The sequence below is a fragment of the Anomaloglossus baeobatrachus genome, chromosome 3 (assembly GCF_048569485.1).
Source record: "Anomaloglossus baeobatrachus isolate aAnoBae1 chromosome 3, aAnoBae1.hap1, whole genome shotgun sequence".
In the NCBI taxonomy this organism is placed as follows: domain Eukaryota; kingdom Metazoa; phylum Chordata; class Amphibia; order Anura; family Aromobatidae; genus Anomaloglossus; species Anomaloglossus baeobatrachus.
Window position 1 is genome coordinate 387,036,834 of NC_134355.1, and position 134,013 is coordinate 387,170,846.

Consider the following 134,013-nt stretch of genomic DNA (forward strand, 5'->3'; position numbering starts at 1 on the left):
ACTCTCGCCTTCCTATCCCGCGCCTCCGTACACAGTGCCCTGAGCCAGGGGCTGCGGACCTTCAAAGGATTTTCTACCTGCATGGCTCCCTGATCCTCTGTAGCCCCCTTACTGTGAATCCGCTGGAAGGGGCTACAGAGGATCAGGGAGCCAAACATGCAGAAAACCCTTTGAATGTCCGCAGCCCCTGGCTCAGGGCACTGTGTGCGGAGTTGCGGGACAAGAGGGCAAGAGGGCAAGAGTCAGCGCAATAGAGATGACCAGGAAAGGCACATCTAAGGGGTGCACCGGTACTGACTTCTGACTTGCCCGGGATCAGCGGAGGCCCATCACCAGGAATCCCAGCATAACATGGGAGGACTAAGCTGACTGTCAACTTCGAACTGGTGCAGTGAGTAAAAGACTATTGTTGCAAAGCCCCTGTTGTCGTCTCCATTCCTCCCGCGTCTCCCCCTATCATCGTAGACTTTTGATAATTCAACGGTTGCCCCAGGGTCCTGCTCCACCTGTGGGGAGCAATATCACCTCAGCTGCATCATCAACATCTGCCCTGGGGAACACGCAGCGCAGCAGCGGCCCACATAGCCGCAAAACCACAGGTGGCGTCACAAACTTTATTTTATTGTAAATATAACTCCCATCATCATCCCCTTTATTGAAGAAAGACACCGCCAGGGTCACAGAGTCGGGCCCCGCCACCACTGACCTCCCCGGACTAGTCTGGCCAGGTTGCGAGTATCGCCTAAGGCACTGGGGCTGGGCGTGTCACATGTATTGTATGGTTTATGAAACCAGCGATCACATGACCCAGGGGGAGGATTGTATGGATGTAACTAGTGGCATGGAATAAATTACCCATTTAGATTACTGATTGTGAAGAAGTATTATATGTGCAAAACCACTTTAACCAAAATGTTAGATGTATGGTCAATGGCCATTTGGAAGACCCTTTAGCAACAAAGTGTTTTGATGGCTGATGTGCTTAAATTTTCCTTCTTCATAATGCCACAACCTGGGAAGGCAGCATACAGAGCCACCGCGGTACCAAAAACAGCCCTTGCAGATATTTTCCAGCGTGAATCACCACTCCAATATTGAGAACATTGCCGATTGTTATAGAAATATCAGCAGACTCCATTAACAGCATTTCTATTTACTATTTACTTGGTGGGACTCCATTCCTTTCTTTACTTCTCTGTCCATAATAAAATAGACTCTTTTGTGGAGCGACTGTGTTTGAGAAAGGCCACAAGTGGCCGTAACATCACACCACAAAATTATTTTTTTCTGTCGCCATGCAAAATAAAACTCACCTAATTTTGCAAAGCAAAACTTTTTTGTCTTACGCATTTTTCTAAAAAAAAGTGTGCAGTGTTTTTTCTAGTATATGGTTTCCGGTTATCTATACCTATTTACTAGTGATGAGCGAGCATGCTTGTAACTACTCGGTACTCGCACGAGTATCGCTGTACTCGGGCTGCTCGGCGGGGACCGAGTAATCTCGCGATACTCGTGCTGTACTCGTGGTCTTCATTTCTGCATGTTGGCGCTCTTTTGAGAGCCAGCCCTCATGCAGGGATTGGCTGGCAGACCACTGCAATGCCACAGCCCTGTTAGTTGTGGAATTGCAGTGATTGGCCGGCCTGCACAGCGTGACCGAGCCTTTCTACCGGCCGGCGCGCTGTGCTCTGCTCACAGCTATCCAGACAGTCAGTGCAGGGAGAGTGTCACTGATTCAGGGAAAGCTTTGCGGCCCTTTATAGCTTTTTCAGTTGCAGGGCTGCAAACAGTGTGACCAAAAGTCCTTCTCAGGACTATTCTAGTTGTATACAGGCAGGCAGGGTATAGCCAGGTCGGAGTACAGTAGCAGAGTCCTTCTCAGGACTATTGTTGCTATATACAGGCAGGGTATAGCCAGGTCTGAATACAGGCTAGTGACCAGAAGAGTCCTTGTCAGGACTATTGTACCAGTATACAGGCAGGCAGGCAGGCAGGGTATATATAGCCATTCCTAGTGGTGACCGTATACCAGCCTTCATCATATCTGGGGCTGGTGTACACAGTGTAAAACAGTCCAGATAGTGTCTGACTTGTCTGTAATTGTCGCTCCCCAAAAAAACCTGTTAGGTTCTTATTGCGTCCGTGCTTGGTTTTTAAAACCGCACGTGTGTGCCTGTTGGTGGCAGCGTACAGGTGCACTTGTGTGCAATTTCCACAAACTTTGATATAACGCACAAGTAGTGAATATACACGTCAGCAGTGCACAGCATTGCAAAATGCGCAAGGGCATTGGCAAGGAACAAGGAAGTGGACGTGATGGTGGTGCAGGCAGAGGCCGAGGTCGTGGGCAAGCTCTAATTTCGCCACAACAAAGGGCCACATCTAGTCGCTCGCACGTCCTGTCCCAAATTCTTGGGGACCGCAGCAGTACACCGCTCTTGAACCAAGACCAGTGTCAACAGGTTGTTAGTTGGATAGCAGATAATGCTTCCAGTCAGATTGGCACCACCACAAACACTCTGTCTTCCACACGGTCAAGTGTCAGTAGCCGTGATACTGCACCGCACATTTCTGAACCTGATCCTCCTTCCTACCACCAGGCTGAGTACACGTCCTCCTCGGACATTAATGATCCCACACTTGGACACTCGGAAGAGCTGTTCACGTTTCCATTCACACATTCTGGCCTCTCGCCAGCTCATATTGAAGTGGGTCATGAGGAGATCGTCTGTACAGATGGCCAAATATTTGAGCAGCCACGTTCTCACGAAGTTGGCAACGTGTCTCAACAAGTGGTGGACGATGATGAGACACAATTGTCAGGAAGTCAGGAGGAGGAGCAGGGTGCGGAAGAGGAAGACGACGTGGTGGATGATCCAGTAACTGACCCAACCTGGCAGGAGGATATGCAGAGCGAGGACAGCAGTGCACAGGGGGAGGGAGGCGTAGCATCACAACAGGCAGTAAGAAGCAGGGTGGTGGCCCCAGGCAGAAGTCAGGCAACCGTTCCCCGGAACAACACGACGACACAAGGTGCCTGTACAAATGTTAGGTCTTCCCGAGTCTGGCAGTTTTTTAAGTTGGATCCAGATGATTCAAAAAAGGCCATTTGCAACACCTGCCGTGCCAGCATCAGCAGGGGTACCAAAACTAGCAGCCTGACCACCACCAGCATGATCAGGCACATGTCAGCCAAGCACCCGACTTTGTGGGAAGTACAACAGAGTCGAGGAGCAGTGCTTGCTGATGTCACTGCTACGTCTTCGCTGGTTGTGCATGCGAGCCAATCCCCTGTCCATGCTGCCTGCGAACAAGCCTCCTCCACTCCTGCACCTGCAGTTGCCTACGCAGAAAGAACACCATCATCAAGCACGTCCTTGTCCCAGCGCAGCGTTCAGTTATCCATTCAGCAAACCTTTGAACGCAGGCGCAAATACACTGCCAACACCCCACATGCCACAGTTCTAAATGCTAACATTTCGCGACTGCTTGCGCTGGAAATGTTGCCTTTTAGGCTGGTGGAGACAGAAGCATTCCGTGACCTGATGGCGGCAGCTGTCCCACGTTACTCGGTCCCCAGCCGCCACTATTTCTCCCGGTGTGCCGTCCCCGCGTTGCATAACCACGTGTCACAAAACATCACACGTGCCCTGAACAACGCTGTTTCACCCAAGGTCCACCTAACCACAGACACGTGGACAAGTGCTTGTGGGCAAGGCCGCTACATCTCGTTGACGGCACACTGGGTTAATATTGTGGAAGCTGGGACCCAGTCTGAGCGAGGGACGGAACACGTCCTTCCCACACCAAGGTTTGCAGGCCCTACCTCAGTCAGGGTTTCACCCACACTCTACAGCTCCGGAATGTCATGCTCTTCAGCCTCCTCCTCCTCCTGCGCATCCTCATCCACTGTACCCTCCACACCAGTCACAAGCTGGAAGCACTGCAGCACTGCCTCGGCGAAGCGGCAACAGGCTGTGCTGAAGCTAATCTGCATAGGTGACAAACCCCACAATGCAGAAGAGCTGTGGACAGCTCTGAAACAGCAGGCAGATCACTGGCTCACACCTCTGAACCTAAAGCCAGGAAAGGTCGTGTGTGACAATGGCCGGAACCTGGTGGCGGCTTTGAGGCGAGGCCAGCTGACACATGTTCCATGCGTGGCCCATGTTCTCAACCTCGTGGTTCAGCGGTTTCTAAAGTCATACCCAGAGCTGTCTGATCTGCTGGTAAAAGTTCGCCGCCTGTCTGCACATTTTCGAAAGTCACCTACTGCTTCAGCCGGCCTTGCCGGCTTTCAGCGCAGTTTGCATCTTCCGGCTCACAGACTGGTGTGTGATGTCCCCACGCGTTGGAATTCAACTCTGCACATGTTGGTCAGGATATGTGAGCAGAAGAGGGCAGTTGTTGAGTACCTGCATCACCTAAGCCATCGGGAAATGGGTCAAACTCCACACATAACACCTGAGGAGTGGAGATGGATGTCAGACCTATGTACCATCCTCCAAAACTTTGAGGACTCCACCAAGATGGTGAGTGGTGATGACGCCATTATTAGCGTCACCATACCGCTACTCTGCCTTCTAAAACGGTCTCTGCTGAAAAACAAACATGATGCATTGCAGGCGGAGCGCAATGAGTTGCAGCAAGAAACAGTAGTCGGTGTGGGTGATGATAACACACAGCCCAGCCTCGTCTCATCACAACGTGCAGTGGAGGACTATGACGAGGAGGAGGATGAAGACATGGAGCAACTCTCCGGCCAAATTGAGGATATGACATGCACACCAGTCATATCCTCGGTTCAGCGTGGCTGGCCAGAGGACAGGGTAGATGAGGAGGAGGAGGAGGAGGAGGAGGACAGCATGTTCAGTCATCTTGTTGGTCAGGCTACTGAAGTCCTGGCTGTTAAGAGTCTGGCGCACATGGCTGACTTTATGGTAAGCTGCCTGTCTCGTGACCCTCGCGTTAAGAACATCTTGGCCGACAATCATTACTGGTTGGTAACACTGTTAGACCCACGCTACAAGGAGAACTTTTTGTCTCTTATTCCCGTGGAGGAGAGGTCAACCAAAATGCAGCAGTTCCGGAAGGCCATAGTCACGGAAGTAGGCAAAGCATTCCCCTCACAAAACGCTAGCGGCATAGGTCATGAATCAGTGGACAACCGAGGCGTACAGCCGAGAGAGGCACAAGTCCAATCCGCCAGAGGTAGGGGAACAGTCTTTAAGATGTGGGACAGTTTTCTCAGCCCCTCACGTACCACAGCCCCTGAGGTGCGGGGTAGTGCCACAAGAAATCCTAAGTTTGCCCAGATGCTGAAGGAGTACCTTGCAGATCGAACAACTGTACTCCGACATTCCTCTGTGCCTTACAATTATTGGGTATCCAAGCTGGACACGTGGCATGAATTGGCTCTCTACGCCTTGGAAGTCCTGGCCTGCCCTGCTGCTAGCGTTTTGTCAGAGCGTGTTTTTAGTGCCGCAGGTGGAATCATTACAGATAAACGCACCCGCCTGTCAACTGAAAATGCTGACAGGCTGACTCTGATCAAGATGAACAAGGGTTGGATTGGGCCAGACTTCACCACACCACCAGCAAATGAGAGCGGAATTTAAAGTTTGCCATGTACCTCCACTCACCCATGGGTACACACTTCTGGACTTTGGATAATCGCTGGACTGCTCCTCCTTCTCCTCATGCGCCACCATGATGATGACCGTTACAAATTGCAATACTTAGGCCTTTGTTTCAGGTATACCCCCAGTGGTAAATTTTTTCGCCCATTCTTTGCAGAATGGACATTACAACGACAGGAGACCCGCTCCTTTGCAATGGGAACAATGTTTTGAGGCCCTCATGCACGTCTCTACCCAGGGACAACGTGGAGCCTCCCAATTTTTGGCTGCCCTGCCTAAGGGCTATACTACAATAGACCCACTTCCTGACAATGGACACTTAATGTTTTGAGGCCCTCATGCACGTCTCTACCCAGGGACAACGTGGAGCCTCCCAATTTTTGGCTGCCCTGCCTAAGGGCTATACTATAATACACCCACTTCCTGACAATGGACACTTAATGTTTTGAGGCCCTCATGCACGTCTCTACCCAGGGACAACGTGGAGCCTCCCAATTTTTGGCTGCCCTGCCTAAGGGCTATACTACAATAGACCCACTTCCTTCCAATGGGCACTTCAGGTTTACAGGCCATCATGCACGTCTCTATCCAGGGACAACGTGGAGCCTCCCAATTTTTGGCTGCCCTGCCTAAGGGCTATACTATAATACACCCACTTCCTTCCAATGAGCACTTCAGGTTTACAGGCCCTCATGCACGTCTCTATCCAGGGACAACGTGGAGCCTCCCAATTTTTGGCTGCCCTGCCTAAGGGCTATACTACAATAGACCCACTTCCTTACAATGGGCACTTCAGGTTTACAGGCCATCATGCACGTCTCTATCCAGGGACAACGTGGAGCCTCCCAATTTTTGGCTGCCCTGCCTAAGGGCTATACTACAATAGACCCACTTCCTTACAATGGGCACTTCAGGTTTACAGGCCATCATGCACGTCTGTATGCAGGGGCATTGGTGAACCTCACAATTTTGGACTGCCCTGGCAAAGGAAAATACTACAAAGACTCACTTCCTCAAAATGGGCACATTAGACTCAAGAGGCCTTCATGTACGTCTCTTCTCAGGGACATCGGAGTGCCACACAATGTTTTCACGTAAAATCTTTCATGTATTAATCTCAAAAAGTAACATACACCAGCTCTATCTCACTATTGGGTATGTGCCCTTAACATTTCCGCCATGAAAAATCATTTTGGGGTCATTTTGGAAGGTTTTCTGGTGAGTCCGTAAAAATGGCGTAAAACGCGGACAAAATTGTTCACAGCTGTGACTTTTCAGTGATAAATGCTTCAAGGGGTCTTCCCCATGCTGTTGCCATGTCATTTGAGCACTCTTCTGAGACTTTTGTGACATTTTTAGGGTTTCTCCATGCTGCCGGGGGGTCATTTCACAAAAATACTCGAGTCTCCCATAGGATAACATTGGGCTCGTTGCTCGGGCCGAGTACACGAGTATCTTGGGAGGCTCGACCCGAGCTTCGAGCACCCGAGCTTTTTAGTACTCGCTCATCACTACTATTTACATCTATTATCATTGCTGTCTTCTGATCCTTGTCTACTATCACAATATCTGGTTGGTTAGCTACCACTTGCTTATCCGTCTGGATCTTGACGTCCCACAGGATTTTAGCCCTTTCATTCTCCACCACTTTTTCTGAGGTCCCCACCTGGATGTAGGGGGATCTGTTCCTGCTTGCATTTTGCATCCTGCCACTATATGTTGGATTGTTTCCATGGTTTCTTTACATAATTCTTCATCTTGGGTTTTGTCTTGTGTGGTAGATCCCTCCTTCTATGGATCTGGTACTTAGCGCCTGCTCTTGTGCTGTTATGATTAGTGCCTCTGTGCTGTCCAGGAGTCCAGCTTTCGTCAGCCATTGGTAGGATTTCTTCTTTAGCCACCTCAATTATCTGTCTATGGTACATCCCATGCAGTGGCTTTTCTTGCCATGGCACTTCATGTCCTTGTTCTTCCTTCCTGGACTGTTGTTGTTGCTGTCTAAGACTCTCCCTCAGCATCTCATCTTCTCGTGCCATTTTTCTGATGTATTCCTGTATACTTCTTGTTTCATCCATGATGGTGGCTTAGACACCTATCAAGCCTCGACCACCCTCCTTTCTGTTGGTATACAATCTTTGGGTGTTTCACTTGGGGTAGAGACCACCATGCATTGTAAGGAGCTTCCGGGTCTTCACATCTGCAGCTTCCATTTCTTCCTTAGGCCAGCACACTATGCCAGCAGGGTGTTACGGGGGAACCGGCAGATTAGGACCAGGGGGTATATATCCTAATTGCCAGTCGGGGCCCACCGTGCTCCAGATGACAAAGGAGCTGCTGGCACCTGAGGGTTAGGCGGAGACTATAGAGCTGGATGGCTCTGAGATAACCCAGGAACTCTGGGAACCGGTCACATGTGTTGGGACACGTCAGACCGGACTACAACCCGATTAGCGTTTTGGTGCACCTAGCGCTACACCAACCACGTGTGCAGGAAACACGTCAGGCCGGGTGGTAACCAGGTAGCGTTGACCAGAAGACCGCCACGAAAGCGCCCTGTCGGCCACGTGTGTAGGACACGTCAGGCCGAGCGGTCCTCCGATTAGCGTTTCTGGCCACCTCTCACCTGGCCACGTGTGTGTAGGACACGTCAGGCCAGATGGGTACACCAGTAGCATTGACCGGGAAGCCGAGGAGGATAAGGAACACCCTGTTAACTCCACAGGGGTCCTGGGGTACGCTGTCCGTGCGCGTAGGGGGCACAACCGGACAGGTGGCGCAGCAGGTGCGTTGTCCGTGTGCGTAGGGGACACAATCGGACAGGTGGCGCAGCAGGTGCGTTGTCCGTGTGCGTAGGGGGCACAATCGGACAGGAAGCACAGCAGCCGCAGCCCAGTTAACGCCACTGGGCTGCTATAGCAAGACTGGAACGGCAGGAGGGAAGCACGGCGCCTGACCCTGATGTGCCGAGCCACAAATCTTGGCGTGACAGGCACCGTTCGCCTAACCCTACCTACCGCTTCCCAACATAGGCTTATGCCGCAATGAGGCTCTAACATGGAGGTGTGCTCTGACTGAGCAAAAGTGAAGACTGCGCACCTCCATGTTGTCTCCAGCCCCTTTTATAACCTGGGTTGGCCCCAAACCCAGGGTGGAACCACCAAGGTCCAATAGCAGAGTGCCATGTCATCAGTGACGTCACATGCGACCTATCCGGAACCGCCACGTCATTGATGACCTCATGGCAGCCACGCCCCAAACACTTCACCAGTCATCGTCTGACGACCAATACTGAGGTGCCAGATCATAGGGGCGGGCCTCTGCGAGCCAGTCCGGAGTTGCCACGTCATCAGGACACCTGACACCCTCTGCCCTATCAGGGCCTGCCACCTCACGGACATGCTCAGTGAGGTCCTTACCGGACCTAGCCTCTGATGCACTAAGTGCCTGAGCATGCTCAGCAGCCTGAGCCACAGGCTTAGAAAGCAAACTATCAGTTTGAGCATGCTCAGTAGGCACATCCCAGAACTTAGACACAGCACGAAGTCCAAGTACCTGTGCAAAGAGGCTGTTAGGGTTAATTGTGGGAGCATGCTCAGTAGCCTGAACTGAGGACTTAGTCTCAGACATAACACAATCAGGCTGAGCATGCTCACTAGGCAAAACACCGGGCTTCAACTCTGGCTGTGGTAAATCGGCGCACGCATGTGCACTAGCCGCCTCTCCACACTTAAGCTATGTGCACACAGTGCGTTTTTCGCGGCGTTTTTGCGCGTTTTTCGGGTGCGTTTTTGGCCTCAAAACTGCATGACTTTGTTCCCCAGCAAAGTCTATGAGTTTTCATTTTTGCTGTCCACACACATCTGTTTTTTTCAGCTGCGTTTTTGTGGTGCCACAAAAACGCAGCATGTCAATTATTCCCGCGTTTTTCACTGCGCTTTTCATCCATTGAGTTCAATGGGATGTTGAAAGACGCAATGAGAAACGCAAATAGCTGCGTTTTGGTGCGTTTTGGTGCGTTTCTAAGACCAAAAACGCAGCTATAAACGCAGGAGGTGGGTAGTAAAGTGACATGTACAGGAAGAGGATTCCTTCTGTCAGTAAATACAGAAGCGTGAATCCTCCCGGTACCGTCACCGCCGCTTCCACCTCCGGTCCTGTGCATGTATGCTGCCGTGAGGCGCCATGTACAGGCAGGAGGTGTAAGCGGCTGCGAAAACAAAAGTTAACAGTAGAAAAAAAAAAAAAAGTTATACTCACCTGTCTGCAGACTCCCGGTGCCATGCCCGCTCCCATCTCCTCTCACGGTATCGCCACCCCCGCTCCGGCTGTGTGCAGACGGCCGGGAACCCTCCGATGGATGCAGGACCTGGCGATGGATCACCTGATGCAGTCACCTGACGCATCAGGTGATCGTAAGTATCGCGGTGACGCGGGCGCCCGGCCGGTATCAGCGGATGCGTCAGGAGACTTCATCCCTGATTACCGGCAGCTGCTGCAGCGATCGGACGGGATCAGACTCCCGCCCCATCGCTGCAGGAGCTGCCGGTAATCAGCACATAAGTGAGTATTATTTTTTTTATTTTTTTTTGCACCGATGCATCAGCTGATTGTATAATCGGCTTTTATACAATCAGCTGCTGTGTCATGTGATTCAGGCACTTGATCCTGACACATCATCTGATCGCTTTGCCTTCCAGCAAACCGATCAGATGATATTGGATCCTGATTGGACGGCGCGGGACCCTGACCCAGGATTACTGCGGAGGGGGGGTTCTTTATTTCAATAAAGATGGAGTCACTAATTGTGTTGTGTTTTATTTCTAATAAAAATATTTTTCTGTGTTGTGTTTTTTTTTTATCTTTACTAGAAATTCATGGTGGCCATGTCTAATATTGGCGTGACACCATGAATTTCGGGCTTAGGGCTAGCTGATAATATACAGCTAGCCCTAACTCCATTATTACCTAGCTTGCCACCCGGCTTCAGGGCAGCTGGAAGAGTTGGATACAGCGCCAGAAGATGGCGCTTCTATGAAAGCGCCATTTTCTGGGGTGGCTGCGGGACTGCAATTCACAGCGGGGGTGCCCAGAAAGCATGGGCACCCTGCACTGTGGATTCCAATCCCCAGCTGCCTAGTTGTACCCGGCTGGACTCAAAAATTGGGCGAAGCTCACGTCATTTTTTTTTTAAATTATTTCATGAAATTCATGAAATAATTTAAAAAAAAGGGCTTCCCTATATTTTTGGTTCCCAGCCGGGTACAAATAGGCAGCTGGGGGTTGGGGGCAGCCCGTACCTGCCTGCTGTACCCGGCTAGTATACAAAAATATGGCGAAGCCCACGTCATTTTTTTTGTTTGGGGGGGGCAAAGAAATCCTGCATACAGTCCTGGAAGGAGGATGCTGAGCCTTGTAGGTCTGCTCCCCCTGACTCTCCCTCAAGCATATAGTCCTGAATGGAGCATGCTGAGCCTTGTAGTTCTGCAGCTGCTGTCTGCTCTCCTGCATACACTATTGGATGGAATATGTTGAGCCTTGTAGTTCTGCAGCTGTCTGCTCTTCTGCATACACTAGTGGAGAATGAAGAACACATTGAAGAAGGAAATGACATCAGACCTTTTTTTTTGTTCACTGATAAAAAACGCATAAAGACGCAGTGAGCAAAAACGCAGCAAAACGCAGCAAAAAACGCACCAAATCGCGGCAAAACGCGTGCGTTTTTTGCTGCGTTTTTTCGACGCAGGTGCGTTTTTGTGCGTTTTTAGCGGCCAAAAACGCACAAAAACGCAGCGTCAAAAAGACGCAGTGTGTGCACATAGCCTTAGACGTGGTGGAAGGAACAGCCAACTGGACGACCCGAGGCACGGCCAAGAACGGCAGCTGGCGCCTGGGCGCAACAAGAACCGCAGCAGGCTGTTTGCGGCTATGGCGGCGCCGGTTCGTAACACAGGGTATCTGATAACTGGCAGAGCGTATGTATTGATGACGCGGATCTTATTCTTCCCATTGAGCTGGCTCTTAGGACCTGTCTTACCCTTTGATGGTTTCATAGTTATCGTATCCCTGTGGGAAGCCACGGTACTTGTAGCAGGTTTGTACATCTGCTATATGCCCTGTCGGTAGTTCTACTCCATCAGGCTTTACTACCTTGCCTCTCTTTATGACCAGCCGGCCAGACTTCTCCAGTCTGAAGGACATCCCAATGTCTTCGCTGTATATCCTGGTCAGGTGGATCAGTGAACTGATGTCTCGTTCATTTTTCGCATACAGCTTGATGTCATCCATGTAGAGTAGGTGGCTGATGATGCTTCCACTCTTGAACTTATATCCATAGCCAGACTCTGTTATTATCTGACTGAGGGGGTTCAAGCCTATGCAGAACAGCAATGGGGATAGTGCATCTCCTTGGTATATGCCACATTTGATGGACATTTGTGCTAGTTGCCTTGAGTTGACTTCCAGTGTTGTCCTCCATAGCCCCATTGAGTTGCTGAGGAAGGTTCTAAGTTTCCTGTTGACATTGTAGAGAGCCAAGCATTCACAGATCCATGTGTGTGGCATTGAGTCATAGGCTTTCCTATAGTCAATCCAGGCTGTGCTGAGATTGGTCTGTCTGGATCTTGAGTCTTGAGCGACTGCTCTATCCACTAGCAGCTGGTGCTTAGAACCTCTGGTGTTGTTCCCAATGCCTTTCTGAGCTGGATTCATGTACCGATTCATATGGTTCTGTAGCGTGGTGGCTATGATGCCTGACAGGAGTTTCCATGTCATTGTAAGGCAGGTTATTGGGCTGTAGTTGGATGGAATTGTTCCTTTACGAGGGTCCTTCATGATCAGCACTGTTCGTCCTTGTGTTAGCCAAGCTGGGTGGTGGCCTGCTTCTAGCAGTTGGTTCATCTGTTTTGCCAGCTGTTCATGTACTGCTGTTAATTTCTTTAGCCAGTAGGTGTGGATCATGTCTGGGCCAGGTGCTGTCCAGCTCTTCATTTTCTTGACGCACTCTTGGATGTCTACTTCTGTGATGGTGACTGGTTCTTGTTCTGGGTGGTTATTGTGTTTCATTCTCAGATCTTGCAGCCACTTTGCACGGGTGTTGTGTGTTTTTTCCTTCTCCTATATGTCCCTCCAGTATTGTTCAGTCTCTATCAGTGGAATTGCTGCTACTGTGCTCTTACTCTACAGCTGGGAATACACCTTGGATGTTTCTTTGGAGAACAGGGCATTTATCCTCTTGGCCTCAGCTTCTCTAGTGTATCTCCCTAGTCTTGCAGCCAGTGCTGTAAGTCTTTGTTTTGCAGTCTCTAGGGCTTCAGATGGAGTCAGGCCTTTGTACTTGTTCAGCTTGGTCTTATTCTTGATCTTTACACTCTTCTGTGCTTCTGTTAGTTGGCTGACTTCTCTTCGTGTCACCTTGATTTTTGCCTCCAGTCTTCTTTTCCACGGTGGGCACGTGCTTCTGTTGTTCTTGTTGGTATAGCGAAGTATTTCCAGGATTACTGAGCCAGTGGCATAGATCAGTTTATTAGTTTGTGTTATGGTAGTGGTAGGTATTGATTAAAGGGCTCTATTGGCATCTTCTAGCATACTTTTTGGTGGTATTTCTCTTCTGAGCCTTGGCAATCAGTCTCTGGAGTTCATGGTATTTAGTTTCTCTATGATTTTCTGTTTCAGATCAGCTGTCGTACCCTCTAGATCAGGATTTTCAGTGGGTTGTAGGATTGGATCAGGATTTTTAGGGGGTTGCACATGTTGTTCTTCCAGGTCTTCCTGTGGTGTGGATATGCAGTGCAGTTGGTCTATCTCAAGTTGTGATAATATCTTTCTCTTTATGATATTGAAGCTTTGGGTGACTAGTTGTTTCTCAGTCAATGGACATTCAGGTCTTGTATCCATCAATAGTTTCCTCATACGCTTTATGTATCCTCTCTCATTTGGTCTGCTGTTGTAGTAGTATTTTATCAAATCCAGGTTCTCTTACCATGTCCATGTATGGTTTGTTCCAGTAGCCAATTTATCATAATGTTGTCCTGGTTCTTCTGGCGACGTCTGAGCCGACATGACTCTCTTTGTTCGTGACACTCTCATGTTTATTGAGGTACGCATTATAGTGTTAGGGATCTTTACTAAGGACCCCTACTGGTATACTGGTGGATGTGCAATTTAACCACTATGCTATAACAGTCACCGGAAGGTAGGTTTTATAGTGTTAGGAGGCTTTTTTCCCAATGTATATGGTAATTAATTTTATATTTATTTTTCCACATGGCAGGGCCGGGATTTGAAACCCAGTCTCCCATGTTGGAGGCAGTGCACTTAACCACTACAATATACCAGCCACTATAAAATTATATATATATATATGCACAGGACGTAGGCCATGTCCATAGCACAGCCCCATAGGTATCAGTGACCATCTCAAGACTATTGATTCCAATTGTCAGTCTAAAGCCTGCTATACATGTTGCAATTTCGCATACGATTTCGTATGTGATTTGCAACGCCCCCATCGTATGTGCGGCACGTTCAATTTGTTGAACATGCCGCACAAACGATTAACCCCCGTCACACATACTTACATTCCATATGACCTCGATGTGGGCGGCAAACGTCCACTTCCTGGAGTGGGAGGGACGTTCGGCGTCACACCGACGTAACGCGGCAGCCGGCCAATAGAAGCGGAGGGGCGGAGATGAGCGGGATGTGAACATCTCGCCCACCTCCTTCCTTCCGCATTGTCAGCCGGGAGCTGCAGGACGCAGGTATGATCTGTTCATCGTTCCCGGGGTGTCACACACTGCGATGTGTGCTACCTCGTGAACATTGAACAACCGTTCAATTTTAGAGAAAGGTACGATGTGTATGCGATGAACGGATTTTCGTTCAATCGCAATCGCACGTACCTGTCACACCCTGCAATGTACCTTACAATGCCGGATGTGCGTCACTTACGACGTGACCCCGCAGACACATTGTAAGATACATTGCAGCATGTAAAGCAGGCTTTAGACCCAATACACTCATCTGTTTAAAAAATGCATGCGGTCCAATTTGGCCATCTGTGTGTATGTGGTTCATCCGTATGCTATCCGTGTAACATCCGTGTGACACATACCGGAAAAAAATGAATTACACTGATATGAATGTTTTTTATGTGTTAAAGATGGGCGTAGATAGATACATAGTTCCTTAGCTTGTACAGCTATTTAGCCAAATTAATAAATAATTAAATGAAAAGAATGACATGGGTTCCCCCCATTTATGATAGGAAAGGTAAAGCAGATAGCTGCGGGCTGATTTTCTCAGACTGGGAGGGCCATGGTTAAAAATACCAGCCCGCAGACCCCCCTTTACTAACCTTGTAAGTAAAAAAGTCACATAAAAAATATTTCATCCAAAAAAAATACCTTCTCGACATGGTCCCTGGTTGACCAATATTTTAAAAAAACAAAACAAAACAAAAATAAAAATGCAGCTCCACAGTAGTTCACTGAATCTGATGTAGTCCATAATGGAAACCTAAAATACATAAAAACAGAGAGAAATCCTAAACATGAATAGACTCAAAACACAAACAATAACAATAAAAATACTTTATTCAACGATGCAGGGATAATAAGAACCAATAAAAACAAGGAGAGGAGAAAGTGTTCCAGACGAAACGTGCGTTAAGGGGGTGAGCAGTGATCCGTGCTGTCTGGGAACTATGCTTGATTCTCTGTACTGAACTGTTTCTTTGCATGATCGGTATTATGCTCTTGTCATCTAGTTTTCCTTATGTGCTGACTGGAGATTCTGAGGGAGTGAGACACATTGCTGGTTGATTATAATCAATATTATTTATATTGGTATTTACCATTATTTTTCTTATATATTTTTCCAGCATTTTTTCCCATCTCCCTCATTTCTCCATTCCTTGAATTGTTTTTTGTTATTTGTCCATATTTGTGGACTAATCAGAAGATTTTCTATTTTTTAAAAAGAAAATAAAATAAAAATCCTGTTTTTCAGCATTGTTGCACATTTATTAATCTGCATATTCTTGCATCAATTTTGGTTCTAACATTATCTTGTATGTAGATTGGTATTCATCTTGTACGTTTTTTGCACTGCACTTAATGCACTTTAATATTATTTTTACTAAAAAAATTATTTTTCTCACTGCTGAATACATGATATATTTGTATTTTTGATCTTCTAAATTCGCATTTCTCTTTTTCATCTACCCAGCACCAGAGGATTTTTTTATGGAACCATTTTGGTCCAAGTGCATTTTGAAAAGTAATAATTGTTACAAGATTGCAGCCAAATTTGGCTTTATTCGTTATATTTACCCTCCTCTGTATCTATACTCCTTTTTATTGGTTGTTATTTTCCCTGCATCTGTGAATAAAGGATTTTTATTGTTATTGTTTGTGCTTTGAGTCTGTTCATGTTTAGGATTTGTTAAGTTTTGACTCTAGTTTGATTTTTGAGCCATTTTGCAGAATAAAAAGAGATCGGTAAAGGAATAAAAACAAGAGACTGCCTCATTCATCATTTATTAGGCCCTGTGCACATGCTGTGGATTTACTACGTATTTTGCCACAGATTTGCTGCGGATTTGCTGCAGAAAATGTGTCTAACATTGCTGCAGTCAATTCCCCAGCAAAACTTATGGATTTTAAAAAATGATGTGCGCGCACTGCGTTTTTTTTATATCTGCGGATTTACCCACGGATTTTCCTCTGCGGGATTAATGAGCATGTCACTTCTTTTCCGCAGGTACCTGCGGTTTTTGCCATAAATAATGGTAAAAATCCGCGGGGACCAACTTGCGGAAAATCCCTGGTAAATCGGCGGCAAAAACGCGGGTGCGGTTTTACCGCGTTTTTTACCGCGGATGCGGGATTCTTTCAGAGGGTCGTTTTTTTCTTAAGAAAAAGTCACTTTCTAGTGCGCACATCGCCTTAAAAAGTGAAGTTCTCAGATCTGTCGTAATCCAGGGGATCCCACGTGGTTCCTCAATTACCTGCATCGATGTCTATGTAGATTCAGAGCGAGGCTATATTGGCTTTGAGCAGCAGCCGGTCCCAGTGCACACTAAACTCTGCTGACCCAAGGACTGCGTCACCACTCATCACAGTGATAAGCGTTGAAGTCGGGAAGGTCACCGCATATCACTCTGATAAATGGTCTAAGTGACTAAGCTTTCTTCCTGATACTTCTTTTTTCTATTTTTTTTTTACGTTGAAGTTCTCTGCAGTCACCTAAAATCAAGTGATGACAGCATCTTACAACTCCAGATTGTTTTTTATCATCACCTGTAGGTAATAAGTAATGCATTACTATTCCAATGCAGTCTAGTTTCTCTGGATTATTTATAGTTCTATAATGTTACAGGTGTGAAACAACAAATTGTCCAACACAAGAATGTTCTCCAACAAAAGTCTTCCGCTTGTGAACATTGCATTTTTTTGAGTCCTGGAGAAAAGTTCAAAGTCCGAAGAGGCAGACTGAATTGCACACGCAATTCTTTTCTAAAAATTGTAACACAGACACAGATCATGTATGGATGACGTTTGTAGATTACAAAACCTATTGCACCATCTAGTGGTAATTTAGAGGAGGTACATATTGTATGGATGGTGAATTATGGCATACCAAATACTTTGGAAAAGGGTTTTAATAGTATGTATAATCTTGTGCAAAATTAATAAAACTATTAGAGATGAAAAATTTAAATTTTTTAGTAATTTCCCCCAAATTTTGGATTCTACTAAATCTGAATTACATTAATTTAGCAAAATGGGAGCAAGCTGGCTGCCATTTTGCCACCTTCCTTTGAGGGGTGGTAAGGGATTAAAATATTCACAATGCTCATCTCTCTTCGTCACTCAGCTGCCGCCTACACCACAATTCCCCAGACCTCCATGCTGGCTTTTGGATCTTTGAGCACTAAGGGGCACTTTGCACACTACGACATCGCAGCTGCGATGTCGGTGGGGTCAAATCGAAGGTGACGCACATCCGGCGTCGCAGTCGATATCGTATCGTATTTCCATGAATTGGGAAATACCGATGTTACGATGTTGTTCCTCGTTCCTGCGGCAGCACACATCGCTGTGTGTGAAGCCTCAGGAGCGAGGAACATCTCCTACCTGCGTCCTGCGGCTCACGCTGGCTATGCGGAAGGAAGGAGGTGGGCGGGATGTTTACGTCCCGCTCATCTCCGCCCCTCCACTTCTATTGGCCGCCTGCCGTGTGACGTTGCTATGACGCCGCATGACCCGCCCCCCTAATAAGGAGGCGGGTCGCCGGCCAGAGCGACGTCGCAGGGCAGGTGAGTACCTGGGAAGCTGCCGTAGCGATAATGTTCGCTACGGCAGCTATCACCATGATAACGCAGCTGCGACGGGGGCGGGGACTATCGCGCTCAGCATCGCAGCATCGGCTTGCGATGTCGTAGTGTGCAAAGTAACCCTAAGGCATGGGTATGCAAGTCCTATAGCACAGATATTACAGGAGGGTGGATTTATGGCAGAGGTGGGCAACTCATATTCCCAAAGGGGCCTCATGAGAGATTCTGAGTGTTGTAAAGGGTTAAAACCAATGTATTAATATTGAAGTGATCCTGCAACCTTAGAAGTTACTATTTACCTGCAAATGTAGAGTTAATCTGCAGGCTAATAGTGATACAATTCTGTCTGACCTTCTTATTGAATGTCCAGCTACCAGGAGAAAATAAACTTAGTTCCTCCCAGGAGCCGCCAACTTCAAGTCATGCTCGTGTGCACATAGCGGCTACAGTCACCGCTCACAACTTCACTTGCTATACTGCAAGCACTGGCTGTAAGCCTTTGCTGCCATTTTGATTGACAGCTGGCTCTGCAGTGCAGTCAACGTGCTAGGGTGTGCTTTCAGCCACCATTCACAGTATAGAAAGTGGTACTGTGAGTGGTGACTGTAATCGCTCTATGTAGCAATGCCAGGAGGAAATAAGGTAATTTTTCCTTTCGTCACGACAGCACCCACGAGAGAGGGATCCGCCCCCTTCAGGACAGGAAACCTACAGATAAAAAAGGGGCGGTCCCCCTCCCTCATCAGTTGGTTTCCTGTCCTGCATGGAGAGGAACCTACAGTACCTGGGTCCGGTTGAGTCCGTGCGGTCTCCGAGGGAACGGCGGAGCTCAGGGTCCAGAAGCACGGTCGGTGGAGCTCCCCTCGTGGACTCCGTTCTCCGGTGCACCTCGTCCTCTTTCCTTTGGTCCGGCTTTGCCTCCAGGGAAATGACGCCTGCACATGCGCGTGCCTACTTCTTCTGGGTTGCTCTGCTCGTGCGCGGCAGGGGGGGCCCTGCCGCGTCAGTGCGCGCTCTCTGCTGCCGTGTCCCGGAAGTGCACAGGAGCGCTTCCGGGGGAGTGGACCGGGAAGGTTCCTGGTGAAGCCCGTGGACCCCTCCTTCCTGAGTCAGACGCGGCATGGTCGGTAAGTTGCTGTCTGTCGCCGGCAGTGCACGGAGGCCGGTGCCTCTCCCTGTGTCGCGGGCTGCGCCTTCCGGCTGCACGGCGTGTGCGATGTGTCCGGGGCCGCGTCCGCGCTCTGTCTCCTCGGCGGTGACCCGGCAGTGCACGGAGGATCATCAAAGAGTCTCTGCCTGCCCTTCCCCCTGCCGCCCGTCCGGGGTCGGTGCGTTGCTTCAGGCCCGGGAGCGGGCCTTTGGAGCTGGATTCTGCCGCATGGACGGCGGCAGGGCCTACTGGCCCCTGTGGCCCCTGTGGTCTCCTGGCCTCGGTGGCCTCGGGGCCTTTCTGGCCTCTGTGGCCCGGCCTCTGTGGACTCCGGGCCCCTGTGGCCTCTGTGGACTCCGGGCCCCTGTGGCCTCTGTGGACTCCGGGCCCCTGTGACCTCTGTGGACTCGTGGCCTCTGTGGACTCCTGGCCCCTGTGGCCTCTGTGGACTCCTGGCCCCTGTGGCCTCTGTGGACTCCTGACCCCTGTGGCCTCTGTGGACTCCTGGCCCCTGTGGCCTCTGTGGACTCCTGGGCCCTGTGGCCTCTGTGGACTCCTGGCCCCTATGGCCTCTGTGGACTCCTGGCCCCTGTGGCCTTGTGGACTCCTGGCCCCTGTGGCCTCTGTGGGCTCCTGGCCCCTATGGCCTCTGTGGGCTCCTGGCCCCTGTGGCCTCTGTGGGCTCCTGGCCCCTGTGGCCTCTGTGGTCTCCTGGCCCCTGTGGCCTCTGTGGTCTCCTGGCCTCTGTGGCCTCTGGGCCCCTGTGGTCTCTGTGGCCTCCGGGCCTCTGTGGCCTCCGGGCCCCTGTGGCCTCTGTGTATCCTGGCCCATGTGGCCTGTGTGTCCTCCTGGCCTCTATGGCCGGTGTGTGTCCTTCTGGCCTCTGTGGCCTCTGAGCCTTCTGGCTTCTGCGTCCTCTGGGCCTCTTGGCTTCTGTGGAATCTGGACCTCTGGGCCTCCTGGCCTCTGTGGCCTCTGTGACCTCTGGCCCTCCTGGCCTCTGGCCCTCCTGGCCTCTGAGCCTCCTGGCCTTTGCGCCTCCTGGTTTTGGGTCTCTGGGCCTCCTGACCTCCTGGTCCCTGTGCCTCCTGGCCCCCGGGCCTCCTGGCCTCGGGCCTCTGTCTCTTGGCCTCGTGCTTCCTCGCCTCGTGCTTCCGGGCCTCGTGCTCCTGGCCTTGGTCTTCTGTGCCTCCTGGCCTTGGTCCTCGGTGCCTCCTGGCCTTGGGCCGCTGTGCCTCCTGGCCTTGGACCGCTGTTCCTTCTGGCCTTGGGCCTCTGTGCCTTCTGGCCTCGGGCCTCTGTGCCTTCTGGCCTCGGGCCTCTGTGCCTTCTGGCCTCGGGCCTTTGTGCCTCTTGGCCTCGGGCCTTTTTGCCTCTTGGCCTCGGGCCTCTGTCCTTCCTGGCCTCGAGCCTCTGCGCCTCCTGGCCTCGGTGCCTCCTGCCTTCGGGCCTCTGTGTCCTGCCTCTGTGTCTTGTGCTTCCTGGCCGCGTGCCTCGGTTGCCTCCTGGCCTCGTGCCTCTTGCCTCGGTGCTTCCTTGCCTCTATGCTTCCTGGCCTCTGTGCTTCCTGGCCTCTGTGTTTCTTGGTCTCTGTACTTCCTGGCCTCTGTACCTTCCTGGTCTCTGGGCCTCCTGGCCGCTGTGGTCTCTGTGGCTTCCTGGCCTCTGTGGCTTCCTGGCCTCTGTGGCTTCTGGCCTCTGTGGCTTCCTGGCCTCTTTGGCTTCCTGGTCTCTGTGCCTTCCTGGCCTCTTGGCCTCTGGGCCTCCTGGCTCCGGCCTCTGTGCCTCTGTGCCTCTTGGCCTTTGTGCCTCTTGGCCTTTGTGCCTCTTGGCCTTTGTACCTCTTGGCCTTTGTGCCTCTTGGCCCTTGTGCCTCTTGTGCCTCTCTGCCTCTTGGCCCTTGTGCCTCTTGGCCTCTGTGCCTCTTGGCCTCTTGGCCTCTGTGCCTCTTGGCCTCTTGACCTCTGTGCCTCTTGGCCTCTGTGCCTCTTGGCCTTTGTGCCTCTTGGCCCTTGTGCCGCTTGGCCCTTGTGCCTCTTGACCTCTTGACCTCTTGGCCTCTGGGCCTCTTGGCCTCTGGGCCTCTGTGCCTCTTGGCCTCTGTGCCTCTTGGCCTCTGGGCCTCTTGACCTCTTGGTCTCTTGGCCTCTGGGCCTCTTGGCCTCTGGGCCTCTGTGCCTCTTGGCCTCTTGGTCTCTGTGCCTCTTGGTCTCTGTGCCTCTTGGTCTCTGTGCCTCTGTGCCTCTTGGCCTCCGTGCCTCTGTGCCTCTTGGCCTCCGTGCCTCTGGGCCTCTGGGCCTCTTGGCCTCTGTGCCTCTTGCCCTCTGTGCCTCGGGGCCTCCTGGATGTGTGGGCCTGTGTTTCTGGTCCTGCGTCTCTAGGCCTTGCGCTTTTGTGCTTGCTCCTTGCGGCACTCCTGCCTTGCGCCTCTGACGCCTTGCGCCTCCCTGGCCTTCCTCCTGGCCTGGTGCCTCGGGCTTCCTGCTTCGCCTCTGAGTGTCTGGTCTTGCGTCCCGGCATAGGGGGGGGGGGGGTGTTGTGCCGCCCTTTTTCTTCGGACTGGGTTCCTGTCCTCCCGGGGCGGCTCCCTCTCTCGGGGCAGCGGGAGGGCCTGGCTCCGGTGTTCCTTCCTGCTCCCTTCGGGCCCGGGCATCCTGGTTCTCCCTCCTGCGTCGCGTGCCTGTCCTGGGCCCCTGGGGTCTTCTGTCCCGGCCGGCCCTCCTTTCCCTGTGTCTTTCCTCCCTCGCCGCGTCACAGGACCCGCTTGCCGGCGTGCCTTTTGACGGACTTTCCTGCCATCCCATCCTTGCTGCATAGTTGACGGCCCCTCCCCACTTGCCCTTTGGTCGGCTGTGGATGCTTTTCCTTGCCTCCCTTCCTGCTTCCTCCCCTGTTGTGGTCACGATGCCCTCTCTTCTCCTCCTCGTCCGGTGCGGTGCTGTCCCTGTTCCTCTGTCTCTTGGTTGCCCTTGCTTCTGCCGGGCGTGTTCGCGCCCGTCCGGCCCTGTCCGTTGGTCCTCCCTTCCTTGGGGTGTTCCGGTTCAGGATGTTCTTCTGCCGAGCAGGGTGTCTTGCCCGGGGTGGCGTCCGGGTTTTTTCCCGCGCTGGGTGCTTTCTCCATTCCTTCGTTTCGCTGCCTGATCGTGGGGGGGGGAGCTCTATCCTAGCCTATGTCGCTCAGTCGGCCCCTTGGCGGCGGGGTTGGTCTTTTGTTCTTTGTCTTTCAGGATTCCGGCTGTGGTCCTCACGTGGCATGGCGTCCCTTGTCCCGATGGCTGTGGGATGCTGTTTCCATCTCATCTGTGGTGAAGCAAGTTCCTCTGGCCTCCTCGGTGACGGATCCTTCTCCTGGGCGGTGGCCTCCCCCTTAGGTGGCTGTGGCCGGTGTCTCCATCGGCGGTTTTTGTACGGCTGCGTCCTGGTCCTCTCCGTCCGCCTTTTCCGGGCTCTGCCGGTTGGCCTTTGTTCTTCCACTGTCTTCCGTTGGAGGCTTGGCCCTTCACGCGGTTATCCCACCCTCTGAGTGTATTCTCTCGTGGGTGCTGTCGTGACGAAAGGAAAAGACTAAATTACTTACCGGTAATGGGATTTTCCTGAGTCCACGACAGCACCCTTTACACCCCTGCCCTTTCTTGTTTGTTTTTCACCATTCGGTGTCCTGGGATTCGTCTGTTTTGTGTATTAATTCATTGGCGGTTCCTCTCCCGTTTCTCTGCAATCAACTGATGAGGGAGGGGGACCGCCCCTTTTTTATCTGTAGGTTTCCTGTCCTGAAGGGGGCGGATCCCTCTCTCGTGGGTGCTGTCGTGGACTCAGGAAAATCCCATTACCGGTAAGTAATTTAGTCTTTCTCCTAGTAGCCAAACTTTCAGTAAGGTGACCAAACAGCATTGTAACACTATTTACCTGCAGATAAACCCTATATCTGCAAGTAAACAGCGTTTTTGGAGCTGACAGGTTCCCTTTAATTCTGTTCAATATTAAGATGTTATTTACTTTATATTAAATCATGTGCTTAACATTCAGCAGAATTACCTGTGTTGACTAGTTGCTATTGCTAATAGAGGTTACAATAGGGCTTATTGTACCTTGTCTTCTTATCAGTAGCAGCAAATCAAAACCTTATTGTTTACTGCTTTTTATAAAGTTTATAAAAATGTCTTCTTATTCAGCCCTTGTACCATGATCAGCAACTCTCCCCAAAACAGTATGATGCTCCTACCACACACACACACACACACACACACACACACACACACACACACACACCACACACACACACACACACACACACACACACACACACATACACACTATAATGGCCCCCAATGTCCCCCACACAGTATGATGGCTCCCATAGCTTCCCATATAGTATGGTGGCTCCCAAAAAGTATGATGCCACACACAATGTCATCTCGCCACTGCCCTCTATACATAGTATGATGAGCTCCTCTGGTCCCTATGTATATAAGTCCACTACACGGTATGTTGTTCCACCACAGCCCACCAACACGGAATGATATCCTAAAGTATAGTGTACAGTATAAAGAATGATGATTCCCACAGTATGATGTCACCCACAAAGCTCCCCAATACAGTATGCTAATACCCACACCATATGATACCTACAGCTCCCTACATTCAAAATGATGAACCCCGCAGCCCCCTAATAATAATGTTGCCACTTCAGCCCCAAAACAATATCATCACTTTACCACCCAAACACAATATAATGTTGCCATCATAGTGCCCTAATAGTATGATGGCCTCACATAACCCAGCGTATGTGAGTGACAATGTAGCCCACCCAAGTTTCACCAATACACTACCCAGTGTTTGCTCTGTGCAGACTAAGGGGTACTTTGCACACTACGGGGTCAAATTGAAAATGACGTACTTCCGGCATCGCATGATACATCGTAGTGTGTAAAGGTTCGATGATACGATTAACGAGCGCAAAAGCGTCGTAATCGTATCATCGGTGCAGCGTCGGCGTAATCCATAATTACGCTGACGCGACAGTCCGATGTTGTTCCTCGCTCCTGCGGCAGCACACATCGCTGTGTGTGAAGCCGCAGGAGCGAGGAACATCTCCTACCGGCGTCACTGCGGCTTCCGTAGGATGCGCGGAAGAAAGGAGGTGGGCGGGATGTTTACATCCCACTCATCTCCGCCCCTCCGCTCCGATTGGCCGCCTGCCGTGTGACGTCGCTATGACGCCGCACGACCCGCCCCCTTAACAAGGAGGCAGGTCGCCGGCCAGAGCGACGGTCGCAGGACAGGTGAGTGCATGTGAAGCTGCCGTAGCGATAATGTTCGCTACGGCAGCTGTCACAAGGATATCGCTGCTGCGACGGGGGCGGGTACTATCGCGCTCGGCTTTGCAGCATCAACCTGCGATGTCGCAGCGTGCAAAGTACCCCTGAGGCTCCACTGCAGGAGGAATCTTGTGATATTACCACACCTTCTGCAGTGCAATACTCAGCCACAAAGGGTGAATGGTGGAAGAGGGAGCCTACTGCTACCTTCTCCACCACTGTACTCACTGGTATCTGCATTCTCTGGGTGAATTTGAGAAACTGGATGGATAGGTGTAAGATTGTAGCTGTGTGCTGCACCCAGGGGCTACTGTTTCCATCCCTTTTGTGGACCAAATAGGAATAGTCAGAGTGCCAGATGAGGACATAGTTTGCCCAGATCTTATGCATGGGCAACAACGTTTAAAGTAACAATGCATTGACATGAAGATTTTGAGGCATAAAGCCCTTTTACTAATTGATTAAATATTTCCCATTTTTTGCTTTATAATTGTAGGACAAGGAGTAGAGACAGTTTATTACCGTCTTTGCCTTCTCAATCGCTGTATACACAGCCCTTAACAAGGGTTTTGTACAGAGTAATTGGAAGCACTAACACTGCGTTTTCTTCCAGAACAAGTGATCTGGTGATCACCGTTTGTACGGAAGGGCTGGAGCTGCTGGGTCCTTGAAGATCCAGTTCATTCAGCTCTACTATGCTGACAGGCGGCTGAATTTACGATACCACTGGGACTAATAGACCATTGCCAGTTAAAGGGGAAATCAGGTAAAATAAAAAAAAATATATATATTATATAAGTATATATATATGTTGAAATGTCACCCAGAGATCTGTTATGATCTTAAAAGGGGCATAATATGTGAAATAAATAAAAAATAAATAATAATCAGAGGGGAAACCTGCTGCCAAATCAAATTGCTATATAGAAAGAGGGGAACACATTTTAAATCATCTTTATGTGGTAATTTGTGTGCTGCAAAAAGAAAAAAAACAAAAACATTTTACTCACCCTCCCCAGCTCCCACGTCGCATGGCGTCTTCTCTGAGCGGTGATGCATTTCAACTGGATGTGCACCCTCAAACGCGCATCCAGCTGAAGCAAGGCAGGTACTGGGATCGGCAGGCCCTCACCACCCCCGGCAATTGTCTTCAGCTCACCGAGTGTTTACCTGAGCCGGCTGGCTGCAGCTCGCGTTCTCGCTACCTCTGCAGCTCTGTTACCTGCAGCAGTGTGTGATGAGGTCACAGCAGGGGTGTACACTGCGAGCAAAGGGCCCCCGTGAATTGACCATGTGGCCCCATTCCTCTGAACCCCTCCCACACCTTCCCTCAGAGGTGTATCTAGGTTTTCCGGCACCCGGGGCAAGAATTCAATTGCCCCCCACCTCATGTGACCAATTATTTATATGTGATTTGCACACTTAGTCACGTGATGATGAGCTGCTCTTAGTAATAGTCTCGATCCATAAAGAGAAACGTAGGCAGAAAAGCTAATTGTCTCAATGAAATATGAAAATCACATACAGTCAGGGCCAGAAATATTTGGACAGTGACACAAGTTTTGTTATTTTAGCTGTTTACAAAAACATGTTCAGAAATACAATTATATATATAATATGGGCTGAAAGTGCACACTCCCAGCTGCAATATGAGAGTTTTCACATCCAAATCGGAGAAAGGGTTTAGGAATCATAGCTCTGTAATGCATAGCCTCCTCTTTTTCAAGGGACCAAAAGTAATTGGACAAGGGACTCTAAGGGCTGCAATTAACTCTGAAGGCGTCTCCCTCGTTAACCTGTAATCAATGAAGTAGTTAAAAGGTCTGGGGTTGATTACAGGTGTGTGGTTTTGCATTTGGAAGCTGTTGCTGTGACCAGACAACATGCGGTCTAAGGAACTCTCAATTGAGGTGAAGCAGAACATCCTGAGGCTGAAAAAAAAGAAAAAATCCATCAGAGAAATAGCAGACATGCTTGGAGTAGCAAAATCAACAGTCGGGTACATTCTGAGAAAAAAGGAATTGACTGGTGAGCTTGGGAACTCAAAAAGGCCTGGGCGTCCACGGATGACAACAGTGGTGGATGATCGCCGCATACTTTCTTTGGTGAAGAAGAACCCGTTCACAACATCAACTGAAGTCCAGAACACTCTCAGTGAAGTAGGTGTATCTGTCTCTAAGTCAACAGTAAAGAGAAGACTCCATGAAAGTAAATACAAAGGGTTCACATCTAGATGCAAACCATTCATCAATTCCAAAAATAGACAGGCCAGAGTTAAATTTGCTGAAAAACACCTCATGAAGCCAGCTCAGTTCTGGAAAAGTATTCTATGGACAGATGAGACAAAGATCAACCTGTACCAGAATGATGGGAAGAAAAAAGTTTGGAGAAGAAAGGGAACGGCACATGATCCAAGGCACACCACATCCTCTGTAAAACATGGTGGAGGCAACGTGATGGCATGGGCATGCATGGCTTTCAATGGCACTGGGTCACTTGTGTTTATTGATGACATAACAGCAGACAAGAGTAGTCGGATGAATTCTGAAGTGTACCGGGATATACTTTCAGCCCAGATTCAGCCAAATGCCGCAAAGTTGATCGGACGGCGCTTCATAGTACAGATGGACAATGACCCCAAGCATACAGCCAAAGCTACCCAGGAGTTCATGAGTGCTAAAAAGTGGAACATTCTGCAATGGCCAAGTCAATCACCAGATCTTAACCCAATTGAGCATGCATTTCACTTGCTCAAATCCAGACTTAAGACGGAAAGACCCACAAACAAGCAAGACCTGAAGGCTGCGGCTGTAAAGGCCTGGCAAAGCATTAAGAAGGAGGAAACCCAGCGTTTGGTGATGTCCATGGGTTCCAGACTTAAGGCAGTGATTGCCTCCAAAGGATTCGCAACAAAATATTGAAAATAAAAATATTTTGTTTGGGTTTGGTTTATTTGTCCAATTACTTTTGACCTCCTAAAATGTGGAGTGTTTGTAAAGAAATGTGTACAATTCCTACAATTTCTATCAGATATTTTTGTTCAAACCTTCAAATTAAACGTTACAATCTGCACTTGAATTCTGTTGTAGAGGTTTCATTTCAAATCCAATGTGGTGGCATGCAGAGCCCAATTCGCGAAAATTGTGTCACTGTCCAAATATTTCTGTACCTAACTGTATGAGCGGAGAGGCCATGGGGTGTCTGCTGGAACCAGCGAGCAGAGCTGAATCCTGACAGGGAGTTTATTACACGCTGTTATGATTGGGCTACAGTGCTTGATTTTATAAGTAAAGGGCATCTCCAGGTTTAAGATAAAAATCTGCAGTTACTGTGTGTCACTCTATGTGACTACAGACTTCTGAATTCTCACACTGCACACTGTCAGGATTCTCTGGTGCCGGCGGTGAGAGTGGGAGGTCACGAAACTGCAAGTATGCGATTTACATACATGTGGTCATATGCTTAATAGACATGTATGGCCTCGCTCATTAAAAATGAATTGAGTGAGGCCGGACACATCTATTCAGAATGTGGCCAGAAATATAAAAATCTCATACTTGTGCTCATATGACCGTCCACTCTCATTACTGGCACCGGAGAATCCTAAAAGTGTGTAGACCATGCATTGTGAGAATTCAGAAGCCTGCAATCACCTAGAGAAACTGAAAACTTTCATTTCAAACCTTGACAAGACTTTACTTATAAAATTAAGCAGTGTAGCCCAATTCTAAGTAAAAGGGTTGTCCAATCTCACAATTTATGTATTGTTACTTGTGTACAGGATCAGAACTAGTAACTTCACCAGAACCACCAGAGGTATAGAAATACATAAATAGAACCCCCCATCAATACAGAAGCACAGCATCACAACCACCAGCAGTACAGAAATTCATCATCAGAACCACCAGCAGTACAGAAATACATCCATATAACCCCATCAGTTCACAAACACAGCATCAAAACCCTCATCAGTATAGAAATACATAATAAGAACCACAAGCAGTACATGGACATCAATTGTAATGTCAGCTCAGACATATACACATTTGAATTGCAGGAATCTACAACTTCCAGTACATCCTTAAAGGGAATCTGTCACCAGGATTTTAACACCTAATCTGAGAGCAGCATAACGTAGGGGCAGAGATCCTGATTCCAGCGGTGTGTCACTGTGCTGCTTAGTGTAGTTTTGATAAAATTACTGTTTAATCAGCAGTAGATTATCATTACAGGACTGCTTGGCATGCTGCCAGGTAGTCCAGCATATTCATCAGCTCTGTATGACTGCTAGGTCTGCAGCAGAGAAAACATTGATTTTATCAAAATAACAGCAAAGAGCTCAGTAAGTGACATATCACTGGAATCAAGGTCTCTGTCTCTATATTATGCTGCTCTCATATAGGGGAGCAATAACCTGGTGACAGATTCCTTTTAATAATGGTAAGGAGATACTTGGGAGTTATCAATCATTATCAGACTGAGGACTATACAGGAACTACAGTAAGGCCTCAGTTCCACTTGCGTTTTGTTGACGAGTGCAATCCGATAAAACATCGAATTGAACTTGCACCAATGTAAAACTATGGGGCAGTGTTCATCTGCGATTGATTTTTCATGATATATTGGCATGAGAAAAAAAATTGCAGCATGCTGCATTTGGCAGCGAATCTCAGCTCACACACCCATACAGGTCTACGGGAGCGTGTGAAACATCACACTGCACTTGGATGTCATCAGAGTGCAGTACAATGTACGCAGAGACAGGCCGAGGAGAAGGGGGAGAATTACCCCACCCCTTCCTCTTGTCCATACCTGTGATCCGATCACAAGATCGGATCACAGTCGCATGACACTCGGCTCAGGCTTGCAGCAGAACCTGAGCCAAGAGTCATTAGCATATCACATCTGATGCTCTTGCATGGGAAGCAATGCGCAAGTGGGACTGAGGCCTAATGATGAGAATTAGTCAGTATCACAAATAAAGGCTGGAGCCTCATTAGCGTATGGCATGGTGGGGGGGATGGACAGTTCTGGGGGTATACAGAACTGGGGTGGGGGGATAGACAGTTCTGGGGGTATACAGCACTGGGGTGGGGGATAGACAATTTTGGGGGTATATAGCACTGGGGTGGGGGAATAGAATGTTCTGCAGGGTATACAGAACTGGGGTTGGGGGGGTAGACAGTACTGGGGTATACAGCATTGGAGTGGGTGAATAGAGAGTTCTGGGGGTATACAGCACTGGGGTGGGGTGAATAGACAGTTCTGGTGGTATACAGCACAGGGGTCAGGGGATAGACAGTTCTGCAGGGTATACAACACTGGGGTGGGGGGTAGACAGTACTGGGGTATACAGCACTGGGGTAGGTGAATCTCTATACCCCAGGAGTTCTGGGGTATACAGCACTGGGGTGGGGTGAATAGACCGTTCTGGGGGTATACAGCTCTGGAGTGGGGAGATAGACAGTTCTGCAGGGTATACAGCTCTGGGAAGGGACAGACAGTTCTGCAGGGTATACAGCTCTGGCAAGGGACAGACAGTTCTGCAGGGTATACAGCTCTGGCAAGGGACAGACAGTTCTGCAGGGTATACAGCTCTGGAGTGGGAGGATAGACAGTTCTGTAGGGTATCCAGCCCTGGAGTGGGAGGATAGACAGTTCTGCAGGGTATACAGCTCTGGGGTGGGGGGACAGATACTTCTGCATGGTATACAGCTCTGGGGTGGGGGATAGACAGTTCTGCAGGGTATACAGCACTGGGGTGGGGGAGGGAGGGCAGGACATACAGCTCGTCAGGATGTTAATGCTTCGGCTCCTCTCTTCATCTGTGAGTTGAGCCTAGAATGTATGGGCTCCTTCTAGTGATGTGTCGGTCGCGAACGATACGACACAAAGATCCGGCTCCCTGCTGTGAATGACAGGAGCCGGATCACCAGTGTGAGCCACTAAAATATCTAAACAGCTCTTTTTGCCGTCAAATCGCCGCCCACCCGTGGCTAAACTCCGCCCACTCAGCAATCTAATAGGCCGCTTGTAAGTGGGCGGGGTTTAGCTACGGGTGGGCAGGGCTTTGGCGACGTTACTACAATCTTAAATATGTGTTCACCTGGGGTGAACACATTTAATAAGGAGCCGAGAACGAGCTGAAAGATCCGGCTCATTTTGGTGAGCGGAGCCATGAGAACCGGATCACCAAAAAGAGCTGGACTGCCCATCACTAGCTCCTTCCAGGTTAGTGGGCGTGACCAGCTTCATGACAAATTAAGTCATACCTGGAAACAGCCCGTATATTCTAGCATCTACCTTCATCTGTCGGAGCGCTGTGCACGCTGCGTGTTAGCTCCGCCCACAGATGAACTTAGACCCTACACGCGGCGGTGAAAGCTGTGTGCAGGTGAGGATTTAAGAGCCTGCAGCCAGGGAAGTGCGGGTGCCGGCATGAGCTCTGCGGTCCCCGGAACTCGGCCCGGGGGCTGCAGTATACATCACCGCCCTTCCTGACGGGTGCTGAAGCTGGCTCTGGCCGCCCGGAAGACTCAGTGCTGCATCAGTCGGCCCGACAGCGCCCCGCCCCCCGACAATGCACCCGGGAGTAGATGCCCCGCCATTCTTCCCCTAGATACGCCTCTGCCTTCCCTCACCTTTTGGGGTGTTCCATTTTAAGTTTTATTGTGGTCATCATCTTGCTCTGGGAAGAAAAATAAAAAAAAGTTACTCATTTTCACCTGGTCCAGTGATGTCTCTCTGCTGCTGCTCCATCTATATTTACAGGCTGCAGTAATAATGTCACACGTGACCACTTTAGCTAATCACAGGGCTCCGCAACTGAAGCCATCTACCTTGGCATGATGGCTGAGATCAGTGATTGGCTCCAGCATTCACATGTTTTAGTCATGAGATCATGGCTGCAAACATACAGTAGATCAGAGCAGTAGTAAAGAGGAATTGCTGGTCCTGAGGAGGATAAGTGACCCTGAATTTGATTTTCCCTAGCACAAAACTAAGGGCATCTAAAAAATTTACAACAAAAAATACATATACACACAGGCATATATACACATACTATTTATGCATAGAGATACAGCCAGTATACTGTATGCACACATGCAAATATATACTACAGTGCCTTGCGAAAGTATTTGGCTTCCTTGAATTTTTCACTTTTCCCACATTTCAGGCTTCAAACATAAAGATACAAATTTTAATGTTATGGTGAAGAATCAACAACAAGTGGGACACAATTGTGAAGTTGAACGAAATTTATTGCTTATTTTAAACTTTTTTAAAAAATAAATAACTGAAAAGTGGGGCGTGCAATATTATTCGTCCCCTTTAAGTTAATACTTTGTAGCGCCACCTTTTGCTGCGATTACAGCTGCAAGTCGCTTGGGGTATGTGTCTATCAGTATTGCACATTGAGAGACTGAAATTCTTGCCCATTCTTCTTTCACAAACAGCTTGAGCTGAGTGACGTTGGATGGAGAGCGTTTGTGAACAGCAGTTTTCAGCTCTTTCCACAGATTCTCGATTGGATTCAGGTCTGGACTTTGACTTGGCCATTCTAAAGCAGGCTTTACACGCTGCAACATCGCTAATGCGGAGTCGTTGGGGTCACGGAATTTGTGACGCACATCCGGCCGCCTTAGCGATGCCGTTGCGTGTGACACCGATAAGCGATTTTGCATCGTTGCAAAAACGTGCAAAATCGCTAATCGGCGACACGGGGGTCCATTCTCAAAAATCGTTACTGTAGCAGTAACGAAGTTGTTCCTCGTTCCTGCGGCAGCACACATCGCTGCGTGTGACGCCGCAGGAGCGAGGAAGCTCCCCTTACCTGCCTCCCGGCCGCTATGCGGAAGGAGGTGGGCGGGATGTTACGTCCCGCTCATCTCCGCCCCTCCGCTGCTATTGGGCGGCGGTTCAGTGACGCTTCAGTGACGTCGCTGTGACGCCGCACGGACCGCCCCCTTAGAAAGGAGGCGGTTCGCCCGTCACAGCGACGTCGCCGGACAGGTAAGTATGTGTGACGGCTGTTGTGCGACACGGGCAGCGATTTGCCCGTGTCGCGCAACAGATGGGGGCGGGTACCCACACGAGCGATATCGGGACCGATATCGCAGTGTTTAAAGTAGCCTTAACACCTGAATACGTTTATTTGTGAACCATTCCATTGTGGATTTTGCTTTATGTTTGGGATCATTGTCTTGGAAGAAGGTCCTGTGGACTGATGAAACAAAGATTGAGTTGTTTGGTCATACAAAAAGGCGTTATGCATGGAGGCAATAAAACACGGCATTCCAAGAAAAGCACTTGCTACCCACAGTAAAATTTGATGGAGGTTCAATCATGCTTTGGGGCTGTGTGGCCAATGCCGGCACCGGGAATCTTGTTAAAGTTGAGGGTCGCATGGATTCAACTCCGCATCAGCAGATTCTTGACAATAATGTGCAAGAATCAGTGACGAAGTGGAAGTTATGCAGGGGATGGATATTTCAGCAAGACAATGATCCAAAACACCGCTCCAAATCTACTCAGGCATTCATGCAGAGGAACAATTACTATCTTCTGGAATGGCCATCCCAGTCCCCAGACCTGAATATCATTGAACATCTGTGGGATGATTTGAAGCGGGCTGTCCATGCTCGGCGTCCATCAAACATAACAGAACTGGAATTGTTTTGTAAACAGGAATGGTCAAATATACCTTCATCCAGGATCCAGGAACTCATTAAAAGCTACAGGAAGTGACTAGAGGCTGTTATTTTTGCAAAAGGAGGATCTACAAAATATTAATGTCACTTTTATGTTGAGGTGCCCATACTTTTGCACCAGTCAAATTTTGTTTAAATGCGGATTGCATATTTTCTGTTATTACAATAAACCTCATTTCAATCCAGAAATATTACTCAGTCCATCAGTTATTAGATATATGAAACTGAAATAGCTGTTACAAAAACCCAAATTGTTATAAAGAAAAAAGGTTAACATTAATAGGGGTGCCCAAACTTTTTCATATGACTGTATATATACCAAAATAGGGACATATATACCAGAAAGTGCCCAGGAGGGGGATGTATATAGCAGGAGGGGTCCAGGATGGGACATATATACCTAAATGGGGACATTTTGTTTTATATATATATATATATATATATATATATTATATATATATATACATACAGTTAGGTCCAGAAATATTTGGACAGTGACACAATTTTCGCGAGTTGGGCTCTGCATGCCACCACATTGGATTTGAAATGAAACCTCTACAACAGAATTCAAGTGCAGATTGTAACGTTTAATTTGAAGGTTTGAACAAAAATATCTGATAGAAATTGTAGGAATTGTACACATTTCTTTACAAACACTCCACATTTTAGGAGGTCAAAAGTAATTGGACAAATAAACCAAACCCAAACAAAATATTTTTATTTTCAATATTTTGTTGCGAATCCTTTGGAGGCAATCACTGCCTTAAGTCTGGAACCCATGGACATCACCAAACGCTGGGTTTCCTCCTTCTTAATGCTTTGCCAGGCCTTTACAGCCGCAGCCTTCAGGTCTTGCTTGTTTGTGGGTCTTTCCGTCTTAAGTCTGGATTTGAGCAAGTGAAATACATGCTCAATTGGGTTAAGATCTGGTGATTGACTTGGCCATTGCAGAATGTTCCACTTTTTTGCACTCATGAACTCCTGGGTAGCTTTGGCTGTATGCTTGGGGTCATTGTCCATCTGTACTATGAAGCGCCGTCCGATCAACTTTGCGGCATTTGGCTGAATCTGGGCTGAAGGTATATCCCAGTACACTTCAGAATTCATCCGGCTACTCTTGTCTGCTGTTATGTCATCAATAAACACAAGTGACCCAGTGCCATTGAAAGCCATGCATGCCCATGCCATCACGTTGCCTCCACCATGTTTTACAGAGGATGTGGTGTGCCTTGGATCATGTGCCGTTCCCTTTCTTCTCCAAACTTTTTTCTTCCCATCATTCTGGTACAGGTTGATCTTTGTCTCATCTGTCCATAGAATACTTTTCCAGAACTGAGCTGGCTTCATGAGGTGTTTTTCAGCAAATTTAACTCTGGCCTGTCTATTTTTGGAATTGATGAATGGTTTGCATCTAGATGTGAACCCTTTGTATTTACTTTCATGGAGTCTTCTCTTTACTGTTGACTTAGAGACAGATACACCTACTTCACTGAGAGTGTTCTGGACTTCAGTTGATGTTGTGAACGGGTTCTTCTTCACCAAAGAAAGTATGCGGCGATCATCCACCACTGTTGTCATCCGTGGACGCCCAGGCCTTTTTGAGTTACCAAGCTCACCAGTCAATTCCTTTTTTCTCAGAATGTACCCGACTGTTGATTTTGCTACTCCAAGCATGTCTGCTATTTCTCTGATGGATTTTTTTCTTTTTTTTCAGCCTCAGGATGTTCTGCTTCACCTCAATTGAGAGTTCCTTAGACCGCATGTTGTCTGGTCACAGCAACAGCTTCCAAATGCAAAACCACACACCTGTAATCAACCCCAGACCTTTTAACTACTTCATTGATTACAGGTTAACGAGGGAGACGCCTTCAGAGTTAATTGCAGCCCTTAGAGTCCCTTGTCCAATTACTTTTGGTCCCTTGAAAAAGAGGAGGCTATGCATTACAGAGCTATGATTCCTAAACCCTTTCTCCGATTTGGATGGGAAAACTCTCATATTGCAGCTGGGAGTGTGCACTATCAGCCCTTATTATATATATAATTGTATTTCTGAACATGTTTTTGTAAACAGCTAAAATAACAAAACTTGTGTCACTGTCCAAATATTTCTGGCCCTGACTGTATGTGATTTTCATATTTCATTGAGACAATTAGCTTTTCTGCCTACGTTTCTCTTTATGGATCGAGACTATTACTAAGAGCAGCTCATCATCACGTGACTAAGTGTGCAAATCACATATAAATAATTGGTCACATCAGCCCATATTATATATATAATTGTATTTCTGAACATGTTTTTGTAAACAGCTAAAATAACAAAACTTGTGCCACTGTCCAAATATTTCTGGACCTGGGTATTCTAGAATTTATGTATTGTGTAGTTAATGTATGATTTTTGTTATATATATAGATGTTTAATCTCTTTTTTATTGAAAAATTATATATATAGATGTTGTGTGTAGTTGCCAAGTGTTTGTGTAGGGCGCTGTACATGTTCTGGGTGTTGTCTGGGTGTGGCGGGGGGTGTGAGCGGTGTTGTATGTGTGTTGCGTTGTGTGTTGCGTTGTTTGTGGAGCGCTGTGTGTCTGCAGTGTTGTCTGTGTGGGTGTGGGGTGCGTGTGTATGTTTTGGGGGGAGGTATGTTTTGTGCAATGTGTGTGTTGTGCGGTATGTGCGTATATTTGTGTGTGCCGCGGTGTTTGTGTGTTGGGTGTTGTGTGTGTGTGCGCGGCGTTGTCTGTGTGTGTGGGTGTCTGTATAGGGTGGTGTTTGTGGATCCCAGTGTGTGTGTGTGTGTGTGTGGTGTGTTGAGCGGTGCGTGTGTGGCGGTGTGTGTGTGTTTTGGGGGGAGGTGTGCACCCCTATCGTGCTCCATCCCCCATGCTGCGCAACCCCCCATCATGCTTCATCCCCCATGCTGCGCACCCCCCATCGTGCTCCATCCACCATGCTGCGCACCCCCCATCGTGCTCCATCCCCCACGCTGCGCACCCCCCATCGTGCTCCATCCCCCACGCTGCGCACCCCCCATCGTGCTCCATCCCCCACGCTGCGCACCCACCCCCCATCATGCTCCATCCCCCACGCTGCGCACCCCCCATCGTGCTCCATCCCCCATGCTGCGCACTCCCCATCGTGCTCCATCCTCCATGCTGCGCACTCCCCATTGTGCTCCATCCCCCATGCTGCGCACCCCCCATCATGCTCCATCCTTCATGCTGCGCACCCCCCATCGTGCTCCATCCCCCATGCTGCGCACCCTCCATCGTGCTCCATCCCCCATGCTGCGCACTCCCCATCGTGCTCCATCCCCCATGCTGCGCACTCCCCATCGTGCTCCATCCCCCATGCTGCGCACTCCCCATCGTGCTCCATCCCCCATGCTGCACACTCCCCATCATGCTCCATCCCCCATGCTGCGCACCCCCCATCGTGCTCCATCCAACATGCTGCGCACTCCCCATCGTGCTCCACAGTCACACACCCGATCGCATACACGCACACACCTGATCGCATACACGCACACACACACACACTGACGATATCGCACATACGCGCTCACACACTCCCAACATCCGGAGATACCACATGCTTCCGGCCATGTGATCCTCCGGCAGGTCCTGGAAGGTCACTGCACAGGGCACAGTATCGCCGCCGAGAAGCAAGCGATATCGCCGGATGTTGTGAGTGTGTGGATGCGATCTGATGTGTGTGTGAGGTGTGTGTGAGAGTGAGTGAGTGTGATCTGATGTGTGTGTGTCTGTTTGTGTGTGTGTGTTCCGCCGCTGCAGGACCTTGATGCGCTCACCTGCTCCCGGTCGGCGTCTGGTGAGTATGACTGCGGGGTCTTCTTTCTTCTGTCTTCTCTCTTCTGGGGGTGCCCGCTGCCTATAATGAAGTGTCTTGCAGTGTCTTTAACTCTTTCACCGCTGCATGACACTTCATTATTGACCGCACCGGTGTACGCTGGTAATCATGATATAGTTACCCGATGTTTATCATGGTTACCAGCGTACACCGGCTCCGTCACGTCCCAGCATCGCAAGGTTATGTCTGGGCTGGGGGAGTCGGGGCTTCGTTTGAATTCGGGGGAAGGGGCGTGGCCGAGCGGTCGATGCGTGCGGAGTGTCGGGGCGAGCGGCCAATCCATGCGAGGGGCGGGTCCAGGCCGAGGCGAGCGGCCAATCCGTGGGGGTCCCGGCGGCCAATCCGAAAGTTGTCACTCTAAGGACACAATTTTGGAGCAAGACAGACAGACAGAGAGACAGAATGAGGCAATTATATATATATATATATATATATATATATATATATATTACTGTATATATATATTTGGCTTTTATTTATACAAAAGATATAAGGCTGGCAAAAACAACCCTCTATTGACTTATTGTGATATTACCTTTAACATGGGGGTCTACAGTCAGGTATTGTTCATATACTTATTGTGCATTCTATTATCAGTGCCCTCATGCTTCATTGTGGATAAGTACAGGATTATTATGTCCATCCCCCTACTTCATCCATTCTTTTTCTCTTGATCATTTTGTTTTTAACCTTTGTTTTTGTCAGTCTTATATGTTTTGTATCAGTAAAAGCCATGTTTATATATAAATAGCTGGGTATGCACATTTTTACTTTGCAGCTTTTTTCCTCTCATGTTATAATTGTTTTTTTTGCATAGTTTTTGTTTTTTGTTAGCACCGCTCTCTTTATTTATATTTATTACTTTGTGGTGCCCTCTACTTCTTTGTCAACAAAGTGTTGCAAGTAGCAGTGTGTGTGAGGGGGAGGGGGGTATTATACAATGGGCCAGTGTGTGTGGGGATGTTATACATAGAGGCAGTGTGGGAGAGATATTATGGAGAGGGGCGGTGTAAGGGGTGTACCTCATTTTCTGGAAAAACTTCAAGGGTGCTAACACTTTTGGCCATGATTGTATATATATATATATATATATATACACAGAGGCGGAGCTGGGGTGGAGCCTGGGTGGAGTCCCACGAGGGCCCAAAAATGTTGCCAATATTAGGCCCTGAAATTCCTTGTGGCGGCTCTGATAAGAAGGACCTCTTACTGGTTCTGAGGCCCATCAGGTTCACAAGTTTCCTGGTGAGTCAGTTGGACCCTGGGTTCTACAGTATTCCTTTACTGGTGAGAGGCCCCCCTCCCGTCTGGGCCCCACATCGGCTATATGTCCGCCACTGGGTCGCAGAGTGATGATCTCATCACACTGCTGTTCTCTGGGCAGAATGACACGGCAGTGCTTTGCTCCACTCATCTTACCTGCAGCACACAACTAATTTACATACGATGCCACTGAAGTGCTTCGCCTGCAACTTAGCAATGTGTTGTAGTGGACGAAGTGACACTGCCAGGCCCCTCTGCAGTGGCTGTGACTGGGGCCCAGTGAAGAGGGGGGCCCGGGGCTAACAAAGATAAGTAATTTTCCCAGGCCCGGCTGGTCCCCCTCTTCACCAAGCCCCCTACACCAGTCATGGTTCTAATGCCCTGATGGCGCCCTAGAGTCTGAGTCAGTTCAGTGCTGCTAATGTGGATATCCTGAAACTAAAGTTAGAATCTAAAATAGCCCCGATTGGTATTCTGAAAATGTGAAGATTGCTAATTATTTTTTTGGTACTGACCGTGATATGAACAAAAAACCTTGCCATTTTTTTCACCACATACATTTAACACAAAAACATGGAGAAACTATATGCCATGTTCTGATTACAATTTTCCTGTTAGGCTACATTTCCACCATGATCTTTTAGTGATTTTTTTTAACTTGCAGAATTTCTGCACCTATTATATAAATTAGGTTAGGTTAGTTTGTTGTTAATACTTCCTGATATTTGGCTTTGGCAAAACTTCATGTGCAGATTACATGCGTCTCTTAGTACATTTCTGCTGCAGAAACGCACTAAAAACACATCCATTTTTTACCTGCTTTTTTACTGTATCTAATGCAAGTCTATGGGGAAAATCTGCACATAAAACTCAGCGTACGCGCAAGCGAGATTGTCATCTTGCAGACTTGACACACGTACCGAGAGCTGAGTAAAGAAGAAGCACAGTGGGCAGGAGATTTCTATAAATCTCATCCACTTTGCTGGAACTGACTGCTTATTTTTGCTGTGTCAAAAAACACACAATGTCTGACAGTTCTAGTAAAGTGGATGGGATGTATAGAAATCTGATGTCCATTGTGTTTTTTTTTTACTCTGTGTAAACTGACCTGTTTGAAATCTCCAAAACGTCAATTTCTCCAGCTAAGTTTTATATGCTGATTTTCCCTATAGACTTGCATTAGATGCAGAAAAAAAGCATGTGAAGTACGTTCATGCGTTTTTTTTGTACATTTCCACTGTGGAAACGCATCAAAAACGCATGTAATCAGCAAATAAATGCAATAAATCTGCAGGTAAATGAACTAATGTAATCCGCACATGACTGTATTAGAACAAAGGAAAAGTTCTGTACCACAGCAAGGGTTAAGGGTTCTTTATTAGAACATTTTTAAAAAATTTAAATAACTAACAACAAGTGGTCAGCAGGTGGCACCAGTCTTCTACAGAGGAAAAAGCTGCAACATTGAGTGATATATAGTATAGAGATTTTAATTGATCAAACTCTCCAGTGGTGACAACGTATAAACAATGTAACATATCAATATATCAGTATATGTATCAGCAGTTCAAAAAACACCATCACCATCAGAGCATAACAACATGAAAATGTTGCAGATACAACATGTTAAACTGACAAAAAAAGCATGGCAGCATATACCTCGTGTAGATATAGATGCCCAGCACAATCCCTACATGCACGTTTCGGTGTACGCCTTCTTCTCCGGAGTAAACAGCAGTTCAGACTTTGACAAGAGAGGCATCCCTGAATTCTGTTTTAACCCTTACACCATGCAATCTTCAGATTACATAGCAAAAACCTGACAGTTTACCTTTAAATAGTGAAAAAATGTAAAATTTGGGAAATAAAAATTGATTGTGACACCATTTTCCAAGAACCACATCATTCTCATTTTTCAATGGAGCTGTGTGATGGATTATTTTTTGCACCTTAGCTGATGTTTTTATTGATATATCTTTTATTGCATTTTTTGCAGTGTTCCAACTACCAAAAAAAGAATTCTGCCATTTTGATTTTTGTTTCAGTTTTGTTTTTTTACTAATAGAGTTAATTAATTCTATATTTTGATATATTGTATTTTACTTTTCCGTACTCGACAATATCCTTATTTTAAAAAGAGAAACAGAGGGGTGATAGGGTGCTTGAAATGTAGTGCCCCTTTGCAGTGCAATGCAATTGTCAGTGGCACATAATTGGTAAAGAAGAGCAGCAGGTGGAGCTCAACTTCATCCATCACTGGTAGAGGCAGATGATGGCTGAATAAAACAGCCATCATGTGCTGGGAATAGTTCAGGCCCTAAATTCACTCTATACACACACTCCTGACAAGTGCCGATGTACATTGACGGAACATGTTGTTAAGGGGTTAAACCTCAAAATGTTTATAACCCTTACAAACAAGAAATCTAAACATTCACATTTCTTACGTATATAGGAAATGAAGCTAGCCACAAGCTAATGATGAAATATTGCCCAACACGGACTACAGCTCAATATGGAAACCTATATGCAATAACAAGGTATGGAAAAAAAAGCAACAACAAATATACATATCTATTCACTAGTCAGTGGATTATTCTGCTCCTGTATGCCTTTGTTTCTGACAGTAACATACTATGTGAGTGCACTGAGATTTACAATATATTTCAATCTTCAAACCTTCATATCAGCTGAAGTAATGAATTATTCAGAGATTTAGATAAAATGAAGCAAGTGACCATTCCATACTAAATTTCTGCTTCACCTCTGATCTGTGTCAAACATTGTTATAAACAGAGGACAATGATAGCAGGTATATTAGTGAGGTCAGTGTGAGGTGTGGGGACATGTAGGAGCTGCTCTAATCTGGAGCCTGAAACTATTGAATAGCACTGGACAATGTGAAACGTGCCTCAAGTGATCTCTGTATGTTTTGTAAAGGTCCATTTACATTGGGCAATTATTTTAAATGAGCGATCATAGGAATGCTAGTTTCATGATAATCATGCAATCTATACTGATCATCTGACTAATGAGTAAAAGATGTATTTATTGGGTAAAATTATCTTTTGGCTAGCCTAAATATCATCATTCTCAGCATCGCATTGTCCTTGGGGCAGCCTACGCACAATGAATGATCTATTACAGCTGATCGGACTGTTGAAACTACTGCCAACTGGCAATTATATTTCAGTTGGCATCTATGTGTAAACGCACTTTATCGAATATGATGGATGCCATATAGTAGTACTCCCTGTGCTGTCCTGATGGGCAACAAGATAACAGTGAGTTATTGAAGCTGAAGATTTAACTACATAAAAATAGGCAACTATAAGAATCTGAGCCACTTTGATGAGTGGCCAAATTTGATGGCTAGATTACTGGGTCAGAATTAGGGATGAGCGAATGTATTCGCCACTATTCAGTATCCGACGGATAATGGGGTATTCGAGGTATTTGCTAGATAGATAGATAATGGATAGATAGATAGATAGATAATGGATATAGATAGATAGATAAATAGAATGGATAGATAGACAGATAGAGGGATAGATAGATAATGGATAGATAGATAGATAGATAGATAGATAAATGAATAGATAAAAAAGGATAGATAGATGGATAGATAGATAGATAGATAGATAGAGGGATAGAGGGATAGATAGATAGAGGGATATATAGATAATTGATAGATAGATATATATAATGGATAGATAGATAGATAGATAGATAGATAGATAGATCCTTGCGCTTCGTCCCAGCTCATCCTGTTACCCTGGTGCGGTGGCAAGTGGGGTAATAAATGGGGTTGATACCAGATGTGTATAGTCACCTGACATAAAGCCCAGCAGTTTGTGATGTCAAGACGTCTATCAGATTCCCGACATCACCAACTGTCAGTAATAAAAGTAGAAAAAAAAATAGATGACAAAAAAAATTATTTGAAAAAACACTCCCCAACCAATCTCTCTTTCACCAATTTATTGTAAAGAAAAAAAAATCCCCTGCAATCCATTTTGGAAGTCCCACGATGACTCTGGACCTTCTAGAATATGTGGGGCACGCTCAGGGAATGTATGCCCCATTTTCTAGGAGTGCAGACCCTCCATGTGAGGAGTGTGGGTGCAAAGAATCTGCACCTACCCTCCCCGGGTCCACATCAGCAGTGTCCGTGCAGCCAGCACAGCTCTCACTGAACACAGGAAGCTGAGCTGACAGCCGCTTTCTGTGCATGCGCCCAGCGTTTATTGTGAAGGAGGAGGGATCGCGGGTGATCAATGCTGCAAAAAGGTAAAGACACCGGATGAACACTGGGAAACACCGTCACATGCGACAGAAATCAGAGGAAGAGGGTGAATGCGGGTGACGCGTTGGTGTGCGCTCTGTCATCTTGGATGAATCGGGAGGGGCAGAAATGCAGTGAGGCACCTTCTACAGGCTGTGCCCCTACTGTTTCTGCCTTTTCCCATCCATTTCAGCCTCTTTCTCAGTCACCACAGGTCACCGACAGGTCCAACATGAAATTATTCTAGTTTCCCATAGACTTACATTGGGGGTCGAATATTCGCAAATACTCAAATAGCAGTGAGGTATTCGCCGAATATTCGGCAAAGCGAATAGTAGGGTATTCGATCATCCCTAGTCAGAATATTTTCAAAATGGTGGGTCTCTGTTAGTGGTATGCAGTGGTTGCATAAAAGTGACAGACTGTTTCTAGTAAAATCCTTTAGCTAAATACTGATTCAGTAAACCAATGCCTTGAGGACTGAAACAGAACAAACATGACAGTGAAATACATTACTTAATAGTAGTTTCAATAGATCGTTGGAGTTGACCAATTCCTATATTTGCCCTTTCTAAATATCTCTCCCATTTTTTCATAATTTGCTTTATTATAAAATTCCCTACCATTCTCCTATTACATATAGCTGTCATTTTTGTTCTTTAATTCCTGTAACATTTTGTTTAAGAGAAGTCTTAAACAGGTCATCACAGGAGAATGGGTCTGCAGTATTTTCCTTTCAGCTTCTATCACCCCCACCCCCCCCGAAATAGGACGTCCACTGTCCGTATCTTTGATCCACACTGTCTCTTTTTCTTGAAATGAAACATCATTAGTTCCTAAGCCCACACCAAAGTCAGGGAGCCAGCATATGATGTAAGGCAATAAACATTTAAAAAAAATGCATTGTTATTGATAGCACATTGTCCTGCAGAAGCAAAGGATGTGCTGCCAATAACATGATATTCTATGCACACAGAACAATCATATTAGTGATCATTTACTCCACATCATTATTAATCAGCCTTCAATATAGCCAATCGAGTTCTTGCTATTTTTTTTATTGGTTCATGACACCATTACTAATTCTTTCTGAGCAGGAGTAAAGAAAAAAACAGCAATTCTGCCTTTGTTATTCACCAATTAAAATTAAAATTCTGGAGCTGTTGGCAGGTCACATATGGCCGAAACTAACCGGAGCGATACTGGAAAAGTATGAAGGCGGCGAAGTTGGGTATAAGACAGGACTCAGGGGACTTACATTTAAAGCACCACTACAGCAGTGCAGTAAAAAACAAACAAACACTGTAGTGGTGATTTAACTTTATTCTGTGAGTTAGTACAATTATAGAACTACCAAATTTATATATTCATATTGTGTTATTCATTTTTTTTTTACTTTTGTACATATAATAGCTTAAAATTTATTTACCTGAAATTTTCAATTCCTGGAGTCTGTTTGCAGCACACATACCTTATCTCTAGCTAGATCCGAAGATAGGTTAATTAGTGTAGCGCCCTGGAAAAACAGGTAGATACACCAATAGGCCCCCGCAGAACACCAATCCCACAAAGGGTTACAGCAGCCGACCTGAAACCCTAGTCACCCCCCTCAGGGAAGGACAGACACCCCAGTGGGCAGGACCAGGTGGTTGGGACACTTGACCGTGAGTAACATCCCCGGCCGGGGGCGCCGGCCCCTGCAATCACCCTCCTCAGCATAGAGACACTGGGCACCGGGGCATCCATCCCTACCCACGGAGGGGTTAACATCCAGCTGCCAGACCATCACCCCCGGGAGTTCCACAACTGCAATAGTGGTGCTACATATCACCACACACCGTGGGTGGCGTCACAGACATTTTTACAAACAACCCCGTATAAATACGTCCTCCTTTATTCAGAGTGTCCGCGCGACCCCCGGGTCTGGAGAATCCCTTGAGCTGCACCATAGATCCGGATCCAAGCAGCACCGGCTGCTGGCACGGGGGCGGCACAACCCCAAACTTGGTGTCACGAATAGGATTCCTACCCATTAATCTATTTGGTGAAAGTGCGCCTTGTTTTTGACAGTCAGCGGTGCTCCACTGCAAAGTTTTTGAAAATTGCCATTTTAGCCACCATTTTTAGGTGCGAAAAAGGACAACCTAGCGTCTTCTTCCCTGAGAAAAGAGCGCGAAGCTGAAGCCCCGCCCCCTGGGAACAAGGCCGGAAGGTAAACCATGAGGCCGAAATCGAAACTAACAAGCCACATCAAAGGTCTGCTACCGAAAACCAGGGGGCGGGCGAGAATAGCGGCATGTGATCCGAGGAAATAAGAGATAGGGACACCACGACTTTGCCATCTTCCGTTCCTGGACACCACACTGAGAGGATGTCTGACCGGTCCAGCAACCCGAAGATGGAGGAGTTTGCCCCCGGGACTGCCGACCGGGTGGAAGCCCAGACCGAACGGATGTGCCGAAAGATCCAGGCTAACTTCTTGCTAAAAAGATGGACGGCGAGATGCAGGAACTGGCTGCAGCTGTCTGGGCCCGCGAAGTGGCGAAATCCTCGGAGGAGCGGGTAAGTGACCCACGCCCCTATGTCCCACTGGGACCAGCCCAACAGGCTGAGGAGCTCGGTCTGCCCCTGTCCGCCATGCTGCCTCCCTCGCTGCTTGTACCTGTAGCTGGTGCCTCGCTCGGTCCGCTGCCACAAGCCACGGCAGCGGTACCCATTCCATCTACCTGCGAGGGCCCACCAATGGCGCCCTCGGGCCTTGAGCACAACACCGCTCCGGCACCCGTAACAGCGCCGCGAAAGAGCAAATCCCGGAAGACATCCCCTCCGGCCCCGAGCCCGGCCACATCAGAGATGAAGTTATCCCCGATCTTGGAGAAGGGAGCTCACTCAATGACGTCTGCCCCGGCAAACCGCCCGGCCGCAATAGAGGCGACGCCCCACCAGAAGTCAGCAAAGACGCCGGCCGCTCCTCACTACCCGGTCCCGGCTGAGGCGCAGCTGGGATGCTCCTACAGGGCGGCAGAGCAGGTCACGGATCAACGGAGCCCTCTTCCACTTCACGTGAGCCCGGTCGTAGCCGGCAGTGAGGGCATCCGGATGGTCCAAGCCCCTGAGCAGGGTTAGGCGGAGTGCGGAGCCCGTACTCCGTACTGGGAGCGGCAGCAGCTGAAGACGGAGATCGTGGCCAGGGAGAAGCAGAAGGCCGAAGTACTAAACAGGACAATCTGGGAGAAAAATAACCTCCGGCAGGCAACTTTCCGGGTATGGGGCCCGACGTTCCAAGGACAGGTCCGGCACTATAATCCCCAGAAGGGATGGGGCTTTAATTATGAACTGGGCCTGGAGGCCAAGATTTTTGTATCCCGGAGGGATGTGGCCCCTCATTTGCCCACGGGTCACCCGGATCGTGACCTGGAGGTAGGAGAGCTGGTCTCCTATACCCGGCACTGCGGAGAGGGGGTGGTTTGCCCTCGATGTGAAAAAGTGGGGAAAAATAGATGAGAAAGTGTGCCTCCACCCCATCTTCATGCCAAGAAAATTGTTGAGATAACGATTCCCGGCTACCCCAGTTACAGTTAACCCCGTTACAACTTCTTACAGTTCATGGACCATGGCTTTGGACTGGAAAGCCAACCCAAAAATTATTGAGCCTTGTAAATAATCCTAGGCTAACCTTTCTTGTCCCGCGGCAGCCACTGGAGAGGCTGATTAGAGGAAGGGCCTGCGGTAGAGTCGGCCGAGGCCCAGTCACTACGAAAACCAGTGACAAACCTCCAGGCCAGGCGTCCCCGGACTAGGGAACCCGTGACAAGGACTGCTGGGTAAGGAACTTTTTACCCGGCCTGTGTGGGCACCACCCGGACCCGTTCCTGAACTTGGGGAAAAGGGGTGTCACCCAGTTCTTAGGGGTGGCACCAGGGTCAGGTTTGTTTGGGTAGGAGCAACAAGAAGGTGGCCCGGTCTGTCCCGTTCCATTTAAATGTGCAACGTTCAAGAAATGTGCCTCCCGTTAGGGAAGAAATTGTAAATATGTTATTATACTTGTAAATTTGTGTTTTTTCTATTTTTACAGTTCCCGTTAAAAATAAATGGTGGTGGTCGGACAGTCCGCGGACGGCCTGTATTCAACTAAGGAGGAATGTAGCGCCCTGGAAAACCAGCTAGATACACCAATTGGCCCATGCAGAACACCAATCCCACAAAGGGTTACAGCAGCCGACCTGAAACTCTAGTCACCCCCCTCAGGGAAGGACAGACACACCAGTGGGTGGGACCAGGTGGTTGGGACACGCCCACCTAGGGGTCTGGAGAGCCCGGGGCGGGAAAACAGTCAGAGTCAGATTAAGTTTGGAGTTTGAAGTAGGAGGTCAGGCTACACTGACAAGTGCCAGTGTCGGAGCCCTGACACCTTGGCTAGGTGGCAGACCATAGCCAGAGTCTGCAGGAGATGGGAAGACGGCTGGGTGGATCCGAGGTGGACCGGGACAGGGTTGGAGCCCGCCGGTACCGACACCGGAGAACTTACCCGGAAACCGTGTGCACAGAGGGCGTATTTGGACCCTGAAGCCAGAACCGGCACCGACGGCCTAGCTAATTAACTAATTGAGGGCAGGATTTTAGCTCCTGTCCCAACCTAAGTCCCGAAAAGTAGACAACCACCCACCGAGAGGGATAAGGCCACCGCCAGGGCCCATAGATCCCAAGGGTCAGTGTCAGACGGGCACGGCTCCCTACCGGGAGTGGACTCCTGTGTTTCAAACCGGGAAGTCCTATCTACAAAACACGAGTACAGAGGAAAGAGACTTTGACTACCAGCCCGGGTGTGGAATCAGATACACCCGTCTGCGGCAGCCGGCCACCATCACCTTGGTTTACCACAAGACTTGTGTGCTTTACTTGACCGTGAGTAACATTCCCAGCCTGGCCGGGGGCGCCAGCCCCTGCAATCACCCTCCTCAGCATAGAGACACTGGGCCCCGGGGCATCCATCCCTACCCACGGAGGGGTTAACATCCAGCTGCCAGACCATCACCCCCGGGAGTTCCACAACTGCAACAGTGGTGCTACATATCACCACACACCGTGGGTGGCATCACAGACATTTTACAAAGAGCCCCGTATAAATACGTCCCCCTTAATTCGGAGTGTCCATGCAACCCCCGGGTCCAGAGAACCCCTCGAGCCGCACCGTAGATCCAGATCCGAGCAGCACCAGCTATGGCACGGGGGCAGCACATTAGCAATAACACATGATCATTAATTAAGTAGACACTCTCTCATTCTCTACAATAAAGGGAGTAGGCAGATCCCACCCCATATATGTTTTTATAGCAATAGTAATTTTAATTATCAAAGGTTGGGAAATTTGTGATTCCTACTGACTCAAGGAAATTAAAATTTTAAGTAAATAATTTTAGACCTTACTGGTCATCCTACAGTAGCACACAATGGGAATTGGCATGCAATAATAACTTATAAATCACTATGGTTGGGAATATGACCGTGCAGCTTGCTCTAGTACTTTTTTTGCCAAAGGATGAACCATCTGTAGCAGAGATGTCTAGATGGTAGTGCTTTGTGAATGTGGATAATGACGAACAGGTCCCTGCCCTGCAGATATGATCCAGAGGTATGTGCACCAACACAACCCAAAACAATGAGGAAGCGCGAATGGAACTAGCTATAACTGGAAGTGGTGTTTTCTGATGATTCAACAGGTAAGTATCACAGATTAGACTCTTGATCCACCTTGCTAAGGTGCTTTTGCTAGCTTTTTGCCTGCACTTTGGACCTCCCAACTGAAGAAACAGATTCTCAACTTTCCTAAAAGGCTGAGTGTCCTGGAGATATAGAAGAATTCTTTTGACATCAAGCAAGTAAAGATTTTTCTCTCCATCATTTTGAGAATTAGGACCCAGCACCGGCAGGATTATTTCCTGGTTGATATTGAAAGAGGAGCGTACTTTCAGAACAAAGCCTGGCATGAGTCCCAGGGCCATGTGATCTCCACTCATATGCAGGTTTGGTTCCCTGGATGATAATGTTTGGAATTCCCCTAAATGTTTGGCTTTTGTAATTTCCAAAAAAATAAGGCTTTTCAGGAGAGATGTTTAACCCCTTAAGGACGAAGCCAGTTTTGTCCTTAATGCCCAGGCCATTTTTTGCAATTCTGACCAGTGTCACTTTATGAGGTCATAACTCTGGAACGCTTCAACGGATCCCGGTGATTCTGACATTGTTTTTTCATGACATATTGTACTTCATGATAGTTATAAATTTAGAACGATATTTTTTGCTTTTATTTGTGAAAAAATCGGAAATTTGATGAAAATTTTGAAAATTTTGCAATTTTCAAACTTTTAATTTTTATGCCCTTAACCCAGAGAGTTATGTCACACAAAACAGTTAATAAATAACATTTCCCACATGTCTACTTTACATTAGCGCAATTTCTGAAACAAAATGTTTTGGGGTTAGGAAGTTAGAAGGGGTCAAAGTTCATCTGCAATTTCCCATTTTTTCAACAAAATTCACAAAACCATTTTTTTAGGGACCACATCACATTTGAAGTGACTTTGAGAGGCCTAAGTGACAGAAAATACCTAAAAGTGACACCATTCTCAAAACAGCACCCCTCAAAGTACTCAAAACCACATCCAAGAAGTTTATTAACTCTTCAGGTGCTTCACAGGAACTAAAGCAAAGTGGAATGAAAAAAAGCAAAAAATAAAATTTTACCTAAAATGTTGCTCTACCCCAAATTTATTCACTTTTAGAAGAAATAACACAACAAAATGAACCCCAAAACTTGTTCCCCACTTTCTTATGAGCGCGCCAATACCCCACATGTGGTCAGAAACCTTTGTTTGGACAAATGGGAGGGCTCGGAACAGAAGGAGCAATATTTGAATTTTGGAAAGCAAATTTGGCTGAAATAGATTGCGGGCACCATGTTGCATTTACATGTCCGCTAAGGTACCTAAACAGCAGAAACCCCTCACAAGTGACACCATTTTGGAAACTAGACCCCTTAAGGCTTCTATCTAGGGGTATAGTGAGCATTTTGGATCCACAAGTACTTCACAGATTTTGATAACGTTACGTTGTCACATTGAAAATTTTCATTTTTTTCTCAAAAATGTTGCTTTAGCATCAATTTTTTCACTTTTTCAAGAGGTAATTCCAAAAATTTGACCCCAACGTTTGTTACCCACTTTTTTATGAGCGCGGTGATACCTCACTTGTGGTCTGAAACCTTTGTTTGGAGAAATGGGAGGGCTTGGAACGGAAGGAGCAATATTTGAATTTTGGAAAGGAAATTTGGCTGAAAAAGATTGCAGGCACCATGTCGCATTTGGAGGACCCCTAAGGTACGTAAACAGCAAAAAAACACCACAAGTGACCCCATATTGGAAACTAGGCCCCTCAAGGAATTTATCTTGATGTTTGGTGAGTACCCTGAACCTCCAGGTGCTTTACAGAAGTTTATAACGTTGAGCCATGAAAATAAAAAAATAAAATTTTACCACAAAATTGTTACTTCAACCAGGTAGCTTTTTTTTTCACAAGGGTAACAGGAAATAAATCACCATGAAATTTATTGCGCAATTTCTCCTGAGTTTGTTGATATCTTGTATGTGGTGGAAATCAACTGTTTGGGCACACTACAGGGCTCAGAAGAGAAGGAGTGCAGTTTGACTGCAAAATTGGCTGGAATCAATAGCGGACGCCATGTTGCATTAGGAGAGCCCCTGAGGTGCCTAAGCAGTGGAGGTCCCCCACAAGTGACCCCATTCTGGAAATAAGACCCCTCAAGGCTTTAATCTAGGTGTATATTGAGCATTTTGAATCCACAAATACTTCACAGAATTTGATAAGCTTAGGTTGCCATATTGAAATTTTCATTTTTTTCACAAAAATGTTGATTTAGCGACACATTTTTCACTTTTTCAAGAGGCAACAACAAAACGTGTACCCCACAGGTTGTTATCTAATTTCTTGTGAGCGCAGGGATACCACACATGTGGCCAAAAACCTTTGTTTGGATAAATGGGAGGGCTTGGAATGGAAGGAGCACCATTTGAATTTTGGAAAAGTTGAAGTAAATTGCGCGCACCATGTCACATTAGCAGGGCCCCTTGGGTACCTATACATCAGAAACCCCCCACAAGTGACCTCATTTTGGAAACTGGACCCCTCAAGGATTTTATTCAGGAGTATAGTAAGCATTTTGAATCCACAGGTACTTCACAAAAATGTTGCTGTAGCAACAAATTTCTCACTGTTAAGGGGGCTTTACACGCTGCGACATCGCTAATGCGGAGTCGTTAGGGTCACGGAATTGGTGACGCACATCCGGCCGCATTAGCGATGTTGCTGCGTGTGACACCGATGAGCGATTTTGCATCGTTGCAAAAACGTGCAAAATCGCTCATCGGTGACATGGGGGTCCATTCTCGATTATCGTTACTGCAGCAGTAACGATGTAGTTCGTCGCTCCTGCGGCAGCACACATCGCTATGTGTGACGCCGCAGGAACGAGGAACCTCTCCTTACCTGCCTCCCGGCCGCTATGAGGAAGGAAGAAGGTGGGCGGGATGTTCCGGCCACTCATCTCCGCCCCTCCGCTTCTATTGGGCGGCCGCTCAGTGACGTCACTGTGATGCCACACGGACCGCCCCCTTAGAAAGGAGGCGGTTCGCCGGTCACAGCGACGTCGCCGGGCAGGTAAGTATGTGTGATGCGTCTGCGCGATGTTGTGCGGCACGGGCAGCGATTTGCCCGTGTCGCACAACAGATGGGGGCGGGTACCCACACTAGCGATATCGGGACCGATATCGCAGCGTGTAAAGTAGCCTTTAGGCTATGTGGCCATGATCCAGCGACACGGCGTCTAGTACACAGTGTCAGCCTCCTGCAGAAATGTGAGTGTTGTCCACGGGAGAACGCAGCTGCCCATGCCCACGATTTGGGTTCAGGCTGCTGTGGACTTTAGTTTTATTCTACCTGCAAAGAACACTCATCTCCGCAGCATAAATTGACATGCTGAGGCTCGGGAAGCTGCGCCACAGGTCGGTTTATGCTGCGGAGAAAAGAAACACAGTGGGCACGGGATTTCTAAAAATCCTGCCACTGTGCTTCTACTGCACAACGCAGCGTTATGGACGCAGGGAAAACACTCTGCGCCCAAAACGCTGCAAACCCTGATTGTGGGCACACAGCGTAAAATGCTACAGTGGATGAATGGATAGATGTCAAACATATATAACGTCCCACCCCCCTGCATATTCTAAGCTGGCGCCCTTTAGTGCCTTTCATGTGACACTAAAGGATGCCTAGCCTTGTATTTAGCCCAAAAAAAAAAAAAAAAAATTAAAATAAATGACGTGGGGTCCCCCCTATTTTTGATAGCCAGCTAGGGTAAAGCAGACAGCTGTAGCCTGCAAACCACAGCTGACAGCTTCATCTTGTCTGGTGATCAATTTGGAGGGCTCCCCAAGCTGTTTTTTTTTTTTAATTATTTATAAATAAATAATTAAAAAAAACAAACAAACGTGGGGTCCCCCCAAATTAGATCACCAGCCAAGGTGAAGCTGACAGCTGGGGTCTGGTATTTTCAGGATGGGAAGAGCCATGGTTATTGGACTCTTCCCAGCCTAAAAATAGCAGGCCGCAGCCGCCCCAGAAGTGGCGCATCCATTAGATGCGCCAATTCTGGCGCTTCGCCCCAGCTCATCCCGCGCCCTGGTGCGTTGGCTAACGGGGTAATGAATGGGGTTGATACCAGGTGTGTAATGTCACCTGGCATCAAGCCCAGCAATTAGTTATGTCACGGCGTCTATCAGATACCCGACATAACTAATTGACAGTAATAAGAAAAAAAATTGACAACAAAAAAAAATTTATTTGAAAAAACACTCCCCAAAACATTCCCTGATTGACCAATTTATTGAAAAGAAAAAAAAAAATCCACTATAATCCATTTGGATGTCCCACGTCGCCTCTGGACCTTCTAGAATATGGGGGACACGTTCAGGGAACGTATCCCCCATTTTCTAGGAGGGCAGACCCTCCATTTGAGGAGAGTGGGTGCAAAAAGCTGCACCCACCCTCCCCGGGTCACAGCTGCACAGTGCTGAGCAGCATCAGCAGCCAGCGTCCTGAACACAGGAAGCTGTCATCTGCTCGGCACATGTGACCGGCGTCTGCAGAGAAGGAGGAGGGGGCCGCGGGGGATCAGCGCTCCGGTATGTATGACACCGGGGGACACCGGGGGACACCAGGGGGGGGGTAGGGGGGGGGACCCGGCAGGGCCTGGGGAGCAGGTTTCTGTCGCATGTGTTATGGCACATACGACAGAAACCATAGGAACACTGTAAATGCGGCCGGCGCGCTGCTGTGCTCTCCGATGCGCGCGGCCATCTTGGATTTTCGGGAGGGGGTTGGGGGTCGGGGGGGGCACTTTGGGGATACCGAGGGGACCGGAGGGAACCGGGAAAAAGATTTATCTCCCATCTGGCATGTTTGATCATGCCAGATGGGAGATAAATGATTTTTTACCGGCGCGGTCATTTACTATAACTTGATGATCGGTATACGGTGTATACCGGTCATCAGGTGAGCGGGGACCGGAAAAACCGGCCCGAATCATGATCTCCAGGGTCTCAGCTACCCCCGGCAGCTGAGACCCCGGAAATTTTCTGACTCTGGGGGGCGCTAGACCCTTTTTTCCGACCGCCGTTTTAAAACGGCAGAAAGGAATAAGTACCCTTTTTTAGTGCCGTTTTAAAACGTAACGCGGTCGTAATGGGGTTAATAGATGCCTGCTCCACCTGTTCAAAGGAGGAACCTTGTAGTGCTTTAAGAATCAATGTTATAGATCCCACAAGGGAACTGGAGCTTTGAAGGGAAGCCTTAGTTTTCTGATAGCCTTCAAAAACTGCTTAATCAGGTGATGGTACAATAGCAGGGACTAAAACTTAACCTTTAATCTAACATATAAAATTGAATATCAAAAATGCAAAAAGGGCAAAAAGATAGATAGATCTCACCCAATCTTTCTCCACAGGCAAGGATGAGCACCAATCATGAAAAGAGGAATCACAGGCTGGAATGAAGAGGGTTAGCAGTCGGGTTAACATGTATCAGCCCCTGTCGTGCCCCGTAAATAGACTTCCGCCCTGACAAGGGCAGCACCCTAGTTAATTGCCTGCCCCGCAACCTCATCAAAGAAACGCCCTCCCTGCTTGTTTACCGCCCTGCGGCCTCGGCTGCGGCCGCCAAGCCACTCGGGTCCGGGCGCGTGTGTGTCGGTGGCTCGAGCGCCTCCGGACCCGGGGGTCACGTCGCTCTGGAAGGGGTGTAGTGGCGGTGCACGCAGGGGATGTGGGGTGGTTGTGTTGTAAAGTTCGTGACGCCACCCACGGGTTGTGGTGATGGTGGGCACCACCGCTGCGGTAAAGGTGCGGGGAATCCCGGGAGCCGTGTAGGGGCGCAGCTAGGTGTTGACCCCTCCGTGGGTAGGGGATGTTGGTCCCGGGGCCCGGCAGTGAGGGCCGGGGTGCAAGGACAGTATTGCGGTGCAGCGCGGTGCGGTGCCTGATGGCACTGGTGTACTCACGATTAAACCACACAGAGTCACTGGTAAACCAAACAAGGTGACAAACGGCGCCCACAGTTTCTCCAGATAGGTTGGTAATGTCCGCCTTTCTCCTGCACCTGTATGTGATCTTGGCTACCGTGCCTGGGCACTGGTAACCCGCTCCCCAGCTTGTATGTGTCGTAGGAGCCCGTTTGCCCACAGACGCTTGGCCTTGGATCTCTGGCCTCTGGCGGTGGCTGCTATCCGGACGGGTTGGGCTGTTGCCTTCAATCGGGACTTAGGTGGGAAGGAACCCCTGAGGTCCAGACCGCAATCAGTTGATTTGACTATGGTGGTGGCTTATAGCCTAGTTCGGGGTCTGAGTACCCTGCCTGGTGCTCCGGTATCCAGTTAGCTTCCCGGTTCGGTTCCGGCGGGCCACTACCCTGTCCCGGTCCCTTACGGTTCCGCTGGTCGTATTCCAGGTCTCCTGCAGGCGGCCACTACCGTCTGCCTGCCTGACTGATCTGGGGTCCTAGGCTCCAACCCAGGTGCCACACAGAACTGAGCTCCTCTCTCTCCTCTCTCCTCACTTCACTCTCCTAACTTCACTGTTTGTGTTTTTCCTGCCTCAGGCCAGCTGACTCCTCGGAGGGCGTGTCTTTTCGCTTGACTCCGCCCACCTGGTGTGCCTGTCTGACTCTGAGGGAGGCAAGCAGGTCTTTTGGTTGACTGTTGGTACCTTACTGGGGTGGGGGTGTATGTGGTGAGTGTAATGACCTGTGACCCCTGGGGTGTCCAAGGCGTCACACTTGCAGATTTTGCTTTTGTTAATCAGGTGATGCTTTTAAATGAGCCATATACTGTAAGTGAGCATTAATGGCTGAAAACTGTATCTTGAGAGTGTTGAGCTTCAATCCTTTATAAAATCTTGAATGACGGAACTAATACTGAGACTATAGATTTTTTTTCTAATTGCCTTCTCAATGAACACCATCCATTATAGATTCTCCATATCTTTGCATAGCAAGGTGGTAATAACCTGTTCTGAAAGACCATAGACAGCTAAATTTTCCTGGTGAATATCCATGCCGTCAGGTGCAGTGTGATTGGGCCTAATTGAAAGTTGTTTCTCTGAACCCGAAGATATGGTGCCGGCAGAAGCTTTCAGAATTTTTCTCTCGTTAGATGCAATACGAGAGGAAATCAATCTCTTGAGACCAGATGGGAATGATTACTATTACTTCAGCTTATTCTTCCTTAATCTTGTTCAACATGTTTACGATTAATGGCAGAGGAGGGAAGATGTAGACCAGCATGCCTGACCAGGGAAGAGAAAGACCGTTCAGAGCCCACTGATGATCGATCGCTTCTTTGAAGAGACCAAAAAAGTTAAATTTTCTCATTCTCTATGCATAGCCATCACGTCTAGATCAGAAAAAGCCCATCTTGACGGAATATTTTCTTGTCCTGGAAGAACCTTGTTGCAGCTCAACCAGTCAGCTCTAACTTTGTAGATTCCCAGATCATGAACTGCTGAAATGCTGTAGAAATTCTTCTCTGCCCTGACAAAGATCTGGCGACATTCTGCTGCCAACAAGACACTCTGGTTTCCCCCTTCTTGATCATGTAGTAACCTGAAGCTAGATTGTCGGAGTAGACTACTACCACTTGCTGGTATAGAAGCTGCTGAAAATGAAAAAAAAAAGAGAGAGAGAGAGAAAAAAAAGCGATTTAAAGTCCAACACAGGGCTTATAGGTGGCTGTGCAGCAGGGCAAACAGGCTTACATTAAGAGTAGTGCCTGTTTAGTGAGCTCACGTCATGACTGAGGGACAAATCATACAAATAGCTTATGGAGCTATTGGTTCGAATGGTCATCTGAGTTCACCGGTTAGGGTTGTCTCAGTCTGCGCAGGGGCCTGTAGGAACTGTGCAGTTGGGACCTTAAGGGTATGTGCGCACGTTGCTTTTTACCTGCTTTTTACCTGCTTTTTTGCTGCTTTTTCTTCTGCGCTGTTTACCTGCTTTTTACCTGCTTTTTTGCTGCTTTTTCTTCTGCGCTGTTTAATGCCAAAATGGATGTGTTCTTCTATTCAAGCAAAGTCTATGGGAATTTGGGTTTCTTGTTCACACTATGTTGTTCAAAATGCTGCCTTTTTGTGGCAGAACTTTGGTCAAAAACTCAGCTTTGCAGTGCAAAACCCAAATGGCAAAAACAATTGACATGTTGCTTCTTTGAAAAGCTGAGTTTTTGACCAAAGTTCTGCCACAAAAAGGCAGCATTTTGAACAACAATAGTGTGAACAAGAAACCCAAATTCCCATAGACTTTGCTTGAATAGAAGAACACATCCATTTTGGCATTAAACAGCGCAGAAGAAAAAGCAGCAAAAAAGCAGGTAAAAAGCAGGTAAAAAGCAACGTGCGCACATACCCTTAGTCTGTACTAGAGATGTTCGGATTAGGTGCAGTAGTTTAAGTAAAACCTTATTTTTTCTTTACTTACCACATGTGTACTTTTACGTGCATAATAACTGTACAGTCACAGGTGGGGTATAACCACATTCAGGATAAATTGTGTAACACATTATGTGGCCTTTTGTACCTACTCCCCTTGTGAAAATTGGAAATCTAGGGCGAAAACAATGTTAGTGGTAAAAATGTAATGATTTTTCTTCATCATCCATTAGTATAAAAAACTATTTACACACTTGTGGTGTCAAGATGCTCACTGCACCCACAAATTGTATGGTGCAATTTCTCCTTTTAACCTTGTGAAAATAAAAAATTTGGGGCCAAAACATTTTTGTGGCAAAATTTAGTTTTTTTCTTTTCACGGCTCAATATTATAAAATTCTGTGAAGCACCTGTAGGTTCAAGGTGCTCACTACACACCTAGATAAATTCCTTTAGCGTTCTACTGGCCAAAATGGGGTCACTGTGGTGATGCGCAAACCCGGACGGTAAAAGTACAGATCTGCGCGGGTAACCTCTAATACCAGTGCGCCAATCCTGGGCCCGTATTTCTGAAGGAAATCTTGGTAACTATCCTGATCCAGCCACCCGGGTAATTAAAAAATAAAAGGAAAAAGAAAATAGGGATAAAGCAAGAGCGTTATACTTACCAAGTCTCTCGCGTGGCAGTAACACTACATCCGGGGCAGCTCATTAACCTCATGCATATGCCCTGCTTCCCCCGCCCACCGGCAGTCCCAGCGTCTGTGATTGGTTGCAGTCAGACCACGCCCTCACCCTGTGTGACAGTGTGTCTGACTTCAACCAATCACAGATACTGTGTGTATCCCTATGGTAGTGTAAAAATAATTAAATAAATAAAAAAATTGGTATACGGTCCTCCCATATTGTGATACCCAGCACAGATAATGCATATGGCTACCAAAGCCATGTGCCACTAAGCCCTAGATTAGTAATGGGAGATGTCTATGAGACCCTCCCATTACTAATCTGTAAGTAAACAGATATAAACACAAACACCAAAAAAATCCTTTATTTGAAATAAAATACCCAAAAAAACACCCTCTTTCACCCCTTTATTATACCCAGTTCTGACATAATCCATATGAGGTCCCACAATGATTCTGGCTCTGCTACATACATAGTGAAGTCACAGCACACAGGCACAGAACATGTCTGCACGCTGTAGGCTGTAGGCAGAGACTGACTTAGCCATAGTGCTGAGCGGTGACATCACTCAGTTTATTTTCGGTCACAGCTGGAGGTTGCCAGATTTGGTGCAAGAATATGGTGTATAAATTTCAACAACAAATCTGCATCTCATGGCAAAAAAACCCTGCTGTTTTCTGCCAGGATATGCAGGTCTGTGAACTCAGTGACCTTCATAAAGTGACACTGGTCAGAATTTAAAAAATTGGCCTGGTCTGGAAGGTGATAACAGGCTCTCTGGTGGAGGGGTTAATAATTAGAATAATTTCACAGTATAACACTTACAGTACATGCTTGTGCCTGAATCTGTTAGATTACAACATGAAAATGCGCAAGCTGTTCCTGTATTCATATAGACATTAGTTTCATTTCTTTGTAAGGACTTTGGAATGTGAGGAGGCGCATGAGAAATGTAAATTTGGTGGGGATTTTAAATCTAATAGAACTGGAAAGCAGGAGTTCTCCTCATCCTTTATGAGAATAGAACGTAACAAATGTTGCTGGTTGTTGCTGTAGTTCTTATTTTTGTTTTTCTAATTGCTGTTGTCATCACACAGCAAGAAGTAAGTCATGTTAATTATAAAACCATTGATGACATAGGGGAAAAGGGACAATGCCAGGGAGCAGTGGTTTCTAAGAAGAAACTATGTGGTAAAACTAGTAAAGAAGAAAAAACGAAAATTGCAAGCTTAGACAATGGATATGTCAGAAGAAGAACTAATACAAGAACTCGTAGGAGACTGAAGCATGTAGTGGATGAACTGAGATTGAGGAAGACTGATATTTCAAATGCAGCAGAAAAGGTTAATAAAGTTGTAGATGCAATACTGCAATCTGGAAAACAAAGCAAAGGTTCTCTTTTTGAGAAAATAAAGAAAATATCCTCTGGAAGCTACTATGAACGAGTCAAGGTAAGACAAGTAAGTTAATAACTAATCTATGAAATCATGAGACTTGTTTGTGGTGGGTTGGTGTAAGTTTATCTTTCAGGCATAGCCATATAAATTAGTTTCTAATATTATTTCTAAAAAGCTAGGTAAAGGTTTCTGGGACTGGATAAATTACATTTTCCTGATAAAAAATTGTTTAAAAGAACTGAAGTCCTTAGTGGTTGATACCCTTTAATGACACAACAGTTTGTCCTCTTGCTGGTCACGGGGGCAGGCTGTATTTCGTCTGTTATCCCCCTCCTGCTCTGTTCGCCATCCCCCAGTGTTCATTTACATAGATGAGGCTGCCGCCCACATCTTCCACAGTGCTCCTGAAGTCTCGCACATGCGCAGTGGCACTATCGCGGACTGAGCGTTATTTCAAATTGCGAGCACCGGTGATGTTATTGCGCAGGCGCGAGATTATGGGCGGCGCTGTGAATGTTATCACCAGCGTAATCCAAGTACTCAACCATAATCTCGTGCCCGCGCTTTTACCTCTGCCTCTACTGTTATGCACTTAACGGTAGAGGCAGAGGTAAAAGCGCGGGTACTTGGATGACGGTGAAGATGTGGGCAGGTTATGTAAATGAACACTGGGGGACGGCGAACAGTGGCAGGAGGGGGAATAACGGACGAAATACAGCCCGCCCCTGTGGCCAGCAAACCTCATTACCATATCAAAAGGGAATATTTTATAAAGTTGTTATTTAGGTCTGAAAGGGGGGCCAGTAACAAGATGAGCCTTTCTAGAATGCAGCCCATGAGCTGCAGAAGGGGATTCTTTTAGTTGAATAGCGAAAATTCTGGTGACAGGTTCCCTTTAATAACTGAAAAGGCAAAGGGCACAATATGAGGTCTTACACTGCTCCATCCATCCCACAAGAATATCAGAATTGCTCAACTTTATAGGTTGGATGATAGTCACTCACAATCAGTGGATTAGCTTGAAATTTATGGCTGCAGTAGTCCCCATGGAAAACTGGATCATGGATGAAGAAATGAAGGGGTTAAAGCTGCGCTGTAGTAACAATGGATCAGATAGGATAAAAGGTGATCATTATTTTCTACGCGTTTCGGAGACTTTCTCCTTCCTCAGGAGAAATTGCAGGTGTACATTATTCCTCAGTGGTGAGGATCATGCCACTGTGGACCCTATGAATTCAACATACCAAAAAAGGTTATGGATCACATCAGTGGTGTAACTAGAGTTTGATGGGCCCCGATGCAAAGTTTAGACCTAGGCCCCCCCAACCATACACCAACACTCGGGGTATGGGATAATGATGCTGACACACAGGGTACGGGATAGTGTGGCTGACACTGGGTGCTTTGCCTCAGCACCCAGGTTTTCCATGATGTGAAATACCTTTTTCTATGAGCAGCCAGATTTCCTATGTTCTGAGATCTTGTCGTTGGCACCCACCTTCCCCATGCTCTGCTATACATCTTTCCCTCAGCACCCAGCTTTCCCATGATATCAGAGCATGGTAAAGCTGGGTGCTGAGGGAAAGAGCCTCAAAACTTTCCCATCCAATGCTTGTAACTTTGTCCCCCCTCGTATATAGCTCTCCAAGTACTATAATGGCCCCCACATACCATTCCATATTGTATAATGAGTCCCACATAACACTTCATATATTGGAATGCACCCCCATAGTCCTCCATGCATTATAATTCACCCCATAGTTCTCCATATATTATACTGCACCCCACAGTCCTCCATATATTATAATGCAGCCCCCATAGTCCTGCATGTTTTATAATGCACCCCATAGTCCTCCATGTATTATAATGCATCCCATAGTCCTCCATGTATTACACTGCACCCATAGTTCTCCATGTATTATACTGCACCCATAGCCCTCCATGTATTATACTGCACCCCATAGTCCTCCATGTATTAAAATTCACCCCACTGTTCTCCATATATTATAATGCAGCCCCCATAGTCCTCCATATTTTATAATGCACCCCATAGTCCTTCATATTGTATTATACAGCCCACATACAGTTTAATGCACTCCCATAGTCCTCCATCTATAATAATGAAGCTCCATAGTCCTGAATGTTTTATAATGCACCCTATAGTCCTTCATATTGTAGTATGCAGCCCCCAAACCGTTTAATGCACTCCATAGGCCTCCATGTATTATAATGCACACCCATAGGCCTCCATATATTATAATGCAGCCCCATTGTCCTCCATGTTTTATAATGCAGCCCCCCATACCATTTATTGAATGCCATATACCTCCATGTATTATAATGCATCCTAAAAGTATGTGTAATGTGTCTTTCATATTGCATTATATAGCCCCCATACTGTTTAATTCACCCCCATAGGCCACTGGCCACTGTGTACTCACTGATTGAAAAAAACCCCAAAAAAACCAAATCCTCCAGGGGCGAACACAGACACTGAGAGCAAAGAGCCCCTGTGCAGGAATTGACCATGCCCCCCCTACCGCCGAACCCCTCCCCCCTGCCTCTTTGGGTCTTCCATTTTAAGTTTTGTGCTCATTATCTTGCACTGAGAAAAGTAATAAAATCAGAGTTACTCATTTTCACCTGGTCCAGTGGTGTCTATCTGCAGTAATAATGCCACACGTGACCACTTTAGCTAATCACAGGGCTCCGCAACTGATGCCATCTACCTTGGCATGATGGCTGAGCTCAGTGATTTGATCCAGCAGTCACATGTTTTACTTATGACATGACATCACTGCTGCAAACATAGACCAGACTAGTAGCAAAGAGGAATTACTGGTTCTGAGGAGGATAAATACACACACCCACGCATACAGACACACACACGCACACACACACATACGCACTCACATACACACACCACATACACACATACTATTTATGCACAGAGATACATATACTAAATAAAACACACACATACTATATATACACAAGCACACATACTATACACACAGGCTCATATACACATACTATTTATCCACAGAGATACATATACTGTATGCACACATGCACATACATACATACTATACATACACACACACACAGGCACATATACACACAAGCACATATACTATAAATACAAACAAACAGGTACATACACACATACCATTTATGCGCAGAGATTTTATGCACACATTCACATACACAAACACATATATAGACAGGAGCATGCACAATTATATACAGTACAAGCAACATAGGTATATATGCAGTGGCGTAGCTACTGCTTTTGCCGCCCCCCCCCCGGCCGTTGATAATCCAGAAATTTTCAAAAATTTGGAAAACCATCAAAATATTTATTTTTCACGGAACTACAATCAAAGATCTAATTGTAGACTGCTGCTATTAGTCCTAGACTTTCACCTTTTTACACACATGTAGGCCTATTATTCACACACACAGCTCTGCTGCATACATACAGACACACAAAGCTCTGCTGCATACATACAGACACACACAGCTCTACTGCATTTATACAGACACACACAGCTCTACTTCATACATACAGACAACTCTGCAGTATACATACAGACACAACTCTGCTGCATACAGACACACAACTGCATACAGACAGACACACAACTCTGCAGCATACATACAGACACACACAGCTCTACTGCATTTATACAGACACACAGCTCTACTGCATACAGACACAAAACTCTGCAGCATATATACAGACACACACAACTCTGCAGCTGCTGCATACATATATATACATACATACAGGCACACACAACTCTGCAGCTGCTGCATACATATATATACATACATACAGGCACACACAACTCTGCAGCTGCTGCATACATACACACAACTCTATAGCTGCTGCATACATGCATACATACAGACACACACAACTATGTAGCTGCTGCATACATGCATACAGACACAACTCTGCTACATACAGACAGACACACACAGCTCTACTGCATACATACATACACACACACAACTCTGCTGCACATATAGACACACACGCGGCTTTTGGGGGCCCGCACACGCGGCTTTTGGGGGCCCGCACATGCGGCTGCTGCAGAGCTGAGGCTGCACCAAGCATAGGGCAGATGTAGCAGAGCTGAGCCTGCACCAGACACAGGGCAGATGTAGCAGAGCTGAGCCTGCACCGAGCACAGGGCAGATGTAGCAGAGCTGAGCCTGCACCGAGCACAGGGTAGATGTAGCAGAGCTGAGCTTGCACCAAGCACAGGGCAGATGTAGCAGAGCTGAGCCTGCGCCAGACACAGGGCAGATGTAGCAGAGCTGAGCCTGCACCAGACACAGGGCAGATGTAGCAGAGCTGAGCCTTCACCAGACACAGGGAAGATGTAGCAGAGCTGAGCCTGCACCAGACACAGGGCAGATGTAGCAGAGCTGAGCCTGCACCAGACACAGGGAAGATGTAGCAGAGCTGAGCCTGCACCAGACACAGGACAGATGTAGCAGAGCTGAGCCTGCACCAGACACAGGGCAGATGTAGCAGAGCTGAGCCTGCACCAGACACAGGGCAGATGTAGCAGAGCTGAGCCTGCACCAGACACAGGGCAGATGTAGCAGAGCTGAGCCTGCACCAGACACAGGGCAGATGTAGCAGAGCTGAGCCTGCACCAGACACAGGGCAGATGTCGCAGAGCTGAGCCTGCACCAAGCACAGGGCAGATGTAGCAGAGCTGAGCCTACACCAAGCACAGGGCAGATGTAGCAGAGCTGAGCCTGCACCGACACACGCGGCTCCTGGGGGCCCGCACACGCAGTTCCTGAGGTGGGGAAAGCCCATGCAGCTCACTGGGGCCCATAAACCGGGTGGCTGGGAGGGAGTATACAGGTCGAGGGGGGGGAGCACTTACCGCTCGGACACGGATGAGAGGGGGCCCACACAGCGCCGGAGGGAAGCGCTGTGCTGGGGGTTGCTGGCTGGCACTCCTTCATCTCTGTGGGACATAGCAGGATGCCGGGCGGTAGCTCCGCCCACAGATGAAGCTCAAAGCAGCAGGACACTGTGGTCTGCATGCCTTAGGCTATGTGCGCACTTACCGGATTTTGCCGCGGATTTTCCGCGGATTTGCTGCATGTTTTGCTGCAGAAAATGTTCATAACATCTCTGCAGTGAATCACCAGCAAATCCTATGGAGAAAAAAAATCCTGTACGCACTGGGCGGAATTTGACAGCTGCATGTTTTGCTGCGGGAATCCCACAGCAAAAACAAGTGCATGTCACTTCTTTTCCGCACATCGCTGCGGGATTTCACTCCATTGACTCCAATGTTAATCATTAGTGATGAGCGAGTACTAAAAAGCTCGGGTGCTCGAGGCTCGGGCCGAGCATCCCAAGATACTCGTGTACTCGGCCCGAGCACCGAGCCCAATGTTATCCTATGGGAGACCCGAGTATTTTTGTGAAATAACCCCCGGCAGCATGTAGAAACCCTAAAAATGTCACAAAAGTCTCAGAAGAGTGCTCAAATGACATGGCAACAGCATGGGGAAGACCCCTTGAAGCATTTATCACTCAAAAGTCACAGCTGTGAACAATTTTGTCCGAGTTTTACGCCATTTTTACGGACTCACCAGAAAACCTTCCAAAATGACACCAAAATGAATTTTCATGGCGGAAATGTTAAGGGCACATACCCAATAGTGAGATAGAGCTGGTGTATGTTACTTTTTGAGATTAATACATGAAAGATTTTACGTGAAAACCTTGTGTGGCACTCCGATGTCCAAAACGCACGTTTTGTGCTTTTTACTAACGATGTCGGTCGGTCTCGCTCTGTCTGTCTCTCTCTGTCTTGTCTGTCCCCCTCTCACAGTCTGTCGGTCAGTCTCCCCCCTCTCTCTTACTTACCGTTCCCCGATCACCGGCGCGGCGCTGCACTGCTGTTCACTAAACTCCGGCGGCTTTTCCTCTTTTGAAAAAGCCGGCCGCTCATTAATCAATCTCGTATTCTCTGCTTTCCTGCTTTTCGGCGCCTATGATTGGTTGCAGTGAGACACGCCCCCACACTGAGTGACAGCTGTCTCACTGCACCCAATCACAGCAGCCGGTGTGTGTGTATACTGTGCAGTGAAATAAATAATTAAATAATTAAAAAAAACGGCGTGTGGTCCCCCCAATTTTAATACCAGCCAGATAAAGCCATACGGCTGAAGGCTGGTATTCTCAGGATGGGGAGCTCCACGTTATGGGGAGCCCCCCACCCTAACAATATCAGTCAGCAGCCGCCCAGAATTGCCGCATACATTATATGCGACAGTTCTGGGGCTGTACCCGGCTCTTCCCGATTTACCCTAGTGCGTTGGCAAATCGGGGTAATAAGGAGTTAATGGCAGCCCATAGCTGCCACTAAATCCTAGATTAATCATGTCAGGCGTCTCCCCGAGATTCCTTCCATGATTAATCTGTAAATTACAGTTAAAAAACACACACACCCGAAAAATCCTTTATTAGAAATAAAAAACACTAACAAAGTCCCTCATTACCAATTTATTAACCCCGACAAACCCTCCATGTCCGGCGTAAACCACGGACCTCCAGCGTCGCGTCCAGCTCTGCTGCATGCAGGTGACAGGAGCAGCAGAATACACCGCCGCTCCGGTCACCTCCACGCAGCTAATGAGGTGAGTATAGCGATCAGCTGAGCTGTTACTGAGGTTACCTGGATGCAGCGGTGGCCGCGGGTAACCTCAGTGACAGCTCAGCTGATCGTGCTACTCACCGCCGCTCCGGTCAGCTCCATGCACCAACTGAGGTGAGTAGCGCGATCAGCTGCTGTCACTGAGGTTAATCGCGGCACCGCTGGATCCAACGGTGGCCGGGAGTTACCTGACTGACAGCAGCTGATCGCGCTACTCACCTCAGTTGCTGTGTGAAGCTGATCGGAGCGGCGGTGTATTCTGCAGCTCCTGTCACCTGCATGCAGCAGAGCTGGACGCGACGCTGGAGGACTGTGGAGTACGCTGGACATGGAGGGTTTGTCGGGGTTAATAAATTGGTGATGAGGGACTTTGTTAGTGTTTTTTATTTCTAATAAAGGATTTTTCGGGTGTGTGTGTTTTTTAACTGTAATTTACAGATTAATCATGGAAGGAATCTCGGGGAGACGCCTGACATGATTAATCTAGGATTTAGTGGCAGCTATGGGCTGCCATTAACTCCTTATTACCCCGATTTGCCAACGCACTAGGGTAAATCGGGAAGAGCCGGGTACAGTCCCAGAACTGTCATATATAATGTATGCGGCAATTCTGGGCAGCTGCTGACTGATATTGTTAGGGTGGGGGGCTCCCCATAACGTGGGGCTCCCCATCCTGAGAATACCAGCCTTCAGCTGTATGGCTTTATCTGGCTGGTATTAAAATTGGGGGGACCGCACGCCGGTTTTTTTAATTATTTATTTATTTATTTTACTGCACAGTATAGACCCGCCCACCGGCTGCTGTGATTGGGTGCAGTGAGACACCTGTCACTCAGCGTGGGGGCGTGTCTCACTGCAACCAATCATAGGCGCCTGTGGGCGTGGAAAGCAGGGAATATGAGATGGCTGTGTACAGAGCACAGCGCGCCCGCCGGTATAAAGGCTCGGTCACGCTGTGCAGGCCGGCCAATCACTGCAATTCCACAACTAACAGGGCTGTGGCATTGCAGTGGTCTGCCAGCCAATCCCTGCATGAGAGCTGGCTCTCAAAAGAGCGCCAACATGCAGGGATGAAGACCACGAGTACAGCACGAGTATTGCAAAATTACTCGGTACCCGCCGAGTAGCCCGAGTACAGTGATACTCGTGCGAGTACCGAGTAGTAACAAGCATACTCGCTCATCACTATTAATCATGAAATCCCGCAGGGAATAACGCAGGCAGCAAATTCTGTGCGGTTCACTGCGTTTTCCTGCGTTATTCCCTGCGGTATTTCGCGGTTTACCTCCGGTAATGTACATCGCTTGTCTGCGGTTTTGCAGGGAAGTGATGTCATTACAGGAAGAGGAAGCAAAGCAGAGAGTAAACACACACAGATCACACACACATACACACACACAGACATCACAGACATAGATCACAGACACAGGACACATAGAACACACATAGAAAGAAAACGGAAATATAGAAAACAAAGAACGTGGGCTCCACTGCATATTTGCCGTCCAGCCGAGGTAAGCACACAGCGGCGGCCCGGTATTCTCTGGCTGGGGAGGGAGAGGGGCAGGGTTAACGTCCCCCGCCTCACTCCCCCTCCCGCAGCCGAGAATATCAGCCGCAGCTGCCCCGGGAATGTCGCATGCATTATGCGGCACTACCGGAGTGTCCTCGGCTCTTCTTGCCGCCGTGTAGCAGTGGCAGCAAGGTAATACAAGGGGTTAATGATGGTGGGGGACCACCGCCATTAACTCCAGGCTTGATCATGGCAGCGTCTATGTGACAGCTGACATGATCAACCCGTAAGTAAAGTGAAAAAAACACAGACACCGAAAAATCCTTTATTTTAAATAAAACAAACAAGCCTCGTTCACCATTTTATTAACCCCTTCCGCACCAAAGCTCCGGCGTAATCCACAGGTCCTGCGCTGCTTACATCCAGCCGCGACTCTTACAGCGCTGAATGAATGCAGCAGACAGCAGAGGTAATTACCGGTCATTTCCCACGGCCGGTAATGTGAACTCACTGCCGACCGTGGGAAATGCAGCGATCTGTCATCTATCTATCTATCCCTCTGTCTGTCTATCTATCTATCCCTCTATCTATTCTTCTGTCTATCTACTATCAGAATTAAATGACTTTTTTTTTTTTTTTTTTTCAATGTGCTTTATTGCATTGAATGCAATAAAGCACATCCCAACCCGCATGCGGCAAAACCGCGGCAATACCGCGAATAATACCGCGGTAAAACCGCAGCAAACCGCGGCAAACCGCATGCGGTTTTCGGGTGCGGTTTCCCGCGGTTTTTTACCACGGGTGCGGTAATCTTTGAGAGCATGCAGAATTTTCTCAAGAAAATTCCATTTCCCAGTGCGCACAAGGCCTTAAAGAGACGGCAGCCACAGTTTCCTGCTGAGGACTCCGGTCCCCGGAACTCGGCCTGGGGGCAGCAGAACTGAAGGCGAGTGGCCAAAATGCCGCCCCCCTGACGCGGACCGCCCCCTCTGCCCCCCCCTTTGCTAAGCCACTGTATATATGTAAAAGCAAACAGACAGATCCAATAATTATATACTCACCTCTCTGTGTCTTTATAAGTTGCTAATGACCTGTGGAATTTTTTCTGCTCTTCCTCTCCTGCTGTGGATGTGGAGCTGTGCAACCTCCATCTTCCTTCTGCCCCACAGCTCTGACCTCCACTCCTGCTGTGGATGTGGAGTTGTGCAGCCTCCATCTTCCTGCTGCCCCTCAGCTCTGACCTCTACTCCTGCAGAAATCAGCTCCACACACACAGAACGTTAAGAATCAGCAGCTCCTCTTTGGCTGCGGCCTCCATCTTCTCCCCTCACTCTTAGCCAGGGGAGTAAAGAGTGTCCTGTAGAGCACTGAGCACAGCTGCACAGGAACATACTGGTTCCGGGGCTCATCGGCACTCAGCAGTTTCCTGGTGAGTGAGTCGGACCTCGGAACTATATAATACTTATTACGGTGCATGGCCCTTCTTTAGTTGCGAGGGCCCCCCTCCCCTGTGCCCCAGTACAAAAATTGCACAGGATAAATGTTAGCCACTGGAGTCCTCACTTCTCCTCATTCTCTCGCTGCTCCAGTCAGCGTCCCACATCCTGCGCTCTGTTGTAGCGCTCAGTGATGATGACACCACGCTCTGCGAGTGTAGGCACAGTGGGAGAATGAAGAAGAATGTAGCAGAGCGCTCCTCTCCATTCTTTATCATTGCTGTGTGTGATCATGGGTGAAGGGGGCCTTGCACCGCTGCCGCTAACACTGGGCTTCCCTGACTCATGGGCACATAACGGCCGCGTAGTCTGCCACTGAACAGCGCAGCTCCTCTCTCACAGAGAGGAGCCGGCTGCTAATCTGCAGAGCGGGCCCTTAACCCTGCGGCCCTGGTTGCAATGATGACTGTGGTAGTTACGCCCCTGGATCACATCCATGGGGAATCTTGAAAGTCGGGAGGGTAGCAGATCAAAGGTACAGGGCAAAATGAGAGTCAAATGAAGTCAGAGGTCTGGCAGCAAAAACTAAATCCACAGTGCAGATGTGACGCCCTGGCCGGGCCAGGTAGTCACAAATAGGCCCCTGCACTACACCTTTCCCTCACAGGTGACATCAGCTGACCTTAAAACCCTAGTCACCCCCCCTCAGGGCTAGATGGACACACCAGGGGGCGGAACCAGGCGGTTGGAAGACGCCCACCAAGGAGTCTAGACAGCCCGGGGCGGGAAGACAGTGAGTCTTCAGACAGATCAGTTTGAGAGTTCAAGGAGAGTGGAGGTCAGGCCTGTGTGTCAGGCCTGAAGTAAACTGACAGGTATCAGGATAGGAGCCCTGGTGCCTTTGGCTAGGAGGCAGACGTCGGTCTCCGTCTGCAGGAGCCGGGAAGACGGCTCGGTGGAACCGACGTGGACCGGGACAGGGTATTGGCCCGCCGGTACCGACCCGAGGAACCAACTCGAAAACCGGAGCACACAGGGGGGTACTCAGACCCTGAAGCTAGGTCCAGAAGCGACTGGAACTGGTTAATTAACTGATTGAGGCCAGGGCTAGAGGTCCTGTCCCACCCAAACTCCCGATAGAAGGCAACAGCCCACCGAGGGGGATAACAGGCCACCGCCAGGGCTCAGAGATCCCACGGGCCAGCGTCTGCGGGCAAGGGCTCCTTAGGCCACATCGAGCCGGGAGCGGACTCTTGAAGTTGCAAGCACAGGCAGTCCACCATTACACAAAAGTGCAGGAGAAAGACAGAGACCACCAGCCGAGTGGGAGACCAGAACGCAGCCGGCTGCGGGCACCGACCACCATCACTTTGGTTTACCAGAGACTCATGTGTTTCCTTCACTAGTGAGTACACCAGTACCCTGCGGTCGCCCATCTCCCTGCACCAGCGAATCCCAACGGGTCCCGGGGCCACCATCCCTGCCCACGGAGAGGTTAACAACTTGCTGCACAACATCTCCACCGGGTGCCCCGTAATTGCAGCGGTGGTGTCCAAACTCACCACATACCGTGGGTGGCGTCATGAACCTAGTACGGCCCAGCCCGTACATATACGTCCTACATCCACCACCCCCAAACCCTATTCATTCGGAGTGTCCACGGGATCCCCCGGGTCCGTAGACCCTCGAGCCACCCACCGGAAGGCCCGGACCCGAGCAGCGGCAGGCTGCCGGCACGGGGGCGGCACACAGAGATAACTGAAGCCAGCAAGTATCACTAAACAAAAGACCAAGACTGGCCAACTTCGTTTATCTATGGGTGTAGTGACAATTTAATGTCTGGAAAATACCCATGGAGTCAAATGCAGTGAATTTGCAGAATTAAAAAATTGCAAATAAGCCTTTCTTATACCAAGTACATTATAGTGCCCGTACATTGTGCCCAGCTTGTGCTTCTAGAGAAACACACCTCGTAAATTTAGCAGGTTCTCCTCACTAAAAAAATGCCAAACATATGGACGTTAACTGTGATTTAGGCACATTGTGGGGCTCAGAAGGGAGGGGGGCATTCAGATTTTCCTGCATTTCTTTTTTGAGGGAGATCCATAGTGCTTTTCCAGAGCCTTTCTGCTACCAGTAACATGGAACCCTCATATATTTCCATTAACAGATGACGGACCTGAGTAGAGACTTGTGTTTTTGTGGGTTGAGTTGAATGCTATTTGGTGGCAATTTGAGGTACATAACATTTAGAATCCATTCACATTTATCTTGTGCTCTATGCTGAGTGCTTACATCTAGGTTTACATCTACATCTCAGAAATATGTGGTTCAGGGGAAATCCTAAATGGATCTATTCACTAATGAAGCAGCAGAGTTACACTGGACTCCGTTTTGTCTCTTTTCAGAGGTGTCCTTCTTTTCAAAGGTGACCAAAACTATTGTTGACCGCACTTTTGTGTATACCTAAAAGGATGCATAAAAGATGGACACCGTCGCACCACAGGCTAGACGGGAATTCAAAGTGACTCCCTCTGCCTCATTATAGTAAATTTTCCATTGTAAATTTTATCTGAATCATGATTTTCAGAGATTTACACGTAATCCCCTATGTAAGCGTTCAGCATAGAGCCTTTGGAAGGCAGGATAAACAAATCAACAGCAGTTGAAGAATTGGCTTTATTTATTTTTTACATCACACACCATGTGGTATAAGTAATTAGGCACATTTATTCCTCAGGTCAGTACAATTACAGCGATACCAGATTTATTTATTTTTTTTTAGGTTTGGCTACTATCACGATAAAAAAACATTTTTTTACAAATGAAAGGTTTATAGCTTTTTTATTTTTAAGCCAACAGGATTATGTGAGCACTTGTTTTTTGCGGGATGAGTTGGAGTCTTTATTGGTACCATTTTGGACCGCATAATCTTTTGATTGCTTTCTTTTCCTGCTTTTTGTGAGGCAGAATCAATAAGAAACAGCAATTCAGGAATAGAGTTGAGCGCGGTTCGTGGTTCGTGGTTCTCCAGTTCTAGGCTCGAGTGATTTTGGGGCATGTTCTAGATCGAACTAGAACTCGAGCTTTTTGCAAAAGCTCGATAGTTCTAGAAACGTTCGAGAACGGTTCTAGCAGCCAAAAAACAGCTAAATCTTAGCTTGGTTTCTGCTGTAATAGTGTAAGTCACTCTGTGAATCAAACTATTATCACATTTCAGTGTATAGTGTGCGTGAACAGCGCCTTCAGATCACTGCTGTTTCTATAATGGCGATCGCCATTTTTTTTTTTTTTTTTTCTTGTCTTCCTTCCCTAAGCGCGCGCGTCTTGTGGGGCTGGCCAGCATGTCAGCCAATCACAGACACACACACACCTAAGTGGACTTTGAGGCAGAGAAGCAACGGCATGTGTGATAGGATCTGCATGTCACATGTCCCTGCATTATAAAACCGGACATTTTCTTCACGATCGCCATTATCTGCCTTCTGCGTCTTTGGTGTCAGACATCACTGTCGCAGTTCCGTCCTTTGTCCTATCGCCGATACAGCTGTATGCGCTGCATACACAGCGTTAGACAGCTTAGGGAGAGCACATTCTAGCAGTCCTTTTAAGGGCTCGTACCGGCAGGGTCAGAGAGCCATAGGTGACAGGTCCTGCAAACAGCAACAGCGTCTGTGTAGCCCAGGTCAGGGATTTCCTCCCTGCATTTCACCATTAGGAGGGAATAGAAAGGCAGGCTTCCATTCCTCTACCCAGAGCACCACAATCCTGCCACTGTACCCTCTTGTCCTCTGCACACTCCAACTCATTCTAAGTAAGCCATTATACTAGCAAACACTCAGTGTACCTAGTGGCATCCTATCTGTGGCTATTGGACTTTGCTATAGTCCCACTAGTGCAAAGACATTTGCAGAGCACATCTGCCTGCATTGCACACTCCAAGTTTTTTAAACTAAGCAATTTTACTAGCAAACACTCAGTGTACCTAGTGGCATCCTATACGTGGCTATTGGACTTTGCTATAGTCCCACTAGTGCAAAGACATTAGCAGAGCACATCTGCCTGCATTGCACACTCCAAGTTTTTTAAACTCAGCCATTATACTAGCAAACACTCAGTGTACCTAGTGGCATCCTATACGTGGCTATTGGACTTTGCTATAGTCCCACTAGGGCCAAGACATTTGCAGAGCACGTCTGCCTGCATTGCACACTCCAACAAATTATAACGAAGCCATTATACTAGCAAACACTCAGTGTACCTAGTGGCATCCTATACGTGGCTATTGGACTTTGCTATAGTCCCACTAGTGCCAAGACATTTGCAGCACGTCTGCCTGCGTTGCACACTCCAACGAATTATAACTAAGCCATTATACTAGCACACACTCAGTGTACCTAGTGGCATCCTATACGTGGCTATTGGACTTTGCTATAGTCCCACTAGTGCAAAGACATTAGCAGAGCACATCTGCCTGCATTGCACACTCCAAGTTTTTTAAACTCAGCCATTATACTAGCAAACACTCAGTGTACCTAGTGGCATCCTATACGTGGCTATTGGACTTTGCTATAGTCCCACTAGTGCCAAGACATTTGCAGAGCGCATCTGCCTGCGTTGCACACTCCAACTCATTATAACTAAGCCATTATACTAGCAAACACTCAGTGTACCTAGTGGCATCCTATACGTGGCTATTGGACTTTGCTATAGTCCCACTAGGGCCAAGACATTTGCAGAGCGCATCTGCCTGCGTTGCACACTCCAACTAATTATAACGAAGCCATTATACTAGCAAACACTCAGTGTACCTAGTGGCATCCTATACGTGGCTATTGGACTTTGCTATAGTCCCACTAGTGCCAAGACATTTGCAGAGCGCATCTGCCTGCGTTGCACACTCCAACTAATTATAACGAAGCCATTATACTAGCACACACTCAGTGTACCTAGTGGCATCCTATACGTGGCTATTGGACTTTGCTATAGTCCCACTAGTGCCAAGACATTTGCAGAGCACATCTGCCTGCATTGCACACTCCAAGTTTTTTAAACTCAGCCATTATACTAGCAAACAGTCAGTGTACCTAGTGGCATCCTAAACGTGGCTATTGTACTTTTGTCAATTCACAGTATTGGAACGTTATTTGCAGCACGTCTGCCTGCATTGCACACTCTAACTTTTTTAAACTCAGCCATTATACTAGCAAACACTCACTGTACCTAGTGGCATCCTAAACGTGGCTATTGTACTTTTGTCAATTCACAGTATTGGAACGTTATTTGCAGCACGTCTGCCTGCATTGCACACTCTAACTTTTTTAAACTCAGCCATTATACTAGCAAACACTCACTGTACCTAGTTGTATCCTAAACGTGGCTATTGTACTTTTGTCAATTCACAGTATTGGAACGTTATTTGCAGCACATCTGCCTGCATTGCACACTCTAACTTTTTTAAACTCAGCCATTATACTACCAAACAGTCAGTGTACCTAGTGGCATCCTAAACGTGGCTATTGTACTTTTGTCAATTCACAGTATTGGAACGTTATTTGCAGCACGTCTGCCTGCATTGCACACTCTAACTTTTTTAAACTCAGCCATTATACTACCAAACAGTCAGTGTACCTAGTGGCATCCTAAACGTGGCTATTGTACTTTTGTCAATTCACAGTATTGGAACGTTATTTGCAGCACGTCTGCCTGCATTGCACACTCTAACTTTTTTAAACTCAGCCATTATACTAGCAAACAGTCAGTGTACCTAGTGGCATCCTAAACGTGGCTATTGTACTTTTGTCAATTCACAGTATTGGAACGTTATTTGCAGCACGTCTGCCTGCATTGCACACTCTAACTTTTTTAAACTCAGCCATTATACTAGCAAACAGTCAGTGTACCTAGTGGCATCCTATACGTGGCTATTGTACTTTTGTCAATTCACAGTATTGGAACGTTATTTGCAGCACGTCTGCCTGCATTGCACACTCTAACTTTTTTAAACTCAGCCATTATACTAGCAAACAGTCAGTGTACCTAGTGGCATCCTAAACGTGGCTATTGTACTTTTGTCAATTCACAGTATTGGAACGTTATTTGCAGCACGTCTGCCTGCATTGCACACTCTAACTTTTTTAAACTCAGCCATTATACTACCAAACAGTCAGTGTACCTAGTGGCATCCTATACGTGGCTATTGGACTTTGCTATAGTCCCACTAGTGCCAAGACATTTGCAGAGCGCATCTGCCTGCGTTGCACACTCCAACTAATTATAACGAAGCCATTATTCTAGCAAACACTCACTGTACCTAGTTGTATCCTAAACGTGGCTATTGTACTTTTGTCAATTCACAGTATTGGAACGTTATTTGCAGCACGTCTGCCTGCATTGCACACTCTATCTTTTTTAAACTCATCCATTATACTAGCAAACACACAGTGTACCTAGTGGCATCCTATACGTGGCTATTGGACTTTGCTATAGTCCCACTAGTGCCAAGACATTTGCAGAGCGCATCTGCCTGCGTTGCACACTCCAACAAATTATAACGAAGCCATTATACTAGCACACACTCAGTGTACCTAGTGGCATCCTATACGTGGCTATTGGACTTTGCTATAGTCCCACTAGTGCAAAGACATTTGCATAGCACGTCTGCCTGCATTGCACACTACAACTTTTTTAAACTAAGCAATTTTACTAGCAAACACTCACTGTACCTAGTTGTATCCTAAACGTGGCTATTGTACTTTTGTCAATTCACACTACTGCAAATCTATGTGCAGCACCTCTGCATGACAACCTCGTGCTCTGTTTTTAATAAGCTATAATGATAGCACAAAATACTGCCATTTTGTGGCATCATAGAACTGGCTGTTGTATTCCATTAGTGCCCCACTGGTGACAAGCTATTTCTAGCACCTCTACATCACACCCTCATGCACATTTTGCTACGCTAATGTTATAGCAAACTCATGGAATTCATTGCTGCATTTCATAATTCGGAGGGATAGAAAGTCAGGCTTCCTTTAGCTTTTCCTTCTGTTCATAGACAGCATCTCCAAGACAAATTTCCCCTCCACGTCTAAGTGTGGAGAGGCAGCTAGTGCGCATGCGTGTGCCGATGTACCCCAGCTGCAGCATAATTACAGTGTTTCGCCTAGTGAGTATGCTCAGCCTGACTGTGCCATTCCTGACGCTAAGTTTTCATTTCGGGATACAGCGCATGCTCCCACACTAAGTGTGAAAAGCCTCTTTGCACAGGTGCTTGCATTCCGTGCCGGGTCTAAGTCCTGTTTTGGGCATAGACACCATGCTAAAGCTGATAGTCTTTTTTCAGAGACTGTATTTCATGCTACTGAGCATGCTCAGGCACTTCCTGCATCAGAGACTAGGTCCGGTAATGAACTCTTTGGCCCTGGCCCTGATGTGGGGGTCCCATATAGACCACAGGGCATCAGGTGTCCTCCCAAATGGCTTGCAGAGGCCCACACCTATGACTTGTCACCGCATTATTGATGCTCAGACGATGACTGGTGAGGTGTTTGGGTCATGGCAGCCATGAGGTCATCATTGAAGTTGCGTTTCCAAATAGGACGCTAGTTATGCCACTCATGACGTGTCACTCTACTTTTGTCTCCAGGAGGTGCATTGTGGTTCACCCTGGTTTGGGGCGGACCCAGGTTATAAAAGGGGCTGGAGCCAACAAGGAGGTGCGCAGTCTTCTATTATGCTCCGAAAGAGCACACCTCCATGTGTTGAACCCATTGCGGCTTTAGGCCAGAGGTAGGCAGGGATCGGGTGGTGGATGCAGGCCACCACCACAGTTGGTAACGCAGAACGGTTAAGACCAGCTCCTGTCCTAACAGTCCTGCTTGTGCAGCCCAGTGGCATTAACAGGCCTGCTGCTGCTGATGCGCCTGCTGTCCACAGGTGTGGCCCCTACGCACACGGTCAGCGTACTCAATGGCCCCTGTGTTGTTAACAGGGAGTTCCTGGGCTGGGTGGGCATGTGGACCCTGTGACGCTAACAGGGCTCACAGTCTCCAGATCCGAATGGCGTCTAACTCGGTTCAGGCTACTATTAGTTTCATAGCCACACAGCTCTGTATCCTCCACCAAACCTTCAAGTTGCCAACCTCTCCTTTTCCAACTGGGAGCACGGTGGACACTGACTGCTGATGGGGATATATACCTTTCTCTTTCTTTTCTTATTAATTTTCGTTATATAGCGGTCACAGATTATATACCACTTTATCCAAATCTGCCAGTCCCACTGTAACAGATGTTGTTTCTTCAGCAAATGTTACAGTTGCTTAACCACCAAATCCACGGACCAAAACTTTTTTCCCCTTTCCAACACACCTGTTCCCCTTTCCAACAGCATCTGTCCTTTTTCAACTCATTTTGGGATATGACCAAAAGTGCAACTGTGCAGGGACACCGTACTCAACGCCATCTCAGCACAGCAGCCATCCCTCGGTCCCTCCGATGTGGACAAGTAAAAGACCATTTCCTCCTATCCATGACAAAGCGTTGAGATTCACTCTGTGCAGCACTGGTGTTTAGTGGACAAGTAGATCTAAGATTGCGTACCACATTCTGCAGATACTCCTGTATACGTGCGTCTATTTCTATGGCAGGAATTAGTTCGCCAAATTTTGTCTTGTACCGGGGATCTAACAGTGTGGCAACCCAGTATTCAGGATTAGTTCAAATTCATACAATCCGAGGGTCATGTAGGTAGTGCAGCAAGAAGGCGCTCATGTGTCTTGTGCATCCAGGAGGACCAAGTCCTTGGTGTGTTGGTGGCAGAGAGGTGAGAATCGTGCATCCTTCCTCTGCCCTCTACCCACAACCTCGCACAACCGAAATGTGAGCAAGCTCTCACTCATCTGCTGAGTCTTCCATGCCCATCGCCAGTTCGTCCTCCATTTCTTCATGGGCTCCTGCACTTTCATCAACACTTTTTGCTGATACTATGCGCCCTTGTTAATCCCTCTCCCTCACCATGAATGCCGCATAGGTGCCGCTGACCATCTGGACCTCGTAGATCTTGTTATCCCTTCCGCATATGACTCCTCCTGTACTTCCTCCCCTTCCTCTTGTCCCAACACCTGACTCAGAATAATAATTACAGTGTGCTCCATCATGTAGATGACCAGAATTGTCACGCTGAGAATGACATTGCCAGTGCTAAACATCTTCGTCGACATTTCAAAACTGTGTAGCAGGGTGCATAGGTCCTTGATCTGACATTACTCCAGCAGCGTGATCTGCACCACCTCTGGATCAAGTTATCCCAGGCTATATGTCTTACCGTATTTCAGCAGGGCTCTGCGGTGCTGCCACACACGCTGCAACATGTGCAGATTCCAATTCCTGCGTGTCGAAACATCGCATTTACGGCGTTTAACTGCCAGACCCTAAGACTTCCGGAGTGATGAAAGTTGTTGAGCTGCTGTGTGCGCACGATGGAAGTGAGCACATAGCGAGCGTGCCCACTGCACAAGGCCATGTAGGCCGTGATGGTGTTTTAAAAATTGCTGGCGAATTCGGTTCAACACGTGAGCCCTAAAAGGCACGTGTGTCACATTGCCCTGAGGATGGCCCGCAGCCAGGTTTGCATCATTGCCGCACACGGCTGTTAAATCACCAACGTAGTCCGCTCCGTCAATTTGTACTCCGGTTGCCAGGTGACAACGTGTTCCTTTCATGAATAGTGCTGATGATGTGAGAGTAGTCGATGCCAGCGGCGCAGGTGGACGCAGGTTATGCTCACCCACTGGGCTGCATTACCTTGACAGATGCAGAATCTCTGGCTGAATGTAGCTGGTGGGTATCTCACAGATGAAATACCATCATTCAGCTACAACCAATGGGAAGACACCACACCCTTTTTTATGCCCATCCTGTCTGCAGACCACTGCCAGACATAGCTATGAACCTCTGGTTAATTTTACCCCCAGTTCAGTTTTATGATTTTGTGTGCTTGTTACCTGACTACTTTTCCTGCTTGCTGTTTATGTACCTTGTTGGCCGATACGCATTTCAACTCTGCTTGTTTTCTGATTCTTTCCTGGCCGTCCCATTCTGTTCCTGTTCCTCAATTAATGTTTTGACCCTGCCTGACTACTATTCTCTGTAATAGCGGTGTGACTCACATTTCCCATACATTTCAAAGTAAAGCTTTGACCGCCTGATGGCATTGAGCTCTGCTGCCAGCATAGTAAGGAGGTGTGTGGTAGTCCTTGTGCGCAGTTGCAAGGAAGGGTGGCCTGACCACACAGGGTTTGCGCCAAGGTAGAGGACCCACACGAGGTTGAAGAGGCAGAAGCAGTGTATTAACTTCTACATACAGAACAAGGATTGAAACAACTCGTGGGGACGGCAAGACTTGTACAGCAGACCCTTCTCCATCTCTCACCATAGTTTGCCAGTGCCCAGTCAGTGACATGTAATGACCCTGTCTATGCTTACTGGTCCAAGTATCTGTGTTGAAATGCACCCTGTCGCACACAGATTTTCTCAAGGAAGTGGTGATGTTGTGTGCGACATGCTGGTGTAGCGCGGGCATGCTTTCTTGGAGAAGCAGTGGTGATTGGGCATGTGGTACTGGGGCACAGCGACAGACATAAGGTCTGTAAAATCCTGTGTGTCCACTACGCGTAAAGGCAGCATTTCGGTAGCCAACAGCTTACAGAGGGATAGAGTCAACCACTTAGCTTTGTCATGGGTCGCAGTAAGTGGCCTTTTATTTGACCACATCTGAGGGAAAGAGATCTGGCTGCTGTCTGTAGACGGTGTTGAGTAGGGTGTCCCTGGAAAAATGCAGGTTTGTGAGAAAAGTGCAGGCGGAGACATGATGTTGCCTTCATCTTGCCTTCAGATCTGTTCATCTTGTATCATTTTTAAAAAACACATCAAGCAAGGGTTACTCCAAGCGGAGTCTACCTTTTTTCCCAACATTGGGCACACAGACACCCCATCAGTGGCAGCACTTGTGCCCTAGTTGCAAACAGGATGTTTTGATTTGCATCAAGCACATTCCAAATCCACAAGCATTTACTCTCCCCAGGATGACACAGGGGTAGTAAATTCCTTCTGGATCCATGACTTGTTCATTTTGATGAACGTCAGTGTGTCCACATTGTCACTGGACAGACGCGTGCGCTTATCTGTCAGCACACACCCAGCAGCACTGAAGAAGACACGTTCAGAGACAACGCTGGCAGCTGCACACGACAAAATCTCCAAGGCGTAACTGGAGAGCTCTGTCAATTTTTCTAGATTTGAAGCCCAAAAGGAGCAAGGCTCCATTTGCAAAGTCATTGCATCGATGTTCATTTGGAGATACTCCTGTATCATCCTCTCCATCCGTTGACTATGTGTCAGACTTGTTGTCTCTGGTGGCCTTGCAAAGGAGGGTCTAAAAAAATTATGAAAATATTCCATAAAATTGCTGTTACCAGCACCAGATACGGTCCTACTGGTACGGGTAGACTGTTGAAGATGACGATGCCGTCCCATGTTTGTCAAGTTACAACTGGGAGAATCACTCCCTTCACCTGCACGGTTGTTTGGTGTAAAAGCCGAGCTAAGATCGAGTAACAGCTTATGCTGATACTCCAGCATACGTGCGTCCCTTTCTATGGGTGGAATTATGTCACAAAATTTGGACTTGTCCCGGGGATCTAATAGTGTGGCAAGCCAGTAGTCATCATCACTTCTAATTTTGACAATCCGAGGGTCATGTTGGAGGTAGTGCAACAAGAAGGCACTCATGTGTCTTGCGCAGCCATGCGGACCAAGTCCACGCTGTGTTTGTGGCATAGAGGTGCTAACCGTTCTTTCTTCCTCTGACATCTCCCCCCAACCTCTTTCAACTGAATTTTGACCAAGGTCTCCCTCATCCGCTGAGTCTTCCATGTCCATGGACAGTTCGTCCTCCATATCTTCATGTCCTCCTGCACCTTCCTCAACATCTCGCCTGCTACCATGCGCCCTTGTTGATCCCTGTCCCCCATGGTCCCATGCCTGCCGCGTTGGTGATGATGAACGTCTGGACCTTGGTGATGTTGTTGTGTCTTGCGCATATGAATCCTCCTGTAGTTCCTCCCCTTCCTGTTGTCCCACCCCCTGACTCCGAATAGTGTTTAGCGTGTGCTCCAGCATGTAAATGACTGTAATCGTCATGCTGATAATGGCATTGTCAGCGCTAAACATATTCGTCGCCATGTCGAAACTGTGCAGAACGGTGCATAGGTCCTTGATCTGAGATCACTCCATCAGGGTGATCTGCCCCACTTCTGCATCTCGTTGGCCCAGGCTATACATCATGACGTATTGCACCAGGGCTCGCCGGTGCTGCCACAGTCGCTGTAACATGTGGAGAGTTGAATTCCAGCGTGTCGCCACATCGCATTTCAGGCGATGAACCGGCAGGCCGAAAGACTTCTGGAGCGATGCAAGTCGCTCAGCTGCGGCGGTTGAACGGCGGAAGTGAGCACTGCAGACAGTTTACGTGCCCTGGTCAGAAGGCCATCTAGGCCGGGATAGTGTGTTAAAAATTGCTGGACAACAAGGTTCAACACGTGAGCCATACAAGGCACGTGTGTCACCTTGCCCAGGCGAAGGGCCGCACCCAGGTTTGCAGCATTGTCGCACACGGCCTTACCAGGCTGCAGGTTGAGTGGAGACAACCATTTATTAAACTCGGACCGCAGAGCTGACCACAACTCCTCAGCTGTGTGACTCTTATTCCCAAGACATGTCAAGCTAAAGACCGCCTGATGCCGTTGCGCTCTGCTGCCAGCATAGTAATGAGGGGTGCGTGATTCCTTCTGCGCAGTGAGAACGCTGGTGGCCTGACCAGGCAGGCTTGGGGCGGAGGTGGAGGACCCAGATGAGGTGGAGGATGCAGAAGCAGTGGCGGAACTTGGACAGACAGAGGATTGACACACAAGTCGTGGGGACGGCAAGACTTGTGCAGCAGACCCTTCACCATCTATCAACACAGTTACCCAGTGCCCAGTCAGCGACATGTAACGTCCCTGTCCATGCTTACTGGTCCAAGTATCGGTGGTGAAATGCACCCGTTCACACACAGAGTTTCTCAAGGAAGCGGTGATGTTGTGTGCGACATGCTGGTGTAGCGCGGGCACACCTTTCTTAGAGAAGTAGTGGCGACTAGGCATCTGGTACTGGGGCACAGCGACAGACATAAGGTCTCTAAAATCCTGTGTGTCCACTAGGCAGAAAGGCAGCATTTCGGTAGCCAACAGCTTACAGAGGGATAGAGTCAACCTCTTAGCTTTGTCATGGGTCGGAGGAAGTGGCCTTTTATTTGACCACATCTGAGGGACAGAGATCTGGCTGCTGTGTGTAGACGGTGTTGAGTAGGGTGTCCCTGGAAAAATGCAGGTTTGTGAGGAAAGTGCAGGCGGAGACATGATGTTGCCTTCATCCAACGTAGGTGCTATCGATGTCTGAGAGAGCTGTACACACTCACTTGTTTCCCCTTCCAAACCAACTGACGACCTACCAAGCAAACTGCCTGTTGCGGTTACAGTGGTGGAAGTTTTGCGTGGAAAAACAGGTGTGACAGCTGTCCCCACAGTCCTAGAAGATGAAGAGCGCGTGGATGCACTGGAAGGGGCGGGCGGTGGATGGTTCGCTCCGCTAGGCCGCATTGCAGCACAGTGAGCTTCCCACCGGGACCTATGATATTTATTCATGTGACGATTCATGGAAGAAGTTGTCAAACTGCTGAGGTTTTGACCTCTACTAAGAGAATCATGACAAATTTTACATATCACATGATTTGGGCGATCTTTTTCTATGTCAAAAAAGGAACAGGCTAGGCAAGGCTTAGAGGCCATGCGACCTGTTGATGCACCCCGAATAATGCTCATAGGCAGAGTGGTGGCTGAGGATGCAGTTGTAGACGTGCTACCAGTGCTCCGACTCTGTCCAGGAAGGCGCAAGGTAATTTCGTCGTCGGTTGCATCCTCCTCCACCGCCTCTGTTGACCTCCTCGAGTGCCTGACTGGGGGTTGACAGTAGGTGGGATCTAGAACTTCATCATCAATTGTTGTGTTTGCACTCCCCTCCCCCTCAGACCGAGCCTCTTCTTGCCCTGACCGAATATTTAAGTTGTCATCCCAATCGGGTATCTGCGTCTCATCTTCATCAGTATGTTCCTCATTGCCTATAACCACAGTTGTTGGAAAGGCAGCATTTTGGTAGCCAACAGTTTGCATTTTATGAAAGTCAACCTCCAAGCCATGTCATGCCCTTCTAAAAGCATGTATAACACAGCGAGGGGACTCCAACCACAGTCTCCCTCGTTTCCACTCACTGGGCCACACACACCCCACTTGACTGGCATCGGTTGAGCTCCCTTTTGAAAAAGAAAAAGATGCTTTGCATGAAGCACTCTCAAAAATACGCGTGCCTTTCCCGTCCCCTGGCTGACCCAGGGGAAGAAAAGTCCTCTGAGAGCCATGACTTGTTCATCTTGGTTCTTTTAGAGACACAGCGAGGGGACTCCAACCACAGTCTCCCTCGTTTCCACTCACTGGGCCACACACACCCCACTTGACTGGCATCGGTTGAGCTCCCTTTTGAAAAAGAAAAAGATGCTTTGCATGAAGCACTCTCAAAAATACGCGTGCCTTTCCCGTCCCCTGGCTGACCCAGGGGAAGAAAAGTCCTCTGAGAGCCATGACTTGTTCATCTTGGTTCTTTTAGAGACACAGCGAGGGGACTCCAACCACAGTCTCCCTCATTTCCACTCACTGGGCCACACACACCCCACTTGATTGGCATCGGTTGAGCTCCCTTTTGAAAAAGAAAAAGATGCTTTGCATGAAGCACTCTCAAAAATACGCGTGCCTTTCCCGTCCCCTGGCTGACCCAGGGGAAGAAAAGTCCTCTGAGAGCCATGACTTGTTCATCTTGGTTCTTTTAGAGACACAGCGAGGGGACTCCAACCACAGTCTCCCTGGTTGCCACTCACTGGGCCACACACACCCCACTTGACTGGCATCGGTTGAGCTCCCTTTTGAAAAAGAAAAAGATGCTTTGCATGAAGCACTCTCAAAAATACGCGTGCCTTTCCCGTCCCCTGGCTGACCCAGGGGAAGAAAAGTCCTCTGAGAGCCATGATTTGTTCATTTTGGGTCTTTTAGAAACACAGCGAGGGGACTCCAACCACAGTCTCCTTCGTTGCCACTAACTGGGCCACACACACCCCACTTGACTGGCATCGGTTGAGCCCCCTTTTGAAAAAGAAAAAGATGCTTTGCATGAAGCACTCTCAAAAATACGCGTGCCTTTCCCGTCCCCTGGCTGACCCAGGGGAAGAAAAGTCCTCTGAGAGCCATGACTTGTTCATCTTGGTTCTTTTAGAGACACAGCGAGGGGACTCCAACCACAGTCTCCCTCGTTGCCACTCACTGGGCCACACACACCCCACTTGACTGGCATCGGTTGAGCTCCCTTTTGAAAAAGAAAAAGATGCTTTGCATGAAGCACTCTCAAAAATACGCGTGCCTTTCCCGTCCCCTGGCTGACCCAGGGGAAGAAAAGTCCTCTGAGAGCCATGACTTGTTCATCTTGGTTCTTTTAGAGACACAGCGAGGGGACTCCAACCACAGTCTCCCTGGTTGCCACTCACTGGGCCACACACACCCCACTTGACTGGCATCGGTTGAGCTCCCTTTTGAAAAAGAAAAAGATGCTTTGCATGAAGCACTCTCAAAAATACGCGTGCCTTTCCCGTCCCCTGGCTGACCCAGGGGAAGAAAAGTCCTCTGAGAGCCATGTCCACATTGTCAGTGGACAGACACGTGTGCTTATCTGCCAGAAGACCCACAGCAGCACTGAAGACAGGTTCCGAGAGAACGCTGGCTGCAGGACACGACAAGATCCCCAAGACGTACGTGGCGAGCTCAGGCAATTTATCAAGATTGGAAGCCAAGAATGAGCAGGGCTCAAGTTGCACATTAATGGAATCGATGTTTCCTTGCATATACTCATATATCTGTGTGTCCTCCTCTTTTTCCTTGTCCAGCTCTTTTGTTTTCGCATGAGTATATGTCCTTGTCACTTTCCCATGTGTTGTGAGTTGTTTGTGACCTTTTGGACACCTTTGAGGGTGTTTTCTAGGTGTTTTTCTGTGTTTGTGATTGCCTGCCATTGTTTCCTATGCAGTTCGAGTTCGGTTCGTCGAACGTTCGACGAACCGAACTCGAACGGGAGGTCCGTTCGGCGAACCAACCTCGAGCCGAACCGCGACCGGTTCGCTCATCTCTATTCAGGAATTGTTTTGATTTTTATTTTGTTTTTTTCTTATGCCATTCACCTTGTGTGAAAGTGATAAGACCACTTTATCCTTCAGGCCAGTACGATTACAGTGATAGCACATTTAGATAGTTTTTTTTTAATGTTTTGCAGCTTTTACACCATAAAAACTATTTTATATTAAAAAAAAATTTGTTTTTGCATTGCTGCATTTTGAGAGCTATAGCTTTTTTTTATTTTTTTTGCTGATGGAGCTGAATGGCAGCTTGATTTTCGCGAGACAAGATGCCTTTTTCAGTAATATAATTTTTATCTATATGATTTTTTGTCTTATTTAATTTTTTTCTGCTGTATGAAGAAAAGACATTGTTTTTGCTACGTTTTTTATTTTCTTATTTTACAGTGTTCATTGAAGAGGTTAACTAGTGTCATAGTTTTATAGATCAGGTTGTTATGGATGTGGTGATACCAAATATGTGTACTTCTTTTGTTTATTTTCTTTACCCAAATATAACTATTGGAATAATTTTTATTTTTTTATTTTTTTTACATACTCCCTATATGTGACATAACCTTTCTCTGCTCTGATCTAAGTCCCATTGAGAGTCTGTGGCAAGACTTGAAAATTGCTGTTCACAGATGCTCTCCAACCAATCTCACAGAGCGAACAAAAAAAATTCAGCCTATAGATAAGCAAAACTGGTAGAGACATACCCCAAAAGACTTGCAACAATAATTACAGGTGGTTAAAGGTGGTCTTTCAAAGTGTTGATTTAGGGGGGCTGAATACAAATATGTCACAATTTTCAGATTTAGATTTTTTTAAATATTTAAGAAACCATGTATAATTTCCTTTACACTTCACAAATATTTGCTACTCTCTCTTGGTATATTGCATAAAATCCCAATAAAATACATTTAGGTTTGTGGGTGTAATGTGAAAAAATGTGTAAGAGTTCATGGGGTATGAATACTTTTTCAAGGCACTGTATGTCAGACAGCTTTAATAGACGTGTGTGCCTTTTTCAGATATTGCCTATTCTTTTGACTTCTTTTGACTTGTCTAAATCATTATCAAATTTACAGATATTAAAGCCCAATGAATTTGACATCATGTTAGAAATCTCCCAAACATCTAGCAAATCAATTGTAATGACAAACCTTGACAAGAATGATCCTTACTATACATTGAGTTTCAAAGAACGAAAACCATCAGCCATGTGTAAATATCTAAATCTGGAAGGGAACATTTCAGCAAGTGAAATTGTGAAAGAATTCAGACATCTTATTGAGCAAATAATTGGCAAACCAGGTAAGTGAGCTCTATATTCATTTATATTCACCGGTCATCGCAGGATGCAGGTGTCAGACCCTGGATACTAATTATACATATATGTGCATGCATTTCTAGAAATATCTGTCATTTTTTAGCTTAGGGAAAATTCTAACCTTTACCTGAATGCTTTTTACGGAGCTAATATATATTCTGTTATAAAAGTCTCTGATGCTGCTTGAACTGAAGAGGGAATCCTTGTAGATCACTTGTAAGGGGCGCACGGATCAGACATCACACTGTATGATAGTATATGATGGTATAGGAAACCGGAGTTTAGGCAGTATACAAGGAAAATCTTTGTTAAAAGAGATCATTTCTTAAGGCCCAGTAACACTAAACAACTTACCAGCGATCCCAACAACGATACAACCTGATAGGGATGGCTGGTAAGTTGCTAGGAGGTCGCTGGTGAGATGTCACACTAAGCGACGCTCCAGCGATCCCACCAGCAACCTGACCTGGCAGGGATCGCTGGAGCGTCGCTACACAGGCTGCTGATGAGCTGTCACACAGGCAGATCTCACCAGCAACCAGTGACCAGCCCCCAGCGCTGCGTGGAAGCGATGCTGCACTTGGTAACTAAGGTAAATATCGGGTAACCAACACGATATTTACCTTGATTACCAGCGCACACCGCTTAGCGCTGGCTTCCTGCACACCTAGCCACAGTACACATCGGGTTAATTAGCCAGCACTGTCAGCGTGAGGGCGGCGGACGCTGGTAACGAAGGTAAATATCGGGTAACCAAGGTAAGGGCTTCTTGGTTACCCGATTTTTACCGTGGTTACCAGCGTCCGCAGAAGCCGGCTCCTGCTGCTCTGTCGCTGTCACACACAGCGATGTGTGCTTCACAGCGGGAGAGCAACAACTAAAAAATGGCCCAGGACATTCAGCAACAACCAGCGACCTCACAGCAGGGGCCAGGTTGTTGCTGGATGTCACACACAGCAACATTACTAGCAACATCGCTGCTACGTCACAAAAGTTGTTCCTTAGCAGCGATGTTGCTAGCGATGTTGCTTAGTGTGACGGGGCCTTTACTGTTCAAGTTGGTATAACATATATACAGTAGGTAGCAGGTACAAAGCTTAGTTTCCCCATCTTCATCTGTTTCACAGACATTTCGGTTATGAGTGGCTGCACAGAGTTTTCAAATTACTTGTGAATCACCGGGCATAAAAACCTTGAGATCGCTAACTCCATATTACCTTTGCCATGACTATAGCTGGACGCTGCACACCAAATTCAGAGATATATGAATAAGCATAAATGCTCTATGATACATAAAGAAATTAAAAATACAATTAGCCATACGAAAAATTGGAAAAATTGAAAATGTGACATTGCATGACTGCTAGGGATTATTTGAAAAAAAAAAAGGAGATATTTTGCTAATGTATTGATCAATTCACTACTGCCCGATAAACACGTCATGGTAATCTCTTATTAATAGGGTCCTTAACCAAATGTTACCTCTATATGCGGTTAAAACCTGCTTGTGTGTATGGGTACCTAATAGTGATGAGCGAGTACTAAAAAGCTCGGGTGCTCGAGGCTCGGGCCGAGCATCCCAAGATACTCGTGTATTCGGCCCGAGCACCGAGCCCAATGTTATCCTATGGGAGACCCGAGTATTTTTATGAAATGACCCCCCGGCAGCATGTAGAAACCCTAAAAATGTCACAAAAGTCTCAGAAGAGTGCTCAAATGACATGGCAACAGCATGGGGAAGACCCCTTGAAGCATTTATCACTCAAAAGTCACAGCTGAACAATTTTATCCGAGTTTTATGCCATTTTTACAGACTCGCCAGAAAACCTTCCAAAATGATACCAAAATGAATTTTCATGGCAGAAATGTTAAGGGCACATACCCAATAGTGAGATAGAGCTGGTGTATGTTACTTTTTGAGATTACATGAAAGATTTTACGTGAAAACATTGTGTGGCACTCCGATGTCCCTGAGAAGAGACGTACATGAAGGCCTCTTGAGTCTAATGTGCCCATTTTGAGGAAGTGAGTCTTTGTAGCATTTTCCTTTGCCAGGGAAGTATAAAATTGTGAGGTTCACCAATGCCCCTGCATACAGACGTGCATGATGGCCTGTAAACCTGAAGTGCCCATTGTAAGGAAGTGGGTCTATTGTAGTATAGCCCTTTGGCAGGGCAGCCAAAAATTGGGAGGCTCCACATTGTCCCTGGATAGAGACGTGCATGAGGGCCTGTAAACCTGAAGTGCCCATTGTAAGGAAGTGGGTCTATTGTAGTATAGCCCTTTGGCAGGGAAGCCAAAAATTGGGAGGCTCCACATTGTCCCTGGATAGAGACGTGCATGATGGCCTGTAAACCTGAAGTGCCCATTGTAAGGAAGTGGGTCTATTGTAGTATAGCCCTTTGGCAGGGCAGCCAAAAATTGGGAGGCTCCACATTGTCCCTGGATAGAGACGTGTATGAGGGCCTGTAAACCTGAAGTGCCCATTGTAAGTAAGTGGGTCTATTGTAGTATAGCCCTTTGGCAGGGCAGCCAAAAATTGGGAGGCTCCACATTGTCCCTGGATAGAGACATGCATGAGGGCCTGTAAACCTGAAGTGCCCATTGTAAGGAAGTGGGTCTATTGTAGTATAGCCCTTTGGCAGGGCAGCCAAAAATTGGGAGGCTCCACATTGTCCCTGGATAGAGACATGCATGATGGCCTGTAAACCTGAAGTGTCCATTGTAAGTAAGTGGGTCTATTGTAGTATAGCCGGGCAGTCCAAAATTGTGAGGTTCACCAATGCCCCTGCATACAGACGTGCATGAGGGCCTGTAAACCTGAAGTGCCCATTGTAAGGAAGTGGGTCTATTGTAGTATGGCCCTTTGGCAGGGCAGTCCAAAATTGTGAGGTTCACCAATGCCCCTGCATACAGACGTGCATGAGGGCCTGTAAACCTGAAGTGCCCATTGTAAGGAAGTGGGTCTATTGTAGTATAGCCCTTTGGCAGGGCAGCCAAAAATTGGGAGGCTCCACATTGTCCCTGGATAGAGACGTGCATGAGGGCCTGTAAACCTGAAGTGCCCATTGTAAGGAAGTGGGACTATTGTAGTATAGCCCTTTGGCAGGGCAGCCAAAAATTGGGAGGCTCCACGTTGTCCCTGGATAGAGACGTGCATCAGGGCCTGTAAACCTGAAGTGCCCATTGTAAGGAAGTGGGTCTATTGTAGTATAGCCCTTTGGCAGGGCAGCCAAAAATTGGGAGGCTCCACATTGTCCCTGGATAGAGACGTGCATGAGGGCCTGTAAACCTGAAGTGCCCATTGTAAGGAAGTGGGTCTATTGTAGTATAGCCCTTAGGCAGGGCAGAGGCTCCACGTTGTCCCTGGATAGAGACATGCATGAGGGCCTGTAAACCTGAAGTGCCCATTGTAAGGAAGTGGGTCTATTGTAGTATAGCCCTTTGGCAGGGCAGCCAAAAATTGGGAGGCTCCACATTGTCCCTGGATAGAGATGTGCATGAGGGCCTCAAAACATTGTTCCCATTGCAAAGGAGCGGGTCTCCTGTCGTTGTAATGTCCATTCTGAAAGAATGGGCGAAAAAATTTACCACTGGTGGTATACCTGAAACAACGGCCTAACTATTGTAACGGTCATCATGGTGGCGCATGAGGAGAAGGAGGAGCAGTCCAGCGATTATCCAAAGTCCAGAAGTGTGTACCCATGGGTGAGTGGAGGTACATGGCAAATTCCCGTTACAAACTTTAAATTCCGCTCTCATTTGCTGGTGGTGTGGTGAAGTCTGGCCCAATCCAACCCTTGTTCATCTTGATCAGAGTCAGCCTGTCAGCATTTTCAGTTGACAGGCGGGTGCGTTTATCTGTAATGATTCCACCTGCGGCACTAAAAACACGCTCTGACAAAACGCTAGTGGCAGGGCAGGCCAGGACTTCCAAGGCGTAGAGAGCCAATTCATGCCACGTGTCCAGCTTGGATACCCAATAATTGTAAGGCACAGAGGAATGTCAGAGTACAGTTGTTCGATCTGCAAGGTACTCCTTGAGCATCTGGGCAAACTTAGGATTTCTTGTGGCACTACCCCACACCTCAGAGGCTGAGAAAACTGTCCCACATCTTAAAGACTGTTCCCCTACCTCTGGCGGATTGGACTTGTGCCCCTCTCGGCTGTACGCCTTGGTTGTCCACTGATTCCTGACCTATGCCGCTAGCGTTTTGTGATGGGAATGCTTTGACCACTTCCGTGACTATGGCCTTCCGGAACTGCTGCATTTTGGCTGACCTCTCCGCCTCGGGAATAAGAGACATAAAGTTCTCCTTGTAGCGTGGGTCTAACAGTGTTACCAACCAGTAATGATTGTCGGCCAAGATGTTCTTAACGCGAGGGTCACGAGACAGGCAGCTTACCATAAAGTCAGCCATGTGTGCCAGACTCTTAACAGCCAGTACTTCAGTATCCTGACCAACACGATGACTGAACATGCTGTCCTCCTCCTCCTCCTTCTCCTCATCTACCCTGTCCTCTGGCCAGCCACGCTGAACCGAGGATATGACTGGTGTGCATGTCATATCCTCAATTTGGCCGGAGAGTTGCTCCATGTCTTCATCCTCCTCCTCGTCATAGTCCTCCACTGCACGTTGTGATGAGACGAGGCTGGGCTGTGTGTTATCACCCACACCTACTACTGTTTCTTGCTCCAACTCATTGCGCTCCGCTTGCAATGCATCATGTTTGTTATTGAGCAGAGACCGTTTTAGAAGGCAGAGAAGCGGTATGGTGACGCTAATAATGGCGTCATCACCACTCACCATCTTGGTGGAGTCCTCAAAGTTTTGGAGGATGGTACATAGGTCGGACATCCATCTCCACTCCTCAGGTGTTATGTGTGGAGTTTGACCCATTTCCCGACGGCTTAGGTGATGCAGGTACTCAACAACTGCCCTCTTCTGCTCACATATCCTGACCAACATGTGCAGAGTTGAATTCCAACGCGTGGGGACATCACACACCAGTCTGTGAGCCGGAAGATGCAAACGGCGCTGAAAGCCGGCAAGGCCGGCTGAAGGAGTAGGTGACTTTCGAAAATGTGCAGACAGGCGGCGAACTTTTACCAGCAGATCAGACAGCTCTGGGTATGACTTTAGAAACCGCTGAACCACGAGGTTGAGCACATGGGCCACGCATGGAACATGTGTCAGCTGGCCTCGCCTCAAAGCCGCCACCAGGTTCTGGCCATTGTCACACACGACCTTTCCTGGCTTTAGGTTCAGAGGTGTGAGCCAGTGATCTGCCGGCTGTTTCAGAGCTGTCCACACCTCTTCTGCATTGTGGGGTTTGTCACCTATGCAGATTAGCTTCAGCACAGCCTGTTGCCGCTTCGCCGAGGCAGTGCTGCAGTGCTTCCAGGTTGGGACTGGTGTGGAGGGTAAAGTGGATGAGGATGCGCAGGAGGAGGAGGAGGCTGAGCAGCATGACATTCCGGAGCTGTAGAGTGTGGGTGAAACCCTGACTGAGGTAGGGCCTGCAAACCTTGGTGTGGGAAGGACATGTTCTGTCCCTCGCTCAGACTGGGTCCCAGCTTCCACAATATTAAACCAGTGTGCCGTCAACGAGATGTAGCGGCCTTGCCCACAATCACTTGTCCACGTGTCTGTGGTTAGGTGGACTTTGGCTGAAACAGCGTTGTTCAGGGCACGTGTGATGTTTTGTGACGCGTGGTTATGCAATGCGTGGACGGCACACCGGGAGAAATAGTGGCGGCTGGGGACCGAGTAACGTGGGACAGCTGCCGCCATCAGGTCGCGGAATGCTTCTGTCTCCACCAGCCTAAAAGGCAACATTTCCAGCGCAAGCAGTCGCGAAATGTTAGCATTTAGAACTGTGGCATGTGGGGCGTTGGCAGTGTATTTGCGCCTGCGTTCAAAGGTTTGCTGAATGAATAACTGAACGCTGCGCTGGGACAAGGACATGCTTGATGATGGTGTTATTTCTGCGTAGGCAACTGCAGGTGCAGGGCCGGAGGAGGCTTGTTCGCAGGCAGCATGGACAGGGGATTGGCTCGCATGCACAACAAGCGAAGACGTAGCAGTGACATCAGCAAGCACTGCTCCTCGACTCTGTTGTACATCCCACAAATTCGGGTGCTTGGCTGACATGTGCCTGATCATGCTGGTGGTGGTCAGGCTGCTAGTTTTGGTACCCCTGCTGATGCTGGCATGGCAGGTGTTGCAAATGGCCTTTTTAGAATCATCTGGAGCCAACTTAAAAAACTGCCAGACTCGGGAAGACCTAACATTTGTACAGGCACCTTGTGTCGTGTTCTTGTTCCGGGGAACGGTTGCCTGACTTCTGCCTGGGGCCACCACCCTGCTTCTTACTGCCTGTTGGGATGCTACGCCTCCCTCCCCCTGTGCACTGCTGTCCTCGCTCTGCATATCCTCCTGCCAGGTTGAGTCAGTTACTGGATCATCCACCACGTTGTCTTCCTCTTCTGCACCCTGCTCCTCCTCCTGACTTCCTGACAATTGTGTCTCATCATCGTCCACCCCTTGTTGAGACACGTTGCCAACTTCGTGAGAACGTGGCTGCTCAAATATTTGGGCATCTGTACATACGATCTCCTCATGACCCACTTCAACAGGAGCTGGCGAGAGGCCAGAATGTGCGAATGGAAACATGAACAGCTCTTCCGAGTGTCCAAGTGTGGGATCAGTAATGTCCGTGGACGTGTACTCAGCCTGGTGGTAGGAAGGAGGATCAGGTTCTGAAATGTGCGGTACAGTATCACGGCTACTGACACTTGACCGTGTGGAAGACAGAGTGTTTGTGGTGGTGCCAATCTGACTGGAAGCATTATCCGCTATCCAACTAACAACCTGTTGACACTGGTCTTGGTTCAAGAGCGGTGAACTGCTGCGGTCCCCAAGAATTTGGGACAGGACGTGCGAGCGAGTAGATGTGGCCCTTTGTTGTGGCAAAATTAGAGCTTGCCCACGACCTCGGCCTCTGCCTGCACCACCATCACGTCCACTTCCTTGTTCGTTGCCAACGACCTTGCGCATTTTGCAATGCTGTGCTGACGTGTATTCACTAGACTTGTGCGTTATATCCAAGTTTGTGCAAAACGCACACAAGTGCACCTGTACGCTGCCACCGACAGGCACACACGTGCGGTTTTTAAATGCAAGCACGGACGCACTAAGAACCTAACAGGTTTTTAGGAGCGACAATTACTGAGAAGTTTGACACTATCAGACACTGCTGACAGACGTGAACTATTCACTAGACTTGTGCGTTATATACTAGTTTGTGCAAAACGTGCACCTGTACGCTGCCACCGACAGGCACACACGTGCGGTTTTTAAATGCAAGCACGGACGCACTAAGAACCTAACAGGTTTTTAGGAGCGACAATTACTGAGAAGTTTGACACTATCAGACACTGCTGACTGACGTGTATTATTCACTAGACTTGTGCGTTATATACTAGTTTGTGCAAAACGTGCACCTGTACGCTGCCACCGACAGGCACACACGTGCGGTTTTTAAATGCAAGCACGGACGCACTAAGAACCTAACAGGTTTTTAGGAGCGACAATTACTGAGAAGTTTGACACTATCAGACACTGCTGACAGACGTGAACTATTCACTAGACTTGTGCGTTATATACTAGTTTGTGCAAAACGTGCACCTCTACGCTGCCACCGACAGGCACACACGTGCGGTTTATAAATGCAAGCACGGACGCACTAAGAACTTAAAGGGGTGGTCCACCCATTTTTTTTTTTTCCCCAATGATTTTCACTTACCATTGTCTGCATCTTCTTCAATAGCCTCTATTTCCATTTCTGGCACTGAGCGGCGCTATCCTGCACGCTCAGTGCCTGTCACATGACCGCCTGGAGCTGTGGCCGCCGGCATCCTCTGACGTCCCGGCATTTCCGGGCTCTCAAACAAGACGGGTACGTCACAGGAGGCCGGCGCCACTCACAGTGACTGACAGGGCTGTGGGCGGTGACTACCGCACGTCACAGCACAGCATCGAGGGGAGGAGCCGGAGAACTTTACTGTGGAGCGGTGAAAGCAGACGCTTACCAGCATTCAGCTGTGGCAGGTACAGGCTCCAGTGTGGAGTACAGGGGGGGTTTCCTCCACTGAAATCCCCCCTGTCACGCAAGTATCTGATCACACTGTCCACCCGCCCGCTGTGCTCAGCTGTCAGGAGAGCGGGCGGTGTCGGCAGTGTGATCATATACTCCCACCAGCAGCACAGCTGCATGGGACCAATCTGCTCCACTCTGTCACCTGCACTACAAGTTCCAGAGTGGAGACAGTGACATGCTCTGCTCTGACACAGTGTGCTGCATGTCACTATCTGTCTCCACTATGGGACTTGTAGTGCAGGTGACCGGATGATACATGTCACTGTCTCCACTCTGTGATTTCTGCTGCATACTACCAACTGTATACACTCTCACCTGCACAACAAGTCCCACAGTGGAGACAGTGACATGCAGCACACTATGTGTCAGAGCAGAGCATGTCACTGTCTCCACTATGGGACTTGTAGTGCAGGTGAGAGTGTATACAGTTGGTACTATGCAGCAGAAATCACAGAGAGGGGCAGTTAGTGACATGTATCATCCGGTCACCTGCACTACAAGTCCCAGAGTGGAGACAGATAGTGACATGCAGCACAGAAAGACCAAAGGATAAAAGCTCTATTACCATGATTAGGCAGTGCACAGGAAGGAGGGGAGGGAACTGTTGTGGTGGAGATCTGAGGGGAGGGAACAGTCAGAATGGGTTGGGAGATAGATTGCTAGTTACTGCAAAGGATTATGGAAGTTGTAGTAACTGAACACAGGAAGTTAAGAGAGAGATTAACTCCATCAGAGCTGGAGCCAGAAATGAAGATGTTATGCTAGACCATGATAAAAGATAATATTGGTAAAATAACGTGATAGATGTGTTTAGAGGCACATAATAGCAAGATTTATCAAAAAAAAAAAAAACAGTTTTGGTAACTGGACAACTTCTTTAACAGGTTTTTAGGAGCGACAATTACTGAGAAGTTTGACACTATCAGACACTGCTGACTGACGTGTATTATTCACTAGACTTGTGCGTTATATACTAGTTTGTGCAAAACGTGCACCTGTACGCTGCCACCGACAGACACACACGTGCGGTTTTTAAATGCAAGCACGGACGCACTAAGAACCTAACAGGTTTTTAGGAGCGACAATTACTGAGAAGTTTGACACTATCAGACACTGCTGACTGACGTGTATTATTCACTAGACTTGTGCGTTATATACTAGTTTGTGCAAAACGCACACAAGTGCACCTGTACGCTGCCACCGACAGGCACACACGTGCGGTTTTTAAATGCACGCACGGACGCACTAAGAACCTAACAGCTTTTTAGGAGCGACAATTACTGAGAAGTCTGACACTATCAGGACTGTTTTAGACTGTGTACACCAGCCCCAGATATGATGAAGGCTGGTATACGGTCACCACTAGGAATGGCTATATACCCTACCTGCCTGCCTGTATACAGCTACAGTAGTCCTGAGAAGGACTCTTCTGGTCACTAGCCTGTATTCCGACCTGGCTATACCCTGCCTGCCCTGCCTGTATACAGCAACAATAGTCCTGAGAAGGACTCTGCTCCTGTACTCCGACCTGGCTATACCCTGCCTGCCTGTATACAACTACAATAGTCCTGAGAAGGACTTCTGGTCACACTGTTTGCAGCCCTGCTACGGAAATAACTATAAAGGGTCGCAAACCTTTCCCTGAAGCAGCAACACTCTCCCTGCACTGACTGTCTGGATGGCTGTGTGCAGAGCACAGCGCGCCCACCGGTATAAAGGCTCGGTCACGCTGTGCAGGCCGGCCAATCACTGCAATTCCACAACTAACAGGGCTGTGGCATTGCAGTGGTCTGCCAGCCAATCCCTGCATGAGGGCTGGCTATCAAAAGAGCGCCAACATGCAGGGATGAAGACCACGAGTACAGCACGAGTATCGCGAGATTACTCGGTCCCCGCCGAGTAGCCCGAGTACAGTGATACTCGTGCGAGTACCGAGTAGTGACAAGCATACTTGCTCAACACTAGTACCTTACCAAATGTTACCTCTATGTGCGGTTAAAACCTGCTTGTGTATGGAAAGCCAGGGACCTGGCTATATAGGAAATTGAATAAACATGGGTAAAGGGCGGGACTGGGTTCCCAGACAGAAAAAAACTGCAATCAAAACAATCAAAAAGTATTTTTCATTTCTTTATGTATCATAGAGCAGTTATACTTATTTATATTTCTCTGAATTTGGTGTGCAGCTTCCACTTTATATAAATTGTGTATTGTTTAGCTAGCACCCTGTTCACATTTGCAATGGTGTTCCAGCAGTCTTTTTGATTGTTTTGTAGCTGGATGCTGACGGGGTTAAGTCTGGTGGGAGGGGTCTGTTCGTTTGTGCCTCATTCCGGGGCTCACACCACTTTATCATGGTGTGGATTCCTCCGAAATGACGCTAGTAATAGTTTCTGCTCTGCAGCGTGCGCAACTGTTTCTTGTGAGTTAGCCCTGATCCATCCCGCTACCCAGATTTCCTCTCCCTGTTCTTCATTCTCTTGTACTGTTGGTCCACCCTGTCTACCTGACCCCGGTCCCGTTCTGTGTCTCAGTCTCTTCCCCCTCCTTGTAATTACTTGCTCTCTCGGCCTCCGACCTCGGTAACGTTTCCTGACCTCGGCTCTGCTTCCCCTGTTTGGCTTTTGACGCAACTTCTCGTCCCTTTTGCTTCTACCTGTTTACGTCTTGCTCACACCCCCTGTATTGATGTTATATCCCGCTTTAGACTTAGGCTGGCTGACTTCTCTTTCTGATGCTTGCGCTCTCTTGTGGGCTTTTGTCTAAATGCACTTTGGAGTTCCATCTCCATTCAGTCTCTGCCCCCCTTGGTGGAAGCCTGACAACCTTCTTTCTATCTCTCTATAGCTCACTTCTGCAGTAGAAGCAGTGCTCTGCCCTTCTATGCTCTAGGAGCCGTTTACATGTTGCTTCTTCAGCCCCACTCCTTTTAGCTGCCTTGGGCCCATAATCCACAGCTCTATTTCTGGCTTAGATCTTACTCACTACAGCTGTCTCTCTCATGTCAGGCTCACTCCTGAATGTTAAGGATCTGGATATATCTGCCATTTCTTTTCCAATAGTTCCAATCTTCTTCTGCCATACTGTTCACACTTGTAACTCCATCATTTTGTGCTCCATTGTTAACTTCCTCTGATAACCTCTGTCGCTACTTGTCTAGACTAGCAGTGGGGGAGTGAGTGTGGGCATCTGCCATCTTAGCTACATGTACTTGCATATCTCTCTATTCATTTATCTTTTATTTCAGGGGTATTTCACTTGTAGAAGGGTCAGGCTGGTGTGAAACTTTAGGATAAATCAGTAGCTGGAACTCGCATGATCTAATCTCCGACCTAGCCTGTATTACTTTCCTCCTCTTCATTGTTAGAGCTCGTGAGGTACTTGGAGCCAGAGCTGCCAGATGCTGTGCCATATTTCTGAGCATGTGCCAAAAAATAAATCAGCTGTATACCTGTTTTGGAGGATTGCTCATAGAGTTGCAACTCATCATAGTGTTGCTGTCTCCCCTCACACACTGCCTGCCTGCACCTTCACAGCTTCAGGTTACCTGTCATTTTGCTTGTCTTGCATCTCTGGCGCTCACTCCCTGCTGCTTGACAGGCAGGCGTGGCGCTAGGGAGAGCATACTAAGCACTTGCCAGGGGCCCCTTCCACAGTGGGGGCCACTTGCTTCTGCAGCTCCACCATGAAGTGAAGAAGATGCACAGCATTACTTACAGTTTATGCTGTGCATCCTCCCTAGTTCCAGAAAGTCACTCTCATCTTTCTGCCAATGTGGGGTCCAGAGCTGAGATTTTGGGAGGGTCTGGGTTCACAGCACAACAGAGTGCAACAATGAAAGTAAATAGCCTTCAGTTCATTCCCCTTCATGATGTCTGCAGGAGATAATTTTGACTGCCTGCATGACTGCCTTGGGATCAGATGGACCTGGTAAGGGAGGAATGACAAATGTAAAAAGAAGGTTAAAATGGATGTTCACCTCTAGGTACATTTTTCACCATCTGCCTCATATAGCCGCTGTATTACACTGTCTAATGCTGACTGCAAAATGAGTTAACAGGGTTCGCCACTTTATCTTTATTTTAACAAATATATATATATATATATATATATATATATATATCAGTACAGACCAAAAGTTTGGACACACCTTCTCATTCAAAGAGTTTTCTTTATTTTCATGACTCTGAAAATTGTATGTTCACCATATTGTTTGTTCATCAAAACTATGAACAAACACATGTGGAATGAAAGACTTAACAAAAAAGTGTGAAACAGCTGAAAATATGTCTTATATTCTAGGTTCTTCAAAGTAGCCATCTTTTGCTTTAATTACTGCTTTGCATACTCTTGGCATTCTCTTTGATTAGCTTCAACAGGTAGTCACCAGAAATGGTCTTCCAACAGTCTTGAAGGAGTTCCCATAGATGCTTAGCACTTGTTGGCTCTTTTGCCTTCACTTTGCAGTCCAGCTCACCCCAAATCATCTCGGTTGGGTCCAGGTCTGGTGACTGTGGAGGCTAGGTCATTTGGCATAGCACTCCACCACTCTCCTTCTTAGTAAAATAGCCCTTACACAGCCTGGATATGTGTTTGGGTGTCATTGTCCTGTTGAAAAATAAATGATGGTCCAACTAAACGCAAACCGGATGGAATAGCATGCCGCTGCAAGATGCTGTGGTAGCTATGGTGGTTCAGTATGCCTTCAATTTTGATTAAATCCCCAACAGTGTCACCAGCAAAGCACCCCCACACCATCACACCTCCTCTTCCATGCTTCACGGTGGGAACCAGGCATGTAGAGTTCATACGTTCAACTTTTCTGCGTCGCACAAAGACACAGTGGTTGGATCCAAAGATCTCAAATTTGCACTCATCAAACCAAAACACAGATTTCCACTGGTCTAAAGTCTATTCCTTGTGTTCTTTAGCCCAAACAAGTCTCTTCTGCTTGTTGCCTGTCCTTAGCAGGTTTCCTAGCAGCTATTTTACCATGAAGGCCTGCTGCACAAAGTTTCTTCTTAACAGTTGTTCTAGAGATGGGGTTGCAGCTAGAACTCTGTGTGGCATTGACCTGGTCTCTAATCTGAGCTACTGTTAACCTGCGATTTCTGAGGCTGGTGACTCGGATAAACTTATCCTCTGCAGCAGAGGTGACTCCTGGTCTTCCTTTCCAGGGGCGGTCCTCATGTGAGCCAGTAGTTTCTTTGTAGCGTTTGATGGTTTTTGCCACTGCACTTGGGGACACTTTCAAAGTTTTCCCAATTTTTCGGATGGACTGACCATCATTTCTTAAAGTAATGATGGCCACTCGTTTTTCTTTACTTAGCTGCTTTTTTCTTGCCATGACACAAATTCTAACAGTCTATTCAGTAGGACTATCAGCTGTGTATCCACCAGACTTCTGCATAACACAACTGATGGTCCCAACCCCATTTATAAGGCAAGAAATCCCACTTATTAAACCTGACAGGGCACACCTGTGAAGTGAAAACCTTTTCTGGTGCCTACTTTTGAAGCTGATCAAGAGAATGCCAAGAGTGTGCAAAGCAGTAATCAAAGCAAAAGGTGGCTGCTTTGAAGAACCTCTAATATAAGACATATTTTCAGTTGTTTCACACTTTTTTTGTTAAGTATTTCATTCCACGTGTGTTAATTCATAGTTTTGTCACCTTCAATGTGAATCTACAATTTTTAGAGTCATGAAAATATAGAAAACTCTTTGAATGAGAAAGTGTGTCCAAACTTTTGGTCTGTACTGTATATATATATATATATATATATATATATATATACATACTCACACACAGTATATAGTGCATTTGTGTAAAGATATATAGTATGTATAATCTTTGACATAGCATTTTAGAATGGAGGGAGAGCACTAAGCAGCAGTAGCAAGTAGTAGTAAGATAACATTATGTTACAATGTTACATATATCAGCAGGTAGAGGGATATGAGTCATCACAATTTTAGACAGAATGTACATTGAAAATGTGGCAAAGAAAGAATAGAAAAAAGTGGGCTCAGCACTGATATAAAAATATATAAAAAAACTTTTTATTGGAATCCGGTTAAAACATAGTCTGGGAACACGTTGTACACAATGAAGAGCAGGAAAAACTTTACGCGTTTCGGACAGGCTAATAATTTAAAACCAAAAAATGTCCTTAGTCATAAGATACCTGCAGAGCGGCCAGAAAGAGAATATATCCATGCTGCAGGAGAGGGGTGTTCCCTATCCAGCTGTAACGGAATGCAATCAAGGTTCAAATCCAAAAGCAGGGTTAATAGACTTAAAGGTAACAATTCTAATACAGGTCCCTAAAAAAAACGCATGGAAAAATATGAAAAGGAAAAAAAAAAAAAAAAGCACTTTAAATGAAATAAAGACATTATGAAATCTGTATCGCAATGTTAATATGTTAATCAGGTAAGGGGAATAGGGGGGGTGAAGGGAGAGGGGGACAAGGGAGGGAGGGGAAGCGGATGGAGGGGGGGTAGGGTTCCAGTTGTGGCTGTTTAATAATATAAATGCATGGAAATATGCATAAAAATACAAATACGCCCATATAAATTCCAGGCAACCATTCTATGTGTTTAATATACACGTATGGTTATAGTGCCTATGTTATTGCCTATCAGCCAAACCGACTAATCGCAAAAGTGCCTATATAATATAATATTTGTGGCTTTGCAGCGAAACATATGTGTCACTAAATATAAGAAAATGACAAAAAAAAAAAAAAAATGAATGTATATGGGAATCGCAAAGGTGTCACATTCGGACCATTGGAAACAGGGGGGGGGAGGGAGAATGGGGGAATGTGGGAGGGGGAGAAACTTATATATATATGTATACATATCAATATGTTGCACTTAAATCGGTGCCTGCTGGTAGGGACTTGTTTCACTAAATTATGTATCGCAGATCAGAGCGAAAGTTTAAACCCCCTGGGTGTCTAGAGTCCAATCTGAGTATCCATTTTGCCTCCACTTGCAAGAGGGTGGCAAACCGATCCCCCCCTCTAATTGATTTGGGGACATGTTCGATACCTGTCACTATCAAGGTTGACAAATCACCTCCATGTATATCTAAAAAGTGTCGCGTGAGCCCTGAAAGGGGGCGTTTCCTTCCGGACTCACTGGACAACAGGGATGAAGTTGAAGATGCAGCTCTTATGTGCTCAGCCAGACGTAACCTGAGGCATCTAGAGGTACAACCTACCGTATGTAGCTCTTAACACAGGAACAGCAGGAGGCTTTATATACAACAAATGTAGACACACAATTTATGAAAGATGTTATTTTGATGGCTTTGCCATTGGAATCCTCAAAATGTTGAGTGTGGCTCATATATCTGCAGAGTCCACATTTTTTAGAGCCACACCGGTATGAACCAGTGGTACTGAGCCAGGTTTGTACCCTATTTCCACCTAAAGCATAGAGGCTGGGAGAGACGGCATTGCCCACATGCTGGCACGTCTGGCTACCACATTGATTCCATGAGAGAGAATTTCATCAACATCCTTATCCTGCTGAAGTAATGGGATAAATTTAAGAACCACTTTTTTATGGCTGAAAAATCAGAGCTAAAAGGGGTCGAAAATGTGACACATTGTAACTGTTTCTGCAATCTAGGCTTATCCCTTAGTAACTCTGATCGTGATTTATTGTCTGCAATGCTGCATGCTCTCTTCAGAGAGGAATCAGAATACCCTCTCATTTTTAGTCTCCCTGTAATACGCATAGCCTCAGATGAATAAGAGGCTGCTGAGGAGCAAAGCCTTTTAGCCCTTAAGTATTCTCCAATGGGTAAATTCCGTGTGGTGTGGGAAATGTGGCAACTATCTGCGCGCAAGATTGTATTGACGCTTATTGCCTTGCGGTACAGTGTTGTGTCAATTTGGCCAGTGTTAGAATTGCCTGTGAGGGAAACATCCAAAAAGGGTGCAGTTTTATCGAAATAAGAAATGGAAAAGGACAAGTTAAATCGGTTGTTATTCAGGTATGCGTTTAAGCCATCTGTCACATCGGACGGATTAGTATCGTCCAGCCTCTCGCAAATAAAGATTTGATCATCTATGTAACGGGCGTACCACCGGATATGTTTGATGTAAGGGTTATCATCTATATAGATATGATGCTCCTCCCAATAGGACATGTACAAGTTCGCCAGGGCACACGAAAAACTTGCCCCCATCGGACAACCTGAAATCTGCAAATAAAAAATGCCATTAAATTGGAAAAAATTATGACTTAACAGAAAACCAGAAACTGTCAAAATAAATTCCTTGTGCATGTCATCAAAAGAGGTGTATTTATTCAAATGAAAAAATAACGCCTGTAAAGCCAAATCGTGTGGAATACTAGGGTAAAGAGAGTTCACATCACCCATAATCCAGAAGGAACGATCAGTCCACTTGATGTCCTGGAGGTTTTGCAACAAACATTTTGTATCCCTAACATAATCGGTGGTACGCTTGACAAGAGGCTGGAGGACACCGTCCACCCAACCCGACAGGTGGCTAGATAGGGAGCCTATACTGGCTACAATAGGCCGGAGGGGGGGGGGAAGTATTTTTATGGACTTTAGGAAGGCCATGGAATATGGGGCAGACAGGATTGTCGATCATGAGATATTCCTGTACCTTCTTAGAAATGATACCCCAATCAAACCCTTTCTGCAAAATATTGCTTAATTTTAAAGAAAAAACATTGAAAATGTGTTTTTATCTTCCCGGGATACCCCTTTGTGGAGACATGAAGGTCAGGGGGTGCTCTGATACACTGGCCTGGCTGTCTTTAAAAGGACTGCATGGGCTGGGACGCATCCCACTGAACGCCTGTACTCCTTCTCCATGAGGAGAACTCTACTCAGACAACACAGGGTGATGGTGCCACACTCTGGTAAGACGTTATAGGTTTACGCACAGTCAACAGCATATAGTACATTCACAGCAAGGACATGAGATGGTGCAAGTGATAGAGTCTCACTCTTCAGCTATCTCACCAGGGATTAGCGCATCTGCAACTTTTGGGCATCCAGGGCCAGTACCCCAGCCAGCAGCACCCCACTTTTTTAATAACTCACTGAGAGGAGATAGTTGCGGGCTTAGGAAGCTGACCAAGCACAGCTAGGTATGTGGCTAGGTGACCGGATTGTCCCCTGGCTTACCAGCTTCACCTTAACCCTAGCACAATCTGTATCACTCTCAATACATCACAACGTACTCTGTGGGCACTTGACTCAGCCCCCTCTTTTGATTGCCCTTTTGCACAGCTGCTATAATGTGTCTGCCAATCTTGAGGACTCATCATGCGGCAACTCACATGGTTTCTTCATAACAGTCCCTCACGCTTATGTGACGCCCTGGCCTATCAGGTCGTCACAGGGTATTGTGCAATCTGCCCTTTTGCACAGTATCCACCCTCCTTGGTTATGGATCCTGGTCCTTTGGTGTTGCTAACAGCTTGGCGAATCAAAATCCTAGGAACACTTCCCACTTGAACGAACCTACCAGACACACCATTGGGGGGCCTGAAGGGAATAGGGCCACCCACATGGGGTGTTGGTGAGGAGAAAGTGAGGACAGTGACAGTTGAGAGTTGAGAGTCGAAAGTTGAGTTGAGTGTGAAGGAGAGAGGAGGTGAAGTGGCTCTCGTGAGGAGAAGCCACGGAGGAGAGCTCCTGTGTACTAGGTGGCAGACGTTGGTCTGGGCCTGGTAGGAGCTGGAACCCAGTCGCAGGGGACAGTGTCAAGGGGCACGGACTGCCGAGGAGGGCAGCTGGCGGCCTTGAGCTATCACTGAGCAGGGGCCAGGGCAGAAAAGGGTACGTGGACCCCAGACTGGAAAGTAGCTTCATGCGTTCCAGTAATTTACCCGATGGGGGTGAAGACTTCAAGTGTCATCCCCAACCCGCTCCAAAATCGGGGTACTAGCACACCGATGGGATAGGACTTTCCCACTACAGTCCAAATAAATCCTACGCGTGAACCCTGAGAGCAAGCTCACTCCGTTAGCCATACAGGTGAGCGGGACTCGGAGAGTTTCATACCAACGGGTCCAATCGAGACTAAGGTGCCAGGGACAGGGCCACGGACCAACAGCAACACCAAGGGCACGGATCCAGGCATGCTCCCCGCAGGCTGCAGTGGTGTTCAGAATTCTCGTTTACAAGCTGTCGGTTTGGCTATTCTGGGACTGAGTGAGTACATTGGAAACCCCTGTTCCTATCCCCCCCATGGCACCCAAACACCATCCATCATCAATAAAAGTAGAAACAGAATAAATTGTTCAGCTCACCAATATTGCAGTCCCGCAGTGGAGATCCAGCACACGGATGGTTAGGAATCCAAGCAATAGCAATAAAGATGTAAAACTCATGATAATATATTGTATTGTATATTGTATTGCTACTTACTAATTGCGGACCTTTCAGGTGAGCAATTAGTAGTGGGTGGACTGCCTTCTTTAAGAAGGATCTGTTTAGTCACGGTTCAGACCATGATTAAGACAACTTGTTGAAACGCGTCACTCTGAACTGGGGCTAGAATTTACTTTTGCATGTCCCTGGATTTTTTATTCATTCTATTATTCCAATAAAGAAAGAAAAAACTTTTTTATTCAATATAAGTCTGCGCTGGATTAATACATCTTTATATCCATCATCAATGGGCCTCGGGACACAAACCCCCTAAACATCAGGCTGCCGCACCATTGTCACTGGGCTCCCGAACGGCAGCGGTGGTCCATCACCTTACCACGCACCGTGGGTGGCGTCACAAACTTTCCAAAAAACCCCTGTACATATCTCCCCCCCTTCTTTTAATCGAGTGGCCGCACGACCCCCGGGTCCGGAGACCCCTCGAGCAAACGCGGATCCGGATCCGAGCGGCAGCAGCCCGGATGGTTGCACGGGGGCAGGTACACTTAGTTGCCTTGCCATCAGGTATTACCATAAAAACTCCCATGGTGCGGTTACTTTGTTCACCCCTTTGTACTGTAGATAATCTTTGTCTATTTTGTTAATGCACTTATTGGAAAACATTTTTACTCCCCTCTATAATGGATTAATTGCCATCTCCCTATGCAATGGTGATACTCCCGTTCCAGGGACAAGCAGTTGTGTATGTTGGGGCTTCCTGATGCTTTGCTGCTTTGTGTCCTTGGGGTAGTAGATCATACGTGGCTAATGCTGGTCACCCTTGCTACTGCTGTAGCTGTCTGAGACAAACTGTCAATGCTGAGATCAATAGCTCTCCGTGCACCAGGCTTCACTGTCTGTATTTGTCTGACCTCTAGTAGTGGGAAACAAGAATCTTATGCTTTCTTTAAGTTTCCAGGGGCTTGGGCTTGCATTCTTATGCTGACACAACGTGGTCTTTGTTCCAGCCATGTCACCAGCAGCGTAACCCTTACTCCTACTGAGCTGCACCTTAGGCCTCAACTGTGTATTTATATTTCTTTTAGGAATGGACGATGTATATCTACATGCAAAAAATTCTCGGAGCCCTGCAGAAACTCTTACAATTAAAAATGAACCTCAAGACATATCAGTGGATCTTGTAATTGCCCTTAAAATAGTTAATGAGTGGCCTGAAGAAACTAATTCTGGAATGAACATTGATGACTGGCTTGGCATGAAAGTAAAACAGGAATATAAAAAAAGTCACTTCTACATGGTGCCCAAACAAGCAGTGACCAGAAACAAAACAATGAATGCAGGTAACATTTTTTTTCCCCCCAATTTATTATATCACTATATTGATAAAAGTTGTGCTTACTGTCAGGTTTACTCGTAGATTACAGTTCTAGTACTGAGGCATATTGTGATTAACTTATTGATAAGATCATTGTTGTATATACAATAGTGACATAGCTAAAAACGTTTATATTCATAGATATCTGGCGAATTTCATTTTCAAACATTGAGAAAAAAATAATAACCAATCATGGAAGTGAAAAAAACTGTTGTGGAAAGAGAGCAAGCAAAAAAAACTCGTGCTGCAGGTAAGTGGCAAATATTCCACTGCCTAAGCCCTCAAGTACTGTACAGTGAATGTGAAGGGGCTATATGTTGCTATATACACAATGTGATGTCCTAAGATGCTCTGCATCTCACCATATTTTGCAGCTATAACTTGATAATACAGCATTTTATGGAGCATGTTATCGTCAAATTAAGTATGAAATTGGAAGCATACGAGAGTACAGCAAGGCATTATAAGAAGTCTATTGGTTCTGTTTTATAACTGCTTCTCAGGAGGGTGTAGAAGTAAAAATGAGGCTGGAAAGGTACTTTAGGGCCTTCTTTTATAAGAATTATTATTTTCTTTCATCCAGATCTAAACATATAATCAAAAACCCTTAAAATTGGTCTACTGGAAGAGTACTCCTTAAGAAAAGAAGGCTTGTATAAAATGATTACTTAGGAATTTGGAGTCCTTGGATCCTTCTCTGCTCTGACCTTGACATCTTATCTGGGGGCAGAGTGGTGCAGGCAGGGCATTTGCCCTGTGTGCAGACGGTAAGGGGGCACTGTCGGGCTGCCTGATGCAGTGGTATGACATGTGTCCCTGAGGGCTATATTCTGCTGCCTCCTGGAATGGAATTTGGTCATTATCTGAGCAAGCTGTGAAGCCAACAGCTGGGTCAGAGAAGTTATAAGGGTACCTTCACACTTTAGCGATGCAGCAGCGATCCGACCAGCGATCTGACCTGGTCAGGATCGCTGCTGCATCGCTACATGGTCGCTGGTGAGCTGTCAAACAGGCAGATCTCACCAGCGACCAGTGACCAGCCCCCAGCCAGCAGCGACGTGCAAGCGACGCTGCGCTTGCACGGAGCCGGCGTCTGGAAGCTGCGGACACTGGTAACTAAGGTAAACATCGGGTATGGTTACCCGATGTTTACATTAGTTACCAGCGCACACCGCTTAGCTGTGTGTGCAGGGAGCAGGGAGCTGCGCACACTGAGCGCTGGCTCCTTGCTCTCCTAGCTACAGTACACATCGGGTTAATTAACCCGATGTATAATGCAGCTACATGTGCAGAGAGCAGGGAGCCGCGCACACTGCTTAGCGCTGACTCCTTGCTCTCCTAGCTACAGTACACATCAGGTTAATTAACCCGATGTGTACAGCAGCTACATGTGCAGAGAGCCGGAGCTGGCAGCACAGGCAGCGTGAGAGCGGCGGAGGCTGGTAACTAAGGTAAATATCGGGTAACCACCTTGGTTACCCGATGTGTATCTTGGTTACAGCTTAACGCAGCTGCCAGAAGCCGGCTCCTGCTCCCTGCTCGCTTCATTTGTCGCTCTCTCGCTGTCACACACAGCGATCTGTGTGTCACAGTGGGAGAGCGCCTTTGAAGAAAACGAACCAGGGCTGTGTGTAACGAGCAGCGATCTCGCAGCAGGGGCCAGATCGCTGCTCAGTGTCACACACAGCGAGATCGCTAATGAGGTCACTGCTGCGTCACAAAAAGCGTGACTCAGCAGCGATCTCGGCAGCGAGCTCGCTGTGTGTGAAGCACCCCTAACAGTTCGGCTCCTGTTTTTCAATTGTACTCCTTACCTTCAAGTGTAAGTACAATTGAAGCCCTGGCCACCATTATTTCCTGGTCAAGGCAATGTCAGCAGTATGATCAGGTCATCTGATCAAGCTGCTAATGTCACTCTAGGGGGAGAAATGTGTGAGAAATCAGTAAGCGGAAGTGTGAAGGGACAGTATGGGGAGAAGTGAGGGAGTAATGTGTGAGGAGACATTATAAGAGCAGAGAGATGTGTGATGAGACAGTATGGGAGGGAGGTAAAAATGTATGGGGTGACAGTATAGGGGGAGAAATCAGTAAGCGGAAGTATGAAGGGACAGTATGGGGAGAAATTGAGGTGAATAGAGTTTGAGGGTAAAGGTTTGAGGGGTGCACAATATAAACTTAAAGACTGGATAGTGTGGAGGGCAGTATAGAAAGAGGGAAACATGAGGACACAATTTGAGAGCACAGTATGGAAGGGACAGTATGCAGAGAAGTGGAAGTGTCAGGAGCAGGTACAGCATAAAGACAGGGTAGTACAGGAGAGGGACAATGTGAAGAGGTGGCCAATTATTGAAAGGAGTGGACAGTGTAGAGCCCATATACCATAAGAGGACATTTTTATTTTGTCCAAGGAGCACAATGAGGGGTAATTTTACAGGGGCACTTGTAGGCCAGATATTTTTTAACAGGAGTATTACAATGACAGTTATTTTTAATGGCACCTTGTCGGGATGTGCTGCAGACAACTGGAATAGAGGGAAGTCTGCAGAGATGAACTGTGGAAGTGAAAAGTCATCATGGCAGCTGGACAACATAGAGAAAAAAAGAAAGAGGACAAATCCAATCAGAGAAGATGTCACTTCTGAGGTACCTGCATGTAAATGTTTATTTGTCATATGGCTTGCATCTTATGAGTACTCTTGTTCCTGTATAGTTTGCATTCTGATGATGACTGATAACACTCCTAGTATTTGCTTACCATTGTATGCAATACTATTGTATTTCGGGCTGTCCTGACATTAGGTGGCAGACGGCAGAGCAGGGCCACAGGTGACGGAGATCCGGTCGCGGGAGACCTTAAGTGGACCGGTGCAGGGTTGTAGCCCGCCGGTGCCAACAGCGGGAATCCAGTCCGGAGGCTGTGTATAGTTGGGGTACCTGGACCCTAGGGCGAGGACAGCTGCAAGCACCTTTCCAATTAACCAGCAGGGGACAAGATTTCAAGTCTTGCCCCATTAGCAGCCCAGATAGAGTGAGACGGAAGCCCAATGCGGGGGATAGGGCGTCTGCAAGTGCCTGCAAAAATCCCAAGCGTTACATCTCGCGGGCGACAGCTCCCACAGCAAAGACACCGGGAGTGCACTTTTCCCGTTCCATTCGGACTAGTCAACACATGAGACACCAAACTAGAGTGCAGGAGGAAGGGCCCCTGTTCTGTTCACCGGTGTGCGGAACCCGAGCACACCCCTCCAGGGGCTACCGGTATCCGGCCGTTGGTTTACTATCTGGATTCTGTGTGATTCATTTCAAAACAGTGAGTACACCGGTATCATCCAGTCCAGCCCGGCAGACTGCATCCCAGCACTCCACCTGTCGTGAGCGGGGGCGCAGACCACGGCAAGGGGAAGCTACTCAAAACGCTCGGATCCGGGATCTTGGCTGTGGCTCGAGTGGCAACCGGACCCGGGGCTCTTGCAGTAGCCTGTCGCCCACGACGTAATAAAGGGGGTTATTTACAGGGGAGAGTTTGTGACGCCACCCGTGGGTTGCGGTGATGGTTGGTAACACCGCCGCTGCCTTTGTATGGGATGCCCGGGGCTGATGGAGCAGGGCAGCTGAATGGTATCCCCTCCACGGGTAGTGGAGGTTGTTCTGCCTTCTTTCACGTAACGCTGTGAATCTCCGGAATACAGCTAAACCCTCGTTCACATTTCAAATAAACAGACTGGAATTCAGTAGCCTTGATTTATTAGCTAATAACGTAAACATGATTGCAGTACGAGGAATATACAGTGAGTATATGAATATCCAAGATACAGGTGAATACGGCATATCCAAGATGCAGTTGAATACGGTATATGGAATACGGTATATCCAAGATACTGTTTTATACGGGTAAAAACTATAACAAGAAAATGATTACAGTCAGTACAGTGTTAATACAGAGTTAACATAGCATAACAGTACATGAGATACAGTTCTTATGAGAATGTAGGTGAAAGGTCACTGCATCTTCAATTCATATAAATCTTATCTATACAAACAAGGCAGGGATGACACTAAAGGTGTAGAATTACAATGTACAGTGCATTTACTAACTTTCCATCTAAGATTCTATCACTAACACATGTAATTTGCTTTGCTCACCGGATTACACTAGGCAGGGGTGAATGTACAGAGAGGTAAGTCGGCATGTCCTTTCCTGACAAATCTAAAGAGAAAATGGCTGCAGGCTTCTTCTCAGCTCAGGAAAGCATTCCTTACCCAGAATACATTCAGCTTAAAGGTAAACTCAGCAATTCAAAATAATAACAACGACCTCTAGAGGTTGTAACAGAAATTGCAATTAATGACTATTAGCAGGCTGCCATAAGGCAGAACACTCCCCGCTTGGCGTCAACGGATGCCACTATTTGGTTCTTTTGGGGAAATCAGTAACACAAGTTCGGTTACAGGCCTGAAGAACAGTTTGTTCTCCCCAAGCTTGCACACTCTGACCTCTACCTTACGTACTTTCCCATCCTTGCTGGGAAAAGGTTTGGTGACTAGGCCGAGTGGCCACTCATTCCGATGTGCTTGACTGTCTTTCACAAGTACAACATCGCCAGGTTTGAGGTATGGGTGGTCTTTCTGCCACTTCGTCCTGGTTTGCAGAGTGGAGAGGTACTGCCTTTTCCATCTGTCCCAAAAGACATTGGCTACATTTTGTATAATGCGGAGTATTACGATCTTAGCTCTTTCCAGATTAGAAGCGGTGACTGCATGCTTGCAGTGATGCCATCCTCTACAAGGTCTCTGACTTGTAGGTAGTGTTGTCTTATAGGACTGCACTACATGAAGTAGAAAGGCGATGGCACGAACGAGTGACTTCCAAGTCGAGAACCTGCTGAATCAATGAGATTTGAGGTGATTGCTTGAGGTCACTGCATGTAGAACAGACACTTGAAGACGAAGCTCTTCATCATCATCTGGGTCCACTAGCTCAAATGTATCAGACTCTCTGATGTCAGGCATCGAACGGTGCAAGAAGGCAGGACCTGTGAACCATGTAGTGTCTCTCAGATGACTTGGTACAACGGATCTAGTCGCGTGGTCTGCAGGATTGTGATGGGTAGACACGTAGTGCCATTGACTAGGGCAAGTGGATCTTCTTATCCTTAGTACCCGGTTGCTGACGTAGACATAGAAGCGTCGCGATTCATTGCAGATATACCCAAGTACCACTTTTCTGTCTGTATAAAATTCGACGTTTTTGATCTCCAGACTCATCCCATCTGAGATAAATTCGGCCAATTCAACCGCGAGGACGGCAGCGCAGAGCTCAAGTCTGGGTATCGTGTGTTCACGGAGTGGCGCCAGTTTTGCCCGGCTCATAACGAAACCGATGTGGCTCTGTGTTCATTTGCATCTGTGGTTTTGAGGTACGCTACTGCTGCGATCGCTTTGACTGATGCGTCACAGAAGACACAAAGTTTTTGTGTTTTTACTTCCGTGGATGGCACAGGAGCATACGGTCGTTTTACACGAAGGTCGGTCAAGGCTTCGAGAGACTTCCTCCACTCAGTCCACAGATCTGCTTTTTCTGCTGGAAGTGGGTCGTCCCAATCAGATGTCTCTTGGGTGAAGTCCCTTAGCATCATCTTGCCTTGGATGGTTACTGGAGTCACGAATCCCAATGGGTCGTACAAGCTATTCACAAAAGAAAGAACTCCTCTGTGCGTGAAGGGTTTCTCGTCTTTATTGATCTGAAAGGTGAAGGCATCCGTCTTCAAATCCCATAGCAATTATTGGCTCCGCTGCATAGGAAGGGAGTCAATGCTTAGGTCTAAGTCCTTTAGATCGTTAGAATAGTCTTGAGAGGGAAAGGCTTCCATCAATTCTCGGCTGTTGGAGGCAATTTTATGCAACCTCAGGTTAGACAGAGCAAGCATTTCTTGAGCCCTTTTTAGCAGCCTGATCGCAGCCTCAGTTGTTGGTGTGGACTTCAGGCAGTCGTCTACATAGAAGTCTTTTTCTACGAAGGATCTGACATCTGACCCATACTTTTCTTCACCCTCTTTGGCGGAATTTCTGAGGCCGTAGATAGCGACTGCTGGGGAAGGACTGTTCCCGAAGATGTGTACCCTCATCCGGTACTCTGCAATGTCTTTATCGGGGTCATTGTCGCGATACCAGAAGAACCTCAAATAGTTTCTGTGTTCCTCTTTGATGAGAAAACAGTGGAACATCTGTTGTATGTCAGCCATGAATGCCACTGAATCCTTGTGGAAACAGAGTAGTACTTCTAGCAGTCTGTTGTTGAGGTCTGGGCCCGACAATAGGACATCATTCAACGAGACGTCTTCACATTTGGCGCTCGAGTCGAGTACCACTCTTATCTGGCCTGGCTTTTTGGGATGGTACACACCGAAGATAGGTAAGTACCAACACTCCTCGGAGTCTTGAAGTGCGGGTGCGACCTCCGTGTGGTTGTTCTGTAAGATCTTCTCCATGAATGTAAAGAAGTGTTCTTTTGTCTCAGGTGACCTCTGAAGTTTCTGCTTGAGGGAGATGAAGCGATTGTAGACCATTTCCCTGTTGTTTGGTAGGCGTCGTCTCCGAGGTTGAAATGGTAGTGGTGCAACCCAACTGTTTGATTTGTCTTTGACTATTTCCCGATCCATGGTGTCCAAGAACATCCTATCTTCTATGGACATCGCTGTCTTGTTGTCTTCCTTTGTCCTGTGGAAGACTGCACACCCTATGTGGTCTTGTTCACCTTCACAAGCGTGGTCTTCGTTGGAAGGAACTGAGAAAGGGCAAGGCAGAGGTGTGCTGCACGGTAACTCCTTTACCAGCAGACTATTCTGACATGGCTGGAAGAGAGACGGGCGTCCATTTTCTAATGTATTGGTGAGCATACTGTTGACTGAGGTCGGCTTGTGTGCTCCTCCTAGACAGACGTCTCCTATAATGACCCATCCAAGATCAAGCTTCTGGGCGTATGGAGCATTTTGGAAGCCGTTGATGTATTCTCCAGTCTTGTGAACTCGTAGTATATCTGTTCCCAAGAGTAAAGCTATTGGGGTTTCTGGGTCCAACTCAGGTATCAGGTGAGCTACATGCTTCAGATGGGGGTGATGAGCAGCTACCTCCGGTGAAGGTATCTCAGACCTGTTGTCGGGAATCTGATTGCACTCCAGTATGGTGGGTAATGATAGACAGATCCGGCCATCTACAGACTCCACTTTGTATACGGTTGCTTTCCTCCCCACCATCTCGACAGTACCTGCGCATTTCTTCAAGGAATAGGGAGAACCGGGGCCTACAATGCTGAAGTTGTTGAAGAAGATGGACGTGCCTAGCGATCTGTTGCTCTGGTCATCCAGGATATGGCCTGCTGGGTAGACTCGGACAAGGCAGATTTTTGATCAGGATCTTCCTCCTACGGGTCCTCTGCAGATCTCAGTACATTGAGAGGTGACCTCAGGGGAGTCCACATCAGTATCCTTCTGCTTGGCATTGTGCTCCTCTGCTTGTGACAACACTCGTGGGGGTGGTCCAGGGTGTAAGGCTGTATTGTGATCCGTGCTGCTGCATTCTGCACATTTCACGCTAGCTTCACAATTCCTGGCGAGGTGTGATGTTGTAGCACAGCATTTGAAGCAGATGTTGTTTTCCTTGAGGAAACCTTTGCGATCTTCTAAAGACTTCTCCCTGAAGGCTCTGCATTTTAGTAGCGGATGCGGTTTCTTGTGTAGCAGACACTGCTTACTGACATCTTGAGGTCTGTTCTCTTCTGGAGGTGGCTTACTAGCATGTTGAGAAGGTCCTGTGGAAACAATGTTAGTTTTATGGACTGTCACGGGTGTCCTACTGAGTTTGACACCGGGGGTAGTGGGACACGACAGGGTGAAGTCAAAACTGGGGTCATTTCTGACTTTAGCTTGTTGAACAACAAAATTTACAAATACAGTGAAAGGAGGAAAAGGCACATTATGAATTTGTTTGTGCCGTGAACCACATGTGACCCCCTTTTCTTGTAGGTTGTAAGGAAGTTTCTGCACTATCGGATTAACTCCCCTGGCAGTGTCCAGGAAAGCCAATCCGGGCAAATTTCCTTCCTCCTGGGCAACCTGTAACTCTATCAACAAATCACTCAGTTCTCTAAGTTTTTGATAACCTTTAGGCCTTATCTTAGGAAAACCATCAATTCTTTGGTATAAAGCATTTTCAATGGCTTCTATGGACCCATAGCATTCATCAAGTCTTTCCCACACCTTATGTAGGCCTGTGGCTGGATGCTTTATAATAATGTCTCTTAGTCGTTTGGCGTGCTCAGCCGACTCATTCCCAAGCCACTTTACTAGGAGATCTAACTCCTCGCTACAAGAAAGGTCAAGACCCTGAAGGGTATTCTGGAACGAGGCTCGCCATGACCTATAGTTCTCAGATTTGTCAGTGAACTTTACAAGTCCCTTGGTAACCAGTTCTCGGCGATCAAAGAACTTTGCAAAGACCATGGTAGCTTGGTTGATGCTGGTGCGAGCTGGTGTGTTATACTCATGTCTAATGTGTGGTGTATCACCATACATTTTAGGGGCTTCAGTCTCAGGGTAGTCTGTATAATACCATTCTGAAGCAAAGGGTGTCCCTCTAATTCGAGATGGAGGTGATACCTTCTGTTCTGTAGAACTGTAGTTGTAGTCGACGTCGACCTGCTGCATACTTTCTTGCTTACAGTACTGCAGTTCGGGATGAAGTCTCTGGTAGTCGATATAAGCTGATCGATGTCATGGATCAGGGTTGTTATCCGTTCCGGGATGCTGGTGGACATACTCTGAGACGCGTCGGGTTGCTGCGTTCCTCGGATTCAGAATACTCCACGGCCTCCAGGAACTCTGCTTTGGCTATTACCGCTGCTGCCTCCTTTTCTGCAATAAGTTTGTCCAGAGAGGCCTGCAGGCGTGCTTTTTCGGCTTCTTGTTCAGCTACCAAGCGTGTTCTGTCTGCTTGCAGGAGTGCACTTTCTGCTTCTCGATCTGCTTGTCTTAGCTTTAGTTGCATCTCTTGTGCAGCAAAGGTGGATTTTACTTTTGCAGCCTCAGCTTCTGCATGAGTAAGAGCAGCAAACTCTTTCACTGAAGACTTGTTAGAGCAGCTTGCTTGGGACCTTGTCCTGACTGAGGGTGCTCGGGATGCAGACATTGTGCACTCAGCTGTGGATTGATGATAACTTGGGCGGAAAAGCTGGGTCTATACGTGAATGGGTGCTGCGTGGCAGGAAAGGTGTCGTGCTTGCTGGGGAGGGCTGCGGTCTTGATCCCTGCGGCTGTATGGCGGCTGCTGTAGTACCCGTATGCGGTGCAGTGTGGGTGATAGCGGTCCCATGCAGTCTATTCAACTACCGCCTGCGGTCAGTGTCCGTTTTTACTGTTCTGCCTTCTTTCACGTAACGCTGTGAATCTCCGGCATACAGCTAAACCCTCGTTCACATTTCAAATAAACAGACTGGAATTCAGTAGCCTTGATTTATTAGCTGGTAACGTGAACTTGATTGCAGTACGTGGAATATACAGTGAGCATATGAATATCCAAGATACAGGTGAATACGGTATATCCAAGATGCAGTTGAATACGGTATACGGAATACGATATATCCAAGATACTGTTTAATACGGGTAAAAACTATAACATGAAAATGATTACAGTCAGCACAGTGTTAACAGAGTTAACATAGCATAACAGTACATGAGATACAGTTCTTATGAGAATGTAGGTAAAAGGTCACTGCATCTTCAATACATAGAAATCTTATCTATACAAACAAGGCAGAGATGACACTAAAGGTGTACAGTGCATTTACTAACTCTTCCATCTAAGATTCTATAACTAACACATGTAATTTGCTTTGCTCACCGGATTATACTAGGCAGGGGTGAATGTACAGAGAGGTAAGTCGGCATGTCCTTTCCTGACAAATCCAAAGAGAAAATGGCTGCAGGCTTCTTCTCAGCTCAGGGAGGCATTCCTTACCCAGAATACATTTAGCTTAAAGGGAAACTCAGCAATTCGAAAGAATAACAACGACCTCCATAGGTTGTAACAGAAATTGCAATGAATGACTATTAGCAGGCTGCCATAAGGCAGAACAGAGGTGTAGTCCCGGGGCCCAGGTGTAGGTGGGGTGCAGTGCTGAGGCGTAGTTTGCAGGCTGGACCGGATGACACCGGTCTACTCACTGTTGTTAAATAAACCACACAAAGTCCAAGTAGTAAACCAAGTGCCGGATACTGATAGCCTCCAGAGGGTGTGCTCGGGTCCCGCACACCGATGAACAGATCAGGGGCCCTTCCTCCTGCACTTCTAGTTTTGTGTCTTGTATGTTGACTAGTCCGCATGGAACGGGAAAAGTCCACTCCCAGTGTCTTTGCTGTGGGAGCTGTTGCCCGCGAGATCTGACCCTTGGGATCTTTGCAGGCACTTGCAGATGCCCTATCCCTCGCATTGGGCTCTATCTGGGCTACTCGTGGGACAAGATCTGGAACCTTGTCCCATGCTGGCTAATTGACAAGATGCTTGCAGCTGTCCTCGCCCTAGGGTCCAGGTACTCTGACTGTGCACAGCCTCGGGACCGGATTCCCGCTGTCGACACCGGCGGGCTACAACACTGCCCCGGTCCACTTAAGGTCTCCCGTGACCGGATCTCCGTCCTCTGTGGCCCTGCTCTGCCGTCTGCCACCTAGTCAGCTCAGGTAGTCCGGTAGTCCGGGAGCTACAACCCCCGACTACCACTTCACTCCTCTCACTTTCACTCTCTAGGCTTAACTGTCTTCTTCGCTCCCCTGACACCTCAGGACCCCTAGGTGGGCGTCACCATCTGCCTGGCCCCGTCCACTGGTGTCCCTATCGTCCTGGGGAGTGACTAGGCTTTTGTACGTGTGTGTGGGGTTGTGTTGGAAGGCCAAGGAGGAGGGAATCCTGCATCTGGAAGATGGATGCAGTCTTCTGTGACAACCTGATTTTGTCAGGGCGTCACACACCTACACCTGGGCCTCGGGACAACACCTCCCCTACCCGTGGAGGGGATACCATCCTGCTGCCCCGCTCCATCAGCCCCGGGCACCCCATAGCAAAGCAGCGGCGGTGTCACCAACAATTACCGCGACCCACGGGTGGCGTCACTGACAAACTCTCCCCTGTAAATAACCCCCCTTCTTTTCAGTTGTGGGTGACGGACTGCTACGCGAGCCTGAGTCCGGCTGCCACTCGAGCCACAGCAACCGCCCGGATCCGAGCGTCCCGAGCAGCCCCCCTGCAGTGGTCTGTTTCACGCCCGCAACACATGTAAGGGGATGGTCACCATGGGAATGAGTCCCTGGGATTACCCAGCCTGGTGGGAGGCAACAGAATGAACAGGAAGCAGTCTGTCAGAATGTAGTGAGGATGAAAAGACGTGCCTCTAGCTGGGTCTGTGTAACGGTGACCTGGGGGCACGGGAATCAGGTTGCCAGCATAGGAGCAAATAAGGACCTCTGGGCAGGAGTCAAGACCCCAGGGACGGTACGAGGGAGCACCTCTAGAACCTGGGCACGCGCGGGGCACAGGGCCCTAGGTCAGGCGTCAGTTTCATACGGCCTGGCAATTACCTGCATGGTGACGGCTTTCCAGGGGCCTTACTGACCTTACAGATCCGGGGGCATCAGCAGTAAACTAGGATCGGGGTTCGGACACTTACCTCCCCGCAGGGTCTGCACTGCTAGCCGAACGGACAGACCATTGTATCACAGCTGGGGGACCCCCAAAGTTCCAGGCTTAGGGGTCTCAACTAAACTGAGAGTGTTGGGGATAGAGCACCCAGGTCACCAACTGGCACTGGCAATACGGGACCGGAACCATCACCCGAGGGTCCACAGTAAGTAGAGACTGTTAAAGACAACCTGGTATGGCCTCCGTTATTGCCCCCGTTACATTTCCCAGGCACAGCCCTACCTGTGGAGGGCCTACCATCACAGCTGCCACTACCATCAGCCCTGAGAGTACCCACATTCAGCAGCGGCGGTTCTCCATCCTTAACCGCAACCCGCAGGTGGCATCACATGACAAAAACTCTTTACTCCCCTGTAAATACTCCCATTAACAAAAGGGGCCCAGAGCACGGGACCGGGCAATGGCCACTAGAGTGACATCCCCATTTGTTACTGCCCGGGACCGAGTACCCCCTTCTCTGGGCGCCACATATTCATGTACTGATGGTCATCCTGGGGATGTATTAATATACCAATGGTGTTCTGGGGCTGTATTCATGTACTGATGCTGGTTCCGGTGATGTATTTCTGTACTGATTGTGGGTGTGCTGATGTATTTCTGTACTAATAAAGGTTTTTGTCACTCTGTACTCTAAGATGTACAATAGCAGTACAGCGCAGTAATGTGGGACTGAGAGGATTCCTGAAACTATCTGAGAAGGTAGTTAGCTGGTAAACCACTAGGGGGCGTAAAAGTGGAGGAAACGTATGAGCAGGGAATTCCCTAGCAGAGGTAATCCTAGTCAAGCCCACCAGATGGCAGTAGAATCGTCAGAAAGCCGTGTCACAACATGAGGTCTTGTAAGTACACAAGGGCAAAGTCTAAACGTGGTCAGAGGGAAGCAAATAGTCAGTAGCCGGGAAATCAGAGCCTAGAAGCAAGGCGGAGTGGGAAGACAAGACAGAATTAAGGTAAACAGATAAGGAACGAACAGGGAGACAGAGGGAGAGACACTGATGGAAACAGACAACAGAGGAGGTTAACAGGTCAGGTGAACACGGAGGTCAGGAGGGGGAAGGGCAGACAACAGGTCACTCAAGAGCAGAACACAGCAGATCCAGAAATATCACTGGCGAAGTCCAAGAGAAACAGTGCCCTAATAAAGCAGCCTGACCTCCAGAACGAGGCAGAAAGGATTAACCCCTAACGTGACCTGCATCAGAAGTGAAACTAAATAAAAGGCTCAGCTCCAGCTGAGCCAGGAGTCAATCATGACAGTTCTGGTGCTGTATTCATATACTGATTGTGTTTTTGGTGATATATTCATGTACTGCTGGTGGTTCTGGTGATGTAATTCTATACTGTAAATGGTTCTGGTGATATATTCTTGTGCTGTTATTGGTTCTAATTCTGTACAAATACAACAATCCATAACTTGTAAGATTAAGTTATACATGGTTATAATAATAATGTATTGTGCTGTCTGACAAATTAAGGGTTACTACATTTTTATTTATGTTAAAGGGGTTGTCCATGTTTGGAATGAAAGGCTGCAGTCACTTTATGTGACTGCAAATTTCTGAATTCTTACAGTATGTACACTACAAGCTGGCAGAATTCTCAAGTGCCAGTAGCAATGGCGTCGGTGATGTAATTGCAAGTATGCGATTTTCATACATGCGGTCCTGTGCTGATTAGCTTGGCCTTGCTCAATAGAAGTGAATAATGCATAGCAGTGCATATCTATTCAGAATGTGGTTGGAAGCATACAAGTTGCAATGTGGTCACATGCCCACTTGCTCTTGCATCCGGCACTGGAGAATCCTGACAGTCTCTGGCCCATAGTCCTGAACACTGCATTTACATATAAGATATCAAGGTATAATTGTGTTCAGTTTCCCATGACCTGCATGCCAATATAAATGGCTTTGGAGGGTTGATCCTACTGACAGAAACAATGCTACCTATGTCACAGTGCTAAATGACACAAATAATTTTCACCCAATAGGTGGCGCTTACCTTCAATCCCTCTTCCTCTCTACAGAGGCTATTTGGACATATTTAAAATAGACACTTTCAGAAATACTCTTTAAAGGATAACTGAGAAAAGACAAAAGAGCACCTGGAAAAGATAAAAAGATTTTTGCACACTTGTCAGAATTTTTTTTGACCATCTTTTTAATTCTCTTCAGTGGTAGACCTCTTTTAATTGTATCCATGTTTAATGGGGTTGTCCGGGTTTAAATGCCAAATCTGCAGTCACTTTATGTGACAGTATACTTGTGAATTCTCACATCGCAAGCACTGTGCGCTGTGAGGATCCTCTGGTGTTAGCGCAGGAAACAGCGGTCATGTGACCACAAGTATGTGACATGAGATACTTCCAACCACAAGCTGACTAGACTGTTTCCAGTTTCGTTCAATACACTTTCATTGAGTGAAGCCATACTTATCTAATTGGATTGTGGCCAGGAGTGTGCAGATCTCATAATTGTGGTCATATGACCGCTGTTTCCAGCTTACTATGTGAGGAATCACAGAGTGATTGCAAACTTGTCATTTTAGACTGGACAACCCCTTTAACTGATCATATTGTTGACATCCTATAGTTCTGTTAAAGGGAATCTGTCAGGTGATTTTTTTTTATGTATAAATAATCAGACGCAGTACCGCAACAAGTATAATTACTTAATAGTAAAAGTACCAAATAATAATATGGACATTTTAAACAAGGACTCAATACACAAAAGTACTTAAATAATCCTACACAAAAAGTATACATAAAGAGTCATGTGAAAACATTGTATAGCTTTATTGAAAATTCATAATAAAGGCATAAAAAATACGGGGAACCACTGGGAGACATCAAACATGTGAAAATGTTTGGTGCCACCTAGTGGTTCCATATATTTGTAATGCTTTTATTATGAATTTTCAATAAAGATATACAATGTTTTCACATGACTCTTTATGTATACTTTTTCTGTAGGATTATTCAGGTGATTTTATTAGTACAATACTAATGTTATCTCTAAATAGGTCTAAAGGTACCGTCACACATAACGAGATCGCTAGCGAGATCGCAGCTGAGTCACGGTTTCCGTGACGCAGTAGCGATCCCGTTGGCGATCTTGTTATGTGTGACACCTACCAGCGATCAGGCCCCTGCTGTGAGATCTCTAGTCGTTGCAGAATGGTCCAGGCCATTTTCTTCAAAGCTGATGTCCTGCTGAGCAAGACACATCGCTGTGTTTGACACTGTGTGACAGGGTCACAGTGACTGCTGAGATCGTTTTACAGGTCGCTACTGCGACCTGTATTGTTCCTGCATCGCTGGTAAGATCTGACTGTGTGACATCTCACCTGCGACCTCCCAGCGACTTACCTGCGATCCCTATCAGGTCGCATCGTTTTCAGGATCGCTGGTAAGTCATTGTGTGTGACTGGGCCTCAAGGAATGTGGCAGAAGAGCTACATTTTGATACCACAATGTAAAGATATCATATTCCATTTTGATTTCTATTAGATACAAAGTTACATGTACAATTTTATAATAATGGTTACATTTTTCATGATCCACAGAAAACAGTGTTTAAAATTGTTAAAGTACCTGCTGGAGCTGCTGAATATAAATGGAGAGCAAAGAAAAATGAAACAGTTCTGCTCCTACCATGCCAAGACTGCATTACTGCATTTCTGTGTGAAACATCCAAAAGATGAAGACTGGAAATTTAAGGATTTGGAATTCCATTTTGATAAGTATGTTGATTTTTTCCTGGACTGTCTTAGGAGGTACATGCTGTGCAACTTTTTTATTCCTGCTCATAATCTTTTTAGTGAAGAATTTGTAGATAAATCAAGCTGTGACTATCTTTATGAGGAGATAAGATACCAAAAAACAAATAACTACCCTATTTTTTATGAATAGAGCATCGTTTTTTATTATTATTCCGTATCGCCAAACAGCTTATGATAGATCACATAAAGTTTGACATTAAAAATAACATTATTCTTTATTTCTGTAATACAAAAATGACATATGAAATAAAAACCTGAAACTTAAATGATAAAAACGGTTATATATTTTCATTTTGTGAGATGTTACATTGCACTAGTGTTTAATTGTATTTTTTCTCATAAATGTATCTTTTTTTTAATGTAACCAGAGTAAACAAGGCTCTAAATGGAGACATAACAGCGGGTAAGGTGCGTGCCATACTACGGTAGATATCACTAGCCCTTTGTAGTATGTCTCAGGCATTAATATAAATACAGACAATAGCAATGTTAGTCACCTGTCTCATCACAAGTGACGTTAATGACTCCCTTCTCCTGTATCTGTTTTCCTTTATAGTAGTCCATGCTGGGTTTCTTATTTTACCCCGATAACTCCTCTGTCGCTTTCTCCTATCCCACCTCAAGGCCTTTTAAGGTACACTTTGGCTGAGGCCAGGTCTTGGGTCTTTAGTAGCATTTTGTTAGTTGCCTTATATTTGTCAGGATTTTTTTTACAAGTTTTTAACATTAGTTCTAAAATAAACTTTGCTCAATTTGGAAAGGATGACCTCCTGCCTATCTGCCACCTCAACTATCTGCTCAACCTAATTTTTGATCTTAGCAGCCACAGGTAAAATATGTGCAATATACTGCCAAACCATGATCAGACCACTTATTAATTATTACCACCATATAGTGACTGAATAATACCACACACAAGGGACAAATACCACCACATCATGACCAGATAACATAGTGACTGAATAATACCACATTCAAGGGACACATTCTGCCACACTGTGACCAAACCACATATTTACACCACATAGTGACCAAATAATACCACATACAAAGGAGAAATACCGCCATGTCATTACAAGATCATATATTACCACCAGATAGTGATTGAATAGTACCATATACAAGGAGAAATACTGCTCCAACATGATCAGACCACATACTACCACCACATAGTGACTGAATAATACAATACTGATCAAAGCCACAATACTAATAACATCTCTAGTGATATTGTACACAGAAGCTCTGTATATAGTGTATAGGGTACAGGAAATACATGGATTACTATTAACATTGGACTAACATAACCAAAAACATTTAATGTAAATAAGTTGCACTATTGTGTGCTAAACCTGATTAAGCCTGCAGCCTGCTGTACAGGACTGTTCCCAGGAGAGTGGCAGGCGCAGGAAGGGTCCGTGGCAGAGCAGGCCAAGACCCCTTCACCACAGGAACTGGTGATGTTCTCCCAGGACTTTACCACTTTGTTTGATAATCCAGGAGCAAAAGGACACCAGGGACTTTGGGTGGGAAACCACTGAGCAGTGGTGCCAGAGACTCTGGGTGGCGGGTGGTAAAGAAGGTGAAACCAGGTTGCAAAGTGTAAGGAAATGTGCCTCCCGCAAGGGAAGAAATGTTTAAAAATGTTTTCAAATGTTAAACTGTTAATGTTCTGCATGTAAAAACTGCACTAGTATGACCTGTTTGAATTGCAGCCCGCAATTGTGCTGGATTTAACCAAGGGGGAATGTGACGCCCCTGCGGTAACCAGGTGCGATATGGCTACATTTTCTGCTATGTTTATCGTCTATCTATCAATATACTTTACCATTCTGATGATGTGTTCTTTATTATCCATTGTGGATAATAAAGGCTGGAATCTGATTCGTTTTCACTCACATCCATACAAGTCTATGGTTGTGAGAGGAACATTGCACTGTACTTGCATTACACCAGAGTACAGTGCAATATATACGCATCAGCTGATAATGGAGGAGAGAGGGAGATTAGTCCCTCCTTCTCCTCCGCAGCTGTGCTTGGATCGCATTACAGTATAATGACACTCGGCTTACACTCGCAGCAGAGCAGGAGCTGGGGGTCATTAGCATAATGCATCCGATGCTCTTGGATCGGATGCTAAATGCCCATGTGTCCTTAGCCTTATATGTACACTACGCAGTGTGTCCTCTCCGAGGTGTCCGCTTTGTTAGGGGTCAGCTGTTTCAATTTATCTTCTCTCTCCATGTCTGCGCTTTGATCCCCTCTTGTTTTTATGCTGTATGTCAGGGCTTTCCTTTGCTCATGTTTTCTTTCCATATATCATCAGGATTTACAACCTTTGTAGTTAGCTTACCTGACATGCCTGCTGTTCAGGTTAGGCCTTTCTTCAGTGTAACCGCTCTCGTGTGTTTGTGCATTCCTCTTGTCCAGTTGCATATGACACATCTTTGCTTTTTCTTCCTTTCTTTTTAGTTCACTTAGCGATATTTATGTGTGGGTACAGTTCACCTCAATGTGTTACAGTGACTGGTGGCTTATTGAAATCTTATCACATCGGCTTCTTTACTCATTACATTACAAATGAACACTTCTCTATAGCCCCAATGACCATCAATATGTGGTCTGACATATTAACTATACGCATACAGTATATCAATTACACACAATTATCCTTTGGGTTCCCTTTCACCTCCAGTCACTTTTCTACATTAGCATAATTTGCACTTTATTTAATACGCCATTAAACACAAATAAATAAATAAATTGATTTTATTATTATTATTAATTTTATTATTTCCACTAGTTTTTTATTACTTATCTGAAAATCATTCTCTACTGCTCTTCTCGCGGCTCACTTCAGGGACGTCCTTGTGGCACCTGAGTCTCCTTTGCTTCTTTATAATAGCATGCCATTACTCTTAAGGGGGATTTACACGCTAGCGAGCGTACCCGCCTTGTCGTTTGTGCGTCACGGACAAATTGCTGCCCGTGGCGCACAATATTATTAGGAGCCTTCACACGGACTTACCTGCCTAGCGACATCGCTGTGGCCGGCGAACCGCCTCCTTTCTAAGGGGGCGGTTCGTGCGGCGTCACAGCGGCGTCACTAAGCGGCCGCCCAATAGAAGCGGAGGGGCGGAGATGAGCGGCCGTAACATCCCGCCCAACTCCTTCCTTCCTCATTGCCAGTAGCCTCAGGTAAGCTGTAGTTCGTCGTTCCCGAGGTGTCACACGTAGTGATGTGTGCTGCCTTGGGAACGACGAACAACCTGTGTCCTCAACAACCAACGATTTTTTGAAAATGAACGACGTGTCAACGATGGACGATTTGTTGAGTATTTTCCATCGTTAACGGCCGCTCGTTGGTGTCACACGCAATGACGTCACTAACGTTGCCGGATGTGCGGCACGGAATCTGTGACCCCGGCGATATATCGTTAATATGTCGTTGCGTGTAACGGGGCCTTTACTTTTTCTTTCTGAGTTCTAATTCATCCAGGGAACCTAAGATACAATAAGATTTTAATTAATATATATTTTTTATGCAATTCTATTTTTATATTCTGTTGTATAGTTCTTATGAACATGGTGTTATGTTATTAACTGATCTTAACTTAGGTTATTTTATCCATATGGTGTTACGTCACATCAGATCCGTTACCCGCGTGCTCTTTTTGAGTGTTATGAGTGCCCATTTTTCTACTATATATGTATACCCTCTCTATGTGTTACCACAGTTTATGATTCCGTCCTGAGGTAAGAGATGGTTCTGAAACATGTTGACAATTAAATCATCATCATTTTATTGATTCCTTTATTTTGATCTCATCACTACAGCAACACAGGTTTTTTTTAGCCCTTTTCTTTTTGCTATCCATATTGTTTAAATGCTTATTACTCTTCATGTATGTAAACTTGTGATTTTGCAGAAAAAAATAAAAATGCCTTAAACATTCTTTCTCTCCTTATTCTGGCATTTGGCAAATATAAAAAAATTTGGTTGCTAATTGACCTAAATCGGGAAAGGTTTATTCTGATTTCATGTCAGATAGTGAGAAAATCATGCATGTAAACTTCTGGTTTCAATTGTATAATACTCTACTTTTATGGAAACATCTGTGTTGCACATATACAGTATATACAGTATATTATAAACAAAAATTACATGGCTAATTTATATATACACTGGAGGATACACTCCATAGGATTCCTTAGGAATGTCAACTTCAAGAAGAAACATTATAAACAAGGAGAACAAAGAAAAAAAATGGCACAGAATAATTTGCAAAAAATAATTTAGTAAGTGATAATAAAAATATTAGATATTAAAGCAATTGTATCAAGACATTTTTGCAAGAAAGTACAGGTAAGAGATCACATTGGTAAAAGTGGACAAGTTATTAATGTGGACAAGAAAACAATTGAAATGGCAAAAATCATGCCACCACCCACATAAATCTGCCAAAATGGTGGAGAGATGTATAAAACCAAGGTAATTGCCAAGATGTATGAACCTCTTCCAAAATATAGAATGGAAAGAGGGGGGGAGGGAAAGGGTTATAGGTAGGGGGCCAAATAATGTGGCCAAGAGCACAACAGGCTGGTACAGGGAAACCCAGAGTGACGGGGTATATCCAAGTTGTCACAAGAAACACCTATGAAACCAAAAAGGGTTAAATGGTGATGAGGGGCACCTGTAGGGCAATGTGTCTGTACAAAAAGGTGAGGGGAATACGTAATGGGCAGCTGCAATAGACTCACTATGATGGAAAAAAAACAAGGGTCTCAAAAAGCCATGTAATGGTTAAATACCAAAAGAGTAACTTTAAATACTGAAGAGAGACCTCAGGATGTATGGAGTAGTGAAGCTAAGTAGGAAGGACAGATGCACCAATGGTAACTATCAAAGAAAAAAGGTTAAGGCCCAGATACATAAACCTGTATAGAACAGGGAATGCCAAAGGGAAGATAAAAAACAGAAAAAAGATAATGAATAATGGGGCACCTGTATCCCTACCTCTGCCAAAGAGGAGTATAGAGGCAAGTGGAGGCGGGCCGTTGGAGTCAAGGGTCCGCACAAGTAAAAGTGCTTGAACCACTACCGCCACAAGCTGAGTGTCAGAGGGTAAAGGAGAAGGGAAATTGTATAGTGGAAAGAGTCAAAAGGAAATGAGGAGACCGTGACAGCGGGGGTCAGTAGAAGCAAGTGCACAGTCCAGCGCTGTCACAGACTGTATGGAAGAAAATGGGCCAAATTACCTGGTGGAAGTTCTTTTAATGCTTATTAGGCTTCGTGGCTCGAGGGGTCCCGGATCTGGGGGCACCGTCGACCAGTTTTAAATAAAAGGGAAAAATAATAAAAAATAGTCCGACTATGCCACTCACGGTGTGCAGCCAGGGATGGCAGGGCCGCTGCTACGGGTTCCCGCTGGGGATGATGGATGGTGGCAGCGTGGATGGTGGAGCCCTCCGCGAGTAGGGCTTTTCCCCAGGGGTAGGTGAGGGTTTAACATGGAGGCGCAGGGAAATAACTCAGTCCAAACAGGGCAGTGCAGTTTGGCGCTTTACTTACAGCTGGATTAGCACCCTGGAGACGTGCTGGATCCCAGGTGCACCCAAGACCTGTGTCCCTGTGCCAGCTGACCTGGGGCCACTCACCCACCGATGCACTTGTGTGTGTGTGGGGGGGTCTTCCTTGGCATGGAGCACTTGGAGGTCCGCCTGGAGTCTGGGTCCTGACGCAGGCAGCTTGAACTATTTAAGGGAATATGTCCTGGTCCTCTCTTCGCTGATGCCTCAGACGTTAGTGGTGGCAGATGAGTCCTGGAAACCCACCTGCCTGGCAGGGTTAACAGATGGCTTGAAGTCCTGGTCTGTTCTGGGATCTGCACCCCTGGCGTGCAAAGTACTGGGAGCCCTGGATTTCCACCCCCACAGGATTCCACTGTCCCTGGAGCTTGATCTCTCACTCTTCAGCTACTTTCTCCTCGGAGTGGCTGATCTTTCTACTCAGGTCTTGGCGGGGTCTTTGCTACTTTCACTGTGTCTCAAGATTCCGTTGTCTTTCTTGACACCTGTCCTTTTGCTCTCTCTTTCTTGCTACCGCTCACTTCTCACTCCTCTCCTCAACTCACAACTCCTCTCCACTCCCTTCTCTCGCCTTTACTCTTCCACTGTCTAGCCACACTTCTCAGGCCACACACTCCTCCCCCAGGTCTGGTCCCTCCCTTCCCAGTTGGCTGCCTGTTAGCTCACAGTGCCCAGCCCTGTCACCTGATTCTAAGGGGGTCTCCCACCCTGGTTTTGAGGGTAAGTGTCCTGGTGTGCTAGTGTGTGTACTGACTGGCACAGTTATGCAGGACCCGAGCTGTTACTGTGATGTTACCTTATTTTGTGACACCTGGTTACCGCAGGGGCATCACGCTACTGTTTAAAACTGAGACTTATACAGTTACAGGTCGCCTAACGCTTGACATCGCACAACATATCCTCCTTTTCACGTTACACACTGAGATACTGTGAGGAAAGAGTTAACCTTTTTCACTGACTTAGAAAATAATAGAAATTCATTCTCCCTGGCAAGACCGAACCAGACTTATTTGCGTAATAAACTATGAGACCAACTTCAAGGACGCAGAATGTTTTGACTTAGAAACGACTGACAAACATCTTGTTATGAGAATGAGAGGCGGAATAGACTATTATGGGAGTATAAGTCATTATATTAATTTCTCTTGCTGGGAATATGCAATCCACGCCTTAATGAATGTAGATTAATGAATATGTATGTTGCATAGTTACGCCCTAATCAACTTTGTATAACTTTGTAATGTAAACAATACCAATACACTTTCTATTCGGAGCCGCACGTCTCCTAGCCTTTACGTGTATAACGGTGTCTGCCTGTTTTCATTGAAGGCTAAAGGGAGGGCAGAGGGGGGTCACCGGTACCCTCTCTGCATTCGGACATCGCTGGCAACAGCTGTGACCGTTAGGTCAACCTAACATTATCTGGCGCCCGAACAGGGACTTGAGTTTCTAATCCCAGGACGCAGTGGACTGTATTGCCATTCAGAGGAGGAGTGGACCAGACGTGGGGACCAGAAACACCTGGCCAGGTAAGAGTTGAACCTTATTCTTCTCTTTATGCTCCCCACATCTGATCTCCCCTCTCCTCAACGCGCAAAATGGTACACTGTGAGTAGATACTGGGTTATTGGCGGGTTTCTACTGAACTCTGAGAGAGCCTTGCCAGCTGATGTTTTCTGTGCCTTGTTTGGTTGTTTGCTTGTTTGTTTCTCTGTGTTTCTCTGCCTCTCTGTGTGTCGCGTGTCTGCTCTCCTGCGCTTTACTTCTGTGCTGTTGTCTTTGTTGGTTGTCATAGATCCCATACATCAGTGAGTGTTGAAAGGGAATAGTGTACCTGCTCTGTCCAATGGATGTGATATTCACTGCCCTAGTGTTAGTGGGAATAGCCCTGTTTGCCATTGCTATCGGATATAGAGTGTATCTCTGTTACAAGAAGGGTAACCCAGCGCCATTCAACATTCTCAGCCCCCTCTGAAGTTAGGACACCACCTTTCAGTAGGAATACACATCAAGAATCAGTCTTTGGGTATCTCCAGGAAAGGTGGTTCTAGACCTCACCTTAGGTAGGAATACAAAAGGAGTTAGTCTCTGAGTATCTCCAGGATAGGTAGGTTTAGTCCAAAGGACGTTCAAGGGTCTAAAAGCTGAAGAAGATAGAAGAAGAAGAATGGGGCAAGGAATATCAAAAGACAGAAGAGCTGGATGCACCCTGCAACATCTCATTACGTGTTATCATGGCAAAAGAACAGCCAGTCAGTCCAAGGAAGTTTTCAAGACATTTGGATTGAAGGGGAAGGATCAATTGGACCCCAACAAATGGGATACAATAACAGCTACTAGAGCAGGAGTGATAGCAGATAAATCATGGACTAAACTAGTCAGAACTCTTTCTGACATGGCAAAAACAGCCCACGATCAAGGTTGGATATACCATGAAGAATCAGACACATGGGAAGAAGCTGGGAAGAAGGTTAATAAGGAACAGCAGCTTCCTCCGTACCTGTCAGCTACTCCTGGAACAGCTCCAAAAATAACAGGATCCGCGGGATGGACCTGCACAAACTGTGGCCAACAAAATCCGGACTGGAGTGAAACATGCCTAGCCTGTGCAGCCCCACAGCACAAGCTACAAGCCACAGCACCAGTGCCTCTTTATCCCGTAGTGGAAAGAAGAGTCCTGATAAGACCACCTGTTAATTCACAAAATCCAGATGCTCCCAGAGATGCAGTTCCCCGTACATATGAAGACTACGTACCCTGGACTCCAGCCGAGCAGATGGCTTTTCTGCAAAATGCTCCAGATCCGACTAGAAACCCAGTCAGTTTTTCACGTTACCTGAACCAAATACAGGTCTCCTACAGAAGCACTTGGTTGGACATGGAAGGTTTGTGTAGAGTTAAAATGTCTCCTGAACTGTATGCCAAACTCACTGCCCACCTGACAGGACATGCTCCGGACGATACCCGTAATGTGGAATCGGGCCAAGACTTCATGATAATACTCAATCTCTTCTGCGCCCAGGAGCAAAGAACTAAGGGCACAATGGGACCAGTGCATCAAGGTCCTGTGGAGAATGTCAGCTTATTTTACTACAGATTGATGCAGTCATTCGCAGATGAAGGGCTGGACTTACAAGCGGGTGCAATACGTCGCCTGATGGTAAGATCCTTCATGGATGGAATACATGTGTGGAGGTGGCACTGAGCTATAGTTTGTTTGTTCAAACGTAATAAGAATATCTGTGTATATAACTAAATCAAAATGTAGATGTAGATGCAAAATTATCTGTCTGTCTGTGTAGCAATTGCACAGACCTATAGTATAATTCAAAGTTGTATAATCATGAAGGAGTTAACTAAAGATGATGAAGCCAGATGTGAAGCTATAAACTCTTATCAGTAATGTTCACACAAAAGGAATGTACGGGAGGGCAGGAGTGATGAGAGAAATTGGGGAGTGAATGCACTCCTTCGTTAGTTTCAAGGTTATTTAGGCTTACTTACTGTATAATTGGATCTATCTCATTAAAACCAAGTCAGTTGGTGATGCTGGCTGAAAAGAGAGCATGTCTGTGTTCTTTGTCTTATATACATTGATATATATTGGCACTGGTATACAGCATTAATGGGGCACCGTCTCTGGATCCTAAACGAAGACTCCATTAGCAGTCTTGACCCAAAATTCCTCCCTTGACAGTTTGGCGCACTCAACGTGGAGCTCCTTCAAGGACGCAATACCGACCTGCAAATACCGATCGTTTGGATGTCACGGACTGAGACCTCCCTCCGCTCCAACCAGGCTGATCACCTCCGACCCCACGGGTAAGTGTTACATACTGTGTATTCACTACCGTTGTGGTTGGTTTTGGAGAGGAGGGAGTGACGGGCTGTGTGTCCATATCGGTGTTAAAAGGTACCTGATTGTGACTCAGGGGTGTTGCCCGCTGGAGCTCAGAGCACGATCCCAGTCCTGAGGTGTGGATCGAGTGTCACAAGGGATCCAGAGGACGGTTGTTAGGGCAGGAAAGATGGTGGTGGCTGGATATAGCTAGTTAGACTGACCCGGTCTGTAATTAAAGACGCGGGGGGGTTCCCGTGGCTGAAGATAGGGATTAGGACATTAATTTTGATACAGTTGACCAAGTCCGGAGGGAATACCTTTTGTACCCCTCCTCCATATCACGAGATACCCTTATTAGGGGGTTCCCGTGGCTGAAGATAGGGATTAGGACATTAATTTTGGTGCAGCTGATCAAGTCCGGAGGGAATACATTTTGTACCCCTCCTCCATATCACGGGATACCCTTATTACTATATAGCTGAGGAGTTGCCAGCTAGTATAGAGGTGTAGCCTTAGGTGCCGGCCGGACTCTAACGTACACCGCATAGTCATATTAGTGTAATCCAGACACCACCAACATAGCAAAACTGTTCAGACAGAGGAGACAGAAAGCTGAGAGGCCTGAAGGTTCACAGAATGTGTTAGAGCTAGTTGCAGAGAGAGAAGGGAAGAAAGCTGTACGCCATGCCTTGGAGATGTTTAAAATGTTAGAATTACCAAAAGGAGGTCGGTTACAACCGTCACTATGGGCAACAGCATTGAAAGCAAAAAAAGGGCAAGTTAAAAGACAGGAGATTGTTGATTGATGCTGAATTGTTTGGCAGAATATCGCAGGCATTGTTATTAGAAGGATATATTGAGGTTGAAGATGAAGATGAGCGAGGAGATGTTGTGTTTTACTATATGTTACCCGAGTCTGAGGACAGATCTGAGGGTCCTCCGACAGGGTGTTTTGTTGCTGCCCCACAACCTGATCCCCATTCTATTCCCCCGTCCCGGAGATATTCACAGATGCTGCAGTCACTAGACAGCATCCCTTAACCCTTTCCACACCCATACCCATTTTCCCTCCCATACCTGCAATGCCGTCTCTCCCCTTACCGGCCAGTCTGCCGTCACACTCCCCAATTGCCAATCCCCTCCCCTTGGATCCCCCTTTTTTCCTTAGGACACATAGTGAGCCTTACCCCGAACCTGACGAGGAACAGCCCTCATTTAAATATGTCCCTTTCAACCCCACCCAGTCAGCGGCATTAATCCCCTGCCTGCCAGATCCCAGCATTAACCCTATGCGATTTTATAGGAAGATGCTACAGGTCCATCAGTTATACTCAGCTGCCCGGAAAGACCTAGATAATCTCACCAAAGTAAAAGCAGGAGACAGTTTTTGGCCCTTAATGGAGCCCCATCTCACAATGCCCCCAGGCACTGATGACACCATTTTCCAAAGTGGACAACAGTATTGTGTTGCTTTAAAAAGATGGGCCCAAGATCAATTGGTATATACAAATGTGCCGGTGCAACCCCCGCCACAGCCCATGCCCCAACAAAGTCCAAACCCCGTATACGTAGCTCCCAATCAACAAAGCCAGCAACAGAATTGTTGGCGTTGTGGTCAGCCCGGTCACTATCAAAGAAAGTGTCACACCCACAAATCTCAGTGTTTGGCCAGGTACCCTCAAAACCGTAACCAAAACTTGCAACACATAAATTTACAATAAAGGTGTTCCCTGTAGATCCAGTAATGATCTACCTGAAGCCAGGTGTGCCTTTTCCCAGAGTATCATAGTATCCCTTTAAATCAGTCCCAGGAGATTTCCCAAGATACTGCCCACAGTCCGACTGCACCCAGGAGTCTGCCCCAACCTTCCCTAATGACACAGGGGGGAGCCCCGGACTGCTTGCTTTTGTTGCAGTGATTTCCAGTCCCAAGCTACCCGCTCTAATGATGCTCTCCATTCCACTCCATCAATCTTAAGGTTTCTATAATATATGTTGCTGTAGTACTTTTGTTTCTGCTGGCTGACACGGTACAGAAATATATTTTATATATTTCTATAGTGAAAGTTCTGCCCATGTTTTTTTCTTGTATCTGTTTTGCCCACCAGCTGTTCTAACATCGCGCATCCTGAAGGAGACAGGGGGGGCATAAGTCAGCGCAGGGATGTGTGGGAGTATTATCAGTAAGCTGCTGCTAATCACAAGTTGTAGAGAGCAGAGGAAAAAAAAAAAAAAAAGGAAGTAGAACAAGTTGTAAAAAAAAAAAGTAGTTTCAGCAGATTTACAAAGCAGTTTCTGTCTTATGTACTAACAAGTGCTTTTTCCGGCTGGTGGAGTGGATTTTGTTTAATCCTTAAAGTTCAAAATTTCATAGGAGATTATCAATAGTATTCTGCTGCTATTTAAATAATTAAATTAATTTTGCAGGGAAAAGTATATTTTTAAAATATACAAATTAGGTTTTTTTGTTTTTATGGTTACGTTTTTGTTTTCTATTATTTTTGAATACAAACTGCCAATATTAATTATTTTCCTTTTTTTTTGTAGATATAGAATATCTATGAACCCTGTTGTAAGGTTTCAAAATTTCCCAGTAGAGTATAAGTTATATTTATTTGTTGGTTAATCATATTGTTTACTGTTATAGATCTATATATTTTGCCACAGTAGTATATAAAAAGGGAGGAAGTAGATATCTATTGCATTTTTCCAGCAGCAGATATATTGGATAGGCTTTAAAGCAGGCTTTAAAGTTGGCCTTTCTTTTGCAACAGTTATGTCATGTTTATTGGATTATTATGAATATAAGAATATATGTCTGTTATAGGAATGATCTAATCTATATTTCTTTTAGTTTTTGTTTTTATAGATGAAACCAGATGGTGGTCGATTCTGCACTGGATATGCTACAGTTTATACAACATGAGGTAGTCTAAATTTAGGCCACTCCCTCCCCTCCTATCGGTACGGAAGGAAGTGACGTAAGTGCCTCTCTAGATGGGTGGAGCAGAGGTAGGTAAGATAGTCAAAATGTATGTAGGATGTAGATCTTTCCTGTTGTCAAATAAGCTAGGTACGCCGAAAAGAAAGTCTAGATCTGAGCTGATGGAATCGGATGGAGATTCCCGCACAGGTGAAGCTGACCAAGAA

At 47.0% G+C, this 134,013-nt stretch overlaps 1 protein-coding gene across 1 annotated transcript; it reads left to right on the top strand.

Annotated features, from left to right (window-relative positions):
* Positions 1–45,060: 45,060 nt before the first annotated feature.
* On the top strand, positions 45,061–121,563 carry LOC142297249 (cyclic GMP-AMP synthase-like). Its single transcript, XM_075341505.1, has 6 exons — positions 45,061–45,132; positions 58,397–58,750; positions 85,741–85,966; positions 105,622–105,876; positions 106,053–106,161; positions 121,218–121,563. Exons 1-6 carry the CDS (start codon positions 45,061–45,063, stop codon positions 121,561–121,563), a joined length of 1,362 nt encoding a protein of 453 aa, XP_075197620.1.
* Positions 121,564–134,013: the final 12,450 nt, after the last annotated feature.

Bases quoted from the DNA above. Each gene is read 5' to 3' on its own strand.
- LOC142297249 (XM_075341505.1), top strand. From the start codon at position 45,061: ATGGACGGCGAGATGCAGGAACTGGCTGCAGCTGTCTGGGCCCGCGAA. The intron at 45,133-58,396 runs GTAAGTGACCCA...GTCATCACACAG, and splicing joins CGAAATCCTCGGAGGAGCGG to CAAGAAGTAAGTCATGTTAA. The intron at 106,162-121,217 runs GTAAGTGGCAAA...CATGATCCACAG, and splicing joins AAAAAAAACTCGTGCTGCAG to AAAACAGTGTTTAAAATTGT.